Source organism: Simochromis diagramma, unplaced genomic scaffold (assembly GCF_900408965.1).
Source record: "Simochromis diagramma unplaced genomic scaffold, fSimDia1.1 OVJJ01000474.1, whole genome shotgun sequence".
In the NCBI taxonomy this organism is placed as follows: domain Eukaryota; kingdom Metazoa; phylum Chordata; class Actinopteri; order Cichliformes; family Cichlidae; genus Simochromis; species Simochromis diagramma.
The window spans coordinates 80542-223517 of NW_024387298.1; the positions used below are offsets into that span (position 1 = coordinate 80542).

A 142976-nucleotide genomic window follows, 5' to 3' on the forward strand; every position below is an offset into this window, starting at 1 on the left:
CACATCTTGTGCACCTCCACCCAGACAGCCTTAGAATACCCGAGCACGGGGTTATCATGAAAGTCTTGTCCATTAACAGCTGAGCCCTGTGAGAGAACATCCAAGGGTGTAAAAGGGCTCACTAGTTCCTGTTCGATCTTCATCCAGCTCAGCTCCGTCCGATCCTGTCCAGTGCTTGGCCAGTCTTGACATTTCAAAAGCTAAATTATACAACTTCACATTTGGGAGGGCCATTACTCCAATGTCTTTAGAGGCCCAGATGTTCTTTAAATTCACTCTTGGCTTCTTGTTATTCCACAAAACATCTTTAATTAGCTTCTCAAAATTGACTAAATATGTGTAAAGGAATTCTTACAGGTAACATCATGGAAACATAATTGAACTGCGGGGCCGCCATCATGTTAATCCCATTAATTTTACCCCATAATGTAAGATTTAATTTAGCCCATTTATCCAGATTTGTTTGTATCTTTAGGAGGAGAGGTCCCATCTTTGGAAGCATAATATCCTCCAGTCTGGGTTTAATATTATTCCTAAAGACTTCATACCTGAAGGTAAATACTTCAAAGTGAATGGAGTAATGGATCTAGAGTGACATGATGCTGATAGTGGCGTGCCCTCTGATTTGTACCAATTTATCTTGTAACCTGACAACCTTGAAAATGACTCGACGCATGTGAGCAGCGCCGGTAGAAATTAAATGTTATCATTAATACTGCTAAGATGCTGTCAGCATATAGAAATAACTTGCTCCCTGCCGCCTGCGTGAACACCTCTGATAGCCATGTTAGCTCGATTAGCTAAGATCAGTGGTTCCAGAAATATCGTGAAGAAGAGCGGGGACGAAGAACACCCCTGCCGGGTCCCACGACTGAGATGGAAAAACTCTGGCACCAATCTATTTGTCAAAACTGCTCAGCGGGACATTTTGTCGATAATCAGGTTCACTGGCAGCAGCTCAGTCACACGACTGAACAATGTGTATGTGTTAGTCCCTGTAGGGAGACGACTCCTCTGCATTTGACCCATTCACCCAGTGAAGCAGGGCAGCCACCAATGCAACGCCCGGGGAGCAGCGTGTAGGGACGGTGCCTTGCTCAACCTCAGGGCCCTTCAGTGGAGTTGAACCACCGACCCTCCGATCATGGGGCAACTACTCTACCTACTGGGCTGTCTCTGAACAACTGGGTATAAAAAGAGGCGGGGTTTCTCAGGAATTAAAGCTGGACAGATGTTCATCTGCACCAAAAATATCAGAATTATGTTCTTCAGTGTTAAATTATCTACAGGAAGTAATCCAAACGTGATCGTCATCGTTTTATTTTGAAATGAACAGTGTTGCTGTAACTGCTTCTACCTTCATGCTGTACGGTGGTTTAATCACTCACTTTGGTCACTGGAGGACTTTAAAACTGCTCAAAACTAAATAATTCTAAAAACTGTCATTGTTTGGATGCAGGAAGAAAAAGACTGAAGACAAATGAACGGATCCATCAGCAGCACCTGACGCTCGTCGCTCCAACATCGATAAAAACACTCATCACCTCATGATTCACACATTAAGTTCAGTTTATTATAAGAAACAACACAAAATACTTTTATTTTCTGGTCCTTCACATTACGACTGAAACACCTTTTAAACAGAAGCTGTAAATATGTCTGACAAATATGGCTGTCGTGCACTATAATGAAGAGGTTTCAGGATTGTGGCAGAATGACACTGAGTCATGCAGCTGATGTGTTGCTGATGTATAAAAACAGATTCCTGTTTCTTGACTTTTCGGAGCTTGCTGTCAAACACCGAGTGGATTTTTCTCTACATGAAAATCTTCTCATCTTTCATACATGAATCATTTCCTTCCAGCGGCTCTGAATCAAACTGCTGCTCTGAGGTTTCCAGGCTTTACTTTCTGAGCTCTTTCAAAGAACCCAGTTTACATGAAACTGCAGCAGCTTTGAAAGTTCGATTCACTTTTTTATTCTCACTGCTGCAAACATGTCAAACCTGATTTGACATGTTTGAGTAAAAACTCCAAGTTTAAACTGTAAAATGCAGCAAACGTGAGCCTCCTCTTAGTCTGCATGTTGGGACATGTGGTAAATACACTTGTTTTGGTAAATGTGGCTTCAGGGAGCCTTCGGGCGCTCCGACGGACGTTCTTGCAGACGTCAGAACATCAGCTGGACGGGCTCCAGCAGCGGTCTGCCTGAACCTGGGCCTCGGCTGTCGGAGTCATCGGCTGCAGGGATGAGCAGTGTTAGAGTATCACAGAGGTGCACGTGCTCTGGCCTCTTCTTCTGCTCTGACTTTTGCAAACCTGCATTGACTGTGTGTTTGCTGTGAGCATGACTCAGCACGAGGAGGCAGTCACATGACAAACAGCTGCATGGATGAGATCTGCTCACAGTGCAAACTGCTTACTCATTTCTCTTTATAAATAACTGAAATATTGACTCTATGAAAGACGAATGAAGCAGAAGATATAAGTGTGACGCACAGACAGCAGCACCTCACAGTAATCAGATTACCAGATGAAGGTTAGTGATTACATTTCCTCCTCGCTGACAGGAAACAGCAGCACACCTGTGAGGACTCATAGCTTCACACACAGCAACACTGACATTAACCTGCAAACACAACGGCCTCCGATCATCAGCTGACAGCCGCTAACAGGCCAGTGTTCACACCTGTGCTGAGGTGGGACAGAGTGACAGTTTGGTCCGACTGATGCTGAGAAAAAAGTTCATTCGCTCAGGATTCTCGTCCTGACGCGTTTATCCTGCTGCTCCAGCACAAACAGCAGCGTACCTGAGCTATGATCACGGTTCCTGCAGGTCAGCTGATCATGCTGATGATCGCACGAATCTAAAACTCACCTTTGCACAGATTTCCTGTGAAACTCTTCACAGCTGTGACAGTCACACCGTGGTCACATGACTGAACCAACCTGAGAGCCACGATTTCAACTATGAAGTGCTGACCTTAGTGCAAGAGCCTCGTATCAATAATGATAATAATAATAATCATCATATTTTTCATTAAAACTGTTTATGAGTTTCTCCAGGATGAATTTTAACACCCACAGTTTGATCCTGTGCAACCTTTAATAAACGATACTTACAGGAGACACCTGAGTCAGAGGCGGAGTCAGAGGCGGAGTCAGAGGAGCTTTGAGAGTCTGAAGGAAAGAAATTAATTCAGGTAAACTTGTGAGCTGAATATGTAAAAATAACAATATCATGATAAAAAATAATTAACATGACTTTCATATTTACGCATCACTGCACAGTTGAAAACACACAAACTTGAAAAACTTAAAAAAATAAATAAATTGCTGCACAACCAGTAAATTTTTAAGCCAATGTTCAGGAAAAGTATTTCCTGTTTAGAGTTCAGGTTGGACTTTTCCAGAGAAAATCTAAAGGAGCCGGCAGAGACCCTGTAGCAGACTGAAGGATGATCCACAGCAGACGTGCACACAGGAAACTCTCCACACTGTGGACCTAACTCTGGATTCACCCACTCAAATTCAGTTCAGTAACTGACTCTGAGTTCAAACATTGGCCTGAACAGAAAAGTGACTGTGGTCAGAAAACTAACGCTGCAGGGATCTGCTGCTCTCCAACACAACTTTAAACAAAGAAGAAAACTGTGACAAACCAAGAAAACAAAAATAAAATAAAGTTTCTCACCCCAAACTCTGGTAACGCTCACAGCAGATGCCTCATGAACGACTTCACAGCTGAGCGCAGACAGGTCAGACCTTAAAACCTCCACACGGTCTCTCCTCTGGAAGGTGTGGTCTTCATTGGGAAGAACTCCTGAGCTGATCAGGCCGTCGTCTGCAGTCAGGACGCTCTCATTCTTTTTCATCCTCAGGACGACGTCTGCTGGGTAGAAACCTGTGGCGAGGCAGGTCAGCACCACGTCTGCATCCACTCTGGAGGTCTTTGCATACAGGGACACCTCGGGTGGAGCTGGAGGAGGAAATGTAAAGAGGTGTGTATCTCCTCAGAACTGAAGGTTCTTGGATTTCTGAATGTTATTGAACCATAATCACACACTAAGCCTCCTCTATGAAGTCTAATAAGAATAAATATCAAAATACAGAAACTAGATGTCATACATACAGGTGTTTTGTGGCTGCTGTTGTTCATAACCCACAAACTTGCTCAGCCAATCGATGCACTCGTTCTCCAGGTATCCCTTGGTGTACTCTTTCAGCACCTGGACGCCGTCCCACTTCCTCTTGGTGGGTTCTGCCTCCGGAATCGGAGCGACCCAGACTCCGTTTTTATCATCGAAGGACAGGAAGTCGTTTCCATCGTAGGCGTACATGTCCACGCCTCGGACAAACCTGAGCGTGCCGTCAGGCTGCGTCTCACCCTCACAGCCGTGCATCCACTGAAGAACGTGGAGGTCTGGAAGCAGGAGGGTGAAATAAAGGAAGAACAAACAAAGGACAAGGAAATGAAGATTCAGAGGAGACGAGATGAGGAAGCAGGAACAACTTGTTCCTGACCTGAGGAACCTGATCTCAAATGGAAGCATTTTTCAATTAAAATGTTATTTTGTTGATGTCACGCAGGTCCTTCAGCTTTCGAGGGTCTGACCTGAGTCATTCTGTCTCATTCGCTCCATCAGGATGCCGATGTTGACCTTGAACCACTGCTGCTTGCTCTTGCGGGACTGTGTGCCTTTATCCCAGTAATCAGCAGGTAAACGCTCTCTCATCCACTCCTGTCTGGGAACTTTCACCTGATGCTCGCTGTCAAAGTAGTCGATCATCTTGTCGTCCAGCAAACCCATGGCTGTGAACTGGTGGATGCCCGGGAGGCCGACAGGTTTGGAGAGCGCCGTGTAGATGTAGGTGAGGGAGTGAGTCTCTGAAAGTCACACAGGAGGAAATGTTTTTATTCCAGCCAGCTGAGAAAAACCATCTGAATATTTCCATCCACTATTGTTACGATCCAATGTTGTCAGTGTTTTGTTTTAGGCGTGACTGTTATGTGTTTCTTGCTTTACTTTGAAAGTCTGTCTTATCTCAGTTTGTTCAGTTTACGCTTCCTTGTCTCGTCAGTTCTGATTTGCCCCAGCTGTGTTTCCCTCCTGTTGTCCATTCCCTGATTGCTCCCTCTAAGTATTTAAGCCCTGTGTTTCAGTTTGTCATGGTCGCGATCTTCCCCCCCGGTTGTAAATAGTTTGGTGTTTTGATGTAAATAGCTGTCGATACTTTCGTTTTGGGATTTTTTTTGTGGAGACCCGTAGTAGTTTTTTTGTTTTGTTTTTTTTCCCTTATTTTTATTTTCCCTGTGTTGCACGCCGGTTGCCTAGGCCGGGGTGTAACATAATGGGGGCTCATCCGGGATTCGCTGGAGGGTCCGAGGGACCGCTTCAGCCTCCGTCTGTCTTCGCTGGAGGGTCCGAGGACCGCTTCAGCCGTCCGTCTGTCTTCGCTGGAGGGTCCGAGGGACCGCTTCAGCATTCGGTCTGTCTCCGCTGGAGGGTCCGAGGGACCGCTTCAGTTTTCGTCTGTCTTCGCTGGAGGGTCCGAGGACCGCTTCAGCCTCCGTCTGTCTTCGCTGGAGGGTCCGAGGGACCGCTCCAGCCTTCGTCCGTCTTCGCTGGAGGGTCCGAGGGACCGCTCCAGCCTTCCGTTTCCACTGGAGGATCCGAGGGGCCCGTCCAGCCATCAGCGTCGCCTGCAGAACAGCAGCCGGTGCCGTATGCGCTGGGCATGAATCAAACATTCTCTTTGGGGTTACATGTTTTAAATGTTTGATTTTTGGGTGGGGGGAACTGTTACGATTCGGTGTTGTCAGTGTTTTGTTTTAGGCGTGACTGTTATGTGTTTCCTGCTTTACTTTGAAAGTCTGTCTTATCTCAGTGTGTTCAGTTTACGCTTCCTTGTCTCGTCAGTTCTGATTTGCCCCAGCTGTTTTTCCCTCCTGTTGTCCATTCCCTGATTGCTCCCTCTATGTATTTAAGCCCTGTGTTTCAGTTTGTCAGGTCGCGATCTTCCCCCCCCCGGTTGTAAATAGTTTGGTGTTTTGATGTAAATAGCTGTCAATACTTTCGTTTTGGGATTTTCTTGTGGAGACCCATAGTAGTTTTTTTGTTTTGTTTTTTTTCCCTTATTTTTATTTTCCCTGTGTTGCCGGGGTGTAACACTATGAATCAGGAAGCTTTGCTCTTTGGTATTTTTGTCAGTCCCTGATAAACAATGATTACATCCATTCAGTTTTTCTGTCTCTTTAAACCTCTGTGTGCTACATTTGTTAAAGAGCAGCTGCTCTGGAGGACATTAACTTAACTAAGGTCCACCTGTTAAAAACCACACAGTTAAAACATACAGTTACAAAATGAGCTAATCAGATCTCTCACACTCCATCGCAATGATTTACAAAGTTATTATCCAAAAATATGGACGATGGTGGACAAGTGAAAGTCAGAAGGATCCATCATCCATCCATCATCCATCCATCCATCCATCATCCATCCATCATCCATCCATCATCCATCCATCCATCATCCATCCATCCATCCATCATCCATCCATCCATCCATCCATCATCCATCCATCATCCATCCATCCATCATCCATCCATCATCCATCCATCCATCCATCATCCATCCATCCATCCATCATCCATCCATCCATCCATCATCCATCCATCCATCCATCCATCATCCATCCATCATCCATCCATCATCCATCCATCCATCCATCATCCATCCATCCATCCATCCATCATCCATCCATCCATCATCCATCCATCATCCATCATGCATCATCCATCATGCATCCATCCATCCATCATCCATCCATCATCCATTAATCATCCATCCATCCATCCGTCCATCATTTTGGAAGGATATGATATTGAAAAAAACAATCACCCATTGTATGTATAAATATGTCAACTCGTATTGAAATTATAAATATCGTGCCAGCCTTGTTGATATACGTTTCTTGTGTATTGTGTGGAATATGTGATGAGGAGAATTAGGTAAATATGTGGGATTAATAAGATGTTGAGCAGGGGTAGGAGTTAATAAGTATGTGTATACTTCTTCCTACTCCTTTTCAGACCAAACAATTGTTATTTCATGTTAGACGAATGTGTTTTATTTTATTATATTTCTTTTTTGCTTGTCTGTACAAATACGCGTGTGTGTGTGTATATCTACACATATATTCGTATCCGTAAACAAAAGTACATGTAGACAAGTATATATTGTTTTTTTGTTTTTTGGTTGTTTGTTTTATTATGTCTGAAATAAATAAAGATACAATACAATACAATACAATCATCCATCCATCCATCCATCCATCATCCATTCATCCATCCATCCATCCAGCTATCCATCATCCATCCATCCATCCATCCATCCATCATCCATCCGTCCATCCATCATCCATCCATCCATCCATCATCCATTCATCCATCATCCATCCATCCATCATCAATCCATCCATCATCCATCTATCCATCATCCATCCATCCATCCATCCATCCATCCATCATCCATCCGTCCATCCATCATCCATCCATCCATCTATCCATCCATCCATCCATCATCCATCCATCCATCCATCATCCATCCATCCATCATCCATCCATCCATCATCCATCCATCCATCATCAATCCATCCATCATCCATCTATCCATCATCCATCCATCCATCCATCCATCATCCATCCGTCCATCCGTCCATCATCCATCCATCATCCATCCGTCCATCATCCATCCATCCATCAATCCATCCATCATCCATCATCCATCCATCATAAAATGATCCATCCATCATCCATCAATCCATCCATCCATCCATCCATCATCCATCCATCCATCATTCATCCATCATAAAATCATCCATCCATCCATCCATCCATCCATCAATCTATCAATCCATCCATCCATCCATCATCCATCCATCCATCATCCATCCATCATCCATAATCCATCATCCATCCTTCATAAAATCATCCATCCATCATCCATCCATCCATCCATCCATCCATCATCTATCCATCCATCCATCATCCATCCATCCATCCATCCATCCATCATCCATCCATCCATCCATCCATCCATCCATCCATCCATCCATCATCCATCCATCATCCATCCATCCATCATCCATCCATCCATCCATCCATCATCCATCCATCCATCATCCATCCATCCATCATCCATCCATCATCATCCATCCATCCATCATCCATCCGTCCATCATCCATCCATCCATTTTCCATCCACCCATCATCCATCCATCCATCCATCATCCATCCATCCATCCATCCATCATCCATCTGTCCATCATCCATCCATCATCCATCATCCATCCATCCATCATCCATAATCCATCATCCATCCATCATAAAATCATCCATCCATCATCCATCCATCCATCCATCATCCATCCATCCATCCATCCATCCATCATCCATCCGTCCATCATCCATCATCCATCATCCATCCATCCATCATCCATCATCCATCATCCATCCATCATAAAATCATCCATCCATCCATCATCCATCCATCATCCATCCATCCATCATCCATAATCCATCATCCATCCATCATAAAATCATCCATCCATCCATCCATCATCCATCATCCATCCATCATAAAATCATCCATCCATCCATCCATCAATCATCCATCATCCATCCATCATAAAATCATCCATCCATCCATCCATCATCCATCCATCCATCGGTACAGAGAGAGGAGAGAGATCACATGTAGAGCAGAGAAACTTACTTGTTGGAGGATCAAGACCAACAGAAGGCCGACCTGTTTAAAACCACAGAGTTAAAGAAAGATTTGAAACACACGACTTCATTTTAGCACAAACATGAAAACATGAATCCATCCTGGTTTATATCTGAGCTTCAGGCTGCTGCTGTGATGTTTGGGGATATTTTTGGGCCTCTTAGTCCCAACTCAGCACGGCTGAAACAGCACAGCCTGCTCAGTGTTGTTACTGAGCATGTCCATCCCTTTATCACCACAGTGTTTCACCCTCTGATGGCTGCTTCCAGCAGGATAACACACCATGTCACAAAGCTCAGATCATCTCAAACTGGCTTCTTGAACATGACAATGAGCTCAGCGTACTCTCGGTCACATGTTGTTGTGTTACAGCCTCAATCAAACACAGATTAAACTCATTTTTCACTTCAACGTTCTCCACACAATACCTGATAAAGCACTGTGAACACTGTCCAGATGCTGTGTGTGGAAAGATTAGATTTAAGCAGGTGGTTGTAATGTTATAGCTGATCAGTGTGTGTGTGCAGAGAGAGCTCAGATCTAGAGAAGAGAAATGAAGCACTTACTTTTACTTGGAGTGGGAACCACAGCAGAAGGTCCACCTGTTAGAAACACAGAGTTCATCTTTCTCAGTTAACTTCGGTGATTACTTCCTCCATTCCTACAAAACTGCTCAAAGAAGTCCTGCCGGTCAGGTTTCAGAGCTCATCACAGCACAGAATCAGCTTTAGTGAAGGTTACAAATGATCTTATATTAATGCCCTCGTGGTACCGTATCACCCATTAGAGCACTTTGCTGTCAGACTGTGGGCTTCCTTTGGTTCCTCCAGTATTTAAAGTAGGACGGTAGAAACAGGCTTCTCTGTACACAAGCTGTCATCACCAACAAAGGCTTTTGTACAAAGTAATAAAATAGTCTCAGTAAGCATGTTCAACAGTTATTTTACCTGCTGCATGTCGAGAGCAGAGACACTTACTTGTTGGATGAACAACAACAGAAGGTCCACCTGTTAGAAACACAGAGTTAAACGACACCGAACAACATCAAATATTTGAATGAATGAAATTAAAATTTATTTTGGAATCCAGTCTGTTTTCTTTTTTGTAAACACATCTTGAAAAACATCTATTATTTTATATTTGCTCAAACATATCAAGCATAAATACATCAATCGAACCTTCCAGGTCAGACCTCGTCACAGGCAGTGTTGTTTTGTCTTGTTCACACAAATATTTCCCATTTTAAATATTTCTCTTTTTATCTGAACTGCTCAGAATTTAAATATTCTTAATAAACATTTTGAAATAAAAATAAAATGTAATTCATTTGCCAATTTCTGGTTTGTGAGTATGTGTTCATCTTCATCCATATGTTAGCAGTGTGTGTGATTTGGTGGCCTGGGGCTACATGTAAAGTTTCACTCAGAGCCACCAAACTCCTACTTAAGGAAAAATGATGTACAATTCCACACAGTGAATCTTAGGACCTGAATATACTAATAACCACTTCTGAATTCAAACACAGGTCTAAAGAAATGAAAACAGAAAAGTCTGAAAAATGACAAAAAAAAAGTTTCTCACCCCAAACTCTGGTAACGCTCACAGCAGATGCCTCATGAACGACTTCACAGCTGAGCGCAGACAGGTCAGACCTTAAAACCTCCACACGGTCTCTCCTCTGGAAGGTGTGGTCTTCATTGGGAAGAACTCCTGAGCTGATCAGGCCGTCGTCTGCAGTCAGGACGCTCTCATTCTTTTTCATCCTCAGGACGACGTCTGCTGGGTAGAAACCTGTGGCGAGGCAGGTCAGCACCACGTCTGCATCCACTCTGGAGGTCTTTGCATACAGGGACACCTCGGGTGGAGCTGGAGGAGGAAATGTAAAGAGGTGTGTATCTCCTCAGCTATCACTGCAAACAGGAACCATTCAGGTTTCTTTGACGATCACCCCTAACGACTGAGCACAGCTGTGGCAGACGTGTCGCACGCTGACGTTTAGTTTGTGGCTTCCACACAAAATGCTTTCACATCTGTAGTCTCACATCTGGAGCTGAACGTCACTGAGCACTCGGAGAGACGCTCGTTTATCTCGTCTCTGTGACTTTTTTATCCACCAGGTGTTTCTGTAGGTGAACACCTGCCGTGTGGGGGGAGGGCGCAGCGAGGTAGTACAACGCCAGTTTGAAGATCAAAAGTGAAGAGGCAGTTTATGACTGCTTACTGATTTTGCTGATAGGTAGTCGTGTGTTCTTTCATTTATATTGAGCTGTAAATCTGCATTACTGCTGCCATCATGAGACTGTTGTGTCCAAATAAAGGAGGAAACATTTAACTCACAGGAAAGTTTAAGCTTTTTACATTTATTTGACCTGAACTTAGAAAAGTTGGAAGTTTAACTGAAGGTTCTTGGATTTCTGAATGTTATTGAACCATAATCACACACTAAGCCTCCTCTATGAAGTCTAATAAGAATAAATATCAAAATACAGAAACTAGATGTCATACATACAGGTGTTTCGTGGCTGCTGTTGTTCATAATTCAAGAACTTGCTCAGCCAATCGATGCACTCGTTCTCCAGGTATCCCTTGGTGTACTCTTTCAGCACCTGGACGCCGTCCCACTTCCTCTTGGTGGCTTCTGCCTCCGGAATCGGAGCGACCCAGACTCCGTTTTTATCATCGAAGGACAGGAAGTCGTTTCCATCGTAGGCGTACATGTCCACGCCTCGGACAAACCTGAGCGTGCCGTCAGGCTGCGTCTCACCCTCACAGCCCACCATCCACTGAAGAACGTGGAGGTCTGGAAGCAGGAGGGTGAAATAAAGGAAGAACAAACAAAGGACAAGGAAATGAAGATTCAGAGGAGACGAGATGAGGAAGCAGGAACAACTTGTTCCTGACCTGAGGAACCTGATCTCAAATGGAAGCATTTTTCAATTAAAATGTTATTTTGTTGATGTCATGCAGGTCCTTCAGCTTTCGAGGGTCTGACCTGAGTCATTCTGTCTCATTCGCTCCATCAGGATGCCGATGTTGACCTTGAACCACTGCTGCTTGCTCTTGCGGGACTGTGTGCCTTTATCCCAGTAATCAGCAGGTAAACGCTCTCTCATCCACTCCTGTCTGGGAACTTTCACCTGATTCTCGCTGTCAAAGTAGTCGATCATCTTGTCGTCCAGCAAACCCATGGCTGTGAACTGGTGGATGCCCGGGAGGCCGACAGGTTTGGAGAGCGCCGTGTAGATGTAGGTGAGGGAGTGAGTGTCTGAAAGTCACACAGGAGGAAATGTTTTTATTCCAGCCAGCTGAGAAAAACCATCTGAATATTTCCATCCACTATGAATCAGGAAGCTTTGCTCTTTGGTATTTTAGTCAGTCCCTGATAAACAATCAGTTGATGAACTTGTTCTTTTCTTGGAAAAACTAGGATTGTTTAATGTGACCGTTCTGAGACTCGACCCATCGTTCTTCTGTTCTTGCTTCTTTTCTCGTGACTGTTTCCAGAACACAAGCTGCACTCTGAGGTGAGCCTGTATCTGTGTCTCAGCTTCATGCTTCAGCTCCAGCTCTTCCCCACCACAGAGAGGATGACCATGACACAAATTTCTGACTGTCAAGTCCTCCTCCTACGGTCCCCTGCATGGATGGCAGGGGGGCTGGCCCATGACAATCAAGGCCAAAGACCCTCACTGATGAGCCCCTCCCCAAGGCCCGAGCCTCCCAACCCTGTCCTGACGGAGGCATCATGGTCCACTGCTGTGGAAAACATAACTCCTTGAGGTACAAACCCCTCCCCAATGATAAGGTTGTGATTCATACATGAGTAAAGATCTCTGTTTGTATGCTGACCAAAAATGTCATGTTTCTGTTGTGTAAAGATTTTAGTGACATACTTAAATATGTAGACACAAAGACAAAAGTCTGTGGACCGACTACAGCTAATCTAAAACCCCACCTTAAGAATGTGCCTGGATACTAAAACAGCATCAGCAGAGCTCTGACACCAGGTTGAAGATGACAACAGGTGAGTAAAGAGCATTTTAATCCAGTGGTGCTGACCTGTTGATAAGTGCTGATGCTAACACGAGACCTGGAGAGAAGAACAAACTGAAACTGATCATTTACACACAAGTGGAATTTCAGCAAGTGAACCAAAGGAAACAAGTGCATCAGAGGTCGTGTGCTCAGTACCAGAGTGGGGATGACTAAAGGAGCTGCTGCTGAGCTCTGCAGTGGTAACACAGTTTTGTGTGATCAAGTTGTGCGTTAATGAACCTCGAAGTGTTATTTCTTTTGGTTGGTTAATTGGCATGATACTGATTATACTTAACCAGTGCATGTTAAAATTATGCCTCAGTGCTTTGATACCATGTTGTTGGATTATTTAGTACTAAGTTAGTAGCAGTGACCATCCAGCTGTATTAGGAATGAAGGACTTTTCTATTGTTTAGTTGAACTGTTGCTAGTTTGCCATATTTGTGCCTTACTAGTAACAACTTGTAAGACATGTGCGGTTTAGCCAATTTATCTTCTACAGTGACCCCTTGTGGACATTATGAGATATTGCTTGTGTTAATAGATGATGTGTTGTGATTGTTTTCCTAGCTATCTATGACTCTACTCATTGTAGAATTACCTGTTTCTGTTCCCAGAAAACCATGCTCAGAGTCGCACATACTGTGTACTATACAACAATAAGTTCAAGTATGGCTGCACTGAGTTTGGATTAAGCCTGGCAAGCACTTTGATGGAAACAATCTTAATGAAAGAAAGTTAACCCAACTCCTGGACTGCTGCAGTCCTGCTAACAGAAGACTTAGCCCAGACTTTTATACCCAGCATTCCAGTATATATATATTCCACAGTAAGTGTGACAAATAACGCACTAACATCAGTGTTAGTAAAGACTGTGGAAATTAGAAGCAGCACTCAGGTCATCTCAGGATGGACTAACACGGAGTTTTCTCTCGGTCCGTGGGGACAGTTACAGACAGGGAACATCTCGTGAAAACTATTTCCTCCTTTGTTTTTAACTTTTTTAGCTCCAGTTTTATTTTGAGGTATCTGATGTGGCGTAATCTAACCTGTTTTATTGTGAAAGGTTTAACAGGAAGTGAACGTCGGTAAACCGGTGTTCTAACAAAACACCCTACTTGTGTTACTGCGCGTGCGCACAACTCAAAACGGCCATGTCCGATGGAGGCATAAACCACGTAAGGTAGCTCGGATTGATAGACGTGACTGTAAATTTACGCCATGGAAGGACGTTTGACAGGTTTCCACTTAGCAACCGTAGCCCTTTAGACCCCATAATGTTAAACAGGCCGCCTGGAATGACTTCGTAGTTTTAGCTGTAAAAGTGTCATAAAGTCTGAGGATGTGCTTTTGTCCCTTTTCTCAGGAATACCACTTCTTTCAACATCTGGTAGTTGTTTTGTTTTACTGAATGTTATAAGTGTGTAATAAGGGAGTAATAACGGGAACACACACAATGAAAGTGACATTTTGCAGATTTTTACTGAATGGAAGCACTCAGATTGTACGTGAATCAAAGATTTAGAATTAGCAATTTGAACTTTGAACTATGAAACACTAAACAACAACAAATATGTGAACTTTGACCCTGTAGTTTGTTTCTGGGGGTCTTTTTTCTAAGCCCAGGCGTTTTTAGCCCCTGGTGGAACTCCAAAGATCAGTTCCTTACAAGCTGCAGACAAAGGACATCTGCTGTGATTGGTTGGGGTGAGAGAAGGAAGACAGGATAAAGACATGCTGTGGAAGAGAGACAGAGGTTAATAACAGATATGATTCAATGCAGAGAGGTCTGTTAATACATAGTGAGTGAGAAAGGTGACTGGAAAGGAAACACCCAATGCATCATGGGAATCCCCGGCAGCCTACGTCTATTGCAGCATAACTAAGGGAGGATTCAGGGTCACCTGTCTCAGGGCGATGCTGAAAAACTAGTTCATGTATCACACAGCGGAAAATTGTGTTCTTATATTTTGTTTTGGATCAGACTGTGTGTTGGTACATAGTGTTGATTTTATTGTGATATTTATATTGTGTATTTTAGTGTAGTTGCACAATATTCTTTTAATCCACTGTGGACTAAGGGGACAGTTGTAGGCACCTGTGAGGTGGGGGCGTTCCCCGAGGCGGCCTATCAGCCACCAAACAGACCTGTTGAGGGGGATAGTGAGCGCAGAGACGGAGAGAGCGACGCACGAAAGGTGAGCAGAAAGGGGGGAATTTTAGCATATGGGAAACATTTGTTTAGCCTTTGTTTTGATAGTATGTAGTTATCTCTGCCGGCAGGGTTTTTTTTAGCGTATTTTTATTGTATAGGGGGGATTTTAAACTGTATTTGTAATTCTGGCTGTGTTTGTTTCCATGGAAATAAATGGTGTGTTTAAGGCCAACTTAATCTCTGTGCCCTGAGCGCTGACCCACTCACTCCCCTTCCTCTTGTATGTGAACAGACTTTGTGGTGAAGATTTAGATCCACACATGCATTTATTACTTCCAGGCTGGACGACTGTAATTCATTATTATCAGGAAGTCCTAAAAACTCCCTGAAAAGCCTTCAGCTGATCCAAAATGCTGCAGCAAGAGTCCTGACAGGGACTAGAAAGAGAGAGCAGATTTCTCCTGTTTTGGCTTCCTGTTAAATCCAGAATTCAAAATCCTGCTCCTCACATACAAGGTCTTAAATAATCAGGCCCCATCTTATCTTAATGACCTTGTAGTACCATATCACCCTATTAGAGCACTTCGCTCTCGCTCTGCAGGCCTACTTGTTGTTCCTAGAGTATTTAAAAGTAGAATGGGAGGCAGAGCCTTCAGTTTTCAGGCCCCTCTTCTGTGGAACCAGCTTCCAGTTTGGATTCAGGAGACAGACACTATCTCTACTTTTAAGATTAGGCTTCAAACTTTCCTTTTTGCTAAAGCATATAGTTAGGGCTGGACCAGGTGACCCTGAATCCTCCCTTAGTTATGCTGCAATAGACGTAGGCTGCCGGGGATTCCCATGATGCATTGAGTTTTTCCTTTCCAGTCACCTTTCTCACTCACTATGTGTTAACAGACCTCTCTGCATTGAATCATATCTGTTGTTAATCTCTCTCTCTCTTCCACAGCATGTCTTTATCCTGTCTTCCTTCTCTCACCCCAACCAATCACAGCAGATGGCCCCGCCCCTCCCTGAGCCTGGTTCTGCTGGAGGTTTCTTCCTGTTAAAAGGGAGTTTTTCCTTCCCACTGTCGCCAAAGTGCTGCTCATAGGGGGTCATATGATTGTTGGGTTTTTCTCTGCATCTACTGTACAATATAAAGCACCTTGAGGTGACTGTTGTTGTGATTTGGTGCTATATAAATACAATTGAATTGAGTTGAACTGTCAGAGGCCATAAGAAGATCATTTGTAACCTTCACTAAAGCTGTTTCTGTGCTGTGATGAGCTCTGAAACCTGACTGAAACTCTTCAAATAAGCCTCTGCAGATGATCTGTTAGCTGTCACAGATGGGACAGACATGGCTGGGGGATAGGAAAGGAAGAAAGATGAAGGAAAAGAAAAACAGACAGGAAGGAGGACAGTGAGAAAGGGCACTTGAAAAGAAAAAAAAATTTAAGGTGAGGGGAGATAGGCCTCCAAACTTTGGACGGCCTGAGATGTTCCCAGAGAGGTGGAGAGGTGAGTTATATTCTTTAACTTAGTTACAGCACTTTCAGAAAGACATCTACTGTGATAAAGTCTACTCTTCACCGCTGTGTAATCAATTATTGTAAATGTAAATGTTATCAGGAAATGATCAGACAGGAGAGGGTTTTCAGGAAACACTGTTAAATGTTCAGTTTCTATGCCATATGTTAAAACAAGATCTAGAGTGTGATTAAAGTGGTGGGTGGGTTCTTTTACATTTTGAGAGAAGCCGATTGAGTCTAATAACAGATTAAATGCCATGTTGAGGCTGTCATTTTTAGCATCTACATGGATGTTAAAATCACCCACAATAATTATTTTATCTGAGCTCAGAACTAAATTAGATAAAAAGTCTGAGAAATCAGAGAGAAACTCTGTGTAAGGCCCAGGTGGACGATAGATGATAACAAGTACGACTGGTTTCTGAGTTTCACAGCTGGGGTGGACGAGGCGAAGCATCAGGCTTTCAAATGAATTAAAAGTCTTACACTTTCTTATTCTTATATTTTTTATTACAGAAAAAATAGAAACAAACAAGTGAAATTTTTATTTTTAAATGGGGAAAAAAGAGTAAACAGAATAACTTTTTTAAAGAAAGAACACAAACTCTGAAAGAACTTTTCTACACAATCTTCAAATATACGATGCTTTACATCCATTATTGTTAGCAGTAAACGCCCACACAATGGAAGACATTTCAGGATTACAAGATGAATTTGAGTCTTACAGCAAATATTTCACTGATTCATCCACAGACAGTTTCATTATGTGGACTGAACCTTTTACTGGAAAGTTCAAACTTAAAATCTAGAATATAATTAAAGCATCTTATCCAGTAAAGTAATCCTAGCTCGTGCTGAATAAAAGCAGAAATTATCTTGGAAACAGAACTTTTCAAATTAAGAGCTTACATGTAAATGCAAGAAAATAGTGAAACATTACATATTTTACAGATTTCTGCCCTAAATTTCCCACAGAAAAAGTTTCTCTATTTTCAAACAAAGTTTCACTGCAAATGAATATTTAAGGCACAATAAAACATTAAATGTATTTACACAGACAGACTTTAGTTTTTGTAATCATCTAGAAGTTCACTCAATTTGGCTGAAAACTCATAAAAGCCATAAGGGAAAAAAAGGAGATAATCAGTTTATGCCACGCCCCCATTACAATGATCACACCAGAGTATCTAAAATCATTTAATTGTCATGAACATCTGAGGTCTCGCTGTTTGTAAAGGTCTGATTCATTAAGCCAACTCATAGTGAAAGGGTTAAAGCACCAACCTTCACATTACATTTATGCTTTGTTTAGTATGCAACCATTTTATTTTATGTATTCACTTTAAATATTATGATATTTTAATTGCATTTCTCCTACATAAAAACATTATATGCATTAACAGACGTCACACTCTACAACATTTTCTTCCACCTGTCTGGAGATGTTTCCTGCAGAGGCAGCAGGCGTGACTGCTGAGCTCCGCCCACTTTATCAGATGCAGACTTTAGCGTCTGCTTCGTGTCCAATCTGTATGAAACTACAACAGGCTGAAGTTTGTGTCTTATTTTATTCTCACAGGTGCATAAACCAGTGACAATGTTTCAAATATCGACACAAACATGTTTTCAGATTTATGATTTACTCTAAAAGTTTCAAACTTAATTTTTTTCCCTGTAGTTTCTTAAACTGGATCAAACCTGACTCATATAAATTTTGCTGTCGTGAAGGTTCAGATTGAGGCAGCATGAACACTTTTAAAACCCATTTCATGGAAAGCTAAAGAACCACATTATACCTCAGATTTTTAATCTGTAAAGTGCAAAATAAATTTATATATTTATTATTTTTAATTATTGTAGCCTGTATGCCAATAATCTAGTTCATGCGAGCCTTGAAACTTGATGTAGCCGAAGATTCAGGATGACTCCTGGGCCTGACCTTGTTTGTCAGAATCAGCTGCAGAGAGGAGCAACAGTATTATTTTACATGTAGAGTAACAGCAGGTTCTCAGTGAGGGACGCACCAACTTAAACTCTCATGTGTAATCACACTGAACTTTTTTTTTAACTTTAAATCAGTTAAATATAACAAAGACTTCAACAACAGAAACCTACTGATATGTATTAGAAAATGTAAAAGTCCAAAATAAAATAAATAAATAAAAAATGAAAAAGTCATCACATTCATTTGACCTCATCTCACTTCACTTTAATCGGTCTTTACAGCTCACTGCTCTTATTTACACTCACACTAGTGTCTTCTTTCAAATAAAGTCTCTAAAGTTTGAAAGGGAACAGAGAAACTGAAAGGGGAAGCATCGTTGTCACCTGAGCTTCATACTGACATCAGCTGAGTGTGAACAAAGTTTGCGATACAATAAAAACTAGCTGTGGCTACAATGTAGCTGCCATCACCAGTGTGTGAATGTGTGGATGACTGGATGTGTAAAGCGCTTTACAAATACAGACCAGTTACCATTTAGCCTGTGTTAAAGTGTAAATCTGTGAAGTGCATCAGAGATACTTACAAGAGACACCAGAGTCAGCGTTGCTGGAGTTAGACACTTTGTCAAGAGACTCTGTGAAGGAGGAAAAAAGTAATCAGCTGCAACATGAGCTTAAAATGTATCAGTCAATACCACAGTACAGGATAATGTGACTCATATTATACAACACAGAGCAGCATGTTAGCTGAGGGACACTTACTGTCACTGCCTGTGAGAAGTTCGGTTTCCCCATCCTTCCCATCTTTAGCATCAGCCTTCTTATCTACATTAACTGCTACACTTCCTGTAAAGACAACATACATTGTGAGCTACATGAAGCAAAACAGCAAACTTTAGCAACACACTGATGTGATGCTGGTGATCGTTCTGATGGGACGGTCGTTCCTTTCATTGATTACTGCAGTTTCTCACAGGCTAAGGTCATGTAGTTAAGAGTGGGACAGAATAGACCGGGTTATATTTGTAGTCATAATTTAACCCTTTAAGACCTACCATAGAACCAAGTCCACCAGAGCTTATATTATATGTTTACATGCTGTGGAGCCATTTTTGGGAGCATTTCAAGTTGCTATACATCAATACAACCATTATAGCCCAAATTTTAATAATATGTCTGCATTAAGTGCATAGTAATTACATAAATTGCAAAAAAGTGCAATAAACTACAAAAAAAAATTGAAAATCGTTTTTGCTTTTTTAACATATATTTGTAGTTAGAGAAATTTAAAAGGCTTATCCCTCAAAACTGTAAATACAAAAAAGTTGCACAAAATAGTTTCCCACCACAGGAAATTTATTTTAAGTGTCTTCATAGTTTTATTTTTGAAATACACCAATTTTTATATACTGCAGGAAAAACGAAAATAAATATTATACTGCAAATTTGCAAAGAAGCAGCATCTGCATCAAAATAAACTATTTCCAGCAGTGCAATATGAGTCCTAAGCATCCCAGAAACGACACAGAAAGGCATAAAGTCAAAGATAACTTTTAAAAAGAGCAGTATAGGCTCTGAGGGCCTGATAGTAAAAAGGACTACATTTCCGCAAAAATGACGTCACTTCCGGTTTCGGGCAGGTAATGGCGGAAATGCAAAAGTTCGCGCTGACGTCTATTCCAACGTAGGAAGTGTTATGAACAGCTGATCGGATCGGCACAGCGTGTTTCTGGAATATTATGTTTTTGTTGCTGCAAGTGGTTTTTATGCAGTTTTTGCAAAGCTTTATGTGGAAGGAAACCGTGACCGAGGACAAGCTGATGGCATAAGATGCAAGTACAACTCCTCCGGTTTCATATGCAAAAAAAAATTTTTGCGCTAGCTTACGTGGTTGCAGAGCTACCGGGATTTAAAAATAGTTACGCAAAACAGAGCGTGCCCGCTCCGATCGGCTGTAAAGGGTTAAAGATAAACGTGGGAATTCCCCAGTGTTCTTGAACACCTCACATCAAAGGAACGTGGAGGAAAGCCTGCAGGAAAGGAGTCGACGTTCCTAAAAACCTTTTTGTTCCAATTCAGAAAGTAAAAAACATCCACGTCACACAATTTTTATTCACCATTATCAATAAAAAGTTATCAAAGTTTCATTTTAATGCAACAATGACTCTCATAGAAATTTGTTTCACTGGTCCTCTACATCCCACTCTGTGCCCCACAGATGGAGAACGACTGCCCTGATATATATCTATATATTTAGATATATATATCTATATAAATAAATAAATAAAAGACCCATCTCCTACAATCTACTGGGCCTTAAACTAAACTGTTATGTGTATCTGAGGAAGGAGAAGGAAACACGTACCACTGCTGGAAGCTGCAGGCACAGGAACAACTACACACACACAGAAAATATTAATATTAACTTCAATAAACTATTTTGTATAAATCTTTGTAGGGTGGGAGGGGCACCTACCATTTAGCAGAGGTGTGCTTGCAATGCCATTACCAACTACACACACACACACACACACACACACACACACACACACACACACACACAAGTTAGTTCTGTTGTTTCTTTTATTTATGAACTGCAGGTTAAAATCAGCTTAAAGGTTTTCAGCTGCTGCTGTATAAATATTATTATCACATAAACACTTTAAATATCAGAAACATTGACATTTAACAACATCCAGAGCAGAGAAATAAAGAGCTTACCTGACATAGGAGCATAAATAGTCTTTATTCCAGCTGATAAATACAAATGATAGAAAGACAAAATGACACATTTTTATTCAGTCAGTGCTTCATGTTTGATTCTTTTGATCTGTGTTCTTATAAAAAGTCATTTTCACACAAATGTTAAAGAGCAGTGACTCCACAGAGGAACTGAAAGTCAAAAGTACGTCTGACTTTTTCTTGTGTTTGTTTCATAAAGTGAAACTGAGCAGCTGTCACAGAGGAACCTCTGCACACACCTGACAGCAGCCATGTTTCAACTGTCGGGCTCATCCAGATATTAGGAGCTTTATACTGAACACAGGTAGCCATGAGCCTGGCTGCTCTAACCTTTCTCCTCATGCTTCAAGTTTCTGTCTCCTCCACTCTGTTTGCCTGTTCACCTCCTCTGTGCTACACTGAACAAATACTAATCTGTTAAAGGTGTTAATGGATGGACTCAGACTGACTCGAGTCTCCGAGCATCAAACTTTATAAGACAGCAAAATAAAGATGTTACCTTTGTTGTTGCTGGCTCCACGTTTGCGTCCTGTAAAGAGACGTAACACAGACTGTCAGTGATGATGGATGAACTCAGTGGTTTGTTCTACATGCAGATGTGTCTGAGTGGAGACGGTGGAGGAAACGAGCTGCACACTATCAGCAAACATCAATCATTTCTGTTCTGCACAGAGAAACTACATTTATGTCCCAGAGGGCTCAAAGTTATTGGATCAGAAGCTGCAGACAGGAAAGTCTGACATCATGTCACATGACTGTGACCTTTGACCCCCTCATGGAGTCCTAATAAAATACTAAGTGAAGTGTTTGAAGGCTGAAGGACTGGAGCAGCTGATATTCAACATTTCTTACATTCATTTCAATGATTTTCTTCATGTGTTTCAAATGTGATGATCAGTAACAGCTCCATGTCATCACTGTCTGAGACCAGGACAGTTTCATTTTTACAGGACACAAAGTCAAACATTTTAACTCCACTCAACAGTAATTACACACAACAGCACACTGGACTTACTAAGAAAGCATTTTTTGTACAAGTATATCAGACAGGCAGCAATAGCAACAAGAGCAACCACAGCCAAGGCTCCTCCCACTGCAGCAGCAATCGGAGGTCCACATCCAGGATTCAGTGGAAGGTCACCAATTTCTGAAACACAGACACAAGCTTCAGGTTGAGGGCACTGTCAGTTATTTGCTGCTGTTTGTTACTGAGATGTAGATTTGAAGCCACAGTCATGATGGAGTCAGTGATCTGACAGCAGTGATGTGGAGCAGCAGCAGGAGGTCAGTGAGAGGGGACGGCACTGAAACTGTTCATATCTGCAACTATTCAGTGATGCTCTGGAGGAGATCACTCCTCTGCTTCTTCAGGGCTGCAGAGCTGGGCTACATGTGACATGCTAGCTTAGTTCTAGATGGACTGACATGGATCTGACCTCAGGACTGTGATCAGGACAGAATGATGCAGATCTGCTGGACACAGAGGAGCTCCAGGCTCTGACTGAAGAAACAGAGTTATGATCAACAACAGAGGCAATAAATAAAGTTTCTTACTCCAAGTCTTTGTAACATGCACACCAGTCGGCTCATGAACGACTTCACAGCTGAACTTTGACAGGTCAGACTTCAGAATCTCCACATGGTCTCGTCTCTGGAAGGTCTCATCGTTATTTGGAAGACCTCCTGAGCTCATCAGGCCGTCCTCTTCAGTGAGAACACGTCCGTTCCTTTTGATCCTCATGATGATGTCTTTTGTGTAGAAGCCTGTGGCGAGGCAGGTCAGGATGAGGTTTGTCTCCACTCTGGACTTCTTTGCAAACACAAACACCTCAGGTGGAGCTGGAAGCAGGAAATGGAAAACTGTGTCACCACATGTGGTAACTGTAACACTGATTAACTCATGGAATCAGCTGGTACCTTCAGTACTTTGTTACAGTAAGACTTTCCACGATGCAGTGAATATCGTGCATACAAACAGACGGCGGGGCTCACTGCCTTTGTAACAGCAGTCGTTAAACATGTGGTGTTAATAATAATGAAGGCTGTGCTCTATTTAGTCAACACCTGGGTTTGCTGACTGCTTCATGTCCAAATGGCTGCCGTTTGGCTAATCAGGGTCTATTGTCTCAGAACTATACTTTATCATTTATACTTTAATTACACTCAGTTATGATTCGACTGGAACGGCAGAGTCTGGAGTTCCATTTAAGACTTTAAAAGTTTAATCTTTTCCAGACGGTGCTGAATGGATGTGCACGTGAGGATGTAGGTGTTTGACACTTTAGTCATTTGGATTTAATTTGTGAATATTATTAAACCGTAACAATATTCAACACTTTCTGTAAGGCTTGGCATGTGTGGACTAATAATACTAATATTTATGACAAACATACATTTCTGTTCGAGCTGCTTCTGTCCATAACCCACAAACTTGCTCAGCCAATCGATGCACTCGTTCTCCAGGTATCCCTTGGTGTACTCTTTCAGCACCTGGACGTTGTCCCACTTCCTCTTGGTTAGTTGTGCCTCCGGAATCGGAGCGACCCAGACTCCGCTTCTATCATCGAAGGACAGGAAGTCGTTTCCATCGTAGTTGTACATGTCCATGCCTCGGACAAACCTGAGCGTGCCGTCAGAATTTGTTTCAGCCTCACAGCCGTGCATCCACTGAAGAACGTGAGGGTCTGAAGGAAAGAAAGAGGACACCATGATGTGTGGGTCAGGATTAATCAGGCCTTGCTTTGTCACTGAAATAAAGCAAAGACTTACTGGTTGAGTCATTCTGTCTCATTCGCTCCATCAGGATGCCGATGTTGACCTTGAACCACTGCTGCTTGCTCTTGCGGGACTGTGTGCCTTTATCCCAGTAATCAGCAGGTAAACGCTCTCTCATCCACTCCTGTTTGGGAACCTTTGCCTGATGCTCGCTGTCAAAGTAGTCGATCATCCGGTCGTCCAGCAAACCCATGGCTGTGAACTCGTGGATGCCCGGGAGGCCGACAGGTTTGGAGAGCGCCGTGTAGATGTAATGGAGGGAGTGTTTTTCTGAAATCCCACAGGTAGGAAAACACACAATATTAATTTATTTATGTGTGACAGCTGAGAAGCAGCAGCAGACCAGACACGTGCATTGAAGTTGTTTTCCTGACAATTAAAATTAAAGTAACAACAGCTGCTTACTGACCATCTGTAACATTCAGTCAGAGGCTGTGTCCCAATCCAGCGACCGCACGCGCTTTGAGACCTATTACATCACAGCGACGCGGCGACAGCTGTCCCAATCCGAAGTGTACACTAAACGCATCCTCCAAATGTGCCGTCGATTTACCCAAATATCAAGCGTGGTCCGGTGCACGCTTCGTGGTCCCATATATCCCACAATTCATAGCGCGGCGGTGGGTGTGGATAATTTTGCCGCAAAATACGGCAGAAGGGAGCGGCCGAAGAGTGAACTGTCAGAAGTAAGTACTGAATATGACGTCACTTATTTATGTGCGAATGTTTAATAATGAAGAACATTAAAACATTGCTGTTGGCCACATGTCGGCAAAGTTATGTGACATTAGTGACGTTTGTACTTTCAGTGTTAACTTGGTTGTAAAGCCTCTACTTCTAAATATATTTATAGTCGACCTTAATCTCACAGAGAATCTGATGATTTCATGGATAATTAAAGTCAGTCATATATCCACAAACACAACAAGCTGAAAGTCAGTGATGCTGCTCGGTTTGCAGTCCTGAACATCACGGCACCAGCAGGATTCACTGCACTGTTAATGTTAGCTATGTTATATTGCTGCCTCTGTTCGGTGGTGTCGAGCCAAACGGACTTTAACGTGTGTTTGAACGAGCTGACGGTTCACTCGTTAAGCTGAAAGAAAGATGCTTTAATCACAGCAGTCACACATGTGTCCACTGCACCATCTGGAACTCTTCTTGTTTCGTAATAACACAAACACTAAATCCTCCTGTTTGTAGCAGTGTGTACACTTGAGACTGTCACCTGTCTGTCTGTCCTGCACTCTCTCTCTGTTTCTTTCTCTCTGATTGTGGAATAAAAGTATGAACATGTGTTTATAAGTTACACTTGTGTTTGAATCCTGCAGCTTATCACACATTTGATGTCCATGTGTGACGACTGCAAGTGTCCAGAGTGAGGACAGACTGAGGGACCCACTGCTGCACATCATCTGTGAGGCTTTGCAGCCCTGATGATCCACCAGGACAAACTCAGCAGTGTGTGAGGAAGAGGAGGAGGAAGAGCCAGCAGCAGCTGACAGATGGAGAGAATAGACAGACTGTTCCCTGTTTGTGAAGGACTGCTAGGAAAGTTTAACATAACTGTCTGTGCTGAATCAGTCTTATTAGGTAATGTTCAAATAATGTGATCATCCCAGTGTTTCCAGTGTGGGAGAAAGTACTCAGAGTACTCAGGGCCTTCAAGTTACACACTATGAAAGGCAGCAACAACTTTAATGTTCAGAAACCTAAAGTCTGTATCAGCAGCAGAATGGAGCTAAAATAAATGTTTGTTTCAGTTCTATGAAGCTTTGAGTATTTTGGATCAGTAGCTGCTGTGTGTGTTGCATCATATTGCTGTAACTGTTTATATGCTTTATATATTCTGAGCTAAGTTGATCTATAGTGTTACATCATATTCTATAAGGATGTTATGTGTTTGTAGACTTTCTGCCCAGTTTGACCCATTTAGCAGAAGTCAGCCTGTTTAAGGCTCTGATATCTATTCTGTGTGACTTACAGCAGTTATGACATGGTCTGATTTTCTCACCCAATAAAGGAATATTTACTATATCAGTCTACTCTTCATTCTATCAGACACAGTTATCACAGCTCGTACATTTTAAATGGCCAAATTAGCCAAATGTAATAATGCCAACATAGTAAATGAACAATATTTGTCTTTTATATATGATACATCTATAGATACACTGTCACCGTCCCATTTCACAGGCCTCTCACTGCCTCACTTCTCGTACTTGTAGTGCGCCGACGCGTGCGGTCGCTGGATTGGGGCACAGCCTGAGTTCAAACTAAAGCTGTTTTCAGTTTCTGTTCTCGGCTGTGTGTAGACGTCAGTGCGCTGCACCTGATCTACAAACCTGACTGATGTTTAAAGGCAGAGCAAAACACTTCCTCCTCTCGCTCGGCCTTCAGTTAGCTCACGCTTACAAACACTTGCGCTGTTTTACGAGTTTCGGTACAAACGTGGTTTGGTGTTTAACATAACTGTGGTGCATGAAGCTGGACACTCTGGTGACAGTGGCGGAGAAGAGGAGAAAGAAGCTGCTGGACATTATGGACAATGCTGGACATCCTCTGCATGTGGTCATAAACAACCAGAGGAGTCTGTTCAGTACCAGGTTGCTCCTCTCAAAGTCTCGGACCAACAAACTCCTCGCTGGAGGGGAAACAGGAGGACGAAGGAGGGCGAGAACAACGAAGCTGCAGTGTTTTTTATATTCAACTGTGCAACAATCACTGTGCAATAGACTCACAATAGTTGAAATGTGCAATGGACTGTGGCGGTCTAGATCTCATCAATGAGATGTGTGACATCTACACTCAGCCCAGAGTTTTAAATAAAATGGTGCCGAGTTATTTAAACGAACTCCTCAACGTGTATGACCCCAAAAGAGCGCTGAGATAATCGAGATGCTCTCAGCACAACCAAGGTCTTGATGGAAGCACAGAGGAGATCGGGCCTTCGCAGCAGCACCCAGACTCTGGGATAATCTGCCACAGGAGATTCGTACTTCAGAGTCGATTTAATCTTTTCAATCGCATCTTAAAACTCACTTTTTTACTTTGGCTTTTAATTCGAGTTCAGCATGAGCACCATCAGGCCTGTTTTAAGTTCTTATTGTTAATTCACTGTCTTCTTATTGATCTCTATTTGTTTCTCTATTGTTTTCTCTTGTTTTTAACCGATTGTGAAGCACTTTGGTCGACTGTTGTTTTTTTTAAACGTGCTATAGAAATACATTTTGAATTGAATTGACTATATTTCACTAGTATTCCCCTTTATCCCCATTATATGTTCTGTATTTACATATGTGTATACATGTATATATGCTATATTTATGCTTATTTTCATACTCTCTCACTCCCCTTGTTTTGGTATTCCAACTCTGTAACGTGCAACTTCTGTCGGTGCTACTGGAAACTGAATTACTCGGAGGAACCCACCCGAGGGATTAATAAAGTTTTATCTAATCTAATAAAGTTAGATAATTCTCTGCTGAACGGAAATTTTCTATATGAAAACACTGTTCATTCAGTTGTTAAAGAAAATAGAGACAGCTCTGACAACAACGATGATTCCACGCAGAACAAGCGCTAGAGTCCAGTCTGGATGTTTAAGTTAACCGGTGACAGTCACAGAACATTATGTCAGGTTATATTAATGAACTAAACCTGAAGAAAACTGACAGAAAATCTTACAAAACTATTGAAAATATTTAAAAAATTAAAGATATTATTCTTAGTCTCTCTGTTTGGTTACTGCAGAGCCAGCTTCGGTCCACTCACAGCAGAATGTGTGCGCCACCATCAGTCAGCTGCAGGTACTGCAATCTGTTTATATCTTCTTACGTCACCCAATCAATGCTCCTATTATTATTATTATTATTATTATTATTATTATTATTATTATTATTATTATTATTAATAACACCCACAATAACATCAAAACCAATAAAAACTAAGAAAATATGTTTCAACTTTAAAAACTAAACTGAATTTAAAACGTATCAAAATAATGAACAAAGGAAACTAGAATAACAGCGAGGCAGACTTGACTGAGAGAAACTCAGATTATTGTCACATTTTCTTACTAAATGTAAAAAATAAATAAATGTAATAAAATGAATCATCACTTGTTACAATAATTAAACAGTTTTCCTCAGCACGAGCTGTTCTCCTGGTAAAGAGATCATCGTAACATCCCTGTGTAAACGTCAAAAACGTCACCTCAGACCTGAAACAACATCAGCACAGCAATAATTCGTTTCATTTAAAAGTTATACCTTTGATTTCAGCTTTGATCAGCAGCTCTGACCTCAAACCCACAGAGACACGAGTGACGTGTTTCTGTCAGCGTGAAAAAAAAAAACCCTGCAGTGTCTCAGGTGCGTTCACTGAATGTGGGGAAATGTTCTTAATTCAACAAAAGATTTGATTTTCAAATCTCGCACCTGTCTCAGGCAAGCAGGAAAACAAGTTGTTTACAGTAAACTCTGAGATGCTTCTGACTGGTCGTCACGTCACAGATATGATAATGATGCGATCAGTCCGGCTCAGCAGCATCAGCTCACAGCGACACACCTGTTCTTACCTGTTTACTGAGAACTGACGAGTGTCAGGACAAGTTTTACAACCGCGAACACAAGTCCGCTGCTATAAACCAGAGGACTCTAACCTGTATTATCGCACTGGTTAACACACACACACACACACACACACACACACACACACACACACACACACAGTTTACAGCCGTGATCTTCAGTCAGCTTTGAAGTTTTCAGGTTTTGAACTCAACACTTCATATGAAACTGTCTGATCTTAAAACACAGCCAAGAATTTAAATGAAAAACTTAAATCCATAAAATGTTCAGTATTTGTGTCTGTAAGTGTTTCTCTGTGGGCCTCAGCAGACCCGCGACCGCAGCTGAACTTGAGAAACTCCTGGGAGGATTAAAGCGCTTTCTTATTTCCCACTTTCACACACCTGGTGTACAGAGTCACGCCACGGCACAAAAACACCCCCCAAAAACTTTTTTTGCAGATTAATTAAACTAAAATCGTCGTCTGAACTTTTGTTTTTCTGCGACGTCACAGTCCGTTTTTACTTTCGGTTTGGACCCGCTCCGCTAGCGTCGGTAAAAAGCGCAAACTCACCGCAGTTTACGGTCAGCGCCGTCCCCAGAAGGACCAACACCGCGAACAGGTTCATCGTGACTCCGAATCAGACCCTCTGCTCGGTAAAAATCTCAGATTTATCCGCTTTTCGGTCGGAGACGTCCTCCCCGCGTCCTTCCTGAAGTGATCGTCTCTATTTCCTGACTCTGTCTGCTCACTGCTGCATTCACGGCCGCTCGTAAACCACAGACGCCTTCAAGTCACGCCCACCTGCTGGCCTCGATAGCGTTTACGTAACTGACAAAGGCGAGAGAGCAGGTAGAACCAACGGAGCTCAAACTGTCCCACAAACTGCATTTATTTATTTTATCACAGAGACAGAAGCTTCCGGTTTGAGTGGTTGAAAAGACCCCAAACGTCCCCGACTGGAAGGATTTCACAAACTTAAGAAGCCGAGCTGAGTTTTTTTAACGCAGTCCAGACCACCAGGACCTGAAGGACCGACAACACGGACACCTTCACCTCAGTGCTCACTGATCAGTCTGAAAAACTCAGGACACAGACACAAACAGAGAAACAGGATTCACTATTTACTCAAAGTCTACCCTGGAAATAAACAATTATTATTATTATTATTATGATAATAATAATCTGTGCGTTTTTTCACGTGTTTGTGGTTCTTTAGAATAGTTTAAACCTTTTAAACTAAAATAACCACTTTTCAGATTTGACCGTGTGCGGATTAAAGACTTAACCAGCCGTGCCTGATGAAAGTATTTACACGTTTAAGCTTAGATCAGTGAATGTGTCACAGGGCTTCCTGGTTCCTGCTCCGTGTTTTATTTCCTCGTTGCAGCAGTTTGCGTCAGCTGATCGAGCTGTTCTCTCGAAAACATTTCATCTGCGCACATTAAACATGTGTCGGGCTCACGGGGGGTTCGTGGGGACTTGTTAAACTGTAAGAAATGTTGAAGAAACACAAACAAACTCATCCAAGCAAACGGACACTTCTGATGGGCGGGGTTTGTGACTACATACAAAATAAATCAGTAGCTATAATCTAATAACATTTAATAATAATTACTTTTAGTGACTCATAATTCTGAAACAAATGCGCATTTTATTTTTTTATATTAAAATCATAAAACAGACAGTGTGCACTGATGTAACACAAGAATAAGCAAATTAAATGATGTTCACCCACAACAGCTGGACTCATGCTCACAGCGAGGAAGAACTGAAAGACTTTGAGACAACTTAACTTTTTTTTGTTTCCTTAAATATGTTGGAAAATAGAAACATCTGTATGGACCCCAGATGTTCATAACAAGTGTGTCCATATGTGTGTGTGTGTGTCTATGGGATCATTCTGTAACACTAACAACAAATATTAAACCAAAAGATGAAGAAGAATCAGCTGATGAGTTATTATATGTCAACCAACTCACACACACACACACACACACACACACACACACACACACACACACACACACACACACAGCTTCTGTCCCTTGGCTGTGGGACAGGCCTCTAAACGGGTTTCCGTTTATGTGAAGAGACTAAAACCTGATGAATAAACTGGCTGATCCATCTATTTATGAAGGTTAAAGGTCAACATGTCCTAACAGGAGTCTGGATTATGAGATGGACTAAAAGCTCAAACAGTCAGATGATCGATTAACAGAAGGAATAAGAGCCAGACTTTGAGTGTGAGTCAGTCCACTGACGAGCTTTGAGCCACAGATGTGCAGAAAAGCCCAGAATCAAGCTCTTATTTATGGTCGGTGGGGGCGAGATTAAACGAACACACACTTCCTGTCTGTCAATGCCGCCCACTTACCGCCTCCAGTCGGGCCCACGTTCACCCACAGGAAGGGCAGAAACAAAAAGATCCAGGTCTTTGTGAAATTCATGATTTTGATGCGACAAAAATCTTCAGAAAAACAGAAACCTGCTCAGAACGAGCCCACGGTCCCTGCGGGTCCCTATGATCATTATTATTATTATTATTATTATTATTACTATTATTATTATTATTGCTGCTGCCGCCTGTAGGGGGCGCTACAGACGACTAGCTGCCTCCATTTACACCCGCCTTCTTCACACCAACAGCAGCCAATCAGATAACTAGTCTGCGGTTGCTGGGCAGATTACATGATACAAGGTTAGAGCCGCCGAAGAGTGGGGTGACGTCACAGCGTGCAGAAATTTGCAGCTGCTGCCAAAGTTTTATTTTTATCCTGTAATATGAATCCTGCTGCTGACCTTCACTTCTGTATGTTTGTCACCCACAAACACTCTAATCACTAAAATCTGCAATGAATAAACAAATAAGGACTTTTTAATAAAGTTTACTTCATGATAACCACTTAAAACACTGTTAGAGCTCTACAGATGTTTAAATCCAGGTGTTGATGAAGGTTTCGACCGTTTTCGATGATTCGAAACGTCGTTTACGTGGACGAAACAGCTGCGTTTTCAAAAAGTGTAGGTGTGGAGTAGCCTAAAAGAGTTAGTAGTTTATTTCCTTACCTGTAATGTTTTGCAGATTACTTGTATTTGCTTAATTGTTTAAATGTTAATTTAATTAAAATTAACATTAAATTTAATTTTAAAATCAACTTTAATTAATTTAATTTAATTTAATTAATTAAACTAACTTTAATTAATGTAATTTTAAAATTAACATTAAATAATTAAAATAAACTTAATTGCTTAAATGTTTGAGGTGTGAAATAAACAGCAATGGAGCAAAATATGAGTGTGTATGGTTGGAGGATGTGTCTGTGTGTGCGTGTGCGCATTTTTTCTTGTAAAACAAAGGGGGGGGGGGGGGGGGGGTAGCAAAAAAAGGTTTGGGAACCGCTGTTTTAAAGTAAGAACATATGATCATTAACAAAGGTTTACATCTGGTAAAGCTTCACAGCTGTTCGTTCTATTGTAAGATAAAGTCAGTAAATAGAGGATAAACAAAGCTACCATAACCAGCGCTGCCCCCACGATGTACACGGTTAAATTCACTTCAACAGTTCCATTTAACACAAACATTTAGGAGGTGAAACAAAGTACAATAGAATAAAATAAGTTAGTAAAATCTGTAGACAAACCAGAAGACAGTAGTACTGATCAGTCCCTGAAGTTCAGGCACGTTAGGAAATTCAAAAAGGGGAGTCCATGTCAGTTCAGACCGTTATTTCCCCGTACTGAAGCATCCAGATCTTAGGATCAGAGTCCAAGTGAGATCCACTTCTTGTGTTTTAAAAGCACAGGAAGTGAAGCTTTTTATGGAGCCGTGTTTAGTGTCTTACAGGAACGTTTCAAGTCTGGTTTCCTGTGGTATATTTGGGAATGTCCCTAACAGTGTTGGGACTAACGCGTTATTAAGTAACACGTTACAGTAACTACACGGTAACTAGTTATTATGCCAAAACCAGGAACGCGTTACTTGTTACTGGGATTTAGATAGGCTCGTTACTCGTTACTTCGTGTGGTGGCATCGCGGAGCTTCCACAGATTCAGTAACATTAGCAAGTGGTGGAGGCCAGCAGGTGGAGGAAGGAAAAGGGAGGCAAGAGGAGAGACCTGAGGCGGCCACTGGTCCGAGTGTGAACTGAACTTCAGGTAAGAAGTTGACCTGCAGTCTCTCTGGGTCAGATTATGCTGACTTTTCCGTACTGCGTGCTAGCATGACGGAGTTTCTATACAGCTGGGTGGTGCTATGTTACTGATAGTGAACTTTATTTTGTTCATAAGGTTCGTTAGTAGAGTTTCTAACCGTCCCGTAAAAAAATGGAATCGTCTGGTATTCAGAGAAATTATTACGCGTTTCGTGTTGAGGTGAAAAGGAACAGTTTGTCCCGGACTTCAGCTACAATGAAAAAGACACAAAGCTGGAGTTATTCTGTCTTTGCTGCACAGCTGCCTCTTGTCTGTGAAGGTTCTCAGTCATCCAGGTCATCGTAGTCAAAGGAGCTTGGAAAGAAATTGTGAAACCTGGCCCCACCTATATTGATAAGGTGGGGCCAGGTTTCACAATGAACACACCCGAAACCCTGGCTGATTGGGACCCACACCCAGTTTCACACCTTGGCTCAGGCGATTAGAGGATCATCAGGGGGTCCTTTTGTCCCTCTGTGGGGGGAAACTCCCACTAGGTTTATATCTGGGACTCTCCACCATTTGACCTTAGAACTGAAGAAGCTTCTCGGATGAGAGGTGAAACGTCTTCAAGCAACTTAAAGAAGTCCAGACGCTTTTCTTTGCAAGCTCCTTTGACTACAGCTGCCTCTTCTTCTCTCATCCTCTCTCCTCTCTCTCCTGTTTCTACTTCAATCATGAAACTGATCAATGATCAGCTGATCGTCTCTCTTGTTTATTTATCGCTCACTTTGCGCCAGAAAGAGGAAACCAGCGGATGTCGCGCTAAACAACAGCAGCACGTTTAAGCTTGATCAGCTGTTGTTAGAATTTGTTTAATATTAATTTCTAGTATCAGCTGATGTTTGCTGGAGCCACAGCTGTAAAGCTGCTGGTCATGATGTCGGTTTGGATATGTGGTGAGAGGGAAACATGAAGATGAAACCAGGAGATGTCCTTACTGAATCATCAGAGCTGAACAGGTGATGGAGAAACAGGTTTACCTTTTAGGTGACATGGATGAGTTGAAGTTATGAACTGTTTCTGAGAGACAAATAACACCAGGATCCTTTTCTAAGTAGCTGACAGCTGGTAACTGTGCAGGGGCGGGTCTAGCAAAGTGTTGCCAGGGGGGCAGGCAAATCAAATCACTTTTATTGTCACATCACATGTGCAGGTACACTGGTACAGCACATTTGAGTGAAATTCATGTGAGTGAACTCTGTGTCAAACACTGAGCTTCAGTAAAGATTCAAGTTTATTTAGATTTCTTATCACCTTAAATCTTCACTCAAAGACGAGTATCTGTGACAGTGTGTATATAAATGTATTACATATAAGAGACAAATATTGTTCGTTTAATATGTTGTCATTACTAAATTTGGCTCAATGCTTACATATATGTGTAAAAAGCAAATGTACGAGCTGTGAAAACTGTGTCTGATAGAATGAAGAGTAGACTGATATATGAAATATTCCTTTATTGGGTGAGAAAATCAGACCATGTCATAACTGCTGTAAGTCACACAGAATAGATATCAGAGCCTTAAACGGGCTGACTTCTGCTAAATGGGTCAAACTGGGCAGAAAGTCTACAAACACATAACATCCTTCTCCTCCAGCTGTGCCTGAGGTTTATACGTTTGCAAAGGCCTCCACAGTGGATACAAACGTGGTGCTGACCTGCCTCGCCACAGGCTTCCACCCAGCAGAGCTCACAGTGACGATCAGAAGGAACGGGCGTGTCCTGACTGCAGACGACGGCCTGAAGAGCTCAGGACTTCTTCCAAATCACCACGAAACCTTCCAGAGGAGAGAGTACGTGGAGGTTTTAACCAATGAGCATGCTGTGAAGGACTGGGGTAAGAAACCTTCTGCTGTACGTGGATATAACACAGTCAGTTATAGCCATGGTTTCCTTTACTAACACACAAAACAGGCACAGGTGTCACAGGCTGGGCACTACCATCCTGTCATCTGATTGGTCAGTTTATGCAGCCTGGCCTGCCTCAGTACCACAGCAGTGTAATACCGTGTACCACCTGACATCCACAGGAGGCGCTGTTTCCCTCAGTGTAGTCATCAGCAAAGAGAGCAGTGCTGCTAGTCTGTTTAGAAGCTGCTCTGTTCAGTTTCAAGGTCACATGTTCCTCACCTGCACAGCTGATTTCATGATTTGTGTCATAGTAACAAACACAGTGTTGTGTGTTTCAGACGATCGTCTGCTCCCAGACTCTGAAGGAAGCTCAGTTCACATCCCCGTTGCTGCTGTGGTCGTCCCGCTCGTGGTCGTCCCGCTCGTGGTCGTCGGTGTCGTTGTGGTCCTCCTGGTTCTGTATAAAAAACACGACAAATGGTAAGGCTTGGTGTACTGGGTAACAACTGTACCTCGTTGCTAACTGTTCATACTCACATGTCTGTGTTTAACACAGTTTAATTCAGGTTAGTTTTTATATCACAGCAGTCGCCTCAAGGTGCTTTATGTTGTAATAAAGACTCTACAATAATTTATGGAGCGTCACTTTGGCGACAGTTGGAAGGAAAAACTCAATGCATCATGGGAATCCCCGGCAGCCTACGTCTATTGCAGCATAACTAAGGGAGGATTCGGGGTCAGCTGGTCCAGCCCTAACTATATGCTTCAGCAAAAAGGAAAGTTTGAATCTTGAAAGTAGAGATAGTGTCTGTCTCCTGAATCCAAACTGGAAGCTGGTTCCACAGAAGAGGGGCCTGATGAGCAACCTTAGAGTTTCCTCATCTGTCAGTCTGAAGACAACGTTTATCTGCTGTCAACTCAAATCTCTGTTAGACACCAAAGTTTGGTTTGAAAATGATTAGCAGGTCTAAAGGTCATGTTAGTAAGTTGTGTTTGTATAAATCGACTCCTGGTTTACAAGCAGGAGTGTGTTGCATTGTAATCATTGCATTCTGATTGTATTCACACTTTAAACTTGGATGTAAAAGGATTCATCAAAGAGACTGCGTGAAGATGCCAGAGCAGGCACACTGATGTGTTCTGAGTACCTGAGCATATAAACTAATATTTCTTTCATCCTCACAGCTGTTGGAGCTAACAGCCAGAGTCATGTGACTCCACTGAATCCAACACATGGCTTTTAAAAAGTGTTCCTGCCCCTTTAAGCCGAACCTCCATCACGGGGACATTTAAACGAGCCTGCTCTAAGACAGTTTAAGACATTTCCTTAGTAAAAAAGTGGGATCATTTTTAAAGGTGCTTTGTAAATACATGTTGTCAGCAGGCTTGACTCAAACCAAACTCTTACAGCAGGTTTGTGCAGCAGCAGGAATAAAATAGATGCTAAATCTGCTCGATCTTCATATAAATGTGACAAAATGCTTTTAAAGAAGATGGATCGTAACGTCAGAGGAACTGTTCACAGCTCAGAGTTTGAGTCGCAGCCTGATCACTCGTCAGGTTTCAGTGTCAAACCAGGTGGGAGGAAGTATTTTAAAAATATTTATTATTTTAAATTCATTATTTAAGAATTGATTTTATGTGCCACAGTAGCGTCTGGACTGTTTCCTCATTACAATCGATTTGCCATCAGAAATAAAGAATCGTGTTGTTTCTGTCTGCAAACTGAGTGAAAAGCAGGCGTGGTGCTCTGTCAGTACATCTGTCAGTACATCTGTCAGGGGCAGAAACATGATGATTAAACATTTGAAAAAGTTCTGTTTTCAGACAGTAACGAGCACTTTTAATCTACGACGCTCACAAGAACCAGATTTAAATCCCACCTGGAAACTCAGCAGATGCTAGCAGCTAATGCTAGCAGCAGGGTCACAACACGGCTCGTCATGAAGTGCATTCAGTCCGTCCGTGTGCCACATTAACAGGCTGCCAATTAAACACATTTAATTGTGTTAAATTGTTTTTTCTAACGTTCAGACTGAAGCTGACAAACAGCTGAAGAGCAGCAGACGAGTCGTCACAAGGCTGAACACGCGTTCATGGACCAGCAATGCTCATCAACTTTCTTTATGCACCTTAATTTAGTCTTTTTTGTATCATAATTTGATTCTTAACACAATTTATTTGTTATGTAATAAGATTATCTTCTTTATATTTCATGTGTTTCTCTCCTCGTGATGAAACTGATTCAGTCTTTTGATCAATCAGTGAAATATCTGCTGTAAGACATCGGTCATCCTGAAATCTCTTCCTTCATTGTTCAAAGTGTTGAAAATGATCCTGGCTGTGAAACAGGACAGCTGTGTTTAAAGTGTGTTAGTCTTTTATGTAAAAGCTGCTTGCATGTGTTGTGTACAGTCCTGTTGGGTTTATGTGTTACTTCCATGATCCCCGAGAACACAGGAGCCGTTAGGATCTGTGTCCAGGGATTTCGGCCCACTGCTGTTTTACTGTATCTACGGCCTCTGGGTTCCTCCTTAGAAGAGCAGAAGGATGGCGTCTCCATAAAACCTCTCTCTGACGTTAAAGCTCGTTTCGCTTTCAACTTTTTAAATTTAAATGAAGACAGAGGTGTTGGTGTTTGGACCCAGTGGTCCCTGTGAGTCCTCCTCTGTAGATTTGGGACTCCTGGAAGTTTATTTTAGACCTTTGTTACTGACTTTGGTTTTAAATTGGACTAAAATCAGAGCAGTGGTCCAGTTTTTATAATGTAAGGCGACTGGCAGCAGTGAAATCTTCTCTTTCTTGGCAGCACTTGGAAACAGCGATCCATGCTTTTATTTCTTCCCGTGTGGACGACTGTAACTCTCCCGGTGTTTGGGTCAGTCAGTCGCTGCTCTCGCGCCTGCAGCTGAGCACATGTGCTGGCCTCACCGGCCGCCTGTGTCCTTCAGAGCTCATTTTAAAATTCTCATGTTTGTTTTTAAACGCCTTCAGTCTCGCCCACCTCTCTGAGCGTCTTCATCCTCACACACCCTGCTGGCCTCTCAGGTCAGCTGACCAGCTGCTCCTGGAAGATCAGGAGGAAGCTCAGAGGGGGCGGGGCCTTTTCTATCGTTGCATTTACGAAAATAATTGATTAAATTAATTATTTAATTAATTATTTTATTCTTTTTATGATTTGGCTTTTATTTATATCGTATGTAACTTTTTTTTTTATTTAGTTCCAATGTACAGCACGTTCCGTCAGCTGTGGTTGTTTTAAAGTACTTTATAAATAAAGGTTTGTTCTTATGCACCAAACGTCGCAGCTTCCTGTTAAAACCCCGTTTAAACACGTGTAGCTCAGCAGATTTACAAACACTGAGCTCTTTCTGAAGCGTCGCTGTTGGAGCGCCGAGCTTCAGCACAGCGTCACGTGCGCACTGTAGATGTTGTGTCAGTGTTTTTCTTATTTGTTCTTTCTTGGTGTTGCACAAAATACACACAGTTAAGAATTACACACAGTCTTATATGATCCACGCGTCCGGGGTCAGAGAGATGCTCACATGCTAAGCTACAGCATGGCAAAGTGGGCGATCACTGTCAGAATATGTATAAGTCGAGCCAGATTCTCCGAGATCAGGCAGAGCATCAGAGGAAGGAAGGATCTGGATGTCTCTGATAGAGGCCAAAGTAACAAAGCCCTCTGCACCACGGCCGTCACGGGAGGACGATCCTCCTCACAGGTCGGAGTCGTGTTTCACAGCTGGGAACCAAAGCCACGACTTCAGAGTCCAGGCGTGCACGACACTGCTCATCCACGGGGGACTTTGCTCCTTCTCAGGCTCCTCAAACCTGGATGTTGTCCTTCCAGCTCTCGCCACGTGGCCCTCCTCCACCTCCTCTCCTGACAGCAGGAAGTGTCACTCCACCTCCACGGGTTCAACCCGGTCTGCCTGGCTCCCTCACTCCACCCTGACCCGGGCTTACTGAGTGTGGTTAAAATGATACTTTAGTCATCAGATGGCTTTGCATCAAATATAATAAACCTCTACCAGAAATCCACAGAAATAGAAGCAACCTGAGATCAGACCTGGACAGAAGATTTTAAAATGTCATAAACAATAATAAAAAGATATTTCACAAACAGTTTATTTGAACCACAGTTATTTAAATTTAAATTACGTAAAAAATAATCTTCTGTTGTTTTAAATGTGCTATAAATACACAGGGTTTCACATCAAAAGGTTAATTTTACTCAGCAACTTCACACATAACTCATCTTTCAGTTATATACACGTGGTGTAGAGGGTACTTTCCCCCGTGGGCTGTGTGACTCTGAGCGCCGCCTCATTCAGAGCATCTCTCTGTCGGACACGCAGCGTGAACTCGGATAAACTCGGTGTGATCGGCGAGCTGAGGCTTTAAAGGGATTCAAAATGTTCATCGTGGCTTTTCTGCTGCTGTGGGCTCCAGGACTAACGGAGAGCGCCGGTGAGTCCCCGTTTCTAACACCGGGCGGGTTAAAGCAGGCTGTGCCGTTGGTCCCGCGTGTCTGTGGGTCGCTTTGTTTTATTGAGAAACAAAGAGAGGGAACCTGAGCCGGGCAGGAGCCTGAGTTACGTGCTCAGCCAACGAGAGCCCGGATTTCCAATGTTTCTGTGTATTTTTTATGTGTAATATCTTTACGCATGTTGGTAAACAGACTTCAGCGAACAGCGTTTACAAAGAGGTTAAATATGGAATTTAAAAAATATCAGTTTTTCAAGTATCTTCACAACTCTGTGTTATTGTGCTGACATTATAACCAACCAGGCCTTTATCGCCACTTACAATCTTTTTACAGAACTATCGTGATATTTGTAACAGTTTGCTTTCCTGTTGGCCAACTTACTCTGACAAAAGACATTTTTGATGTTAATGAGATTTTTTTAACTGCATAAATAAAGGTTAAATTAAAGTCGCTGCCAAAAACTGATCGCGGCTTCAAGCGTGTTACACGAATGTTGTTTGTGGCTCAAGATGACTTTGTGTCATCCATGAGGGAAGCATTTGACATGTTTCACATATTATAGCCCAACAACTTACTTATAGCAGTTTAAATACGAGCAATCACTTTTTGACACAACACCGGCACCGAGCCGGAGGGCGGCGGACAGAGTCTACGCACGTGTGACGGTTACCGTGGAGAAGCAGCCGTTAGTCTTTGTGCGCGTGGTAACACGTGGTTAACGGAAACTCATTCAGCATCAGCTGCACGCGCACAGACACGCCCGTTTGGTTTCGCGCCTTTATTTTATTTATTTTTATCGATCTGTTCATCGATAAAGTCCGGATCAGATGAATTTTCATCCTCATCGATACAGAGACGAGGAAGTAACTTCAAACTTTAACGCCAACATCTAGAAATGACGTCACGGTAACGGCGGCCGCGCTCGTGACGTCAGTTCATCTTGAATTTTCACGTTATTTCCCGACTGAGCGTCGTGAACAAAGCGGGGTCCCACTCCCACGCGGTTCCTCTGAGCGGTGAGGTAGAAACAAGTGAAATAACCCGTGAATATTTCACAGCGCACAGCCTGCGTGTTTATACTGTGTCACGGTAAAGGTGGCAAACTACAAACTACTGAGCAGCACATAAAGTCCACATTAAACAGAAACAGATGAAACAGACCGACAGTGACTCTCGGTGTTACCGCTGTTCTGACCCTCCTATTTAAACTGCTGTAAATATGTCAGCTGTTTCCCTCATCATGGTATCCGGTCACTGTGAGCCACAAACAACATTCCTGTCACAAAGTCGAAGCTGCAGTCAGCTTTTGCAAAGTGACTTTCATATATCCTTTAAAATAGAGTCTTTTTTACCAACATAAGTGAAAACATTACACAGAAAACACAGAAACAGTTTTTGGCTCCATATCAGCTCAGCCTGAGTTTGGATTTCAAAATAAGAGCCACTTGAAATTCTGTACAATTTCAAAGTGCAATTATTTTGAAATACAAACTCAGAGTGACTTGATATTGATACTTGATACTGATTCAACTTTACCCAAGAAAACATGAAAACTAGCAGCTCAAAATAAAAATAGATAAGGAAGTCTTTGAAAAATATCATGTGCACAGAAAACGAGCCCACGCAGTCAGCTTTCTACACTCTGAAGAACAGCTGTCACTACTGGATTCAACATCTGTTCTCTACAAGAGGAACACACACACACACACACACACACACACACACACACACACACACACACACACACACACACACACACACAGTCTGAGTAAAATACAGATGAAGGCTGATCAGTATCGGTACCTCGGCTCCGTTCACAGCTGCAGTTTTGTCGCCTCGCTGGCAGGAAACGTGAAAAAGGAAATCACCGACGGTTTAATGAGAAGTGTCGGTTCCTAAAGAGGCTTAAACAAAGAGAGAGAGCAGACTCAGGATCGTGCACAGGTCAGAGAGGTGTCAGTTTGTGTAGCAGTAACATGACACCCGCTTTGCCTCAGACACCGCTCTGTGTGGTGGCACCACCTCACTGCTCCACCTCAAGCAGCTGTCTGAAGGTCTGGTTCACACATCCTGGTTCACAGAAACAGACGTTTAAAGCTTTAAAAGCACCGAGACGACGCTCTGCTGTTAGTTTGTCTCTACTTTTCTAACTGATCTGTGATCAGTGTGAGGATGTGGTGTGAGCGCTGCTCTATAAAGGTTAATAATCAACCACTGACGCTGAGCTCAGTCACAGTTTTCACTAAAGCACCTCGTTTGACCTGCCCCGTCGCCATGGTAACTAATGCTTGACGATGAGAGTTTGGATTAGAATGAGCAGGAAGATTTCAAATTCAAATTCAAACTTTATTTGTCACATACACAGTCATACACAGTACGATATGCAGTGAAATGCTTAGACAGCTGCTCGTGAACTAAAATAAAAGACTATGATAGGAGAGGAAATAAATATGAAAATTAAAATAAAGGGTCAATTTAACTAGGAAGGAATAAAATAAAATATATAAATTAAAGTTGAAAATAAAATAACTGTACAACAAAATACACAATATAGAAATATATAAGAATATATGAAGAAATATAAGAAACAATAAGAGCAGCTGTACGAGTAATAAATGGTATGAAGAAACATAATGTGCAGGGTTGTGTAATCCACATGTGTAAGTGTCTTGTGCAGTGCAAATATGCTTAAAGTGATTTATTTAAGCGACTTGTGATAAAGTGATCCGATTAGATGACCACGCAGTGTAGTTGTGCAGCAGCCACTGGTGTAAACAAATGTCCAGAATGTCCAGTGTGTGTAAGAACTGTATGTGTGGGTCAGTACTGTGTGGTGGTGTGATTGAGAGACCGTATCGCCTGCGGGAAGAAGCTCCTCCTCAGTCTCTCTGTGTTGGTCTTCAGGGAGCAGAACCGCTTTCCTGACCTCAGCAGAGAGAACAGTCTGTTGTTGGGATGGCTGAGGTCCCTCACGATCTTCCTGGCCTTGGTCCAGCACCGCCTGCTGTAGATTGAGTGCAGGTCAGGGAGCTCGGAGCGGATGGTGCGCTCAGCTGACCGCACAACCCTCTGTAGAGCTCGTCTGTCCTGCATGGTGCTGTTCCCGAACCAGGTTGAGATGTTTCCCATAGGGCTGTGCAATATGACCAAAATCTCATCTCCCGATATAAAACATCTATCGTCCGATAACGATATAAATCACAAAAATGTAACATTTTCTGTAAATTCTGTGAAACTCGTGTTGCTGAAGTGTTTCCAGCTGGGCGTCGTGTACCTGGAGTGTTTTAACCGATGCATGAAACGATACATTTTTAGACATAAGTTGTAACGGCCGCCGTTTTCTTTGTGAGTATTTATTACACGGCGTGCTGCGGGGAGAAGCCTGTTCTAACGTTTGAGTCTAAGGTTTATTTTTAGCACCTGGCGGCTCTTTTTTGCTTCTCATCCGTAAACTCTGCATACTCTTTCATGTGATTCAGTTTATTTTGACAACACATAAAAACAGGCGCTTGTCCGTCCGTAGTGTGGTTATATTAAATATAAGAGAAAGAAGGTGTGTCACCAGGGTGCCAATTTTAAATAGACGTAGACATTGAGGGCTAGCAGGAGGGGCTATGCGCTTACCTGCTGGTCTCTGGCAGGTAGCTCCATGCCCTCCTGGGTTTTAATTGCACCTTAGAACACACATGCATCAACACTACAATGAGCGGGTGGAGGGAGGTTTGGAGTCTTCTCTCACCCCCGTTCTCTGCGCTCTGCGGCCTGCTGGAGCGGGGGGGCTAGGAGGAGGAGTTGGCGGTCTGACTGCGGTCTGGAGTGTGGGGCCTCCCTGCTGCTGCGGAGTCGGGGCGGTCTGCCTCCCCCCACCGCAGGGAAAAGGGTAACACCACCTGGGTCTGGGTGCAGTTCCCCCCTCCAGGGGCAAGGGTACCTAGACCCGGTTCGTAGAGTACGCTTGGGGAGTGTGATCGTGTGTACAGCGTCTCTTTATGTCTGTCTCCACGTTGGTTGAGTGTGGAGTAAGTGCATATGAGAGCATGAGGGTGGGAATGGATGTTTGTGTCTGTGTGTGCCTGTATGTCTGTGTCTATATGTCAGGTTGGGTGTCAGGCGCCACCTCTCTGGGGACATCTCAGGCCCTCCAAGGTTTGGAGGCCTATCTCCCCCCACCACCACTTCCCCTGCCAGTGGCGGACTCCCTCAGACATCGGTGCGTTGGTGGTTCTTTGTGTCCGGGGGTGGGCGTCCAGGTACACACCGGCTCACTCCTTGGCGGAACCTTTTAAAAACAAGCGCGTCCATGCTCACAGGTGTACACACGGGTGATCACACCCACAAACTACACCCTTTTTGGCTCCTACCTCAAAGCACACTGTGTTCTGTCGATCCTACGTGCTGCACAATAATGTTTAATATTTAGTATTTACTGTCATATTCCCATATATCATTGTGATGCTGTTTATTATGTTCTCAACAGGTGATCCAGGTGATTGATAGATGGATTTTTTGTCTGCTTATTTTGTTGTTTTTGTTTTTTGCCCTTTAGCCCTCTTCCCCGCTGTTTTTCTTTCAAAAAATAAATAAATAAATAAGAGAAAGAGAGAACTTTAAGAAAGTAATATAGCCACTACAGTGACCATCAAAGCGATGAGAAAATATTGCCGTAAACAGTTTATTTTGCGACACCACGAAACAAACGATAGACGTTTTCATATCGTCATCCGATATATATCGTTATATCGAACAGCCCTAGTTTCCCGTCAGGATGCTCTCTATGGTGCAGGAGTAAAAGTTCCTGAGCACCTTGGAGGGCAGTTGGAAGTCTCTCAAGCGTCTGAGGTGGTAGAGACGCTGACGGGCCTTTTTCACCACGGTGTTGATGTGACAGGACCATGACAGGTCCTGCGTGATGTGAACTCTGAGGTATTTGAAGCTGTCCACTCTCTCCACTGGGCACTCGTTGATGACGGGGGTCTGGTAGTTCCTCTCCTGCTTAGTGCTGAAGTCCACTATCAGCTCCTTTGTCTTACTGACGTTTAGAAGGAGGTTGTTCCTCTGGCACCAGTTCTCCAGATTCCTAATCTCCTTCAGGTAGGCCGTCTCGTTGTTATCAGAGATCAGGCCCACCACGACGGTGTCGTCAGCAAACTTGATGATGGTGGTGGAGCTGGTAGTGGCCACACTCATAACGCAGAGAGCTTCGACTGATGCGACTTTATTCTCCCCTCTTTAAACCAGTATGGGACAATATGGCGCCGTGAAAACTATAAAGACGCACAAACAAATGCCATTCTAACATTTAAGCAGAAAGTGCAGAAATGTTCACATTTTACTATGTAGAAAATTATTTTGATGAAGTCAAATCGTGACATTGACATAAATCAATAGCTTTTAAACAATTTATGTTACATTTAATAAAATGAATTAACGACAAGCTTTCTGTCTCTTAAATACATAAACAAGCATTTGCTATCAATAAATCTCTTTCTGCTTCCAAGCGTGCTAATCATGCTGAACCAGCAGCAGCTCCATGCACATCTCTTAGCCAGTATAACCACAAACAGATGACATGCATAGACACAAAAAACGAATTCAACCACATTGAGTAAACTTTCAAAGCTACAGCCTGTGACAGAGAAATAAAATACATAGTTCTGCTCAAGAGTTGGGAGTTCGTCTTGTAATCGGAAGGTTGCCGGTTCGAGCCCCAGCTTGGACAGTCTCGGTCGTTGTGTCCTTGGGCAAGACGCTTCACCCGTTGCCTACTGGTGGTGGTCGGAGGGCCCGGTGGCGCCAGTGTCCGGCAGCCTCGCCTCTGTCAGTGCGTCCCAGGGTGACTACAATGTAGCTGCCATCACCAGTGTGTGGATGTGTGAATGGATGGGTGGATGACTGGATGTAGTCCTTAGGACTAGTAAAGCGCTATACAAATACAGGCCACTTACCATTGACCCTGCATATCACCTGATAGTTAAACCTTTACTCAAAAAGCATCTCTAGACCCAGCAGTCTTAGCTAATTATAGGCCAATCTCCAACCTTCCTTTCATATCAAACATCCTTGAAAGAGTAGTTGTCAAACAGCTAACAGATCATCTGCAGAGGAATGGTTTATTTGAAGAGTTTCAGTCAGGTTTCAGAGCTCATCACAGCACAGAAACAGCTTTAGTGAAGGTTACAAATGATCTTCTTATGGCCTCTGACAGTGGACTCATCTCTGTGCTTGTCCTGCTAGACCTCAGTGCAGCGTTCGATACTGTCGACCATAATATCCTATTAGAGCGATAACATGCTGTAGGTATTACAGGTACTGCACTGCAGTGGTTTGTATCATATCTATCTAATAGACTCCAGTTTGTGCATGTAAATGGAGAGTCCTCTTCACACACTGAGGTTAGTTATGGAGTGTAGCATGTGGGAAAAGTTGTTTTTAACACAGTAAGGCTTCTGTTCCTACTGCTGAGGTGAACGGATAAGTCTTTTACGTTTCATAAAACGCACCCAGAGAGAGGCCTATTTCAAAATCATGAGTGAGATCTGCTGATGCATCTCACCTGTGTTTAATAAAATTTCCTTCTGTGACTTTCAGACACTCACTCCCTCCATTACATCTACACGGCGTTCTCCAAACCTGTCGGCCTCCCGGGCATCCACGAGTTCACAGCCATGGGTTTGCTGGACAAGCGGATGATCGACTACTTTGACAGCGAGCATCAGGCAAAGGTTCCCAAACAGGAGTGGATGAGAGAGCGTTTACCTGCTGATTACTGGGATAAAGGCACACAGTCCCGCAAGAGCAAGCAGCAGTGGTTCAAGGTCAACATCGGCATCCTGATGGAGCGAATGAGACAGAATGACTCAGCCAGTAAGTTGTCGCTCCGTTTTAATCCTGACGCACACATCATGGTGTCCTCTCTGAATCTCTGTTCTTCTGATATCTTGTTCATTTCTGTCACTGTTGGTCCTTCAGACCTCCACGTTCTTCAGTGGATGCACGGCTGTGAGGCTGAGACGCATACTGATGGCACGCTCAGGTTTGTCCGAGGCATGGACATGTACAGCTACGATGGAAACGACTTCCTGTCCTTCGATGATAGAAGCGGAGTCTGGGTCGCTCCGACTCCCGAGGCAGAAGCCACCAAGAGGAAGTGGGACAACGTCCAGGTGCTGAAAGAGTACACCAAGGGATACCTGGAGAACGAGTGCATCGATTGGCTGAGCAAGTTTGTGGGTTATGGACAGAAGCAGCTCGAACAGAAATGTATGTTTGTCATGAAATAAAAATAATATTATCATTTATTTATTTTTAAACATTGTTAATAGACTTTTTAGAATTAGTTGTGGTAATATGACCTCACATAATTATTGTGTTCTTGGTCAGTTTCATAGAAGCGCCTTCACTGATGGATTATTCCACTGTCACCGAGTCTCTTTCACGCACCTTTGAGACAAATTGAACCAAAACACACAAAAACCATCAAACTAGAGCCTCACCACGTCTGCCTCGTCTCACACAGTGTGCCAGACGCCACATAAACATCAAACCAAACAGCAACACACACGCACTTATCACTTTCCATTTCCTCCATCCAGCTCCACCTGATCTGCACGTGTTTGCAAAGAACTCCAGAGTGCAGACAAACATCGTCCTCACCTGCCTCGCCACGGGCTTCTACCCCAAAGACGTCACAGTGACGATCAGGAGGAACGAACGTGTTCTGACCGCAGACGACGGCCTGAAGAGCTCAGGACTTCTCCCCAATAACGACGACACGTTCCAGAGGAGAGAGTACGTGGAGGTTTTAAAGTCTGACCCGGCTACATACAGCTGCGACGTCTTTCACAAAGCGACCGGTGTGGGAATTTCTAAGAGCTGGGGTAAGAAACTGTCATGGTTGTAAAAATGTTCTTTTAACTGGAGACACAAACAGACTCTGCTGTTCACTGTGTAGGTTTCTTCCTGTCCAGTCATCTGATTGGTCAGTTTATGCATCAGTAACACAGCAGTGTAATACCGTGTGCTACCTGAAATCCACAGGGGGCGCTGTTTCCCTCAGTGTAGCCATCAGCAAAGAGAGCAGTGCTGCTAGTCTGTTTAGAAGCTGCTGTGTTCAGCTTTAAGGGTCACATGTTCCTCACCTGCACAGCTGATTTTCACAGCAGCACAACTGAAAATGAACCAAAGGTGAAGTAATGTTCTTGTTTTGTGTGTTTAGATCTCAACCTGTTACCTGTTCCTGATGGCGATGGATCTGCCGTCACTGGTCTGGTGGCAGCACTCCTGCTCGTGCTCATCGGTGTAGGCGTGATTCTGCTGGTCCTACGTAAAAGACGCAATAATGGTAAGAACGAACAGCCCGTGTGTCAGACCATCAAACAAAAGCATCTGACTTACCCACTCTGTGTGTGTGTGTGTTTCTCTGCATGCATGCAGAAACACAGCAGATGAGTTTTAATGCTTGCTGTCTGTCTGTGCTCGCAGGCAGGAGCAGCGCAGATACACCAGAGTCGCAGGAGTTGAACGATGTTCGTCAGGAGTAACAGTGAGTTTCTCTCTCATCGTTCTGCACTGAGTCACATTAGGTCGGGCGTCCTTCACTAACAGCCTGTATTAATATGCAGTGTGCACGCACGCTCAGATGTTTTATTACCTACATGTGTCGATTCTCTGCCCTCAGATGTGTAACTGCCTTCGAGCGTGCACGAGTCACAGTGAAGGCTCATAAGATGAAGCACACAATGAGGCGGTGTGCATGTTTCACGGAGTTTTGTGTGTGCTTGTTTTCTGCACAGTGTATTTATGTTTCATGTGCACATGTTAGTGAATGAGGCTCAGCGTGAGTAACAGCACCATCACCGTCTCTGTCGCCTCCTCTGAGCTGAGGACAGCAGCTGTCCTGACTCTGCTTCCTGCTGTTGTTGCTTGCATGATGTTCCAGATGTTCACAGCTGGTCAGAGGTCTGGACTGCAGGTGGACTTTCTCCTAAGAGTAGATGCAGTCTGCAGTTTAGCATCGTCCTGCTGAAACATGAAAACATGGTCTGGGTGGATGCTCCAACTGCTACCTACCTGTCAGCACTGATGGAGCTTTTCCAGATGTGCCAGCTGCCACACCCAGAGGCACTGATGCCCCTGGAGGTGTGGCAGGTCTCACCACCGTCTTTAAACTTCGTGCTGCCATCACTGTGACACTCTTCTCCACCCACTCCACCCTGCTCTTCTTCACCTCTCCTGTAAAGGAGGAGGAGAACGCTGGCTCATGTCACTGACCAGTTAACCTGATGAGTTTCAAACTGTTCCTCCAGCTGTTTCTTTTAACTCAAACTTCCTTTTTTTGTTTACCTCAAACCGACTCTGAGACGCATCACTGCTCAAATTGAGCTAAAGTTTGTATCAATGGGGTTTTCTGGTTATGAGTAACTGAGCATGTAAAATGATGCTGCTGCGTTCATCCCTGCAGATGGAGATCAGAGCTTCCACAGAAGCACATCGAGACTCGGTGGGACCAGATTTACTGAAACAACACAAACATTTGTTGCACTTTACAGGTGGATCAGCATTAAATGGGATTCCATTTAATTCAATGGATGGGTTTAAAGAATTGTTAATGCCCCTTGCAGCCAAATCTATGGTGGCCCTGAGAGGTCCAACTTCAACAACAACAACAACAAAAAAAGCAAACAGAAAACACAGCAGAAGCAGACAAAGCACAACTACAGTGTTTCTGGGGACGCAATAATGTGACGGACCGGCTGAGGAAGTGACAGAAACCAAAAGATGTGAAGAGTTGAACTGAAACACGCTTAAAGAAAGCTTTAAGGGTTAATCTGTGAAAATAATGTAATAATAATGTGTGTTTTAATCACATGATTCCTGTAACACATGTTTGCTGTTGGGGGTGGGGGGGCAGAGCAGGTCACACAACTCAATTCATTTTTATTTATATGGCACCAAATCACAACAACAGCCTCAATGCGATTTTTCTGCATTTTTCTGCTTTTGTTGTGTTTTGTGTGTTTTTGAAGCTGGCGGCACGGTGGCGTTGTGGTTGGCGTTGTGGTTGGCACTGTTGCCTCACAACAAAATGGTCCTGAGTTCAATTCAGGTAGTGTTTCTGTATGAAGTTTGCATGTTCTCCCTGTGTTTGTGTGGGTTCCTCCACGGTCCAAGGACATGCAGTTTGTAAGGATAGCTTAATTGATTAACCTAAATTGCACATAGGTGTGAATGGTTGTGTGTCTCTGTGTGTCAGCCTTGCCACAGACTGGTGACCTGTCCAGGGTTTACCCCGCCCTTTGCTCTATGGCAGCTGAGGCTCCAGCGACCCTGAAGTGGATGGATGGGTGTTTTTAAAGCTGCGGTGCGCTTCACGTCTCAGGGCAGTATCAGAGTTTAAGTCGCACGTCAGTGTTTTTTAAAGCAGCTCAGAGCCTGAGAACATGTTTGGTCTGACATGATGCTACAAAATATATGTGCTTTAAGTTTACACATTTTGACCCACAGCGGTAAAATTCTGATGACGCGGTGTCGTCACACGGTTGGGTGGGCGAGGTGTGCGCACACTTGTGGCTGCGAGAACTCGAGAACGAGGCGATGTAGGACGTTGCCGCCAGTATTTTCTAAACTGGTAACTAAAGACGGCACAGGTTTAATCATCTTTGTTTCTAACATACAGACCGTCACTGTGGTATCATTAACGCTAACCGTCACGCCATCATGAGGGTGAGCAGTTAGAGTACAGGAAACACAACTATGACACTGATTTCATGTTTTAATAAATCGGTGGAATATCTGCTGTATGACTCTGTGACTTTGTGTTTTCACTGTGTGATGATGAATAATGACGAGGTCAATAACAGCAGGACTGACAGGTGTTTAACATTTAATGCTTTTAATTTGAAAAATGTAATGAACGTTAATATTTCTGGGACCAGCTTTTGTTCTGTGTGCAGGTCACTCGTTATTCTGCTGTGGTTGTTTTAAAGTGCTTTATAAATAAAGGTGATGATGAATAAACAAACATAACTTTACTGTTGTGTTTTTGTTCCATTGTTAAATATTTAGATATATTTTAGGAAGCATAAAACAAATGTTACAGAGTTTTAACGCTTCTGTATTTTTATTTTCTATAACTAATAAAGTGAAATCGATGAGTTTCTGTCCTGAACATCTTCTGAGGTATTTTAATGGCGCGTTTCTTTGACACTACTTCATTCTAGTCGTTACTTTTTACCCTTGTACAGATATTTTACACACGGAGTTATTTTGGAAAATATTTTTTAGAATAAAGACTTAAAGTGATAATAAATCTTTTTTTAAGTCAGAGCTGGCTGTGTTTGCAGTCATCCATCCATCCATCTTCATCCGCTTTATCCGAGGCCGGGTCGTGGGGGCAGCAGCCTAAGCAAAGAGTCATTCATTGAACTTAATATTTATGGATGCATTTTGCACTGCTCTCTTGCACAACGTCTGTCTTACTTGTGTCTGTTTTAACTTTAAATTTAGATTTTACTTTAGTTTCTATGTGTGAATATATAAACTCCCTGCAGTGTCTCATGGAGTCTTTATTGTAACTCTGCTGTTTTGTTGTTTCTAACTTTCAGACGTCTCTGATTTCTGACTCGTTTTGCAAAAAGCAAATAAAAAAAGTCTCAAACGTTACAGTCTGCAGTTTCATCTTTGTTGTTTGAATTATTGTATACCAGACTTGTTATAAAGTAAAAACCAGCACATTGATCCCACATGTGAATGTCGTGGATCAGAGCTTGTGTGATAAGAAATGTAGCCACAGTCTGCAGATGCGTCTCTTTTTATAGGTTTGACCTTTTTTTGATGCAAACGTGTGTTATTGCGTGTCTCTGTGTGGTTGTAGTCGTCACGTATGAAAGGGCAGCGTACTGTAAAATCATCGGCCTCATTTACAGTCTGTACTCACAAGCATGTAAGTGAAACTAATATTTTAGAAGAAGCAAAAGTAGAACGTGCAGCTTAAAAATGGCCCAGCGACTGATGGCGGTTACATTAAGGTTGGCCCTCAAACACAGGGACCTGTGTTTGAGGGCCAACGGCTTCAGTGTTTATGGGCTCGTGTTGCTTTTGTTCTTAGTTTTGTTGTTAGTGGCTGATTTTCATTCATACTTTGGTGTTGTGAGTCTTTCTTTCTGTAGTCATATTTGTAGTTATATTCTCTCCTCTAAGTTGATCCTCATTCAGTTTCCCAGTGTTTGTTTGGCACTCTGCGTCTGTTTTACTTCCTTCTCTGTCTGATTGTCCTGATTGCCTACAGCTTTGTCCTATAACCCTCCTGTTTCCACTTCCCTGATTACCCGTCCCCTCACTATCCTCACAGTCTGCCATCTTTGACACACTGACAGAAAATTGATCAGTACTTTGCCCCGCTGAGCTTTCACACCACCTTAATGTGGAGGCTGAACTGGACGCCTGTACCCGGTTACCAGGGTAACATGGTGTTGTGCCCCCATGTTGGGCTCAGTATCCGGTCTTTGAGTCTGACGTCACTAGCTATTCCCAGGTCCAAACTCAGCTTCAGGTCCCAAAGTCAAACGAACGCTGCAGCATCAGTGAGAGTTAAAAACTGTCTAAATTCTTCCATCTTTAATAAAATGATCAGCGTTCTGCTCTACCAGGTGTAACTATGAAGTTTAACATCCAGGCATCCATGAAAACGGAATTTATGACATTTATTAAATTTAACGGAGTTAGAAGTTAGCAGGAAGTTAGCTCGCTAGTTTCCTCCTAAACATGATATAGCATGTTCTGACTGAGAGGTTTCTGAAAAATCCAAACGTACAGCTCTGCTGTCACTTCCAACATAAATGAAGACAGAAAACTAAACAGCAGTGACGTTTGTAGGGTTACTGAAGTTGGGACTAGCTGGTATATAATGATGTGCTACACCAGCGGTCTCCAACCTTTTTTGCGCCACGGACCGGTTTATGCCCGACAATATTTTCACGGACCGGCCTTTAAGGTGTCGCGGATAAATACAACAGAGTAAAACTACCGGTACCGAAAAACAGAAGATTTATTCATAACACACGTGAAAAGACCCAGGAAAACAGAGTAAACGATCAAAACGATAACAAAATAACGCTGAAAACCGATAAAACCCCTGAAAACTATACATTTCACACCTGAGCCTCAACTCTCGCGGCCCGGTACCAAACGACTCACGGACCGGTACCGGTCCGAGGCCCGGGGGTTGGGGACCGCTGTGCTACGTGATTGCTAGCTACACAGCTATGTTAGCATAGCATTAGCACAGTGAAGCTGGAGGATGAACGCTAACTTTTTTCCACTAAAAGTTAACGTTAAGGGTTCCTGATGGTCAGGGACAAATGCAATCGCATGGCAGGATGCTGTAAACGGACCAAACTTCAGTCAGGAGAACAACTGAGATAATCCATCCACAATACGAGGTTAGTCATTCATATACTGCTGCATGGGCTGCAGTTACATCGTAAGGGTTTAAAAACTGAGCTTTAAAGTGAACAGTGATGATAAAAACCGTGAGAGGCCGACAGGGATCACTGACTGTTTTTAGGGGCTTGTTCAGATTAAATAGAACAAGATACAAAACATTAAAACAAGTTAAAAACACAACAGCCTTAATAAACAGAGGGTAGTTTGTACCTGGAGGCAGGATTCATACGTCATCACTTAAAGATAAAAACGAGTCAATAAGGGACAAACATGCAGTTCTGTCAGAGCAGAGGAGGGAGCTGAAAATGTGATGTCGGGAGATGAAGCGCAGGTGATGTCACCTGGAGGGAGTGGCTGGAGCAGGAGGACTCTGTGGTGCTGTTTCCTTTTTGCTCCCAGGAGGAGCTGGTGCAGTTGTTCCTGAGGTAAAGGTGCTTCTGAAGAGTATAGAGTGAAAACAAGACAACGTCCAGCCTTTGCAGCTGTGCCGAGAGCTGCACCTCCCAGCTCTTTATTCATGAGTCATGTTCAAGCCAACAAACAAACACACTGACAGAAGCTCCGTGCACATGCTTATATTACACTTTCAGATTAGACACGACGAGCTGCGCGCTTGTTCTGTACATCCAGTAACATGAGCCTTCATATTGTTTCAGAAGGAGAACAAGAGCATAGGATAAAATCTCGTTTCTCAGGTTACCACGTTTATGTGTTTACTTTTGTGCCATGTTGTTCTGAAAATGAAATTAAAAGGTGTCACATTTACAGAGTTCATGATGTGTGCTGTAATCTGGCAGTCCCCTCTGAAGCGTGTCAGCCTTTCTTTCTTTCATCGCTCTCGTCTCTTGTCCCTGTTGACTCCGTCCTCGTCACTTCCGCTTGTCCTCCTCTGTTCTCCCTCTCCTCCTTCCATCCACTCCCCGTCTGTCCATCTTTTCCTCCCAAAGCGGAAACCAAACCCTCCCTTCTCACGGCTGACAGCTTGGAGTCCTCCCGCAATGGATGTCAGAGCATCGTTCCTCTTCCACCCGTCCTCCCCCTCTCCCCCCTCCTGGTAGTGCATTCTCTCCAGAGAGTGACCCCCAGGGAAGGGTGACAACGGCTGGGCCATCAGGTCTCCTCTCTGGGCCTGCAGCAGAGCTGCTTCTTCCCACGACTCGTCATCCTCCTCACCTGGCTGGATGTCTCGAGGCCACTCGGCCCAGGCTTCACTCCGGACGTCCCCCGGCTCTTCCAGAGCAGCCTGGAGGTGCAGCAGGGTGGACTCCAGCTCAGATCCACCCACTGTGGGCAGGAGGGCGGTGGGAGGATAAGGGTATGATGTGACGGGGTGTGGGATGGAGGAGAGGAGTGCGAAGGAGAGGAGGGTGAGCTGCGAGGCACCAGGATGAAAAGAAAGTCTCATCTGGAAACAGAAACAGACTTTTATCAGCAGGTTATTGTGTTTATTAGCTTTGATCAGCTGATGATAACGGTCGAGAGAGGAACTGAAATATTATTAAACAAAGGGTAAAAATACTGCATTTGAAGTAAAAACCAAAAGAAAATAAACTGTGAACATTATTATTGAGTTTGTCTCATCACACACACAAACCCTGAATCCGCCTCCTCCCAGTAAACAGGAAGTGCTGTCAGTAACCAGATAGAATAATGAGTATTTGTACGGAGATAAACAACGTTTAGAGAAACTTCTTCAATCTGACGAGTTTTATTTTTTCAGCAGACACATATTCAGTACTTAAGTAGAAGTACAGATACCAGTGTTAAAAATACTGCAGTATAAGTCAAAGTACTGATTATACTGCAGTATTCAAGTAAAAAAAAATACAGGAATATCAGTGGAAATAAAACCTTTAAATCAGTTTAAATTTTAATTGTAATGAAAGAACACAAGCAGAGAAAAAGATAAAACAGCAGCTGTTTTACATAGACGCCGACTCCGCCTGTAACCTCCATCACAGTGCAGCAAACTAACCCTGCAGTTTTAAGTGACACAGTTTGTTCAGCAGCAGCTTTCACCCTGTGAAAAACATCATGTCACACAGATTTAGCAACATGAGCATCCTTCCTTTAACTCTGAGCTCCCTGTCTTTTCTCCCCCTGAAATAAGCAGCTGCAGCACACTGTGAGACAAACACACACACAGTTTGTGTGTTTGCTGATGTTTGTTGAGCTCATAGAAACGCTGCCTTTCAAATTACCTGACACTTTAAAAACGTCCCTCCCTTCATGCTCGCTCCTCTTCTGTAGAGCGAGCTGGATGCTGAAGTACCAGCAGTGGTTAAATATGGATAAATAAAAACTTTAACCCCTGACTGTGGCCCACAGCTGTTCCTCGTTCATCTCATCTTACCTGGTGATTAACAAACAGGATTTCCTCTCATGTGTTTCTGTTTAGCAGCAGTAGAAAATACATTTTGTTTAAAAAACGTAGGGAGTAAAAGTAAAAAGTAGCCAGAAAAAAAAGTACTCAATTAAAGTTCAGATACCTGAAAATTCTACTTAAGTACAGTAACAAAGTAACTATATTTGCACATGTGAAAAAGGCTTCTTCCTGTTTGTCTTTCACAATAAAAGCCTTCAACATACCATGGTGAGCTCACAGTAGAGAGAGATCTCGCTCACAGCTCAGTTTGTGTCTGAGATAAACTCCAACCTTTGGTTTTAATAGTTTTGATATATTTCTAATATTGAACACAATCATCTTCTGATGCATGTTTGTTGTTTTTAATCATCAGCCATCTAAAGCATTCTGAATTTCAGTAACCTGCATGAAAAGTTCTAAACTGACTGAAACGCTGTTTCTCGAATTAATCTGGAAATAATTCACTGAAAACACCAACGAAGAAGACACACAGCAGAAACCTGCAGCCGTCTCTTACCTTGCTCCGTGTGCGATGACCTGCTCTATCTCCTCGAAGAATCTCCACATCTGACCTTTTTAAAAACTGCCCGCTCTCCTCTGCCGCCCCGCCGTCACCCATTGGTCACTCGGCCCTGTGACGCATGAGAAGGCGAGCGCCGACCACGATAACCTTCATACTTTCTTCTGAGAAACGATGACCCACTTCATCACAGAGGCCCAGCGAGTCATGGCAATTATCGCCGTTTGATTGTTGAGGGTGACTCATTAGGACATTTCTGAGGACGGCGAGGGATTCCTTCCTTATATCGCCGCTCGTTATGAATGTCAGCTCGCTGGGGAAACACAGACACACCTGAAAGAATGTCATTCATGATGAGGAATCGTCTCTGTGACGGATCCAGACCTCAGACCGAATGATGCTGCGCTCAAATTACTGCCAATTATGTGACCACAGATCTCCTGAGAATTGATTTCTGAGAAAAATGCTTCACCTCCGGCCTTTTAATGATTGAAAGAAGAAAGTCTGTCACTGTTTCCATCACATGCACTCGTTAAGTAGTTCGAGGAACACGAGGAAGTCGATCGTTCATTAGAAAAACAGTGAATGTGATCAGGATGTGATGCCAACGAATGGTAAAAATGAAATATGCCGTTTCAGATCATACAGGCGAGGTCACCGTGTTATGATGTTTCATGGTGGTGTCCTGTTCCTACCATGAGCCTCTCGTCAGTGAGAGCAGAGCATGAAACTCAACAAGCTTTTAGGTTCATGCTAAACAGACAAACAACTCGACACGTCACAGGAAGAACATGAAAGCTGGATTTTAACAATATATTTATTATCAACCTCACAAATCTGACAGCTCGTCACAGTTTGAACTCCGTCTACATGTATTTACTGTGTTTTCACTGACTAACAGTAATGTGGACCAAAAGCATCAGCGCTAACTTCTCCACCTCCTGCCTCCCCAAAGTCACCGTGGACCTCCAGGGTGGACATGCACCCCGGTGCGCTCTGGGAGTCGTAGTCCGGGAAGAAGTCGGGGCTTTGCAGCAGCTCCTGGGAGGGGTGGCTGATGACCTGCTCGCTGAGCGGGGAGGTGAGCAGGGACAGCTGCAGCTGGTCGATGGTGCTGGTGGGAAAAGGCTGCGATCGGTCCGGCGGGGAGCAGGTCGGGGATGAGGGACTGGTTGCCATGGTGGCAGCTCTCGGAAGAGCAGAGGGCGAGTTGACCTGAGAGTCATCGGAGAGAAGGGAACGGCGGAGTTTGGCCCGAGCGTTCTGAAACCACACCTGAGGGACAACGAGAGGGACAAGAAGACGTTTGTCACTCAGCCCACAATCCACAGTAAACCACACCGTTTCCATTCATCTCAGGACAAAGGGCCCACGTGAGTGGAAGCATCCCACCTCTCCTACACCACAGCTGTGTACCTGCACATGATTACAGTCTATCTGCATCTCCGTGCTTGTTTTACATCTCTGCAAACAGAACAGCTGCAGACACACAAAATAACAACAAACAAACAAAAAGGAGGAAAATTGCATGAAAATATACAAAAACTCAAAGATGGCACAAATCTATGAAATGTCTCTAAAAGGTCTGAAGAACAACCAGAAAGAGATAAATGTGTGTGCAGCAGAAGAAAACCCCAGCAGCTCTGTCGGGGCTGAGAAATGAAACCAGACAGGAAGTGACTAAACCTGCACTTCCTCTAATGACCACTGGAGGCCCGCTCCAGAAGCCTGTGCTCAAACCTACAGCAGAAATAAAGACGGTGCAAAGCTTCATCGTTTATCAGAACTGTGTGAGTCAGTGTTCATCTTCAACCCTGTGCGTGTGAGGATCTTTGACTGTTACACTGCTGAGCCAATAAGAATGCGGCGTTTCATTTTAAATGGAGGCCTCGAAGGAGCCCGTCCTTCCAGACGTTTGTACCTGCAGGACTCTCTTGGGCAGGCCGGTCTTGTGTGCGAGGCAGGTCCAGTCTTTACCGTCGGGGTTGTGTTTCTGGGCAAAGTACGACTCCAACGCTCTGAGCTGCTCGCTGCGGAAGCACGTCCTGATTCGCTTGGTCCTCCGGGGGATCCGCCCACCTGCCGCCCTGTCGTCCGATCGTGGCTCTGGACTGCTGACAGACTCCTCCCCCTCACCTGACACCTGGGCTGAATTCGGCCCCGACCAACAAAGCAGAACAAAACTTTCATTCAAAATGAACTTTAGAGAAGTTTGACTGAGAAAAGGATTTGAACATTTTATTAGATAATGACTAGACTGCATTTTAAATCACGTTTGATGGTTTCATGATAATAAATATTAACAACGGTCTTCACCCTGGCCTCCGTAGCGCTCTCATAGTGACTGTATCAGGACTACGGAGCAGCGAAGCGTAAATGCCGGCTTTTAAAAAGAATCTGTTATTCTGACCTCCGTTTGATCCTCAACTCGTCCAGATCTCGTCGTTAGTACTTTAAGCTGTTTGATGACCGACTTTAATATCCGGGGGGTTTAAATGGACGTTAAAGGCTTGTGCGACCTGCAGGTACGTGGTCAGATTGAAGTCGTCCCAGGTACAAATCTAACCTGTCCTGAAACGTGACTGAATATGTCGTTTAGTTGGAAACATCATCTTAGTTTCGGTGGTCAGAGCGTAAAACTGCAAACATAAAATCAACAGTGAGAGCTGGAAGGTTGCTGACTCCACACCAACATTTTCCTCCATGGACGTGAAACTTCCGTCGCCGTGTTTTCATGATGTTTCTGCTCCAGTTAACTCGGCATCACGAGCAGGTCATCTATCAGGAGGTTGGTAGTTTGATCCCGGGCTGGTTTCCCGCTGATGTGAATGTTAGGAAAGGCTTAGATGAGGAAAAGCTGCTGGTGTGAGCAGGTGACTGTTGTGTTGCTCTGCACACAGTGTGGTTCGGTGCTCAGGCTGTGACACAAACACTGCATCAGTTTTCACTCCTTCTCTCACTGTTTGGCAGTAAACGTGACGACTCCATGAGTGACAGGATTGTTTCATCAAAGCGGGAGCGTCACTCCCACAGTGGGAGTGGGAGTGACTGCAATACTTAAAGCTCCATGAGTGAGAACGGGCTCATCATCATGTGTGAAGTGAGTGGAGGACTTCCCAGCTGGGAGCAACATCTCCAAATGCTGTTCGGAGCTGATTTAAAGTGATTAAAGTCGAGTGGTCGGAACTTCCTGTATTTGACATTTAAATCCAAATAGAGTGGGAGAGCTCGACAAGATAAAACAAATAAGATGCCCACAAAGGCCCCAGAAGTTCTTCACACTCACCATCTAGAAGCTGTTTGGGCTGCAGGTCAGGGGGGGGGCTGCACGCCCCCGTCACTCTGATAATGAGACTGACAGTAGAGGTTGGCGCCCTGCATGCAGTACAAGTTCCCCGGCATTAATTTCACGTCACACTCCTGCAACACATCGGACAGACCGTCTGCATCTATTCAGAGTTCTTTAACCTGAAAATAATAAGACGAAGCGTGGAGGCTGACCTGGCAGGAGAAGCAGTGAGGATGGAAAGTCAGCTCACCAGACCTCATGACCAAATCAGAAGCTGGGATTGGCTGGAAGCAGCGAGCACACTGACCGCCTCCAAACATCCTGAGCGGGAGGAGAAAGCACACCAGAGTCAGAAAGGTGAAAAACAGGAAGCAAAGGAAGGCGAGACCTCGCAGACCTGCAGTAGTCCTGCTGGCAGTAGATGTTTCCGTCCCTCCAGTACAGCGACGGGTGCGTCTGCAGCTCGCACTGACACTGGCTGCAGCGCAGACAGGGGTTGTGCCACACCCGCCCCGCAGCCAACAGGAAGAAGCGGTCGAGCAGCTGCTCGCCACATCCGGCACACGTCACTGGCTCCTGGATGGACACAGCTGTTGGAGCCTGAGCCTGACAGACGGATTCAATGTCAGTGAACATTTACTGATAACAGTGATGTCACATCTGGATCAGAGAAAATGTGATTGCACAGTTACTGAGCAGGAGGCCGACAAACACCTGAATATTCTCCCAACTGCTTTTAACTGTAAGCAGATTATGACTGTTTTTGTATCAGATTCAGCAACAAAATGTTCTTTATTCACTGATTAATGTTATTTTAAATGAACCAGAGCAGTACAGATGCTGTGTTTTGGTTTTTATCTGTCAGGGAGTGTTTTTATCCAGAAAACAGCTGTTAGATGAGTGAAATCAGAGCATGTGTGCAAAAGGAAATCATAACTTTTGACTGATCGGCCGTCAGCAACAACATGACAGTCGAGTACAAGTAAAATATAAAAACTAATGTTGTATAAAACAAGAATAAAAATATAATAATACAATAATAATACTAATAAATATTACTATCAATAATATTATATTATTTGTATATAATTGAATAATTAAATATAATATTCACGTTATTTGCAGCAGCGCTCTCCTCTGCGCCGCCGCCCAGCTCCGCCCCCTCCACCTCGTCACCAAGGTCACTGCCGTACAACAGGTCGTCGAGGGCTCGGTCATCTGGCGACATCATGACTGAGAAGCAGAGGAGGCGTCATCAGAGCGATGAAAACAGCCTCAGTGAAGGTCGCGACCAACAAGCAGAGTCCCAAACATCGAGTCAGCCGTTTCTATTCGTTTCTATTCGTTTCTACTCATCCTTACGTCTCTTTGAAAGATGTATCACATGTTTTTAAGGCTTCATTTTGTCCTTTGTGTTCTTTATGTCATCATCATTTACAGTTTTTGTTACCAACAGGACAATAGAAGATATGAATTCAATGAGAAAGTGGTGGAAATGCGAACATTACTGCAGCTCTTATTTGCGATGCAGGTGGATGGAGGAGATGGAGCGAGCTTACCTGTGCTGTTCAGAAGCTTCTGGTTGGTTTTCCACTGAGCGTGCTCTGTGCGAACCCTCTCCAAACCCTTTAAGAAGAAGGACGAGGTTCGTTCTGCTGAAGCCACAAACGCCGCTCTGCTTGAACAAAAACGCTCCTCAGTCTCAGCCTCTTCCTCCAGGCAGTGGACCACCTGAGCGCCCTCAGCCCTCCAGGTGTCTCTGCAGCCACCTGTCTCGTGGTTTTGGGACTGGTTTCCCTTCACACTGAGACCTGCCTCCACCTCGTTCTCAGCCAATCGCTTTGCCCGCCTCTGATCACTGGTCTGTCCCCAGTGACGCCCCGGACACACACCTGTAAACAAGCAGGCTCAGAGGACAGGTGAGATCCACTGTGATTGGTTTCCTGGTGAGCAGAAGGGTGGGAGGGTGGGAGCTGCACCCTGGGGACCAATTAAAAAACAAAAGGTTTTTAAAAGCACATCTGGGAGCTGAGGTGAAGAATGAAAAGACACCTTTTCCCTCAATGCTTCAGCTGAACATGGACTCAACTGGCAACAAACACGAGACATTTTCTCCACAGTTGAAAGAATCATTCATGTCGTAAACATGAACGTACCCTTCCTAATTATCCTAGACTGCCCTACAATCACAGGGCTCCATCACGTGAACGGTCTAAGGCTTATGAAAGGGTGATTTTATTGGGTGTACTTTTTGCTAACAAAGAGATTAAGCTTCTAAAGTCACCGAACCTTTCACCAGAATGTGAACAACACACAACATTTATGGGACACAGGTGGTGAGGTGACCTGAGGCCATCATTCATATCATCAAGCTAGTGTTAGCTCAACATTTAGCAACATTTGGACAGAATTCATGTTCACTGTTGGGTATAACGTGGTAATAATAACAGTTACAATGCACAGTTACTGTACTGACATTACATATGTCACTAATGTCACAGTGTTACCTGCTGTTACATACTTTTTTCTTTCTTCACACTTGAGCAACAAGGAGCTGATATCAGTTTGTGTGGAGTGGTCTACAGTGGAGATAACAGTGCTCATCTCATATATATATATATATATATATATATATATATATATATATATATATATATATATATATATATATATATATATATATATATATATATATTTTTTTTTTTTTTTTCCTCTGAAACAATAAGCTCCGTTGGAGCAGCCTTTCAACGCCTCTCTCTGTCTCTCGCAAGCAAAGTTGACCCACACAACAAAGTAAAGCTAGTTTTCAGCTACGAGCCCGACGTATCAGCCAGAGGTCCCTTTACTACGGTTCTGGCTGTGACTACAATGTAGCTGCCATCACCAGTGTGTGAATGTGTGGATGGCTGGATGTGTAAAGTGCTTTGGGGTCCTTAGGGACTAGTAAAGCGCTATATAAATACAGGCCATTTACCATTTATATTAAGATTTAAATCTAGCTGGTGTTGGTGTGGAGAGTAGCCTTCTGCAATAGTAATAAATCACATTCATGTAGCTGTAAACAGCATGATCATATATTAAGTAATCCAAAGTATTCAGAATAGTTACTCTCATTGAGTAACGTAACGAAATACGTTACAGAATACATTTTGGGGCATGTAATCTGTAATCTGTAGTGGAATACATTTTCATAGTAACCTTTCCAACACTGCTGGTACTCCTCTTCCTCCCCTTCCTCCTGCTGATCCAGGTGCAGTTTCTGTGACATTTACTCAGTGACACCTTGTGTGCATCACAGAGAGAATAACTTTGAGTAAACGACACTGCTCAAACTGCACTGACACGCTCTTTGTTAATATATTCAACATTTTAAAGATTAAACAAAAGAAAGAATGATTTCATTCATATCCTGCAAACAGAGAGTGTTTAGTCACAATGCAACCTTGACTCCAACAGATGAACCCGTGCAGCTGTTTAGTTTCACTTGTTTTATTATTGAAGTCATTGGGAGGCTTCATACAGAACACAGGGAATAAAACAGATTTGTTAACAGAACGAGAAGGCGACAGAGCACAGACCCGTCTCCATTTACTGCGGGGCCACAGTGCACCTGAGGACCCTCACAGAGAGTGAACACCGGGGGGCGCTGCTGAGCTTTAAAGTGGGGCTGCTGCTAAACGAGCTTCTAAGCAGGACCTGTGCCTGATTACATTTCACTGTGATCTGATCTGAAACACTAAAATGTTTTTTGGATCATTTTGTCCTTGAAAATGTTTTTGTTCTTATTTATTTTTCAAATTTGAGGCAATTTTGAGTGATGGAAAAACCAGGGAGTGACGTGTGGGCTGCGTTTCTGGCCTGTGTGTCGCTCATATCCATCAGATCTGACTGAGCCGAGCACTCACTGGTACCAGTAATCTTTCTAAGAGGGTTTTGAGTTGTTTTTTTTAGCTTGTGTGACTTTTATTTGGTCTGAAAGCCTCACAGTCTGCTTTGGATCAGGAGCCACGAGGTCCTCTAGTTTGAGACTTCTGATCTCTCAGAGCATCTGCATGTGAAACCAGAACTGTCTAACTGGACCCAGCCGTGATATAATTTGTGTGAACTGAGCCTTTAAGTATGGAGGAAGACGCCCCGCTTTAAAATACTGGCGAAAAGGAGGAACCTGTACAATCTGCAGTAACATACTGATAACTGACTCTATACAAATCTTCTAACAGGAGCCCGAGCTCCCCGTTTCAATGTGTGCGTTCACACATGTAACACACTGAGCATGTGTGTTTAGCAGTTCATCATCATCATCATCATCATCATCATCAGCCTCTCTCTCGCTCATCCTCGGGACGGAGGCCTGAAGGCTGCCGGTCTCAGCTTCATCTCAGTGAACGGGACAGAAAAGTCTTTTCCTTTCCAGGCGGTCCAGATCACACCCTGAACACACACACGCACACACACACACACACACACACACACACACGCACACACACACACACACACACGTTTGTTTTTATACTTCAACCAGCTCCATTTCAAAGTTGTAGCAGGTCCTTGAAAACAAGTAAAATCCGTCCGAGCGACTCGATGACGTTACCTGGTGTTTGGTGTTGATGCCGTAGAGGCCGTTGAGGTTTGCCTCGTGGCAGTTCTTGTACCACCAGCCTCCTCGATAAGACATGGCGCAGCGGGTGATGAAGGGCGCCAGGTCCCGGTCTTTGGTGGAAAAGATCCGGTGGTTGTGGTAACTGAGAGAGTCACCTGAAAGGATAGCACGGTAGGAAGTTTCCTTATTAACAAATATAATTTTATTTACTTAAATGATTCATTATCTCCGGATCCTTGAGCTTTATTTAGATGACTTACAGTTTTTTACAGCTGCTAGGACACATGTCTCAATACTTAGGTCACTTTTGCAAAACTCTTCACACAATTCTCCTCACTGACCGTCAGCTTGGCAAAGCAGTTCATTTCACATTCAAAATGCACTACAACTACCAAAACACTTCATTCAGGTCTCAAATAAACTCATTCTTCCAGAACACTAGCAAAGGTTGACAGCCGACAAACACACTTTGTCACCCACAAAACAATGACCTAAAAAACACTAACAACATGTAGCATTACACAGTGTTTTCTTGTGTAAAACAAGGACACATCTCTGTTTATAATTTCAATATATGTTACTGGAATGAATCAGACATCATGCAGAATTCGTTAATATTTGTTTCTGTATTTTTATTTTTTTGCACTAAGTAATCCCAAAATACAAGAATTTGTATACACACCATCCACTGATACACATACAATAGTAATGCTAATCTACTCGGTCTCCTCCATTTGGCCACAGGTTCTCATCCACATCACATCTTATGTCATCTAGGGCAACACACCTAGGAAAGAATCTTCTGGCTGCCAGAATTGAAGGAGTTGAAAGATTGAAGGAGTAACACCTGTGTAGATGTTCATCTACAATGAGAATCAGCTGTGGCTGGTTAAACTGCATTTTTAGATTGGAAATATGTTTCAATAAAATATTGCTGTTGCATTTTGCTGTCTTTTTAAGTTTTGCATTGTGTTATTGTTTTGGCCATAAGTTTAACAGTTTTGAAAACAGTATGTAAGCACATGCAAAATGTCCTGTACGTACAAAGATTTTTGGCAGTTGTTGTGTCTGAGTGAGAAGATAATTCATGAAATTTGAGAGATGTAGTCATTGAATGCATTTTGTGCCAAAACAATGATAACTGGTCCTCAGTTTAGCCCACATAGACTTCTGTTGTGCTCACTGTGTGAGGAGTTTTGCAAACGTGACCTAAGTATTGAGACATGTGTCCTAGCGTCTGTAAAAAACTGTAATTCAACCATTTGTGAATTTTAGTCTTTGTGGAAATAAAACCTCAAACTCGTTTCCTACAACAAGAGAAAATAAGAAACTGTAACCAGGAAGTGCGATCGAAAAGGTTTGTGTTGGGCACAAGTGCAGTTGGCATGGACGTGTGTGAGAAGCAGCAGCCAGCTATGAGTCAGGCTGACCTCTGATGTAGAGATGGCACGATACCACTTTTTTATGTCCGATACCGATATCATAAATTTGGATATCTGCCGATACCGATATGAATCCGATATAGTGTTTTTTTAATCAATAAAACTGTTTTTTAAATATCTTGCTGCATTTTGTATAAGTTCATACTCAAGTTTAAAACAACAACTGCACTAAAGCTATTCTGTTATACCTGTATGCAAAAAAAATATTTCATAGTTCAGCAACACTGATCAATCTAATAAACTTAAACCTGCACCATCCTCCCTATTCTGGTATTTTAAAGAGTACTTAGCATAAATATTAAGCAACCTAACTAATAGGGTTCCAACTCCCAGCAACAACAAAAATAAATAAATAAAAAATAGGGAACCACCCCTCACGCGCCACCTCATGATGCTTAATCGACGTAATCAACCTTAATTTGATGCAGTGTGAAAAAAATGCACAGAAATCAATTATTTTTCAAGAATCATTAAATAGATTCAACATCTTTCTTCAACAGAACTGCAGACTGCACAGATGGTACCTTCCCAAAGGAAAAAGTACTATAGCTTACTAGGGTATATTAGACTTAACAGTTACTATATACAGTAATGGACTTCTATACATTTTACATCAGATTAAAACTTTGGGTGTCAGATTCAGATAATTATTTATTAAAAGCTCGACATTTTAAATGAGAATAAGAAAGAAAAGTATGTCTTTGTGCCGCCTTTTCCCTGTTCATGCCCTATCGGCCCCCCTGGCTAAACTTTGCTAGATCTGCCCCTGCACAGTTACCAGCAGTCAGCTGTAGAAAAAGATCCTGGTGTAGAAAGTAATATTAAATAAATTCTAACAACAGCTTATCAAGCTTAAACGTGCTGCTGTTGTTCAGCCGCTGGTTTCCTCTTTCTGGTGCAAAGTGGGCCAAAAACAAAGAAGAGAGACGATCAGCTGATCATTGATCAGTTTCATGATTGAAGTAGCAGCAGGAGAGAGAGAGGGAGAGAGAGAGAGGGAGGGAGAGGCAGTCGCTCCATATATCGTTTGTTAAGCTTAACGCAGGAATGCTTTACAAACATTCAGAGATGGACTTACACACTTGCTTTACTTCTCTCGGGATAACTTTGTCGGAGATGAAATGCCGGGTTGCTAGCGAAGCTCCAAATGCTATCCAGACCACGACAGGTCCCGCACGCCACAGCCGCTCTATCACGTGATGCATACTGCTCCGACGTGCTAACGTTCTGAGGCGAGTTACGGCGTGTTGCAAGTTTTGTGAGGTGCTTTCGTGATATTTAATGGATCGGATTACATTTTTTATTTTTCTCCGATATCCGATCCAGTAATTTAGGTCAGTATCGGACCGATACCGATACGTAATATCGGATCGGTCCATCTCTACTCTGATGATACACGACCGTCCAGCAGGTTTCAGTCTGAAGTGTCCCAGACCAAGGAGGCCAGGAGTGCAGGCAGGGGCATGCTTTTAGGGGCCTTGTCCCCCCCCCCCAGTCTGGACATTACAGTAGGACAGAGGTGACCTTGGTGTGATGGCTTTTTCTGACTGAATGAGACTCAGACACATCAGGATGTTCAGAGCAAACATCTGAACCTGAATCGAGCTCGGCGGTGCTGAAAACCTTTGATCACCTGTTCCAGGTTCCCGTGTTACCTGCGGTGCCGCTGTATCCTCCCACAGTCAGTTTGTAGTTCCTCTTGGCCACCTCGAACGTCGAGTACTGAGCGAACACCGACTCGTCGCCGTCTCGCAGGTCGACCCGCAGGCTCATCCTGCTCATCGCTGTGAGGTTGTGGATACTCGCGAGTCCTGAAGGGGCGAGTTTATCGGGTTTTATTACAGGAAACAAAATAAACAACAGACATACTGAACAGAAAAATGAGAAAAGGCTGAGATGAGAATGTCTGTCATTCCAGTTAAACTGGCGCTGTGCTCAAATCTGCTGCTTTAACTGCACTCTGTGGAAGCTGCATCTGCCATCCGTGTTTCCAAATATGTTTCCTCACCACACGGAGCCTGGTCCTGTGCAGATTTGTACTCAGATATTAAAAAGCATCTCTCACCGAGCCAAAACTCTCCATTCACGTCCCCGAATCCTTCCACGTACTCGTTCCAGCGTCTGAAGAAATTCTCGGAGCCGTCCTTCCTCCGCTGGAAGACCTGCACACAGGAAGCCAAACACCCGAGACCTGCTCAGTGCAGGCGGCGCTGACACGAGGCTGCCTTTGAAAGCGAGCCGATCTCCATCGAGTCCCGTAAAAAGTTTCCTTCTTTCATGTTTTACTGTTATTTATTTTTCCCTTCCGTCTTTAAAGATCTTTTTAACGTGCTTCATAAATACTGCTGGACTATATTGGAAGTGTTTTATTAGTAATTAAATTAGACAAACACGTAAAGTAAAGATGACTCTGTGGTGTGAGTTTATACCGTCCAGCCGCCACCGTCTGTCTCCATGTCGCAGGAAACTGTCACTGGCGTCCCGTGTCTGCCTTGAGGGAAAATCTCTGCCTCGCCTGAAGTCACGATGCCGTTCAGCAGCTCCTGAGAGCAGTCAGTGGGGAACGGGTACCGCAGGGTTCCTGAGGAGGAGCAAGACGGAGGGTGAGGGTGGGAGGAAATCTCGAACAACAACAGCACTGACGAAGGCTCGAAGAAGTACCGGTGGTGAATTCTGTGGAGATGGCGGACGTGTACTGTCCTCCTCCTTCGGCCTGGAGCTGCAGCGTATACGTGGATCCAGGATGGAGTCCAGTCAGGTTGTACTGCGTTAACGAGCCGTCCACAATGACCTCCTGCCACCGGTACAAACGGAAATCAGGCCTCATGAATGTCTGAGACACGCACGCTATTATAAACATCAGGTCAAAATAAACAGGAACGTCTCAGCCACGTTTTCCTTTGACGGTTGGTGAAAAACAACCATCAAATTCAACATCTGCTGATATTCACGAATAAATAAATAATAAAATGAGTCTGAGGTTCTCTTTAAGGTGGTCGCCATGTACACATCTGGACCTCTTTAAGTTTAAACTCTACAAGGAAGCTCAGTGTTCACACATCTGGGAGTTTTCCCAGGTGTTCAGCTGCTACGTCCCTGTGCAGACCCTCCTCATGTCCATCTCCACACTGCCCAGCACCACTCAGAGTTCCAACCAAGCCACGATCTTGCCTTCACCACCACTAGCGTCTAGACTCCAGGGTCCTGCTCTAATCCCTATCACTGCTGCGATTCCTTCTAATGATTGATCTTTATATGACTCACTGCACACTGAAGATTCAGCAGTTCTTTGGCCATCGACACAATCGTCACTCCACACCTGTACAAGTGTAAGCAGTGTGAACGTCCACAGAGTGACCCAAAAGAAGCAGCTGTGCTGGAAACAGTCCAGATGTGCACACGGTGATGACAAGAGGACTCGGCAAATTTGTTATTCAATTTTCTTTGGTTCAAAGAGGCGATGCTAACAAGCCGGACGATTGTGTTCTCAGAAGTTAAAACACAGAAAAATCATAGGAGGAGGCATAAAAACAACATCAGCCTCGCTTCCTGTCGTGACTTGAACTCGAGTCACTGACTAATCAGGAAATCATTTTTAAAACTTGCTCACCTTCATTTCTTTGTCTTTAGCCTGATAGCTCAGTCTGTAGTTACCAACGGGCTTTGATGGAGGTTTCCATGACAACGTGGCAGTGCGTGGAGTCACGTTGCTCGCCTGGAGGTCTTGCGGGCCTTCCCCAACTTTCCCCGAGCCTGGAGAGGAACACTGATGAGGTTCGTGTTTGTTCAGGTCACAAACCAAACTACAGACAGAGGTGGTGCTGACCGCCGGTGGTGGTGAAGCTGGTGGTGGCCGGCGAGCTCTCCCGGCTGCCCAGCTGGCTGGTTACAGTGACGGTGTAGGTGGTGGATCCCTCCAGGCCGCTGAGCTGCTGCTCGGCTGCGTTTCCGGACACCGTGACCTTCACCTCTGAACCTACACAAGCAAACTGCCTCATTCAAACCGATGATCAGACTGGACGCTTTCGTCAGACACGTAGGAGTAGCAACGAGGAGCCGTGGGTGAATTTAAGACACGCAAGAGAAACTGACATGATGCAGACATGATGAGTTTGCATTAACAGTGAGATGAGACAGCCTGCTCACCTGTGCCCGCGCCGTACACGATGGAATACTTATCAACGGCTGCCAGCGCTGGACGCCACAATAACAAGGCGGTGGAGTCGGTGACGTTTACGGCACGCAGGTGTGTCGGCGGGTCGGGGACTGAGAGACACATAAAGGTAATAATAGTTACGAAAAGAATCATGACCTCCCATCATGACCTCCCATCATGACCTTTCTCCCATCTTGACCTCCCATCATGACCTCCCATCTTGACCTTTCTCCCATCATGACCTCCCATCATGACCTTTCTCCCATCTTGACCTCCCATCATGACCTCCCATCTTGACCTTTCTCCCATCATGACCTCCCATCTTGACCTCCCATCTTGACCTCCCATCATGACCTCCCATCATGACCTCCCATTACGACCTCCCATTACGACCTCCCATCTTGACCTTTCTCCCATCTTGACCTCCCATCATGACCTCCCATCTTGACCTCCCATCATGACCTCCCATTACGACCTCCCATTACGACCTCCCATCTTGACCTTTCTCCCATCTTGACCTCCCATCTTGACCTCCCATCTTGACCTCCCATCTTGACCTTTCTCCCATCTTGACCTCCCATCATGACCTCCCATCTCGACCTCCCATCTTGACCTCCCATCTTGACCTTTCTCCCATCTTGACCTCCCATCTTGACCTCCCATCATGACCTCCCATCTCGACCTCCCATCATGACCTCCCATCTTGACCTTTCTCCCATCTTGACCTCCCATCTCGACCTCCCATCATGACCTCCCATCTTGACCTCCCATCATGACCTCCCATCTCGACCTCCCATCATGACCTCCCATCATGACCTTTCTCCCATCATGACCTCCCATCTTGACCTTTCTCCCCATCATGACCTCCCATCATGACCTCCCATCATGACCTCCCATCATGACCTCCCATTACGACCTCCCATCTTGACCTTTCTCCCATCTTGACCTCCCATCATGACCTCCCATCATGACCTCCCATTACGACCTCCCATCTTGACCTTTCTCCCATCATGACCTCCCATTACGACCTCCCATCTTGACCTTTCTCCCATCTTGACCTCCCATCTTGACCTCCCATCATGACCTCCCATCATGACCTCCCATCTTGACCTCCCATCTTGACCTCCCATCATGACCTCCCATCATGACCTCCCATTACGACCTCCCATCTTGACCTTTCTCCCATCATGACCTCCCATTACGACCTCCCATCTTGACCTTTCTCCCATCTTGACCTCCCATCATGACCTCCCATCATGACCTCCCGCTCCACAATTATAACAGCAACATTTCAGCTATATCGGTTCAACTTGAAGTTCAGTGCAGTAAACATCACGGCCACGGTGAAGAAAGTAAAATGCCAGTTAACCAACTAACAATTAAAATAAATCTGTATTGTAATACTGAAGTTTTTACTCTACATTCATGATTTAAAAGCGTAAAAGTAAAAGTGAAATGAATACTTCTATAATTCTCCTGAAGTTTCTCTCTCAGTTTTCCACTCCAGAGGACACACGCCCCAGTCTGATAATCACCAAATACATGTAGACTGATCACCAGTGAAATATGCAAAGATGAGAAAAAAGCATCCAGTTTCCCCGCGAGACTCTGTGTTTAGGATGGGAATCATCTGAACTGCCTTCTCTGCTCTTTTGAAATAACACAGACGACTGGAATAAATCCAGCACGAGTCTCCTCAGACGAAGCATAAAAACCGTGCAGCTCATTTCCAGGTCAGCACCTGCTGCAAACACTACCAAGCTACCAGTTCTCATATAGAAGCAAAAACATGTAAAATTAATTGTTTTTAGTTCTTCAGTGTAAAAAAAAGCACAAAAAATGGAAAACATGAAACTGTTTAAAGAAACCATGTGTGGATTCAATTATGAACTTTTACAACAGTGTGTCATTTCAGGCTGAGATAAACAGTGAACAACAGCATGTGACTCACGCGTCATGACAAAGTCTTTCACTGGATCGCTCTCGTCCAGTCCGAGGGTGGAGATGACGGTGACCTCGTAAGAAGAACCAGGTGAGAGCTTGGATAAACCCACGGTGGAGTCCTTTGAGTCCAGAGACACCGACACCGGCTCGCCTGCATGCACAAACACAGGATTAGTTATTTATTCATGTAATCCTAATAGACGTTTGCATGTAATAAAAAGTCATATATTATTCAATATTTTTTATTTTCCATAAAGTCTTGCACCAAATCATCAGTTGCCTCAAGGTGCTTTATATTGTACGGCAAGGATCTAACAATCACACAGAGAAAACAGTGTTATTGAACTGAACCAAACCTCTGATGGAACAGACGTCTTTACTCATCAGCTGTGACCTCGCTCCCTGATCTAGAAACTGGACATGACCTTTGCTTACGTCAGGGGTGGGCAATCTCAGTCCACGAGGGCCGGTGTCCTGCAGGTTTTAGATCTCACCCTGGGTCAACACACCTGAATCACATGATTAGTTCGTTACCAGGCCTCTGGAGAACTTCAGGACATGTTGAGGAGCTAATTTAGCCACTTAAATCAGCTGTGATGGATCAGGGACACATCTAAAACCTGCAGGACACCGGCCCTCGAGGCCTGGAGTTGCCCACCCCTGGCTTACGTAAATATTCACTAGCCAATAAGAAATGAAGCACAATAGGAATCCAGGCTCTCACCATCCTCTGCATGGGTATATGTGACTTTGAAACCGCTGACGGGACTCTTTGGTTTGGTCCACGACACCGTCACAGAGTTTTCCGTCACCTTACTGAAGACTATGTTAGAGGGAGGCTCGGGTCCTAGAGGGACAGATCGAATATAACGAGAGAGGGGGGTAAACGAAAGGCAGGAAGGGAAGTAGAGGGAAAAACATCAATAAAAGACAAAAACAAGCAGCAGAAATACAAAAATTCCACAAAGAGAAAGAAAAAATAATAACTGGGTTTGTGAAAAACACTGAAGTAGAGTGAAAAGAGTCAGGAGTGAAAACAGTGTGCACAGTATTATTTATTCATCCACACATTTGCTATTAGTGCTCCAATGGGTTTCTGTGTATATATGTACAATGCAAACATATATACAGTATACAAATCATATACAGACATATAAAGTAACAATTAAATGCAGATGGCTCCTGGGCAAAGGAGGGAGTGACGACATTTTAATACAGTAGTTAGCTGCTCGGTCTCACCTGAAAATAAAAGGCATGGCAGGAATAAAGGACGTTAAAACAAAGGAAGATAAAGAGACCACTTGACAAGATTATTCAGAGTGAATGAACACAAACACATTAAGATATTAATCTAACTGTTTAGAGCTGGAAGTGAGAACCAGGAAACGATCGGGAGAAGTTAAGATAATTTTCCAAAACTCAGAAGGACTCGGTATCACTCAATAAATGATATTTGTTTTATTTTTTGCACGACTTAAGCTGCATATTACAAAAGAGAATTAGACTATTCTTTGTAATAAAATCTATGCTGTACTGTATAATACTGACAGTACGCATCAGTACTGTACAGCGCTGATTTACCTTAAAATGTTCACATTTACAGATTTACTAATTGATTTACTTTTTCGTTTTTAAATGCGAAAAGTTAAAACAGACCGAAAGTAGAGAGACCAGCCGTGGTCTTACCCTGGTTTGGGAGAGAGGTGAAGAGGTGTCAGTGAAGATGGCTGTTAGCTTACCCTGAGTGAGAAAAAACCAGAGTAGCAGTGAATGAAGAGAGTTACGTTGTTACTGATGTCTTTGATGTCAACTTAGTTGATCAACTAGTTTGTATCAACAGTGCATCTGAGTGGAGTTCCCCTAGGCTCAATCCTGGGTCCTCTTCTATTAATCATGCACAACAGAGTTGAAATGCTGTTTGGTTTCTTGTACATAAAATCTTCCCTAATGTTTGTACAAAGAGAAAAAAACAAAGATTCTCCCTCTTTTTTTGTTTTTTGTAAAGAATTGGTCAATTTTCTGCATGTGGCAGTCTAGTAAGTTCTGCAGGTTGTTTGTTAACCAAGTTAGGCCAGTACAAACTAAGAAGACTATCTGGCAAACAGCTTTGTAAACCCACATCTGAGGGTTGACATCAAATAACTGGATGGACAGGGTGTTGATCTTTACAATGTCATGAATATGAGTATTTGTCATATTCACGAGAGCTGAAGAATGACTGCACAAATATAATATGAACAGAAAACACAAGTTCATGAGAGTTTTTTCAAAATCAGTATGTGTTAATAAGAAAGTGAGTTATACTGAACCACTGTTTGAATGACAAACACAAAGTGATGAATGTGGAACTGTAAATCACAAGCTTACAGTCTTCAAGAGCGCCACAGCATCCGAGCTCTTGAAACAACGATGGAGGAAGCATTTAGTGGGTAAGCACACATTTCTAGTCACATTTAAGACGAGTGATTATTAGTTATTAGCACTTGAATGAACAGTCTTCTGAATGATCCAAGACTGACGCGGGTAGAAGATCAAAAAGAAAGAATCGAGCCGTCTGAACGAGACTTGACAACACTGACAGTAATTTTGAAGCTTTGCACAGTAGAAATTCATCTTTTCTACTGTTACAATAGCTTGTACCTGTACTGATGACAAGCTTGTGCAGTCTGGACAGAACGCCAGGGCCCTTTCCCAGTAAGGTCAAGGTGTACTCGGGCTGTGGGGGCAGATCCTCAAACCGGAAGGACCGAGCTGAACCAGGAAGGACTTTTTTGAAGGTTTTTTCATTTTCTGTTGGTTTTACTATTGTTTTGCTTTGGATTTTTGGGGCATGAGTTACAAGGCTTCCAGGCACTCTGTTCTCATCTTCACTACCTACATTTTGGGAAATGGTGTCCCTGTTAGGCGTGTGATTCGTCTTCTCTTCTTCCCTGCCTCCCTCTTTGCCAGAATCGTGGTAGCCATGCTCTTTTTCTTTTGGCTCTGTGTCCTCCTGTTTTCCGTCTTTTCTCGTCACAACAAAGTTTTTGTACTTGCCTTCAGGTGAGTCCCATATCAATGTGAATCCATCAGTGGTCTGGTTTATGACTTCCACAAAGTCCAAAGGTTCCCTTAAGACTCCAGACGAAGAAAGATCTGACGTAGGATTTGTCTGCTTAGTTTTACTTTCAAATGTTTGTGGGTTCTCACTCTTTTGGCTACCCCTGGTGTAGTGTCTAATGTGGGTGTGATGCTGTGCTGGAAAAGTTTTTGCTGCTGGTTGTCTTATTGGAAATGTGACTGAGCTGGAGGGTCTTGAATTTGGGAAATGTTGTTTTGTTGGTCTGCCTTGAATTCCAGTCCCATTGCTTTTGCCAGGATTTCCGTTGTCATTTATTTCTTGCAGCTTTGAATCAGTACTGCTAATATCTTCTTCTCTCCCCACAGCTCTGTCTCCAGTTCCTAGATTCTCAGTCTGTGATCGGACATTGGTTTGACCATCTATCTGGTCAGCTGCAGTATCTTGATCTCCTTCTCTAATTGGAATTTGATGCGTAGGGTGTTGGACATTCTGGCGAGTTAATATGCTTCTCAGTTGGCCAGTTTGATTTCCAGTGCTGCCTGCATTTACCTCTTTGTTTGGGAAATACTTGCGAGGAGGATAGTTATACGGACGTTGAGGTATTCTTTGGGTTCCATTTTTTAAACGTCTTTCATATAGTTGGCGAGAGATATAGCCCAGTTTGGTATTTGGGCGATGGGAGGAAGACATTCCTCTTCCTCTGAGTGTCCGATTAAACTCAGTGGCTGAACTTGTGGAGGAGATTCTTGTCCCAAGTCCACCATCATCTGCATCTCTCACAGGCCCTTTGGGAAGAGAAGGGGCTGACGTAGCTGTTAACTCATTGGAAACCACCTGCTCTTTGCGTGGCTCTGTTTCACGGTTCAAAGGTCCAATACGACGAGTTTGATTCTGAAAAGGTCCCCCTTTTAGAAAACGGCAATTCTTGAATGGAGGACAGCGATTTGCTATCCTTTGTCTTTCTATCTGCACATTTTTTTGGTTTTGCTCAACTCCAGGTAAGTCAGGTGTAGCTGTCCCATTTTTTAACCCAGTTGTATCCTTCACTGGTACACTTGCCTTAACAGAGGATGATTCCTCAGAAGCAGATATAGATGGTAAAGACAACAGTTCGCTCGTCGGCCGATGTTTGTTCTCTGCTGTCATTTCAGGACTAAGGTTTATACGATGGGAGGGGAGACGGAATCTAGAATTTATATGGGTTTTGTTCTGAAAAGGTCCAAACTTTGCGTATGGACGACGTCTGATTCCATATTTAGGAGTGTTCATTCGAGGTACCCCACCTTGTGGTGGTGGTTTTCTATCTGTGGGTGGTGCAGGCGCAGAGATACTTCTGCTGCGTTCACTTAGCTCATTGCTTGAATGTGAATCAAATTTATCAGATCTGGAAGGGGATGATGATGTTGTTGGAAGGGACAATGATGTGGATGGAGGTGGTGACAGTAAAGATGAAGGTGATGATGGAATTAAAGACATTTGCGAGGACGATGAACCTGCCGTTGATCCATCGGAACCAGGTGAAGGTGGGGATGGTGAGGATAAAGGTGATGGTGGTGCAGCTGGAGAGTGTGATGTCCTTGAGGCTGATGAATGCGATGATGATTGTGACTCTGAGGATGTTGAAGAGGATGAGAGCGATGGCAGTGGCTTCAGTCCTCTCAAAATCTGTTTCCCAATTATGTCTGCATTGACTGAGAGGTTTGATGATTTTGACAGGTGAACAGAAAATGTTGAGATGTTCATACTTTCAAAAGTGTCTTTCAAAAGTTTATGTAAAGGATCTGGTTTATAATCAAGATCTGGCTCTGCAGAAGGCGGTGAACCCAGGTCTGGACTTTTCTCTACCATGCCAGCATGCTCAGCCCCCCTACACCCATTGCCTCTATCTTTTAAGGGGAGTCTCAAATGTGTCACTTTGATTTTATTTAGACATTTCTTCTCTTGGCTTTGAACGGTCCCACTTGGTTCTGGAGAAACGAGACCAGTGCCATTTCCATGGCCTGCAATGCCAACATGCGGTGGCCCTTTTAAGTCAGCAGCAGCCGCTGATTCCTCTGAGCTACTTTGGATCTTTGTTTCTGAATCTGTTCCAGGCAGCATAGCTTTATTTTTATCAACTCTGTCAGAGCTGGATGCCTCTATACTTGGGTCTGACACAGACTGTCTGATGATGGGGACACCTGGTTTAAGGTTTTTATTCTCCAAGACTTTTTTAAAAGGTCTCCTTCTGGGCACAACTCTTGTTGCATTGAAATGCAGTTGCTTCCTTGGCAATATGGACTTTCCGATGGGTTTGGGGCTGGTGCCATTTATTGAAAACATTTTATTGACCAGAGGTTTAGTTCTGGCAATTATTATAGGAGTTGAGGAGTCTTTGTCCTTGCTCACATCTTCTGTCTTCTCACGCTGGTCAAATATTTGTCCCTCGGCTGATGGGTTCAAGTCTTGGTGTATGCTGCTAACATCTTGGTTAGGTGCTAGGGAGGCCTGGGTAGTCAAAGTGGACTCTTCGGAAATATATGGAGGGGAAGCTGCTGTGGGAAATCTTGGTAATATCTTTCCTAAGGATGTAAAGGCAGTGAGTATTTGGATTAAGTGTTAAGATCATCATAATATGCCCTTAATACTGAAGAAGTCACACCTAACAAAGAAAGAAAAGCAGGGTTGTTAATCATTATTGTTCCTTTAAGGAAACCTGATTTACAACAGTTTGCCAGCCCGAGCAAACCATAACTCAGGTCAGCAGCATCCATGTTCAACCTGCAAGGAGAATATCATAATGTCATTATTGTTTTCCTCGGACAAACCTGTTCGTATCACTGTTGAGAAAGAAATATAACGACTGAGGTTAGAGGCAGATAAAAGTACGTTTTCTTCTTGAGGGTCGGGGGAGGACATCGACTAACGTGTTTTATATGACGTAATTCATTGAATGATGAGGTGTTGGGACACAAAGGCTCACTTAGCCGAACAAAAGCTGTTATGGCCCGAGCATAGCCTGGAAAAGAAATGTTTGAACAACTCCGACCTGGATTCCTTCCTTTTATTTCTCTCTCTTATCAAATTTCTAACTTTTTACTCAGCAGTGAGTCATTTCAGACTAACTTTGGGGTGATAACTAATCAGAGGCTCTTATTAAAGCCAGATGTAACAAGTCCTGCTGTGAAGCCTCAAGGTGAGGATTTTATCTTGGGTTTTTGTAAACATACAGCACAACAGAAACGGTGAACACTTGTATGGATGCACAGAGTCAAACATGTGGTCATGCATGTTCTGCTTTAGCTTGTTTTTTGACTGTAAAGTTGCAAACATCATACTGCACTTTATTAAATTAATCAATCAGGCCAAAGCATCATTTTCTGAGACGTTAACCTGACTTATTTTTCTTAAACTATAGGAGAATCCTCCGCCTGTCCTTTAGAAAGCTGTGAGGTAGCACTGCATTTACTGTTCAGACCAGAAACGTTATATACACTTCATAGTTCTAACTAACATTGTTGACCACAAATTTCATATAAAATGCTTAACAAGCAGTAACCTTCAGTTCCTCTAACATTCATGTGAACTGGACCTCTCGACTGCTGTTGGAGATTCGTGGAGCATTTGTAATGCAATTATCTGATAAATATGTTTGGCTTACTGTCAAACTGTACTAAACACTGGAATTGCTATTAAATGTAGTAGTCGACCAGCCAAGAATTTAATTCCTTTTACGTTATTTTTTAGCTCCTTAGCACTAATTAGCAAGTATCTGACAGTTTATGGGTGCAGCTTACAAACAAAGCTAGTGAGCATTAGCTAAATATGATTTAAATGAGGTCACTTCTGACATATAAAGTTGAGGCTATCTCCATTATCTACATACAGTCAATGGCGTGAGCTAAGAAAAATGATTTCCAGGACGTTAACCTGAGTGGAAGCAAGCTGTGATTGGTTCTACTCACCGGGGACTACCTGGGTGGTCTCTGGAGCGCTCCTGCTCGTGTCTTTCTCTGCCACGAGCAGGATGTCATACAAACGCCCGGCCTCCAGCCGCTGGATCTGTGCGGAGTTCTGGTCAGCTGGGATGGTCATTTCTTGACTCCTCCCCGCTCCATCATTTGGCGTTACGGTGAGACGGTACCTGTCAATCTCCTCCACTGTCGGCTCCCATTGGACTACGGCAGACGTGGATGACATCTTGACAACTCTGAGGTTGGTGGGACCAGAAATGACTGAAGGTGAAGAAAACAGAGAAGAAAGTCCAGCACACGCCAGGTGAATGTTTTCTTCCAGGTAACATGAAGCCGTCTTCATGTTCCTGTTTACCCCCCTGACTTGGATCGATACACTTCCACTCGGTTTTTGCCTTTTCTAAACTCCTGCAGACTGAATCGTCCTCTTCATCGCCAGCCACCGGGCAGCTTCTCTGCAGCTGCCACAGATTACATCTCCCACAGGAAGGGCAGCGAGAGTGAAATGTTTAAGCTCCCGCTGCCAGTTTGGTGATTTGAGCTGCTCTCAAGTGCCAGTATGCTAGTCAGAGGCTCCTTTCTCTAACTTCAGGCTCTTTCATAAAGCAGGACCAGCGCACAGTTACTTTCTGGTTCAGGTATCAGAGTTGAAGAACATGCCTTTTGTCAGGACATCTGCACACAGTGTGTATTTGGGGAATACTTGGTGTTCTCAGAATTGTTACAACACAAAACTTGACGTGATAAAACGTAGCTACACCCATCACACCTCCGAAACACCATCACGGTATAACTCCTGTAAACCAGCCAAAGAACTAACACTAATAAGGAGGATGATTCAGTGCAGAGTGACTAAGAAGTATAAAAGTTATTCAAAGTCCGTGTAGTCTGTATGACTTTCCTCATTTTTAATGGTTATCTAAGTGTTAAAATCATTTCCATCTGCGGAGGGTGGAAGCGACTGTGGCTTCGATTTAGTAAGAAGAGAAAAGCAGAGGAGTTTCTGACAAAGAAGGAAACAAAACCTCACGTGTCATGAATTCAGCGGTGCTCTCGCGTCCTCTCCTGCCGTCGATCTCTCCCACGATGCCGACTCTGTAATCCTGACCGGCCGCCAGGCCCGTCTGGGTGTAGGTGGTCAGGCCGCCTTCCACCTGCGCAGTTATCTGCTGGTCGCTCTCCTTCTGTCGGGTCAGGACAGACAGAGAACAGTCAGAACTTCCACAGACACGCTGTCAGATGCTTCAGGTGTTCATCTGTCATCCCCGTGTTCCTGCAGACACAAAGCTTTGCATCATAAGATGGATTCTGGGCATCTCCATCCTTTGAAATCGTTGTTGTATTTGATCAAATTAGTGTCGTATCACTCGTCAGAGGTCTGCTGCACATGGAAGGCGGGGATGTACCCGAAAAGACCCAAATAATGCAAGTGGAAATAATCTTCTTTTGAAAATAGTGGCCTGACTGAAGCAAGGTCAGCATGACAACAAAGGCACAAAAGAACCACGATGCTGTGTTTCAGTTATTGCTGTAGGTGGACGGCCGTACGGCATCTGGCCCACGTAACATTTGGCTGTAACTGAACCCAACGTGGCTTAAGCTATTGGAGTGATGATGATGATGATGGTGAGAGAGAGCCTGAGTGGAAACACCACTCTGTCTGTGGGGCTTCCACAATCAAACTTTACTGAAGCAAATGAGAAACAATCAGGAAGCAAATCAGTGACATCGCCGCACGTCTGGAAACGGCTGTTTGTGGTTTGTGCAGCATGTCAGGCTCATTCAGGGGAAACTAACCCTGAGGTTAACCTCTAACCTAAACTAGTGGGAGGACACAACGTAAAGTCTCCGATGTACGAAAAACACAGAAGGAAACACATCGCTTCACTTTGATCAGCGGCGTCCGTCACCTGGGGACATATCTGCCCCTCCCACTCGTGTGCAACCTTATCATAGTAGGAAAATGAGGTTTATGATTTGGAGTTACAGGAAATGAAGGAATTCAAAGAGGTTCATGAATATTTCCTCTCTGAGGGTCGTTTCTCATCCAACCGTCTCTGATTTGATGTGTGCGAGTGCACAGGAGCTGCTTCTCTTCAGGTTTGTTGTTGTTTGTTGTTGTTTGTATTGTTTTCATGTGTTTGTAACTTTGTCCTGAATGTTGTTGATAAACCCTGTGACAGACCTGCCCCGCCTCTCGCCCTGTGCTGGGCAGCAACTGAATGAACCTGCAGAGTCAGCGTGAGGCCTGGACTTCATTCATGAAAGTCAGACCATAGATCATAACATTAACATCATGTTGTCGTAAATACGAGTTCTAACTGGGGGCAGATAAAGTTCCTGCTTCTGCTTCACCTTCTTGGCTGAAGCTCGTCTAACAAAGACGCCTCAGTCTCAGCGGCTGCAGGATTTCAGACGACCCTTTGAAAACCTTTAGGTGACGTCAGCGCAGTGATAAGAAATGCATCAGTCCACAGCTCAGAGGGAAAATACCCCAAATTAAGACGTCATTCCCATAATTTCCGTCTTTCATCTTTTCTAATTCAGGCTCTTAAGAGAGAATCGAGTCTCTTTGTGTGTCGGAGCCTCAAACTGCCCTCCAATTAAAGGCTGCTGCACTTTTAATGCCTGGATACTGTGTTGTAAAGTAAATGGACCACAGCTGGTTGCCATGCTGGTCTCTATGGTGACTTCCTGGCGACGGAGCTCCAGAGGTCATTCTGGATCTGCGTCCTCGATCCAAACACGACATCATTAACATGGAGGCTCCAACAAGTTCACGGTACGCCTAAAACCAGGCCGAGGCTGCGTGGCGTCGCCACGGTGACTAAACCAGCCGCACAGCGACTCTGCTTCTTTACGATTTCATGGTTTTCTCCGATATAAAAATACATCTTTGCGCCGTCCTCTTCTCCGCCTGGGTGTGTCGACGAAGCCTGAACTTTGTTCCCATTTAAGTCCCAGAATAAGAAAAACCTCAGCATCGGTCAGGAAGCAGAATCAGCAGGTCAAAGCGAGCTCGTGTTAAACCATGTGCAGCTTTTTTAAACTAACTGTCAGAAATATTTTCCTCATATATTAAAACGTTCTTCCAGGCAGGAAGTTCAGCCTGGCGGATCAGCTGATTTGAGTGTGAACAGCTTGTTTATGTTTTCTACTCTAAAAACAATCCTCGTTTCTATTTTTCTAACATGTTTGATAAAGTAAAACTGTTCTCATGAAGTCACTCATGTCTGCACTGACACACGCACACACACACACACACACACACACACACACACACACACACACACACACACACACACACACACACACACACACTCTGGAGCTGTGGGCTGGGGAGTTCCTGTGAAACTGAGTGACCTGCTTGAACTGCAGCGACTGCTGGTTTATTCAGTTTCAGTTTCTATGATTCATCCACAGAAACCTAAAACACCAGAAGCTGCATTTTGGCTCTAGTTGAACTTCATGCAGATAAGCAGTCAGAGATCCCAGCTGGGCAGCGCTGCTGGTTGTACTGGTGACTGACTCATACTTCCCTCGGACGTGAGGTCACTTCTTGCCACTTAAACGGTCGTCTTGGACTCACAGACTGTTTTATCCACACAAACGACATAAAAGACACCGTTAAAGCTTCAAGCCCACATTCAGTAAATATGAGTTTGCTTTATTTACTGAGTATGTCTCATATCGAAACTGTAAAAAACACCGCTGCTAACGTTGAGCTGCACCTACGACGAGTTAAAGGGGGAAACTTGAAGCGTTGCACCCCGGCCTGGATTCGTGTCCATCTTCAGCACTAACACTGGTTGGTTAGCTCGGTGCGAGCTGCAGGATTTTCCTCGAGGCTGTTCAGATTTGTTTTGCTGCCACAGAGGAAATCAGTGACTGAAAATGAGTTTATGAAGTCAGAAATGAAGCAAGGAGAAAATCCAGACTGAGGAGTGACGTCTGTCTGACGCTCTGGAAATGCTGTCAGAGACGATGGTTCAGCCTGAATGTGGTGGCTACACCGCCTGACGGCGTGCAAGCAGAAACTACACCACGGATGAGTCCTTGGATCCGGAGCGGATCTGGATTAAGCTGCCGTGTTTTCGTGAGAACTTTGACAACTTAAATAACATCACATTTTCTTGGAAGGAGCCGCCGCCCGCAGTGTGCAGAGGAAGCGTTTCCTCGTTCTCAGGCACGCAGCGACCGACTCGCCTGCGGTCACGAAACAGTCTTCATCAACCTAAAGATCAGTGAAAGCGAACAGCCGAGTGTGCGGCTAACGCCGCTGCTCGCTGACGTGCAGACGGAGAAAGATGCTCGACTCTGAGTCCAGAGGAAACAGCGAGCAGTGAGTTCATAACTCAGCCTAACAGTTTCATTCATGCACAGGTGAATCCATTAACACCAGTCTGTTCCTTTTGATTTCCCAGTTTGGAGGATTTTTTTTATTAAAGCTGAATTTTGTGTTGTTGTTTTCGAGCGCTCGTCTTCCAGCTGAACATCAGCTTTCCCACAGATGGACTCACATTATTCTCAGCTACTCTGTTATGATGCAGAATGAATGACTGTGAGCTGCTCAGCCCGGAGGGCAGGAAGCAAACCCAGACCAGAACCTTCCCCAACCTTCGGCCCACCTGCTCTGCTTCAGCGAGGATCAAAGGTTGGCTCGTGCAGACACGCCGAACGTCAGCTCGTGTTGGCCGAGGCACCTGAACATCACGGAGCGGTCTGCGGTGAGATCACATACTCTCACTGTCTCAGCTTTTTCTTTGAGGGGAAAACGAAACAACAGATCCCAAACGAAACTTTCAAATCTGGTAAAATTCAGTGACTCTGAATGATCGGAGAGGCGGGATTCAGACGTGGTGTTTGTCCCAAACAAAGGGCCCTGGCTCCACTCTTTGACCTGCACTTGCACCCGTATGACCGTTTAGTCACTTCTCTGTTTGGAGACGAGCTTTGGGACCACGCTTCCTTGCAAACATCACTCCAGACTTCATGCATCATCAAAACCTCCCACTCAGCAGCGTGCTTTCAGTTTTCATTTCTTCCTACTGCAGAAACGGTTCCAGAGAAAACAGCGCTGAGACGTCCACATCGCTGCTGCTGTTTCTGTGCGTTTAACTGGAAACAATAATGAAACCAGCAGCCGTCAGACTGACACTGATCCCTGTTTCCTGATGTTCTCGCTGCTGCTTGTTGTGACACGCCGTTATTTACGTGACGTTTATCTCGTGTTTATCCGTCTGGTGAACGGCCGCTGACGGATGTCGTCTCTCTCGCTCTCTTCCCATCTCCCTCGCTCTCTGTGTCACAGCTGTAGGTCCACGGTGATGTCATCTCTCTGGCAGTTGCCATGTTTTTGACAGTGTTTACGTGTTTCCGCAGCAACAAGCATCCCACATCTGCATCTTTTTCTCTGGACCTTGAGGAGTTCACTTCTTCCACCTCTGTCAGCCCACTCTGCCCACTCGGCTTGTTGTCTACTTTTCGCTGCTTCTCTGACTTTAACGCTTCAAAGCTGATGGCCGTGACAGGAACAGGAAACCTCCAGAATCGGAAAGCCGGAGCCAAATTCTCACAGTGCGACTGCCGCAGCGAGCCATCCAAACCTTTTCTTTGCCTTTCCAAAGATGACACATCTGATCATTTTCTGATCGGATTCCCAAACCAGCAAATGACTTAATGGGCCCGACCGTCACAAAAAAGATTCTTGTAATTATTACTGGGAGGTTTACATGTGGCTTTCAAGCAGTCAGACATCAGGAAACAGTCCTCTACGACTCCTGACATCAAGACAACCAGCTAACCTTGACCTCTGACCCTTTGATGGTTTCTTTGTTGGTGAACATGTTTGTCACAGAGACTGTAAATAAAAGATGGAAGTCTGTTTTTCAAAGCTGGAACTATATTAAATCAGCCACCACCTCGCTGCTGTCGCGTTGTTGTTTTGGAGCTATGTTTGGATGAGAGGCTGAAGTGCTAAGTTAGCAGCTAATGCTAGCTAGCTCGATGATCCCTGTTAGGCAGCACATAAGCACATTAACCTAACCCCCCATCAAACTAGTGAAAGTGGTACTCTCCTGCTGTGCACAACATTTATTTCTTCATACTCAGGAAGCAGAAGAAAGCCTTAAACTGAGTCAAAGTGCTAATATGACCAAGCTTGTTAGCAGGCTGCATCAGCACAGAGGGAGCTAGCAGGCTTTATGAACGTTATGCTAGCACCATGAGCCGCACAGTAAGCTCTATTATTTTACAGGGGACTTCTTTAAAATGCTTCTTTAACAGGACAGAGTTAGGAGGTCCGGTGACTCGAATTAGCTCAAATGAAGCGTAGCAGGCAAAGAAGCACCGCATCCTTCATTTACTGATTGAAAACAGGTGATTTTTAGGATTCTGGCCATTTTTTAATCAGTTTCATTTCTTCTGAACGATGAATAAATGAAACCTCCTGTAAATATTTGACATTTTTTCACAAGAAAAAAAAGCAGAGAGAACTTTAAGCTGCCTGGTGCCGTCTTACTGAGGACAGCTCTGACTCTGAGCCTAACATTTTACCAACACCATAAAATGATGCAAACTTTGGAGACACGACGAGTGAAATGTGCCAGAAACAGCACATGTAACTGCACATATCAGCACCGATCTCTCATCCTCTGTCCTTCTATTCCCACTCCTGTTTTCTCTTCCTTCCCCTTTTCCTCGTCTGTTTGTCTCTCTTTGTTTTCCGTCTGTGTTTGGACTCCTTCAGGATAACGTCTCCCCTCGGTGGGTTCGTAAAGACGAACACATGTCGATCTGAAGTTCAGCTCCAGTTTTGTTCCCTCTTCGGCCAAGTCTCCATCATTTCCTCCGCCTATTAACCTCCATCCATCCATCCTTCCTTTTGTCTCTCTGGTGCTGTTAGTCGTTCCAAACAAAGTCATTACTAAGTCTTAATCCCTCGATGATGTCAGAGCGGGAAGAAAATTACAGTATGAGGCGATCACTGTAACTGTGTGTGTGGGAAAACATGTCTGAGAGGAGGCCAGCACGTGTGTGTGTTTAATGTAAAGCAGCGACTCCTTTCATCTCAGTGACAGTTTTGATTTTAAGTGATGTAGAACGAGTTTAAACGTGTTTTGGTTTTGCCGAGGCCCCCCCCCCTCTCTCTCCTGCCGCTCCTAAACTCACAAATACCAACGCAATTAGTAATTTTCCCTTCTGTAAGGCCCTCTGCAGCCGATTGATCGCACATGTTTGTGAACAGACTGATGAACATGTGAAGCCCAGGTTACAAAGCATCTCAATACTTCTGTGATTAAAAGGACAATTTAGTGTTTTTACACCAGGAGAATGATCAGACCCCATCATGCATCACGTAGCTAATGACCATACGTAGAAGGCCTGGCTGCAGGGCATCAGACATCCCGCCACCCACACACTGAGATAGATGGAGGGAAGCTGTTTTCTATCATGTTTGGCACACAGAGTTTGAACTCCTGGTTTCCTGCAAACAGTTTCCATATAATCCCAGAAAAACTGGTAATTTCATCAAAATTACATGATGTTCTCCCGTTTCAGTGTTTGGTGCCAGATGGGTGAAATGGAAACAGAGAAACGTTTACACTTATTAGATAATGAAATCATGTATGAGCCACAATAAGTCACTATATTTTACATTTGTGATTGAATTGTTACCTGTTATTTTCAGGTAATAATTCAGTTAAAAGCACATGACAGAAGCGTGCTGTAGTCCTGACTCAGGTCGTCAAAGGTTTCCAGGAAATTTGCATAGAAATAAACACGTTAAAGAAAGACCACATGTCCAACATGGACATGGCCTAAAAGGCTGGAATGAAGTTTCACAAACATGATTATCCTCTGCAGTCCTGTGCAAAACTAACTGCACCATAACTCAACACTGCATCAGTCAGCAGCAGGAAATGAAGTGGTGATTTCCTGTGTGACTTCTTTGGTCTCTGACGTCGTCGCTGAGGAACTTTGGCCACTCCACTCGTTCACGCACAGCATCTCAGTCAGCTTGACGTCTGCACTCTGACAGCAGCTCGATTCAGCTCTTCTGTCAGAGATCTGCTGCCGTGCTTGGATCGTTGTCCTGTTGATGACCCTGTCCGAGCTTTAGCTCACGTTTGACTCCAGAGGACTTTGGTGAACAGAGGTGAACAAATGGCCCAAATGATTGTCCTTCCTCCACCGTGCTGAGCGCTGGTATGAGGTGCTGCTCTGCATTGTGGACATCATCTCCACTTTGGTCTCGTCTGTCCAAAGGACATTAATCCAATCATGAAAAGCTAAGCTGTGCTGCCAAATAAGCCACACCCACTCGGTGCTTTTCAGGTCAGCAGGTCTCTGTGCATGACGTCCTCTCAGAAACAATCACATCCTTATTTCTGGCTGCAAATACACATTCATGGTCAAACAGTCTCTAAACTGCAGCTCACTTTTACATATTTGCACGTCCTGCTGTTGCTCTGTCCTGCAAACATCACTTTAAACAGTCTAACGCTTCAAACTGAAACACCTTGAACTCATTTGCACAAACTTGCACGCTCGGCTGTTACAAGCGAGCAAATGATGAACAGCTTCATCAGACAAAGCTACGCTACTGCGCCCCCTACAGGCGGTTACATCAGAGGAGCGGACCGAGGACGTTGTTGCTATGTTGCAGTTTATTTTCGTCCACGATGATATGATTGTGTTTGTGTTGCTAACACTGTCGCTAACGACACTCACTGTCAGCGCTTTAAGGTTCCTGTGAGGGAAGCAAATAAAAGTGCTCATATGTGGTTTGAGGAGAATCAGCAGGAAATGCAGCACATGATTAAAGCAGGAGATGAGGTGTTAGTGTCTTCCACATGGGCTCCGACTGCCAAGCGCATCCGGCTGCGATGGAACGAGTTTGGCTTTAAACGAAAAGCCAAAATGAGCGGAGGGAAAGCAGACGAAATGAAAAAGGAAATCCATCAGCCGGCCGTCCTCCTGCAGCTGCTCTGCTGCAAACATCAGCCCGACATTAACTGATACATAATTACTATTATTCTTTTTCACAGGAGAGGCAGATTCGGTGTTTCTATATTTAGTGAATGGTTTTTAAACTCTTTGTCAACAGAATGAAGCTTGGTGAAAGTCCCTGCCCTGCCTGGAGGGTCGTGGTGGGCTGAGCAGCCACTCTGGGGCGAGTCCAGGTTTCTGTTACGTCTCCTCCATCTTTCTTTTCTACTGTCAAACTGTCCTGTCATAATTAAAGCCATCAGGATCCATGAGGATATTTTTTAAACCAAATTAATTTTTAGATGACTCATCATACCTCTGCAATGCCCGAGGTTTAAAGAGAAAGTGCAGATGTGTTGTTGCTTTGATCTGAAAACACACATCTCTGTGCCGTGTCCCGGCTCAGACTCACTCAGTCTGACGCATTCACGACTGATTTTGCTGTTTTAGAGAGAAAACCTCCAAAAGTCCTATGAGCAAGAACTTGGTGACGGCGGGAAGGAAGAACTCCAACAGAACCAGGATCAGGCAGTTTTTATTAAAGCCGTTCAAAGGCACCTCTGAGAAATATTAGCATCTTATGAAGTTCAAACATGTAAAATTAGTTGCTTAGCAACACTGCTAATGATTTTTTTAAATAATAAAACTTCACAAAACTGAGTATTTGCTTCATGGTGTCGTGTATTAATAACACTGAATACAGAGGGTGTTGTAGAGCAGGCTGATGAGTTTATGCATGAAGGTGGATGCTGGGACAGTGAGTGGTTACTAGTGATGTGTCGGCCGCGAACGAAACGGCTCTTAGAGCCGGGTCTTTGACGTGAGCGACGCGAGCCGTGTTTTTTTTTTTTTTTTCTTTCTCTCACCCTCTCTCGCACTTTTTCCCGCGTCACTCCGCACGCGAGCCTTGTGCTTTGGAGGCAGAGGGGGGAGGGGCGGTAGTTACACTCTCAGTAGCACAGGAACAGAGCGGGAGGGAGAGAGAGAGTTGTGGATGATAAAGGATTCAGAAAGTTTATTCATGCAGGTCCATATGACAGAGAATATGCATCTTCTTTTTGTTTTCATATTTTCATTTATATTTAATTGTGTTGTGGTTTGCAGTGTTTTGTGTTGTTTCACTTTAAATTTGTTTAAAAGGAAAAAGCTGAAAATTTAAATAGTTAAAAGCCGAAATGTAAATAGTTGGTTTTTGTATCATATGATTTATTTATTACATTTTATGTGGAGTGAATAAATAAAAGTATATTTATGGTGGCCCCTAGACACACAGCACGTACAAACTCCAAAACACGTACAAAACACAACAGAAGTGCTCCAGGATGCTAGGGGGCAGTGCTGAGCTTTTGTTACCTAGAGGCTACACAAGCCAGCAAGTACCAACGACCAGATTTGGTGTGTGGTAATAACGGGTAAATGAACATTTTTTTAAATTATTTGAATATATATGAGTGCTTGTGTGTGAATACACAAACACATATGCTTTCAATTGTGTAATTTAAGTGATCTAGTAGCTCTGCTTTGGAAGTTCAGTTAACGCTAGAAATGTGTTTTGGAGTTTGTACGTGTTTTGTCTCTAGGGGCCACCGCATATATTTATATATAAACATATATAAATAAAACCACTTTTTTTTTTACATTAGTAATTCCTTTTGTGCATAATTTTATATTGTTGTTAATAATAAATTAATTAAAGCAACAAAACAACCTGAAGAGCCGGTTCTCTAAAAAGAAATCCCATCACTAGTGGTTACTTTACAGGTGGACGTGGGACCACCAGAGTCCACACAGCGCTGATCGGTCCAAACCTGGCAGGATCCTGACACTCCAACAAATTTATGTCCCCATCACTTTCCAAATCAAACCCACTCTAGTAACCACGGTTACTGATGTTTATTAAATATTTGCAAATTAGCTGGAAAAAGCATAAAAAGCACCCCATCAGCTCAGGCACATTCAGCTCCCCTGTCACGAGGGGTCACTGCAGTGGGTAGCTTTCCTCCACATCCACCTACTGACATGACCCCAAAGCAGAGCTCTGTCTCCACCTGGAAAGTGAACCAGCAACCGAGCGGATGTGTGAACCTCCACCTCCTAAACCTTTGAGTGGTAGCTAAAATGACCCCCGAAGAAAAAACTATTGTAGGTTACATTTCTTTGTTTAATTGACTTTGAAATTTCAAAATTGTGACTTTCGCCGCCATCTGGAGACGCTGAGTTTCACTTCCAGTCACGGAAACATGAAAGCGGCGCTTTGGTCTCAAACCTGCGCTCAGCGGACGGAGTCACTGAAGTTTAACGCCATAAAATCTGCAGTAATTTAGTGTTTATGGAGCCCAGAGATCTCCTCTGGCACTGCAGCCCAACCTCACAGATCATTCTTACAGGCGTTTGTCATGGAAGTGACAGACTGTTCGTGTCCTTCAAAATAAAAGACCAACACACCCCCATCACTTACACTTTGGATATCCTCTAAGGTTTGCAGACTGTGATTGCTGTTATGACTGCGGTCACATAAAGCAGGATTTTTATGGTGTGTGTCAAATGTTTGAAGTTCATTTTGAGCTCAGCGGTTTTGTGCTTCAGGCTGTGAACGCTGCTCACAACGACGCACCGCAGTTTGATATTTCTACCTGCAGACCTCTTTGGAAACTTCACTGAGGATCTTGTAAAGAAACGTGTGTCCTCCACACTGCTCCACCCTCTCTACATGACCCGGTGAAGGTCCTGGATAAGGGGACAGTGAGGACTGTGGATCTGTTATGTGAATTATGGAAATATGTGCGTGAGCCGAACAGGTTTTTACTGGACTGTCTCCGTGTGGTTCCACAGTGTGAGAGAAAAACAGCAGCTGGCTTCACATTTTATTCATTTTATTAAAAATTTCCTTATTCGGTTTTAAATGGGACCTTTCTGCTTTTCCATACTGGAAACACTTTGGTCTGAGTCATAGCACAACACGTATATTACTGTATGTGTTGTATATGCAGTTAATGGTGGATGCTTCTGTCTAACATGGCAGAGTTTCAGATCAACACAACACGTCAAACGTCTCACAGGAGAAAGTGGGCCCCTCTCCGGGAACAACACACGTTTCTTTAAGAATGAAACTTCTGATTTTTCCCCTTTTTTGCTGCTTTCAGTTAAACTGATAAATTCAGTTCAGGTGATCTGATGCTGGAGTCTGTGCACGTCTGCCAAAGAACCACTGAGGAGGTAGAGAAGTGAAACTCAAAGACTTTAAAGCTTAACCTGCCGCGTACCTGGCTGCTGAAGGTGATGTAGTAGGTCTCATACTGGACAGGAGGCGGAGTCCAAACCAAAGCGACTGACGTGTCTGTGATGTCCTGAGTGCTCAGCCGGGAAACACCAGACATGACTGAAAGAGAGAAACACAGACTTAGCTGCACAATGAGACTCAGGCTAACACCACCGTGTGCGTTTGTCTCCACGTGTTTGTGTGGCAAAAACTCCTGTTCAGCAACATTCCTGCTTTAGCGGACGCTGCGCTATGCTGACCTCATGTTATAGGACAGAGGCGAAGCAGCTAGCAGCACAACAACAAACACGACCTCTTCTCCTGGTAGATGACCTGGCTTCATCCACCAACACCATGGCATCTGGGAAGGAGGCCCTACAGCAGCTCCACCCTGTCCCAGTGGCTGGAGCGGGCCAGCCTACCATGCTCAGCCCTCTCCACCTTTACATGACCACCACTGAAAGTGGAGCACAGCAGACTGCCAATCGACAGATCATGCTATCAACTGTTTAAGACAAGTGCACGTTTACTGAGTAAATATGCAACAAGTTTTATTTATACAGCAACAAATCACAACAACAGTCGCCTCAAGGCGCTTTATATTGTACAGTAGATCGCACAATAATACACACAGAGAAAACCCAACAATCATATGACCCCCTATGAGCAGCACTTTGGCGACAGTGGGAAGGAAAAACTCCCTTTGAACAGGAAGAAACCTCCAGCAGAACCAGGCTCAGGGAGGGGCGGGGCCATCTGCTGTGATTGGTTGGGGTGAGAGAAGGAATATATTTGGGGCAGTATAATCCAGGAGTGACGTTTCAAGCTCTTCCACTCATCAGGTGAAAACAAACGTAATAATAATAATAATAATAATAATAATAATAATAATGGCTGCATTCAGTGACTTGCAGATGGATCACACACAGATGAACATCATCGACGCCACAGTTTAGTCACCTCATCACAAACGTTCCTGTCCATGCACCGTGCAGTCGACACTGGTGAATAGCCCTGCAGGTCTTCTTCCTCCTCGTTTTCTCTCTCCTGTGATTGATGCAGTGGAACAAGCAAAGTGTTTGTCCTGCAGCAGGAGGCTTTTTCTCCTCCATCTTACCCAAACCAAAGTGATGCATTTATCAGAGTTTGGCATCAGCCTTAATGAAACCTTAAACCATCAGCTCCCTGGCACCACAACAACAGGACAAACCATTCGATCTGATGTGCAGGTTGAAAATGATACTGCTCCAGTGATGAGGGGTGGTTTTCTCATTAAGGCTCATATCCAGGTCCGTGATTTCCGAGCCACAGCATGAGCTCAGATGAGGAAGAAGAGGCAGATTTCAGTCTTTGAGGGGAAAATTGAAAAGCAGCGAGAGCTGGCTGAGACCGATCGAGGAATCTTCTGGTGACCACAAACAGGACTCAGTGATGTGGAAGTGAAAGAAGCTGCTTGCCAACACATTCACTGTAAGTTTACTGAGGCGATAATACATCAGAAAAGCTCTTTATTTGCTTATGCACTCTAATGTAACTTACATTAATATTCCTGTGTGCTTAATGCAACCCACAGCAGTGCTGTGTGTCCACTGGAACACTGGAAAACATCAGCTTACCTTTAAAGGTGCACACTATTTTTACTGTACTGTTACAGCACTGTATAGAAGTAATCATCACATGTATGTAACCTCTGCACCACAGCTGTGTTGGCTCTGTTTAAAATACAGCAGCTGAATTTTCATTTGCTTCAGTTGTTTGTTCTTCTTTGTTCTTTAATGAAAAGAAAGTAAAAATACAAAGAAGCTTATCGTATCCACCTTCTGCTGCTCTTCTCCCATCAGTGTTCTTTAGTCAGCTCATGAGAACAGCCCGACGGACTCGGCAATGACCCCGCCTCTCCTGCCACTGCTGCGTCTGGATTAACTTTATTTCCTCCCAGAGGGAACATCGTGACTTTATTTCAAACTTCCTCTGGGATGGTTTACATCGCTCACACCGCAGCAGCACGGCACAAACACAGGCGCAGTAAACAGACCAACACCTACGGCTCACGGAGGCCGGCTCCATCAGCCTCCATCAGCCTCCAACAGTCAAACTGGAAGATCCGCTGCTCGTGGAAGGCAGCTACTCAAGTTCAGCGTGCGTGTTACACATGTAAAGAAGCATTATTTGGCTGAGCGCCTTCACAATAAAAGCTTCCCCATTCTGCAACATTATTCCATCAAACAGTTTCTTTTGCACATAAACGTCATCAGACTGATAAATATTTCTTCGTTTGATCCCATCTGCTTTGTGTCTGCGTCTATCAGACTGTGGCCTTTGTGGTTTATTCGCTGCTTTACGTCAACTCTCACTGTTCTGTTTTGCGTGATGGTTCCTTTAAGCTTTATCGATTTCAGCTGCCACAACGTTTTGATGTTTGTTGGGTTTGTGTGTCAACAACTGATTAAAGTTATAGCCAACGGCCATCATGTGGAAGGCACATCAACACAAACATACATTTAAAGACAAAAACTAAAATAAACATTTATCAGAACAAAATGTGCACGTCTGAGTGTTTTCAATCAAACACTTTAAAGAAACCTAGACGTGTCTTTTTAGGTTTGCCTCTTATCTGTAGTTACTTTTATTTAATTTAATAACTGTACAGTTCTCTGTTTATAGTAACCACTGTCCTCGATGTAAATATGTAAGAAAAATGTTTCTGTCCTGTTTCTTTGTACATGTGTCTTTCTGGCTGCTGTTACAACCAAATTTCCCCTTGTGGGACAATTAAAGGATTATTCTATTCTATTCTATTCTATTCTGTTCTATTCTATTCTATTCTATTCTATTCTATTCTATGTTCAGGCAGCCATTTCAGTTGTTTTCTCTGAGAGCACTTTGTCTCACACTGGGCCAGTAATGGCATCAACATGATGAAGCTGTGACTGTCTTTTCAGTACTTAGCATGTCCCACTGCTATGACTGCTTAACAACAGTGGAGAATAATGAACATATGATATTTGGAGGAAGCAGCAAGTCGCTGTCAAGAACCTGCACTTTGTTTTTACAGCTGGTAATATGTCAGTGCAGCGATTAGAGCACAATGTAGGTGTTACAGGTACTGTGCACAAAACCCCCCCCAGTAATATTCTGGCAGCTGGGGCACCAAAATAATACCATAAAATAACAGAAAAGAATTTCCTCATGAAAATACGGTTATTTTCAGCAATGACAATAAAGTTTGTTGCCCTAATTTTACATGGGATTCTGCCTTTTTCAAGTGCTTTTAAACATTAAATTAGGAACATTTTAATGTGATTAAATAATGAAATTACCTATAAAAAGGTCAATGAATGCGGCAATATGAATCATAATACAGTTGGTTTAAATAATAATGGATTGCATTCATATAGCGTTTTTTGAGACCCTCAAAGCGCTTTATAATTCCCCTCTGCCCATCACCAGTAGGTGAAGCATCTTGCCCAAGGACACAACGACCGAAACTGTCCAAGCCGGGGCTCGAACCGGCAACCTTCTGATTACAAGGCGAACTGCAAACTCTTGAGCCACGATCGCCCTAAATAACAATAATAATAATTATTATTATTTGATGTAACAAAAGTTTATAAGAATCATTTTATATATTTTTCTGTAGCATCACATTTGAATTTAACAGTTCAATCTTTCAAATAACGGACAAATATTTGTGAAATCATGATACCTTTGTGAATTATTTTAACAATCTACATATGCATATGTACAGACGGATACATTTAACAAACAAGAAAATTATGTTTTATTACATTTACAGTGATTTTACGTTAATTTACATTAGAAATGTAAAATCAGTCTATTTATTTAAATTTAATGATATTCTAGAAGATCAATACAAAACTGTAAAATACACAGTAAATACTTTTATATTACAATTTTTTTTTTTTACAGTGTGCTGCAGTGGTTTGTATCATATCTATCTAACAGACTCCAGTTTGTGCATGTAAATGGAGAGTCCTCTTCACACACTGAGGTTAATTATGGAGTTCCACAGGGTTCAGTGCTAGGACCGATTCTGTTTACATTACATCAGGAAGTCCTACAAACTCACTGAAAAGCCTTCAGCTAATCCAAAATGCTGCAGCAAGAGTCCTGACAGGGACTAGAAAGAGAGAGCAGATTTCTCCTGTTTTGGCTTCCTGTTAAATCCAGAATTCAAAATCCTGCTCCTCACATACAAGGTCTTAAATAATCAGGCCCCATCTTATCTTAATGACCTTGTAGTACCATATCACCCTATTAGAGCACTTCGCTCTCGCTTTGCAGGCCTACTTGTTGTTCCTAGAGTATTTAAAAGTAGAATGGGAGGCAGAGCCTTCAGTTTTCAGGCCCCTCTTCTGTGGAACCAGCTTCCAGTTTGGATTCAGGAGACAGACACTATCTCTACTTTCAAGATTAGGCTTCAAACTTTCCTTTTTGCTAAAGCATATAGTTAGGGCTGGACCAGGTGACCCTGAATCCTCCCTTAGTTATGCTGCAATAGACGTAGGCTGCCGGGGATTCCCATGATGCACTGGGAAACCAACCATCATCTCTGACCAGCGCATGGTCATAAACTGGAGGGAAATATCCAGTTAATAATAATAATAATAATAATAATAATAAATTTTATTTATGAGCGCCTTTCAAGTCACCCAAGGACACTTTACAATAGGATAAAACACTTAGTAAAACAATGGCAGAATAAGAACAATAAAACAAAAGCACAAGATAAAATGAACAAACAGTGGATTCACAGTGAATATGCAGATTTGAACAGATGAATTTTGAGCTGGGATTTAAACTGGGGGAGAGAACCAATGTTTCTTATTTCTGGGGCAGAGAGTTCCACAGCCTGGGAGCAGAGCAGCTGAAAGCTCTGCTTCCCATGGTGGTGAGGCGGAAGGAAGGTACAGCAAGCTGGATAGAAGAAGAAGAACGAAGTGAACGGGCAGAACAAGTGGTGGTTAACAGGTCAGAAAGGTAAGGAGGAGCGAGGTTATGAATGGCCTTGAAGGTGAGCAGAAGAAGTTTTAAAATTATCCGGAATTTCACAGGGAGCCAGTGAAGTTCCTGAAGAACAGGTGATGTGCTGGTAGGAGGGGTTCTGGTGATAATGCGAGCAGCAGAGTTCTGAACCAGTTGAAGCTTATGGAGGGATTTTTGGGGGAGACCATGCAGAAGAGAATTGCAGTAGTCAATACGGGAGGTAACAAGACTATGGACAAGACTATGGACAAGAATGGACGTAGACTGGGTGGAAAGAGAAGGAAGCAATCTGTTAATGTTACGTAGATGGAAGTAGGCAGAATGGGTGAGATTATTGATGTGAGATTTATAGGAAAGCGAACTGTCTAGGATGACACCAAGGCTCTTAACCTGAGGAGAAGGGAGAACTGTGGAGTTATCGATGGTGAGTGAGAAATGGTTTGCCTTCAAAAGGTTGGATTTGGTGCCAGTAAGGAGGATCTCCGTTTTATTGAGCTTTAGAAAATTAGAGGTAAACCAGGATTTTAACTCGGACAGACATTCTGTAAGGGAAGAAGGTGGGAGGGAGGAATCAGGTCTGCAAGAGAGATATAACTGGGTGTCATCAGCAAAACAGTGAAACTGAAGATCAAATTTGCGGAAGATGGTACCTAGAGGGAGGATGTATATTATAAAGAGAAGAGGGCCTAAAACTGAGCCTTGAGGTACACCAGAGGTGACGGGGAATAGACGAGAGCAGAATGATCTTAGTTGAATAAACTGGGAGCGGTCGAGGAGATATGATTGAAACCAGGCGAGGGGTGTGTCAGAGATGCCGAGAGAGGAAAGTCTGCTTAGAAGGACAGAGTGAGAAATGGTGTCAAAGGCTGAGCTCAGATCTAAAAGGACGAGAAATGGTGAGAAGACCAGAGTCAGGCTCCGATTAGAAGATCGTTAGTGACTTTAAGTAGAGCAGTTTCGGTACTGTGACATGAGCGAAAACCAGATTGAAATCTCTCGTAGATGTTATTATTAACCAGGTGTAAATGAAGTTGAGCTGCAACCACTTTTTCGAGTAGCTTAGAGATGAAGGGTAGATTGGAAATCGGACGGAGCTTGTTAAAGTTGTTAGGATCTAAAGAAGGTTTTTTCAGTATAGGAGTGACTAGAGCAGTTTCCCCCCCAAATAATATAATAACAGCAAAAACTTGCATGTTTTAAAGAAATAAATGACAACTGTCTAAAATAATGTGAAAAGGCAACGTTTGCTAAAGGAAATCATAATATTTGGATGTTGGCTCGGTGTTATGTATTTGCATCTGTAGCTATGTCTAGGAAAGAAAATCAGTGTTCACAAAAAATCTGTTTCCAATCAAACGTTTTTGCATCACTTAAATATGCCAACAGTTTCTCCTGATTATGTCATTACTGGGGTCTCTGCAGCAGGTGGATGGAAACATACTTCACACTTTCTGCTGCCCACTCTGAGTTTACTCAGTGGGCTGTCAGGCTGTGGGACATCCCTCCCTCCACTCCAGTAAGTGGTCAGTTGCATTTGGGAAAACACTCTCACACACATGCGGCTGTCCTGAGCAGCTGTCTGAGGGAGTTTTTATGTGGTCTGGACTCTACCGCTCTGGTAATGAAACTGCTCCGTCACTCGGATCACTGCAGCGTGAACAGCCTCCAAACAGGCATGCTAATAGCCTACCACACCCTGGTAACAACAATGGCAACAACAACAACAACAACAAGAAAACATGGCTGAAAGAAGTACGCAGCTCGGCTGATGCTGCAAAACTGTATCAAATTAAACAACCCCAGAATGACAGTTTTAGAAGAAATGTGTGGTTTGTGCACATTTGTTGTAAACAGATATTCCCACTGCAATTAAATGTGATCCTGTCATGGTGAACAAATGCTCTTCAGATAAGAATGAGACACAAACATGCATTTTACACAAAATAAAGGAAAGACATACACCAATGTAACCATGTCCCTAACTTTAACCCACACCACTATGCACACTTCAACTTTTAAGAAATTCACCCTGGGTGTAGTTGAGGTTAAGAGATTATTATCTACAGGAACAAAAACTATGTTTGTTTACCAGATCCCCAAGGTTTGATTCTGTTCATCTGGACGTAGATGTGGGAGAAACGTTTCATCACTCATCCAGGTGACTGAAGAAGTCACCTGGATGAGTGACGAAACGTTTCTCCCACTGAAAGCTCTACATCCAGATGAACATTTTCAAAACTTGGGGGTTTACTTACCTGTTTGATTGAGCATGCATCAAGATGTTTGTCTACCAGACTGTTGACATTTTTCCTGCTGTATTGTTGGGCAAAGTAATCGGTCAGGATTGACTCAACCGGACATTACAGGAAGTGCAGTTTTGGTGCTTTGGCTTCATTTTCCACCTTACTGTTCAGCTTCTGGTTCCGTCCATGCCCCCACCATAAATGTAACCAACTCTTGAATATTTATGGTTAAAGCCAAGCCTACCAAGTCAAATTTAAAGAGGCTTGGTGGGGAAATAAACAAGCTGTCTTTCTTAAAACAGTGAGTTATAGCATTTACACTGGGAGCAACTTTGCTCCTTTGTGCTGTTCATGCACACATATCTCGATATCTCGATAGATAGATAGATATGGAGAAGATAAATGGAAGATTTGACTCACCGACATCACAGTTGGGCCCAGTCATCCCCTCCTGACACTGGCTGCAGTCTGGTCCTGTGAACCCCCGACGACACGCGCAGCTCCCTCTGAAGCAGCGCCCCCTGTTGTTGCAGTTGTTGGGGCAGCCTTTAGCACTGCAGTCTGCACCAGTGAATCCATCATCACAAACACACTGTCCATTCACACAGCGCCCCCTGTTGTTGCAGCTGTTTAGACAGGTTCTTTCAGAGCAATCCTCGCCAGTGAATCCATCCTCACAGACACATTGTCCGTTAACACAGCGCCCCCTGTTGTTGCAGCTGTTGGGGCAGGTGTTTTCAGAGCAGTCGTCACCTGTGAATCCATCATCACAGACACACTGTCCATTAACACAGCGCCCCCTGTTGTTGCAGTTGTTGGGGCAGGTGTTTTCAGAGCAGTCGTCACTTGTGAATCCGCTGTCACATATGCATTTACCATTAACACACCTGCCACGGTCGTTGCAGTCATTTGGGCAGGTTCTTTCAGAGCAATCCTCGCCAGTGAATCCATCATCACAAACACACTGTCCATTCACACAGCGCCCCCTGTTGTTGCAGTTTTCAGGACAGACTGCCTCAGAGCAATCTGCACCGGTGAAGCCACTGTTGCAGACACATTTACCGTTAACACACCTCCCACGGTCATTGCAGTTGTCTGGGCATGTCCTCTTTAAACAGTCTGGCCCAGCGAATCCAGGATTACACACACACTGCCCGTTAATGCAGCGCCCCCTCTTGTTGCAGTTGCTGGGGCAGGATTTGTTGAGGCAGCTGGGACCTGTGAAGCCACTGTTGCACACACACTTGCCGTTCGCACACCTGCCTTGATTGTTGCAGTTATCGGGGCAGGATCTCAGGGAGCAGTCATGACCGGTGAAACCAGGATTGCACACGCACTGTCCGTTAACACAGACCCCTCTTTTTTTGCAGTTTCCGGGACAGGATTCATCGGAGCAGCTGGGACCTGTGAAACCACTGTTGCACACACATTTGCCTTTCTCGCACCTGCCGTGATTGTTGCAGTTATCAGGGCAGGCTTTCAGGGAGCAGTCAGGACCGGTGAAACCAGGATCGCACACGCATTGAACATTCACGCACTTCCCGTTGTTGCTGCAGTCCCCGGGACAGTTGGACTGGCTGCAGTCCGGCCCGGTGAATCCAAGAAAGCAGACACACTTGCCATCCTCGCAGCGACCCTGATCACTGCACTCACTGGGGCACTCCTTGGTCTCTGGTTTGATGGAGCATCCTGCACCTGATGGACAGGAAGAGGTCAAGAACAGGTTCCTGATCACCACGGCAACAAGCTAAATTCAGTTTAAACCATTTTGAACCAAGCTACAATATCTGTGACATCAGTTCAGATCCTGAGTGTGTGTTATCTGGCTTCATGGACAGATAGAGCTGGGTGTCATCAGCATAGCAGTGTAAATGTATGCTATGTCTTCTAATGATGCTGCCTAAGGGAAGCATGTATAATGTAAACAGAATTGGTCCTAGCACTGAACCCTGTGGAACTCCATAATTAACCTCAGTGTGTGAAGAGGACTCTCCATTTACATGCACAAACTGGAGTCTATTAGATAGATATGATACAAACCACTGCAGTGCAGTACCTGTAATACCTACAGCATGTTCTAATCGCTCTAATAGGATATTATGGTCGACAGTATCGAACGCTGCACTGAGGTCTAGCAGGACAAGCACAGAGATGAGTCCACTGTCAGAGGCCATAAGAAGATCATTTGTAACCTTCACTAAAGCTGTTTCTGTGCTGTGATGAGCTCTGAAACCTGACTGAAACTCTTCAAATAAGCCATTCCTCTGCAGATGATCTGTTAGCTGTTTGACAACTACTCTTTCAAGGATGTTTGATATAAAGGAAGGTTGGAGATTGGCCTATAATTAGCTAAGACTGCTGGGTCTAGAGATGCTTTTTGAGTAAAGGTTTAACTACAGCCAGCTTGAAGGCCTGTGGTACATAGCCGATCATTAGAGATAGGTTGATCATATTTAAGATCGAAGAATTAATTAATGGTATGCAGATATCCTGCATCATAGTATTGACTAGGTCAAATGCATTCTTAGGTATCCAAAACATAAGGCGGCCATCAGCATCACTTCAGTCATAAATGTGGTTGTTGGAGGATGAATGAAGCGTCTTGAATGAGTTAGAACCAGATAGTTACCCTTTGTTGCACTGCCTCAGTTTTGGGGGTAGAGTGAAGGGGGGTGGACGTCTAATCCTCTCTAAATAGAGTGTAACACAGCCTTGTTGTGACTGATTATCCCCTGTGTGTGTGTGTGTGTGTGTGTGTGTGTGTGTGTGTGTGTGTGTGTGTGTGTGTGTGTGTGTGTGTTGTTGCTGTGCAGAGGGTGGACTGGGCGGAGGTGGGGGCTGAGATCACACTGGGCACAGAGCTGAAGACAGAGACGCACAAACAGTCCTCTCCCGTTTCCATCACTTCAGAAGACAAAACATTCACTTTTCTGAAGCTAAACTAAAAACAGGACATTAACTTTTTATCCAGTTTTGGGTAATGATTTTGGAGTAAATTACAGTCTTACTTTATTCCCCCTAACACAAATCAGACCCCCATATCCTCACAATCTATGGGTCCCCATGTTTCAGGTAATACAAGTACACACACACAGCTCACAGGTTAATCTCTGCCAGTTTGTAATGTGATCATCTCTGAAATTAATCCAATCACACACTCAAAGAAAAACACATATTCTATTAGTAGAATACAGCTTTAGTCTACTTTACTTTTTTATTAGATTAACATAAAGCTATTAGAACACATAATAGCAGGTGGTGGTGAAATATTCAACAGGTCTGATGCACGTCTGAGAGAGCATGAAGGAGGGTGTAGGAAACAGCAGGTAGCTGCCCAGTAATGTTAAATAAAGTCAAATAACTTTCATTTTCATTTCACTTTGCTCTGTATTAGATGTTTCATATTTCATTCATTCACAGTGTTAACGTTTCCTCCAGGTGTAGATAACGCCTCCCACTGTGGGTCCCTGTAACCCTGTCAGAGACTGCTCAGCTGTCAGGTCAGCTTTCCACACATGAAGAGAATTTAAACGCCCACTCACATCCTGGGCCACCTGACCTCAGGACATCACATGATAGGGTGGGGCTGGGTTTCACAATGAGCTGACCTGAAAGCGTGGCTGATCGTGACCTACAACCGAGCCACACCTGGCTAATGTGATTAAGTAGAGAATAGTCCAGATGCTTTTCTTTCCGAGCTTCTTAGACCACGATGAGCTGGATGACTGAGAACCTTCACAGACGACACTTCCTGTGTTTCGTTACCAAACTGCAGAAAACCTTCATCGTGCACGCAGATAAATGTTTGTATACTTCTATGTGAAATTATGAGAAACCTTTTCAAGAAATCAACTTAAAAAACAAACAAAGACAAAAACCTACAGAATAGAAAGCACATGCTCAGAGAGCTAATCGTCAGCAGAGACATGTCTGTGGCCACTCATTGGTCTGTTATCGCTCGAGGTCACGGTGCGAGGCAGATTCACACAGTAATGCAGTCGATGGATCCTGCGCTGCTGTTGACACTCTGGTTGTGTTTTAAGTGCGAGTGAAAAGGAAGGTTTATGAATCCGAGTGTCATCGTGGAGCAAAGATTGAAAAGTGACGTCCTGGGAAACAGAGAGCGGCACCTCTGTCTCCTCGTGGCCCGGCGTGTCATTTTTGGCATCGGGTACACGTTTGGTGTTGTCGATGTTTGGACGCTGCTGTCACAGACTTTGCTGCAAAGCGATGCCCTCACAAAACAAGAATTCGGCAGTAAAAAAACCCTGGAGCGCACACAGGGAACGTTTCTTTAACAAATCTAATAGAGTCCAGTGTTTGTTAAACATATGTTGCTATGAACACACACTGTGCTGCAGACCAACAACATCTTGGGTCATTTTCACTGTAATTACGAGTTAAAGATCAGCCGCTGTAAGACCGACTGCTGCTCTGTATGCCGAGCGCCGCCGTGCTGCGCGGCGGGGAGGTTAGCGCCTGCTGATGCAGACTCGTATTAATCGCTGTTGTCTCGTGTTTCCTCCTCTCGTTGCGATGTTTTTCTGTTTGCGTCTCTTTGATCAGCAGCCACAGAATCCTCCCAAACATCCCCAGTGTTTATTTTCATAAATAGGATTATTGCTGGTTGTGCCAGAGTTCGGTTTATATTTACTTTTTCATCCATGCGTGAGCTGATTGCTCCATTTGGTCTGGAGTTTCTGTTTGCTAACCTCACCAACATGCTTCAGGTGCTTTTAGAGTGGATCTTTGGCTGGTTGGGGTTCATACTGTGGAGCTGCTGCAGGACATCATCAGCTCCACACTGATGAAATCAACTGTGGGTGACTTTGGAGCCATGTGATGGAAAACCTCGGCTTTCCTAAAGCTCCCGAACTTATTTCTTCTCGAAGCTTCGAGGCCTTGAAAACATGACTCACGATCTGCTGCACGTCTTTCTGATAAAGTTTGAAAACATTTGATTTTTATTTCATTTATTACTTTTGGATTTTTGGCACTGAGGTGGAACAAACACGACCTCGACTTTGTGTCTGTTAAAGGTTTGTATGCAGGTCCTGCTCCTCCAGCTGTTTTAAGTCTTTTGAGTCCTCTGGTATGAAAAAACATCATTTTTTCCAGCCTGGTATAAAGAATTCGTTCATGCATGACGAATGATTTTGATCACTGTCTCAAATTCAGTTTGAATTTTTATTTTTTTGCATGTGAATGAAAAACTTTTCACGTTTCGTTTAATGTTTAGACGTGACATGAAAATGTGGCTTTTCTATATGACAATGACAGAAATGCAGCTGGTCTTTAAAGCTTCGGCATGTGATGAACTTTAAGAATATTTAAAATGAAGATGCTAAAATTATAAACGTCCATGAAGCATCAGATCGGCTCCTCACTGGCTTCAGGGATCTAAGAAGGGAAAAGTGCTGAGTGAGAGTTCATAAAGCTGTGAAAGCTTATCGTAGGGCTCGATCAGGTGACTTCTTCTACTCACGCCAAGCTCTTTATACAACATTCACCCATTAACCCTTTAAAGCCGGTCGGAGCGGCACGCTCTGTTTTGCATAACTATTTTTAAATCCTGGTAGCTCTGCAACCTCGTAAGCTAGCGCAATAATTTTTTTTGCATATGAAACCGGAGGAGTTGTACTTACTTGTAATTTAAAGCAAAAACGATTTTCAATTTTTTTTGCAATTTATGTAATTACTATGCACTTAATGCAGAAATATTATTAAAATCTGGGCTATAATGGTTGTATTGATGTATAGCAACTTGAAATGCTCCCAAAAATGGCTCCACAGCATGTAAAAATATAATATAAGCTCTGGCGGACTTGGTTCTATGGTAGGTCTTAAAGGGTTAAAGCCGTGTTTCTATGCTTTGTGTCCAACATTCACACACTGATGGATGATCTGGAGAACAAATGATCGTCCCTCCCTCAGCCTGGTTCTGATGGAGTTTTCCTGTTAAAAGTGAGTTTTTCCTTCCCACTGTTGCCAAGTGCATGCTAACAGGGGATCATATGATTGTTGGGTATTTCCTGTATTACTGTACATCTTTGGCCTAAATAAAGTGCCTGCCAGTGACTGTTATTGTGATTTGGTGAATATAAAATAAGTCTAACTTTACAACAGATGAGTCACATGTTGATCTTTCACCACCTTTTAAGTTGATCTGTCAGCTTGTTAAACATGCAGCCGTTACAGAGAGTTTGGCTCCACCCACTGAACCAGGTTTTTATCTCCTTCTTTGGTCTCCTCCACCTTCTGAGGGAACTCTGTAACGGAGGCTTGTTAGCGCTCTGTAAGAGTGCTGTTGACATAAAAGTGTGCCCTCTTTAACACTGATAGTCGCGTCCTTCTGCTCTACAGATAAATATTGAAGGTAAGAAACGTGGTCGATCTAATAGAAATATCCAGTTTTACCTTTGCTTTCGTTTGAGCTGCAGCAGTTTCCTTCAGCCCCTCCACACGTCTCCCGGAGGGCTGACACCTCCCTCTCCAGCCTCTCCAGCCGCTCCCGCAGCGGAGCAAAGTCGGCGTCGCATCCACAAGATCCAGACCCAGACGCCGAATCTGAGGGAACCAGTTTGATCTTATGGGTCAGAACCAGAGGAGAACCAGGTGCCAGGTCAATTTCTTTACCTGCAAACGAGGACATTTGGTTGTGATTATATTCTGCAGTAGGAGCTGAGCTACAACACCCCCCACTGCTGTGACCGGGAGAAAAACTACAGTTTCTGGATGTTCTTGTTTCAGGTCAGACTCTTTACCTCCTGTACTCCCATCAGATGCATCACCCTGAGTGGCACAGCCCTCTGAGATGACCACCTGCAACAGCAGAAAACACCAATCATTGCACTTTGTTTCATGTTAAGTTTTCATGTTCTCAATGCTGTGTTCTGCTGGTTGGTTCCACATATGGCTTCTCATGTTTCTACGTTCCTGTTGTCCTGGTTGAGTCCTCCTGTGTCTTATTGTCCATCTTCCCATCAGTGTGTTTGAGTCTAAACCTCTGAGTCGTCTTCCTGACTGTGTTTGGACTTTGTCAGGTTTTTGGACTGTGGATTTCTTGCAGCACATCTGCGCCACCTTTTTTCATGTTACTGAGCTCGGGGTGAAATAATCGCTGCTGCTCTGGAGCACATAGTGTCATTTCTGAAAGAGTCCATTAGCATTATCCTTCATCGCAGCTCCTCTGATTGGCTGTTCGTCTATCTAGTTGAGTTTGCTCTGTGCCCGCTGGAAACTGGAGCTCAACAAAAAGGTTCCAGACAAATTCACATTTGCACATTAGTCCGGCGATGCCGGGGTAGATATATTACAGAAGGCACAGGAGGCTTATGGCTTTAACTTTCTGCTTTTTCCAACATTAAAATGTGCTGGAGCGCAGGGCAGCAAAGACGTCAGTCATCAGTTAAAACACATCGAGAGTTTGTTGATGATAGGTCTCTGCAATTTATTCTTTGTTTGGACTGCAGACGGCTTGGAACTGAACTCTGACTGTGCAGTTGGCTTTTGCATCATCTCCTGAGCAGATTTCTGGATTCAAACGTCCTAACAATGAGATGCCTGTATGTTCATTACTGGCCTTCACTGGCTTCTTCCTGCAATAAGGAATCATCTGCAGACAGATATGAAAACTTAAAACTCCTGTGATTGAGGAGTCAGGCGTTACAGGGGCCATCAAATAAAAGCAGATAAAGAAGAAATCCCTGAACCTTTTAACCACACTGACCCTCGTTTAACCCAGATGACCACTTGACCTGCCGTGAGTCGGCCCATTTATCTCAGCTAACCCCTTAATCACCTTGAAGGAGTCCTGCTTGGTGTCCCTTGGTGTCCGTTGACCCCTTAACTGTAGCTCTTTGGAGGTCGACGGGGTCAGGAGGGCTGGGCCGGCCAGGAGGAGGAAGAGGAGGAGGCAGGGGATGAAAGGAAGCATCGCCAGGGTGGCACCAGGAGAAGACTTCCCTGGGTGTTTGAGGAGAAAGATGCCGGACCGCTCGGGAAATCGATGCTGACGGACGTTTGCCGGTAACAGCGGAGCCGGTTGCTTCCAGGACTCAGTTGGAAAGAGTCTGCAGATCTGGACCTGCTCTCACTTCGCTTCAGTCACAGAGGTGATGGATTTTTTCCTCTCGCCTTTGCTCTCCATGGGTTTTCCCACTGGAAGAGACACAGAATTACACATTTAAGCTCACCTTAAATTTCATGTTAGCGCAGCAGACTCCACTTTGGCCACAATTAGCCGGAATAGGGGGCCATTAGCTGTTTATGGGCCCGTCAGCGGAGCATGGCGGCCAATAAAAACCCGATGGAAAAAGTAACTTGGTCTGAAAGAGTAGCTTGTTATCCTGCAGCCGATTTTCTGACATGCGGATCAGGCCCGGGCCTGGCAACGCCGAATATTACTTCAAGTGCAATTTGGCCCCAAACAGCCGATTATGTGTGGAGCATCTGAGGAAACAGATCCCAGTTTAGAGTTTCTTTACTTAAAAAAGAGGCAAAATTGAAGCTCTGTGAATGTTTGTAAGACTTCTTTAGATACTTACACCTTAAATCCTGTTCACGTGCAGGAGGAAACACTGCAAACTCCTCCTGGTTACATGACTTTTACTTTACATTGTTAGCATATTTATGAGCAACAAGTAGCTCTGTGAATGGTCTGTCGGCCTCAGTAACCACCCGTGTGTCCTCTCAGTATTTTTATGACCAAGTCCACTGGAGTGAAACAAGCATGTCTGCAGTGAAGCTGTGATGAGTGGATCCTGATGCCTCTTCAGCTTCAGCTTGCACCAGCCTGACTTCTATCTGTTATTTGTCTTTGGCTGTTTTAAAGCCTCCTATAAGAGTAATTTAACTTTTGATGCAGGTGTCCTCAGGACTCTCTGAGTGCCGCTCGTCCATCATGTCTCTGCTTCAGCTCAGCTCTGGATCTGAACCCTTCTACCTTTCCTCTCCGTCTGTCCACATGTTTCTCTGCTGCTAACTCGACCGACACACAGAGGCTTCTGCATGTGCGGTTTGATTTAGATCTCCGTCTGGACCTCGGCCAGTTTCTGCTCAGTGGGTCTAAGTGAGAACGATTACCTTGTAAATAGCTGCCTGTGACAGCTGTTCCAGCTGCTACGGGAGAACCTCAGGAGGGCAATACAAATTCTCAAAATACACCATGAAGGCTTCTCATGTGCTCTTCACCTTTACTCTCAGTGCTGCTGGAGGCTGTTCCCTCACTGCTTCCAGACTATGTGACAAACCTGTTGCTCCACGCCCACACTCAGGTTAATCATTTGATAGCACTGTAATGACCAGGAGGCATTTTATGAAATGTCTGTGGAGATCTTATAAACCCTTTAAATGTTCTTCTGGCTTCAAACCAGCAAGCAGGGGTGCAACTCCAGAAACTACTATTACCTAGTTAATATCGAGTAACACAGTCACAACCTTCAGACATACATGAGCGATCTCAGGTCTCAGAAACAGGAAACGGGTTTGACTTTGTGAAACTTTAACATTTGTGCTAACAGGATGATGAAAGATCAGGAACATCAGGAAGCATATCTACATGCTTTGGCCAAAAGCTTCCCCGAGACCACAGAGGATCACAGCAGCAAGAGTCCAGTGAGGAAATCTGGCAGCTGTGGGTGCAACAACACAGACTGTATATAAAAAATGGAAGTTGTTACTGTGACATCAGCCACTGGTTTCTGGATTCTGTGTTTTGAGGGCTCAGTGTTTTTGCAACCCGGTTAGCATATATGGACAACAGGGCGGCGCGCTAAGGTAAATGCTAATACTAGCTAGCCCAGTTAGCAAGCTGCTTCCATAAAGTGGGTGCAGAGATTCCTGCTAATGTTTGCAAAGTAACAAAGTGATGAAATGTTAGGAAGGACTGTGTGTGTACACTCACAGCAGCCATGCTATTGGTCAGATAAGTGCATTAAAAAGAAGCAGTTCAGAGATGAAGCTAGCAGCAGTACACAGTTACCATGAAGGGGGGAAAGTAGCTGTTTAGCAGCTTGTAAACCTGTAAATGTTTGATTCTGCTGTGAAGTCAGATGTTCTAACATGTGGCCTCTAGTGGACATTAGAGGAACTGCAGTTATTGGCAGTCATGAACTGCTGTAAGTTTTTAGTCCTGCAGGTTGCTGATTGACTTGCTGATGAGTGAAATAGCAGATTTTTTTTTTTTTTATCAAAGCAGTTATTTGATTCAGTCCATCACAGAGGACGGAGACTTCAGTGTCACAGAGACGACGTCCAAACATAAGCCTGCATCGATTCTGCTGCAGGATGTGTTATTACATGCACGAGTCTCTCTGGTCTTTGGCTTTATACATAAAACTGAAAACATTTTACTTTGTCTGTATTTCTGCATCATTACTGCCTGGTTCTCTGTAAAATCCTGATTTGGATATTTGCTTTATGATTTCCGTCACAGCTCTGCAGCAGCCGGCACGTTTCACATCGTTGGATCATGTAAAAGAAATTATGATTTATTTTTTACATGAATGAATGTCTGAAAAACATGAATCTATTCCATTTGCTGCCAATTATTATCACCAAAACCCACAAATCCTCCCCTGTGAAGCTACAGCTGATAAGATCAAATTAATTTGGTCGTTAAACTGACAGAAAACAGACAAAAGTTCAAAAGTCCAACAATTAAATCTTTTTTCAACCAACAAATAAAAAGAAATCTTTTCAGTTTATTTGTAAAAGTCATAAAAATGACCAAAGTATGAAACTCGTGTTCTTGCAAAGCTCATAAAAAATAAAGAGATAAATATCTAAGCAATTTAAAATGAATGAAACATGAAGCTAAAACCTTTTGAAACATCGTCGGCACTGAATGTAAAACAGCAGCTGCTCGTTTCACCCTCGTCCTCGAATAAAGAAAAGCAGCAATCATGGCTGCACAGTTCTGCTGTTTAAATGATGAATTTTCAAATGAAATCTGCTCTGCGTTACATTCATATTAAATGTTTATGAACCCAGCAGTTTGTTCCTGCAGCAGCATCCTACCTGCTCAGAGAGGTGAGGAGTTTCCCTCAGCGGTGCTGAAGTCTCGTCTCAGTCCGGCTCTCTCACTGACTGACCGGCAGGAGGAGGACGAGGAGGGTGATGGACGGAGAGAGAGAGGAGGGGAGGGGAGGAGGAGTGCAGTAAAATTTTCTCATACTTGAAGAATTTTTCCTCCCTCTCTCCTCTCTTCCTCCTCTGTTTCCCTCTGATGTAATTCTGTGGGCTTTACAGGTCCCTGCTGGGCGGAGGGCTGGAGATGGAAAACATCTGATTTTTAGATGTTTTCAGGGGCTCATGTGTTTCAGAGGGGTCTGCGTCCCCCGCTGCAGGACGCTCTGCTGGCTAGCGGGTGCTGAAGGACCCGCTCCAGCTGACTCCACACAAGCGTGTGGCTGCCGGCGCTCGTGTTGCTCAGAGAGGATGTAAAATAGGTGCGTGACAGAGTTTTCATTCATGTGTGACTGCAGGTTTGGACAAAGTTACACTGTGTGCTGATTCAAAGCATAGACTGTAAGTAAAGATGGAGGAAGGACTCCTGGGACTGGGAGACATTTTTAGTCCCTCGTGCTGTTTTATTGCTGCAAGAATGTGTTTGGATGATGTTTGCAAGCCTTGTTGGTAGGTCACGTCCAACCTGAGCCGGACTGCACACCTGCAGCCACCTGCCCACGCCCCTAACTGCAGACCTTAGCGATGTGAGTGCCTTTGGGGAGTGACTCAGTTTTGAAGCTGCCTTTAGTTTTTCTGTTCAGCTCGAAGACATGTGGTGTGAGACGACACCTGAAGGCACACTCAGGGCTCTATGGTCCAAATTTAATCACCAGCTTCATGACCCGATGACCTCCAACCTCCGACTGACCTCCACCCTCTCACCACGAGTTTTGTATTACCATGGTGCTCCGTGACTTCCTGGCGTGCTTTTGTTTGAGGATTTTGCAGCAATATTTGCACTTTGTGCATGAAGAGAGCAGCAGTGCAGTCTCACAGCGTGGTGCGCTCAGGCTGCGACCTCGTCTGAATTTTAAATCCTGCTCAGATCATAAAGAGTCTGAAAACCTCACAGTTCTACCGACACAAGTTTAGCAGAGGTCAGCAACTTCCCAGTGATTCCTTCAAAATAAGATTTGATGCTGGGGACAATACTTCCAGGCTTCTAATGAAACCATGCAGATATTTACCTTCATACATCCTCAAACAGGAACGAGTCAAACGTGATTTTAAGCTACAGAAGAAGAAGAGCAGTCAGCTGATGCAGCTTCACACTGAAATGATGTAAATTTGACAGTTTGAAACTCACTCTGACATAATACCAAACTCATTATTGTATAATTATAATTATTACAAATGAATGATCCTAATTCTAAATTGCAAACAAACTAAAACGGTTCATTTACCTGAGTATTAATATTTGATTGTTCTGTGTAGCTAAAGCATCTGTAATGCTCGTACACATCCACGCAGTGTTGTGTGCTCCCTCGTGTGTGAACAGAGCTCACCGTCTTTACTGCCACCTTTAACTGCAGACCTCAGAAGTCTTCGGTTTGCCCCCGCGGCTGGTCGGCGGTGCTTTTGCGCTTCCCGTGGGAGCTCAGAAATGACTGAAATACCACAGAAACCAGGAACACATGCGCGATGAAGCGAAGGCTAATTATACCACATGTGCGGCGGGCCGAGCCAAGCGAGCAACCAGAGCTGGAGCTTGTAAAAGTGGGAAAAGAGCGATTGAAGCTGACGCCCACGTCTTGATTGTCCCGTCAATAACTGTGACAGATCGAGTCTGAGGAAACAGTCGGTGCGGGTCACTGATTTATTTGGTTTCCATGGAGGTTTCTGGCACTTTCTGACCCACTAATGACCCAAACTACTCTGGTTTGTGTCAAAGCTCAGCCTGAGCATCGAGTTCGCTGTTATAGAGTCCAGAGTTTCTGTCCACCTGATCCATATTTGTTAGAACGTAATTGGTGAATTTTATACACATAAAAGTAAGAAAAGTGGAAAGTCCTGCAGAGACTGTGGAGCTCTGAGTGCTGCTGTCCCACCACAGCTCAGTCTAAAAACTGCAGCTCTTTGTCCAGATGTGCTGCCAAACAGGAAGTGATGCGTGAACACCTCGTGAGTTAGAATCTCTTGGCTGCAGGGATCCAGACATGTGCAACATTCACACAACAGGGCGTTCACAGAGCTCCGATTCCCATTAAAGCATCACTCACCGTGTGTTGCTGGGGTTAAATCCACTCAAGCTTCCCCTGCAACCCCTTGACCCTGCTCATCGCAGTCATGCCGTCGTGCACGATGCAGCCGGCGTTGCTGACGGTTTGTCGCACTCGTGAATGACGGCGTCGCTGCTGCTCGTGCACGTCTTCATTTCTGTGACCTGCTGTGCAAAGCTGGGCTCTGTGAGCAGCAGTGTAAAGCTCAGGCCTGTTTCCTGTCGGAGCAAACTTCCAACAAGCACTCATCAAAGAGAAATCGTGACAATGTGGAGAAATGAGTTTTTGCTCTGACCTGAAGATGCTGAACACAGTGAACCGCCTGACCTGCTCCACACAGCTATTCTAATGTCACCCTTTTCTGACTGGCTTTCACCTACAAGCAGCAGGTGGGGGTGGAGATGCCCGTATGCCACACCCATTCAGTGACATCATACATATGAAACTGTACTTAGAGCAGTCTGACCTTAATGAGTCCAAACCACAGTAACTGAAGGTTATTAATTATGACAAATAAAGTTAAAAACTGTTGATCAGCTGCTCAGAAGCTGAGGCTCTTCATGCTGATGAAGCAGTCTGTGGTTAAAGTGGGCGGAGACAGAGTTTAGCGCTGTGGCGAGCGGACCTCCTCAGAGGGAGCTGCTGCTGTCACACTTTAATCCTAACGTGAGGAAACAGACGGACGCTGAGGTTTTCCCGCTGCTGCACATGTTTCATATCCTGTTGTTTGATTGACGGATTCGATGCTCCTGATGTTTAACTTAGTTTAAGTTTAGTGGAAACAGAGCAGGCCGCTCCCTCAGGGGAAAGTTGGAGGAAGAAATGAGGAAAGAAGCCATTTAAGTCTGAGAGGAGGTGAAGTCATAATGACAGCAGAGGGAACGGCTCATTAGCAGGGCGAAGAGTCTGTCTGACAGCCAGGACATCACAGGCTGAAACAGAGGCGACGAACGAAACAAGCAAGAGACCCAAAGTAAGGAAGAGGAGCAGGAAGGAGACGCTCATAGAGGAAACCAGGAGCAGCCCGGAAATACAGTTTCCTCCAAAGTTTCGAGACGACAACGAGGAGGAAGGAGCTTTTCTTCGTCTGCACTGGTGCAAGTTTGGAACTCATTTCATATCTCCAGTTAAAAGGACTAAATAAATAATCAATAATCCATCAGTACTGATGGAGGCCCGTGTACGGCTTCTGAACCTGGACGGCCTTCAGAAACTGCGCTCGCCCACGCTCAGCAGGTCGGCGTAGAGACGAGAGGACGCTTGTTTGAAATAACTTAACAGTGAATCACTCTGAATGTTTCAAACATTAAAAATAAATAAATAAATCAAGAAGATGAAAGAGAAATGAAACATTTCACGGTCCATTAATCGTGCACAACATCCAGAACTTCCTCTTAACTCTGAGAATCACAATCTGGTCGTTAAGTCTGACGTCACCAGTCGTGTCTGGGCTCAAACTCCGCTGCAGGTCCATATATCAAACGATCACTATGGCATTACTGAGAGTTGAAAAACTGTCTAAAGTCTTTCATCTTTAATAAAATGATCAGCGTTCTGCTCTACCAGGTGTAACAATTGAGTTTAACATCCAGGCATCCATGAAAACGGAATTTATGACATTTAACGGAGTTAGAAGTTAGCAGGGAGTTAGCTCGCTAGCTTCTATCTAAATACAATATAGCATGTCCTGACTGCGGGGTTTTGGAAACAAATTAAAATGTACAGCTCTGCTGTCACTTCCAACATAAATGAAGACAGAAAACGAAACAGCAGTGACGTTTGTAGGGTTACTGAAGTTTGGCTAGCTGGTATATAATGATGTGCTACGTGACCGCTAGCGACACAGCTATGTTAGCATAATATAAACAAGCTAACTTTTTTCCACTCGATAAAAGTTAACGTGAGTGTTCTCGGTGGTCAGGAACAAATGTAATCGCATGGCAGGATGCTGTAAAAGGACCAAACTTCAGCCAGGAGAACAACTGAGATAATCCATCCACAATACGAGGTTAGTCATTCATATACTGCTGCATGGGCTGGGCTGTAGCTACATGTAGGAGTTTAAACACTGAGCTTTAAAATGAACAGTGGTAATAAAAGCCGAGGGAGGTCAACAGTGATCACTGACTGTTTTTAGAGGCTTTTTGAGATCAAATAGAAGAAAATACAAAACATTAAACATGTTAACAACACAAAAGCCATATTAAACGCAGACTACTTTAGGCCCGGAAGTAGGATTCGTCACGTCATCACTTAAAGACCGGATAATAATCATGTGACAGGTCTGAAAGAGGCCGTCCTAACAGACGTCTGCAGCTCAGCATCCGGCTGACGTTCTGTTGTTGGATGTGTGACGATGAGATCGAGCCGAGTCAGACAGAACGCGACGGCAGTTTGACCCTGATTCATGTGGAAGTGAAAAACCGCTCTGCGGTCGACCTCATGACTGGCTCCCTGTGTGCCGCCTCACTCGGAGCTTCCACCGTGCTAACCGTTTGTGCTCTGATGACTTCCTGCTCTCACCTCCACCACGAAACCACACGCGAGCAGCTGCGACGGGCAGATGTGACTTTGTTACAAAACTCAGTTTCTTTGTGTTTCAGAGAAAAGCTGAGTTGCCACAAAATCAGAGTAAACACTTGAATAAGCACTGAAGTGTTTACAGCTTGGAGTTGGGACATATGCAGATGACTGATGGTATGATGAAGAGGCTCGCTTGCCTAATAATCGTCTCTGGAGATGATTTTGGCGACGTGTCGAACATGGCACAGCGGTGCAACAAGGACGCCCAGGTCTGCACATGTTCTGCATGAGCCTCTACCAACAAACCCACAGGGGAGATTATCCTGTAGTTCTCAAACTGGTGCTAAACTGGTGAGAACCCAGTACAGGTGAGCTGAGGAGCTTCAGCACTGTGAGCAGCTAACAGACGTCAGTGTTTCCTGCTCCCACGTGCAGACATCGTTCACAGGAGCCGTGGGTGTTTCCATCATCCGGCCTCAGCGGGCAGCAAGAAGAATGATGATGCTGCCACATCCAAACGGCACTCTGGGAAATCCTTCGTCCATAAACAGTCTGTTGAAAGTTGTAACATAGTTTATGTCGTAAATCGTCCGCCTGGGTTGAATTAGTCGAACAAAGACCAAAGTGCATGTTTCGCCTGGTTAGCTGTGCGACTTTCCTCTGGTGTCCTGTAACGTCGGAGCGGGACCCTCGCAGCGTAGAGCAGCGCTCCGTTAGGTGAGAGATGCTTGGTGAGTTAAACAGATGAGTTATGAGCATTTCATTGTGCAGGTTTTCCCTCTGCACACGTGCAGGAAGCAGGCGTGCAGCCAGACAGACGGACGGGTCCTGATGGGCCTGTTTGAACGCGAGCCGTGCACGCCAATGAAAATCTGACCCGCGCTGATGTCATGCTGCAGCCACCAGCAGGCACTGAGCCCACGTCACCCACAGAGCCTCTGGTTTTACTGGTGTTTCACAGCAGCAGGTATGAAGGTACGTCTGTGTGCGACTCTGAGGACTCGTTTCATTTATTTGTTTCTATTCTCGGCAGCATCCTGGACTCGACTTTGCTTTATTGAAGAGTTTCTCTGGAAGTTTGCTGTAAAGCGCTCGGTTTGCCCAGAGCTAAATCTGTGACACACTCTCACACACACAGATGAGTTATAATCAGCCTTACATACATTTGGACACAGATCGTCAGCTGACCAGGAAGTCGGCTTGTTTTTGACGCATCTTTGTTCGTACCGGGTTCATCCTCCTTCCTGACTCTGAGCGTTAGAGACCACGCCGTCATCAGGGATGTTCATGGTAGCCACTGGTACCTGACCACAGTTTTATGATTTTTGAAGCACAAACGTCCTGAACTACAACACAGCTGCACAACTTCTGCCAAACAAAGCAGCAGTTGTGAGAAACTGAAAGTAAAACCTGCCAACTCTGATTCTGCTCTGCAAAGCAAACACGGACAAGAAGCGCAAAGTTGAGCTGAAGAAAAATCAGCGTGTTGGGACGGGCGGCGGTTGAGTCTGAAGCCCAAACACGTCCTCTGCATCTGACCTGCCGACCTGCGGTCTGCAGCGCGGGAAGGAAGCGATCCCTGCACTAACGGGTCATTAACCGTCGCCTCGCTTTAAAACCGTCAGTTTGACAACCAGAGGGAGCAGACTCGTGTCACATTTAAGGGTCATGCATTTAAACATCTGCACAAAATAAACACGGCTGGTTTAACATGAATGAAGTCTTTAAACCAGCAGCTCCGTCTCACACGTGTTGCCCACAAGCCGGAGGCGTGCAGAGGTCAAAGACGCAGAACCCAGAGCTGCCCCGTGGTGGGTGATGTGGAACAAAGTGCTGCCTGCCAAATAATTAGGCTCAATAATCTTCACAGGTCCCCTCAGTCGTTGGTGTTGGGCTAAACCTGAAATAAGAACATATTAATCTTTAAGTCTTAAAGCCTCCCAAACCTCACATAATGTGCTTCATCCTCAAATACACACTGGATTTGAAAAAGGGTGAGAGAGGTTTTTATAACAGCTTGATTTATGTGACAGTCCTGTGTATTTGACCCGGGTCCTCATAGGCTGCAGGTTTCAAGCTCCCGTCGCAGCAGATGAGCATAGCAGAAACGCAGCCTCTGCAGTGCATGACTGTGACGGAGGCCAACGCACGCCGGGTAAAAGATGGGCGCATGTGCCGCTGCGAGCGCTGACTCACATTTTCCAGTCGAAGCAGCTTCAGCACCTCAGCGCGAGTCACACACACCTACTACACAAACCCAGAGCAGCGTCTCCACCAATCAGCTGCCTGTCAGCCGGGCAGATGTGGAGCTCTAGTTTATAAATATGTGCAGCGATGGCCAATAATAAAGAATCAATGCAAAAACATACAAGACTAGTTACAGTACCGGTGCACTAAAATGTGCACACACACCAAACATCAATCAGAAATCTCCAGAACAAACAACAACAACCTGCTGTGATGACTCGGAGGTAAAGTGCACCTCTGCTGCTTATTCACAGACCCCGCTCACTTCATCCAAACTGCTGAAGACAACTTCGTAAAAACGACCATATTAGGGTTAGCCCATCTTTATGACATCACAAAGATCCGAGGGTAGAAAAACTGTGTTGCATGACAGGATTACAAACTCAAAGAGAAACCACCTTCAAAGTTTTTTTCTTCGGTTCTGATGCTTCCTGCTACGTGTTTCTGAAGGATCCAGTAAGTCTTATTGGCTAAGCCTGTAACCAATGAGGTTTATTAAATCTGCACATGTGATCCAAAATATTTCCAAAGCACTTCTGAAACACTGACATGAACTGAAATCCTTCATTTGCAGCCGTGAACAGCTTCTGTGCTGCGTTTGGTTTGTGCTGAGCAGCTTAGCATGAACAGTGAATGATGCGAGCAAAGCAGGGCTGAGGTGAGCTTTGTTCAGTTTGGCAGTGAGCGACGACAGGTCAGGTTGTCATGAAGCCATCGTAATACGCACGTTCTTTAGACTGATCTACACGCGTGCACGTGCGCACACACGTGTGCGACACAATCAGCAGCACAGGTCACGCCGAGGTTTCGCTAATATCAGCTTTCATGGGAAAATCGGCTTTTCTCCTGCTTGTTGATGTGTTTTCTTTGTGTTTCTGTGCGTTTGCCACCGACCTCTGGTTTCTGCATCTCAGAGCGATGCTGGAAGAACATCAAGACACGTCGCAGCGATCGCCCCGCTGAGAGGCGGAGAGGGAGCGTGGGGGCAGATTTTATAAGAGCTTCTGCCTCCCTCTGTCTCATTTCCCCTCCATCGTTCCTTCAGCATGTGCAGCTCCCGATCATCTCATCTCAAAAAAAGGCTGAAGGACAGAGACGTGGAGGAAGCCTCCACCTCTGACAGACAGATGGAGCTTTAAAACCACAGTTTCATTCATGTCTTTATGAAAAATCTTTGCTTTTATCTTAAAATAACTGAAAAGCAGACGGACAGGCGGGTGACTCAAAGGCTCAGGGTTTTCCGTCTGCCTTCACCCGCCTCTCGTGCTGCTGTGGAGGAAATATTTCATTGTGAAAGGTTAAATGTGTCCCAGAAATATGAGGTTAGATGGTGGAGCTGGACGCGCTCCAGCGTCGGCGGCAGCCTTTGTTTGGGCCGAGTAACGCCGTGGGAAAAGCCTCGCCGTAGGCCGGCACAGATGCCTGCGAGCTTGCTCATATGTCACAGACACACAGAGCGCTGTCAGCCGTCTGCTGCCTCCATTAAAAAGGGTCTGAACACGTCGCTCTAAAAACTCTATCGAACAGACACAAAATAACTACAGCGAGGCAAACCATGACATGATACATGGCACTCTGTAACCCCACTGAGGCTGAAAATAACCCACAGGGAGTCAAATCCACACGAAACTCAAAGACGTCCGAGCGAGACAACGATGGATATTAACCACAGAGACACACGAAGCCAAACACGCTTCATCTGGTGTTTAAAGTGTTTGCAGATGTAAATATGACAAGTCAAGAAAATTCACGTCACTGTCAGGAAAAATGAAAAGTCACGTCTGGGAGACAGACGTGTTCCCACGGAAGCTGAAAGCAGCCATTGTGCCCGCGTGGAGGAGGAAAGTCCTCCGTGAAATCCCAAATATTCCGACGTAGATGAGAAAGAGAATCTGAATTATGCAGAGTCGCAAACATCCGAGCAGCGAGGAGCGACAGAGAGAAAAGCATCGTCATGCACGTCTGTGTAATAACAAAGTAATAACAGCTTCTTATCATCTGTAATAACTCTACGTGTCTGGCAGCGGTGCAGCGAGGAGTCATGGCAACCATCCAATAATATTTGGCTTGCATCCACCGAGCTCGCCAAGGTCAACGGTCCAAAACCGATAAAAGCCTATGCATGTTTGACCTCTGACCTCTGCTACAGTCACAGTGAGAATAACACTTATCATAAAGTTTCTGTTGTAGAGAAAGATTTATTATAATAACAGGATGTTTGAACACGTGCAGTTTTCCTGACTGTCTGTGATCGAGACGTTTTTACATTTGATATTTAAAACCAAACATTTAACCTGAACAATCAAATATCGACGTAATAAAAATAATAACTAAACTCAATATCGTGCTAAGAAAATAAAAATTAGTCTCATCATGCAAACTACAAAAGCCTGCCGTCGTTTTCACGACAAACCAAAACAGATGCCCTTCAGTCTTTCACACTTTGGTAAATTTATGTCAGGAACATCAACGTTTTCCACGCTGATATGGAAAAACGTTGCTGTGGTGATCCTTGATCTATCGTTCTGACTATGACACGGACTCAGCAAGGAAAAGGATAAAAACATGTGAGAGTGATGCCGGACGTCCCAAATGCTTCCAGCGTGCGATCCAAACGTGAAACGCAGCCGTCGTGTGACGAGCGCTCGTTAAAAACACAACGGTGCTTCTGTTTGCTGCAGCCAGCGGCTCCCGACCAGCAGCTCCTCAGCTCACATCTGTGATGCTGGTTTCGTTTATCGTCGGGGGATTCGGTAACTGAATCTTTAACTGGAGGCACGCTGTAGAGAGAAGTGATGTCATGCAGGTCCAGCAGCACCTTCATCATCCTCGCCATCACCCAGGACTCGGCTCCTCTCTGCGCGATGCTGTGCAGAAACCTGCAGGGACACTTTACGTTTGCTCTGGTCCTGTTTGAGGTCAAACATCAGGAGTATGCAGATGTGCTGCAGCCGCCGGTGCACCTGAAACGGTGCTGACACACATTGAAGTCCCTCTGCAGCAGCTCTTCCTGATGTTACACGCAGACGTTTCTCCGTCTTCATTTCTCAAGAAAGCAGTGACCTGTAACAAACACCATTTTTAAAAAAGCTGACAAAGTTTGTACGTGCATCCATCTTCATCACCTTTAGCAGACACACAGCTGCACAGCTGGCAGAGTAAATGTAGCTTAATGAAGAGCTCGGACATCATTTGGTTTACCGGTGATCTTATTCACTCACTGCTCACAGCTGATGAGCAGAGGTGAAGGCAGGAAACAGATTCAGCATCGCCACAGATGCTGCACCGACTCACCCGTCAGACTCCACCCTGTTCCAGCTGAGTTCAGGCCTCCAGGTGTTAAATCTCATTTTAGCTGCTTCCTGTTTGGTTGTAAACCAGCTTCAGTCACGGTTTGATGAACGAAAGAGGAAGAGAAAATCTCAAAATTCATTCTATATAAATTATGAGGAGCCGATGATGTTGGGCAGAGACCAGAGTCCACCAACAGCTATTCTAATGTATCGTCTGCAGCACGGACCGAGGTCTCGCCCCCCCATCATCTACCCTACAGTTGGGGACGCCTGCAGTCTTACGCCTTTTTCAGTAGTGATGGGATTTCCGGCTCTTTTTAGAGAGCCGGCCCTTTCGGCTCCAAACCGGCTCTTCGGGTTGTTTTGTTGCTTTAATTAATTTATTATTAACAACAATATTAAATTATGCACAAAAGGAATTACTAATGTAAAAAAAAAAAAAGTGGTTTTATTTATATATGTTTATATATAAATATATGCGGTGGCCCCAGAGACAAAGCACATACAAACTCCAAAACACATTTCTAGCATGAACTGAACTTCCAAAGCAGAGCTACTAGATCACTTAAATTACACAATTGAAAGCATGAAAGCATATGTGTATTTATACACAGGCACTCATATATATTCAAATAATTTAAAAAAAATGTTCATTTACCTGTTACTACCACACACCAAATCTGGTCGTTGGTACTTGCTGGCTTGTGTAGCCACGAGATAACAAAAGCTCAACACTGCGCCCAGCATCCTGGAGCACTTCTGTTGTGTTTTATACGTGTTTTGAGTTATTATGTGCTTTGTCTGTAGGGGCCACCGTAAATATACTTTTATTTATTCACTCCACATAAAATGTAATAAATAAATCATATAATACAAAAACCAACTATTCACATTTCAACTTTTAACTATTTAAATTTTCAGCTTTTTCCTTTTAAACAAATTTAAAGTGAAACAACACAAAACACTACAAACCACAACACAATTAAATATAAATGAAAATATGAAAACAAAAAGAAGATGCACATTCTCTGTCATATGCACCTGCATGAATAAACTTTCTTTTATCATCTGCAACTCTCTCTCTCCCTCCCGCTCTGTTCCTGTGCTACTGAGTGTAACTACCGCCCCTCCCCCCTCTGCCTCTAAAGCACAAGGCTCGCGTGCGGAGTGAAGCGGAAAAAAAGTGCGAGAGAGAGAGAGAGAGAGAGAGAGAGAGAGAGAGAGAGAGAGAGAGAGAGAGAGAGAGAGAAAAAAAAAACAAAAACCACGTGACGGCTCGCGATAAGGAGTCGGCTCGCGTCGTTCACGTCAAAGAGCCGGCTCTAAGAGCCATTTCGTTCGCGAACGACCCATCACTATTTTTCAGTTCACAGAGCACCTGCAGATGGTTTACACTAGCGATCGTGGCTCAAGAGTTGGGAGTTCGCCTTGTAATCGGAAGGTTGCCGGTTCGAGCCCCGGCTTGGACAGTCTCGGTCGTTGTGTCCTTGGGGAAGACACTTCACCCGTTGCCTACTGGTGGTGGTCAGAGGGCCCGGTGGCGCCAGTGTCCGGCAGCCTCGCCTCTGTCAGTGCGTCCCAGGATGGCTGTGGCTACAATGTAGCTGCCATCACCAGTGTGTGGATGTGGTGTAAAGTGCTTTGGGGTCCATAGGGACTAGTAAAGCGCTATATAAATACAGGCCATTTACCATTTACCAAACTCTCACAGACCATCCGGGACTCTCTCCAGTGTTCTGCTCACCAGTACACCCTGGAGCTTCACTGGGAGGCTGACAGTTGTGGTCCACCTGAAGCTGGACAGTCTTCTACGTTAGCCTGTCCACATGGCGTTAGCCTCTGAGGACAGCGAGCAGGTTTTAGCCAGAGTCAGGAGACGCCCGGGCCAAGGCCGACTTTAATCCGTTAATGTTTGCTGGTTACTGTTTGCTGATGCAGATGAAAAAAGGTCACAAAGAGCTAAATCGTCAGCAGATGTCAGCCGATGGTTTCAAGATTGCATTTTGGCAAAAGAATTTCCTGGTTTCTCTCCTCTCGGCCTGTTTAGCAGCATTCGTGTAAGAACAGCAGAGGGGTTTGAACGCCATCTGCCCTGTGACTGTAATCCAGTCCCAGGCACGTTCTCAGCCTTATGTCCTCCACAGTAATAATTACACCTGTAAATGAAATCCCATCTGGAGCCGAGCTTTTTCTTCCTCCGGGATGTGATCAGCTGTGTGTGGTGATGGAGGGAAATCTGATGGACTTACATGAATACATAGAAACTACAGCGGAGCTTCATCCTGTGAGGGTCACGAGTGTAACGGCTCCTGCTCTGATATCCAGTTTTATTATGAATGTCCTCACCTTGTGTCAAAGACGATCAGTTAGTGATTAGCGTCTCATTTGTAACATAACCCAGGACAGACGGATAAAACCTGAGCGCTCACAGTAATCCTGTCTGATGTAAGGACTTCCTGTTTGTGTTACAGACCAACGTTATGTGCCGAATCAGATTTGACCCCCAGCCCGTCGGATGATGCTCGGCGTGTTTGAGGATGTGTTTTACGGATCGTCTCACTGCGCACGAACACATCGCGGAGAGCCCAGAACAAACAGCAGCCACGAGCTAAGCAAACATCATTAACCCGACACTGAGCGTCTGACTCGGACGCCTCTGGCTTCGTGTGTCAGTCCCGGCAGGTCCATGTGGTTCGACTTAATCTCAGAGCACAAATATGGCTTCATATGAGCTCCAGACTGAGGCTTTCTAAAATGTGGAGGAGCTCACGTTCTTTCTGAGGTCAGTCTTTTCTGTCGGGCTAGGTAAACATCTCGCTCCACAGTCCCACCCCGTACTTCACATTCACAGTGAAGCCACTCGTTTGAATCCAAACAGGATGTTTCATGTTAACGTTTGTTATGGGAATAATTCAGTTACAGCGTCTGGAGCTCTGTCACATTTCTGTTTGTGTAAACTTTCCTCAGATTTGTCAAAGATGACACAAAAGATTTGTTTTCTTTAAAATTTACACGCGACCACGCGACTGAGGCGCTGACCCATCACCAACCAGCTGATAACAGCTCCCATCTTCCTTCCTTTTCTCTGATTCTCGTCTTTGAATTTGGAGTGTTTAAAAGTATTTAACGTCATTGAGTCAGAACCATGAAACAGCTGTTTCTGAACCCTCAGTGTTTCACTGTTTGCTTCCATGTTGATGTGCTGGAGTCAGACGACGGCGCGCTGAGCGGCCGGCTAACCCGGTCTCAGGTAGAACGCTGCTTCCATAACCTCATCAGTCTGCATCTGCACGCACAGAGGGGCCTGTTTCTGCTCCGGGCTGTGAACATCTTACTTTCACACGCTAACACGGCGTCTGTGGTTTCAGGAGCCGGTCTCAGGTAGACAAACTCGGCTTCATTCCTTCATCACAGCGAGTCTCTGTGCCGCCGTGCCTGCAGCCTGAGCCAAAGGTGACAGCAAACAGAACCTCTGCTGACTCTGAAGGGGATGAACTGAGGCTGAGTAAATGTTGAGAAGGAAACAGCCTGATGACTAATATTTACTTCATCTGTTGGACGAATGGTGAAGCCCTGCAGACAACATTAAACAGCCTGTGAGGAGGAAACAGCTCCATGCAGTCAAAGCTAAAAAGATCTTTGGGCTCAAAAAGAGCTTTGTTGTTGTTGTTTCAAGAATATTTGATCAGTTTCAGCCCGGAGTTTTTCCCATTTATGCGTGTTGTGTGAAACGAGGTCGTGTGAAGCTGCTGTGCCCTGATCCAGAGCCCCACGGAGTCACGCGAGGTAATAATAACATTATAACAATGTAGTGACCTTATGTTAGCATACTTTAGCACATGTGTGTGTCTGTGGGTTCATCCATACAGGTTATTGGTGCAGCATGCTAACATTAGCATATAAACCCACTCTGTTGTCCTCGTATCGTCACACCTGGCTTCAAATAAAGACGTTGAGACAGATGCAGAGTCCAGAATCACAGCGGGTGGAATCACAGCGGGTGGAATCACAGCGGGTGGAGTCACAGCGGGTGGAGTCACAGCGGGTATTCCCACCTTATTTGCAGACGTATCATTCCTTTAACATCCAGAGTCATCAGTATATCAAACAGTCGGCGGTGCTGGGAGCTGCGTTCGTCGGCCTCATTCATTGTGAAGGGTCCAGTTAATACTTGACTTTGTCTCTCAGTAATTTCCTGTAAAATCTCAGATGGCATCATGACAGCAGTGTTGCACTTAAATCAAAATATAAAAGTTTACAAGTAAAAACCTGTAGGTGGGAACGTAAATCAGCTGTTTTGGACCCGTGTTCTGTGGACAGATTAACACAAGGCGGTTTGTTTGTGTGTATTTACTCGGTTTCCCCGTTGTGTGGTTTGGAGGGTCGACCCAGTGGAACTAAATCGAAGCTCCGGCTTTGCAGCTGCAACTCCTGAATCTGCTTCCTGCTCCGAGGCACGTTGACTGGCGGCCAACTGGCTCTCCGTCCTGCCTGGACAGTTTCATAAACATGGATTTATGATGTGATAAATTCTTCTGCTCAGCACGGCGCTCTGTTTGCTCCGGCTGACCGGGAGTCCCCAGGTAAGGCTCTGAGACGGCACCTTGTGCTCTGTGCTAAGATCAAATATTTACATCCAGCAGGAAGAACATTTAATGGTTTTCAATCATGTTATAGAAACAGTGTATTATGATGCTGCCAAATATGCTGACGGGGAAAAATTCAGGCTGTGAAGGTAAAAGTAACTCAGATAATCAGCGTTACAGCCGAGGCATGCAGACGGGCACGTCTGACCATGCAGCGTGTCAGACTGTGGAGCAGGTGGGACAAAACCACACCAGCTGCTGCTCCTGGCGGCTAACATCTGGAAACTGGTGGAGTTTGGAGAAAATGTTGCCTGAGCTGATGAGTCCGTTTGAAGCAGCCCTGCTGTGTGTCAACAGGCTGATGGTGTGGAGACCCACTCTGCATCATCAGCACCGACTGAGCATTGTTTAAACACCACAGGATACCTGAGCACAGCTACTGACCACGTCCAGCCCTGCAGCAGCATCACACACCACAGCCATCACTGTAATCAGACTCCACAGTCACCACATCCCAGTCCACAGTGGGTCTAAACAGATGCTCTGACAGTGACCTCAGTGAAGACATCACTACAAATACACACAGGGCTGGTTAGTGGGAGTGGACCCAGCCGGGGAATCACAGGTGCAGCAGAGGGAACCAGGAATTACAGGTAAATCCATGCCTGTGATGAAGAAACGCAAACTTCCACGTCTTCAGATTTCTTGTATATTTATAATAAAAATAAAGCAACGAGCCTCCAGCTGGAGAGGCCAGTTTGAATTTCACAGACTCAGAAACTCAGACAGATTCACTTGAAGCTGCAGAGGATGAAACAGAAAGAGCTGAGCTGCTGTGTGTGCCGGGAGAAAAAAGCAGAGTTATGTTAAACTAAAGAGAAACACACAGAAGTCAGCAGGACGCTGGGTCACATTAGCATATTTCCCTCACAGCTGTAAAAGCCATCGGTGCAACCTAAACATCTGGCTGAGCTAAAGGTCCCTGCACCTCCACAGGAAACACGGCTGTTAACGGCTCCTCTGAGCCCATCAGAGCCCACTGCTGCCTGGAAACCACAGCACAGCTGAGACTGTGGAGCAGCAGGTAAAGCAGAAACAGGTGGAAAAATACATTTACTAAGTCGGTTTCAAACGCTGCATGTTTAAAACGATGCTGGCGAGCACATTTGGGGCCAGATGACAGATTCCCATCGACGCTGATCAAAGCCGAGCGGCGGGAATCCAGCGATGGCTGCACAGGCCTCGGTTATCTTAAAGTGCAGCAGGGAAACGTGCGAGTCATTAAAGAGCCCGCACACACAGCACGTACATGTTAACACTCAATCCTGCCAGTTTAGTTTACCCCGAAGAACCAGTCGGTCCACAGTGGGCGGTAACACAAACTAGTCCCACACGGCGCAGACTCCACCCGCCTCATCACAGCATCAGTTTGACTGAAAGGACTCTGACATTCATGCTGCTGCATCTACTGCAGTCCTGACACACGACTAAGTCCGTCTCATTCATATCAACTATGAATGGAGATGTGCATACCTGCACACAGTGGATCTGTCACCAGCACATAAACTCATGCAGTCGTAGGTGCAGAGATCGGTGCAGTGAGGCCGTCCTGAGTGGAAGAAGCACTGGGACTGCTGGGATTGCTTTGCTCCCTACATGCACCAGGTAAAAGTTATTCAGCTAAAGGTTCCCGTGAGCTTTGTCACTGACCAGCGAGTCACCAGGTCTGAGACAGGGTTTAGTTTTAGCTTCAGTTTGCATCCAATCAGAAGTGCAGAGAGCAGATTATATACAGATGTGCTGTGAATATATCCACAGGAGTGGAGGCGTGCTGTGACAGGGACTGTGTCCGTAGCAGAGCTGTGCTGTGTGCGTACGGCTGGAATATGAGGAGGAAAACACTCAGACTGGGAAGTTGAAGCACACAGCTCATCTCGTCAGTTCTGTTTAGTATTGAAATTAAAGTTAACAGATTTATCATTCAATGCTGTTGACGTGTTTAATGTGCAGGTTGGCTCTAACAGTAAAACCCACAGAGGAAGCTGATGTCACAGATTCATATTCCCAGTATTCCCAGTTTGTCTCATCTGTCTCTACTTTAGGACAAATGCTTGCCAGCTTCTCCCAGAACCCCTGATTCACTGTGACTTTCACTCTGAGTCATCGTGTAGTAGCTGCTCGTTTCCATCATGACGCCGTATTTCAGGCTGGAATAAACGTCTCCATCCCGTGGGCCCAGGCTCCGGGCTAAACTCGACCCATCCCGCTACGACTCCGGTCTTTTCATCTGCTCGTATTAAACGCTCCAATCAGCAGCAGCGCCTCACGCATCGCCACCAGAATTGGGAGGACGTTTCCAGAGGACGAGCGTGCGGCTCTGCAGATTACCGTCAAATAAAATCCTCGTCTCCTCTTTTATTTTTCCACTGCAGCTCGAACTGCTCCTTCCTCCTACATCATCATCATCATCAGAAAACCAAACCACATCTGGATTTACATCCACTGTGGGTGAAAATTAGATCGAGTTACTTCCACATTGATTAAACCGAGCGATCAAAACGACAGAGTTTCCAGCGCCGGCCCAGGCTTCAGATTACCCAGAAAACAACAACAGCTGGATGATTTCATAGTGTCGTCACTGCTGGCAGGAAACAGAAGCTGTGAAATCATCGATGGCGTTTGCCCACATGGATGCACGCACGTGCCGGCGTGACCATCAGCTACAAACATCGAGGTCCACGCCGGCCGTAGTGAAACATGGACCCAAAGGCTTTACAACACAAATGTTTGGAGCATCAGGTGATCGCAGAGAGAGAACAGGCACCTCTGTGGATCCACCGGGGTCAGCTGATAATTGAGCAGGTGTATTAGTGGGAGTGACACGTGATAACTTACTGGGGAACGGGGAGCACTGGTCCTGTCAAGGGGAAGGATGCTCGGGGTGAATCCGTCCAGGGTCTGAGAGTCCAGGGAGTCCAGGAGGGCAGGCTCGTGCAGAACTGAAGGTACTGAAGGTCAGGTTCAGACACGAGGGACCAGGTGAGCGAAACAGGTAACATAGTGGATTCTGAGCCCAGGCCAAGGTAACCTGCAGACAACAAGGGCAACACAGGAGAGGCAAGACATTGAGCTAACGACACGGCGCACAAACGCTACCATCAGAAAGCAGCAGGCAATCTGGTGAGGAGAGGCTGCTGCAGCTGCTCCTTAAATACTGGCTCTGATTGTGAGCTGATGGAGCACAGGTGTGCCCGGCCCCCCGACGGGAGGAGAGCCACGCCCACCTGGGAAACACTCAGAGATCCTAGTGGTTCTATAAAGGTTTAGGCAACAAAACACACTTTGTGAGGTTCAGAGAAACATGATGACTGAACCATGACACGATGCAGGAAGCATCAAAAGACTCCCCACGTACCCTAAATCATTATTATTTCAATCTGATGGTGTTTTATGTGGACTGGTTGGTGTTTGGTCGATGCTGATGCTTCTGCACACTTTTCCAGGTCTGGTCTGGATGACTGTGCAGTTACGTTCAGCCTCCTGCAGACGGACTCTGATGATTTTGTTCTGCGAGGCAGGCAAAGAGAAAATACGACTTCATTTCCTCTTTAAAGCCGCAGGACCAGATTAGCACCGATTTACGCGTCAGCTGCCAGACACTCGCTGCCTTGTTTCCACTGCACCTCTCTTTCCTCCCCTCCTTTAAATCGCAGCCAGAGACCGTGAGCTCGGCTCGTCTTTGGCGTCTGTGGCAGGTGAGACACCTGCTGTGACGGGCAGAACGCCGGGCCTCGGGCCGTCAGCACCACGGGGTCAATGTCGTCTCGTGACACCGTGTGCACGTCCTTGAGGTTTGCAGGAGTCCCTCATAAAACAAACTGCCGTGTGTTTTCATTCCCTCCTCGCTTCGTTCCTCTCGCTGACCTTCATATTATTGCTCGCTGGAAACACTCGCGATGGACTCGGAAACTCGGGACACCGAACTGTCGTCTTGCGTCTGGTAGCCTGATGAGTTTTTCATCTGAAGCCTCGGAGATGGACGAAGACGTCACTCGCGCCGACACTAAAACACGTCTGTCCTGGCGTCTCCGGCCTCGCTCCGTCTATAAAAGACTTTCACTCAGGACGAGACAAACTGTGCTCTGCGGTTTATATGAGCGACTGTTAAGCTGCTCCGTCTGAGGCCGGCAGCTATGATGGGATGTAGACCCGTGATCTCAGAGCGCAGACAAGGATCAGACTGAATGAAATCTGGTGCACAGAGTTTTACAAACAGCACTTTGAATGAGGGGGAAGGTCAGGGCTCATCTTCAAACCTTCACAGTCTCAATGTGTTTTTGGCCTTAATGATTTTTGCAGCCCGTTTCATGTCAGGACTGCTGCTCCTCCCCGTCTACGTTCACGCCAGCACGTCTCAGTTACAGACAAAAGCTTCTGTTTGAGGGTGGAGTCCAGAGCTGGCAGCACTCGGGCCCGGGACACTCTGCTGGAGGTATAAACTGCTGCCTGACAGGTGTGGCCGCAGGTGTGTTCACAGCCTACCTGATGCGTATGCAGGCGCTTCCCTCTCAGACGTTTGGAGAAGAAAGCAGCTGAGCTGGTATAAAGAGTCGTACTTTGTGCCCGCGGCTCTGACAGTTGTTTATTTGCGTTGTGGACGTGGTGCTAAAGCTTCGGCTCTTCACAGAGCTCCGCCCCAAATGTCAGAAACAAAACTAAACAGCTGTTTAGCAGCAGCGCACACACAGAGCTCTGCGACATCACCAGCAGCTTTCACTGAGCCTCAGTCCTGCAGAAACGTCTTTAAAATGTGGTTATAAACATGACTGGTGTTTGGTTCACGGCTGGATGCTTCCACGTGCTGATCGGGAGCTCGATTCTTTGCTTTTACGCTCGGTCACGTCCACTGACCGAGCGTGGCTCAGGATTGGATGATGTTTTGTGAAGACTTCCGTCTGGACGGCCGGCCCAAAGTCGACCTCACACAGCAGAGTTCCACCAAAACAGATTCTCCTTCAGCTGTGTGCGACTACCGCGTCACACAACTGTCTCCCACACAAACACTGCTAACAAACAGGCGCCGGCTGCTGACGTCACCCCGAGCCAGTAAATTCTCCTTTTACTCCTTTAATTGCTGTTTGTTTTTTAACAGGCTGGTAATTACGAGTATTATGTTTACGAACAGCCAGTCAGGAAACGTCTTAAAGAATAAAGAATTAGTTTGTCCTGATTATCCTGTAACAGGGAGCCGTATATGCGAACACTGCATGTGGACGATTTTCCATTATAAACACAGCGTCTCACTGAAGGAGCAAATAAACATCCACGCTGGGACTGCGTGCCAGATAAGCCTGAAGCATCAGCACGCTGAAGTGCTCAGCATCTATTCCACGGACCGTCATGAGGAAACCACAAACACCACCCAGGTATTAGATCTGAATTTAGAGGGAAGCTTAAAAATATTTTATCTTTACGTCTTCAGATTCTTCCATCTGTAGTTTTTCACATTAACGGAACATCAAACTGACACGTTTTGAGTTTTGGTCTCTGAAACTGAGGCTAAACTAAACATCACAGCAGGTCACGTGACTGAGTGACGACCCCATGCTGCTGGAGTCTTTGTCTCCTATGACAGGTGACTTTAAGTGTTTGATTGTTTTTGTAATGTAAGCAGGCACACTTCACGTTTCAGGTGAGGCGGCCCCGCCTTTCACTACACGTGTATTCATGCCACACGTGGACAAAATCGTCCTAAAGGCTGGAGCTGCCCTGTGGAGCATGTGGAAGTGGCCCTCGCTGTGCCGGAAGAGCGAAGCCGCCCTCAAAAGGATAAAAAGTAAATCAAAGAGTGACGCTGGATCTCAGACCCGCGTCCGTGTGTTAGCGACAAGATCATCTCGTCTCTTCACTGAGCTTCTCGCGCTGTGACAGACTCCGCCTCCTCTCCACGGTGAGCTCAGAGTAGCTGAGGGAGCGCCACCTCACTGCTCCGTGTCTGCGCTGTGACTCAGTCTGCGACAGGCAACTGCAGCCGTAACTGATTTACACGCTCACACAAACACTTCTGTGAATCAGGTCGTCGCTTCAGGTTGAGCTTCCTCACCTGCACAGGTAAAGCCTCCGTCAGTGTTCTTCTTTCATGGAGTGTCAGTCTGCAGCGCTCTGGCGCCCTCTGCTGGATGGACAGACTTTTCTCCTGTCTGTTCCTCAACCTGCTTTCTTTTCTCCCTGACTTATGAAATTAAATGTGAACAATTAATTTTTTTTAAAAATCCAGTGTGAGCAGTGAGAAAAATAAAAGTCCCCGTTGAGTCTGTGATGTGAAAGGTCAGTGAGTGAGGGGCCAGTGAGTCTCCCGGCTTCCTCGGAGCTCGCAGCTCTGAACCTTCAGCCGTCTGATTCTGATTCATTTCCTGCTAATATGAAGGCAGCGACCAATCAGCAGGAGCCTGTGAAATATTTACACATTCATGATTTTATTCCCTTTAATTAAAAAAGGACAGTTTACATTTTCATATGTGCAGCTTCAGCGAGCTCACATTCTGGTTTGTACAAGAACAGGCTGCAGAGCAGACGGGGGCTCTTAAAGCGGGTCAAAGGTCGGAGTTTTGAATAAAACTACGTCTGAACCACATTTAGAATTCAAACGTCATTCTTGTGATGAACAGACACAAACCAGAACATTTCCTGAGGATTCATCTCTAAATGCATGATGTCATAATGTCAGCTGATCAACAAGCACCCCAAAGGTTCAGTAACAGCTTTCAGTGCGTTTTCAGATTACAGAAACCAGGAAGTGAAACACGAGCCGACTGTGTGTGAAAGAACCAACGAGCAGCTGACAAATCTCGTTTTTCTGCTCCATCAGTGTTTTAAAACTCAAACCACCATTAAAAGGAAAAGTTCACCTTCATATCCTCCACGTTCCTCTCTGCACACATGAAGAGTAACATCAGTATAAAAGGAAAACACCATGAAGTGAAACGACATTAACACAGGAGGAAGTTTTCCCACATGTTCACTGTAAGAAAGGCTGCAGATACTACATTTCCCATAATGCTGAGCAAACGTGACCCTGATGGGTGAAACTTGGGCGCTTTAAACTTTTTAAACGATTGAAAATTTTGTACATACTCAAAAACAAATCACACCGTCGGCTCAGCGGGGCGGAGCTATTCTGTACATTTGGGGGTTGCTTTCATCCGCCAGGTCTCTTGCCCCGCCCTCCGTGCTCGTGGTAAACACAAGCATATGTGCCCTGATGGACAATCGTCCTATGATCCAGGAGCTCAAATGGAAAATTTCAGCAGTTTTTTTCTCCTTGTGGCTCTGGATGATGTCACAAAGAAAGCATCCCTAATATGGTCATCTCAGCCACAGAAGCCCCACCCAAAATTCAAAAGAAAGGTTAAAGGGGAGTGGCCAAAGCAGCTTTTTATTTTTCCACACAGAGGATAAACTGGCCCCGAATCAGATAAAGAAGGATTATTATGAACTGTGGATCATGCAAAGCTGCTCTGTTAGAGTCTAAACTTAAAAAAAGACAGGAAGTGAGCAGAACAGGCCAAGATTTTTCACAATAAAACAAATTGTATGAAGTTTTCTACACGTTAATTCTGTACAATAATAAAGATCAAAAATCTGCATATATATCCATAAATATTTTAGATCAGGAGATAATCCCGAGTTCAGACGACCAGCACAGAGTCACGCCGGACCGTCCGACAAATACAAAATATTTGTTTGTTTTTTTACTTTTTGTTGTGAAAAAACAAAAATTAGAAAAAGTAAAAAGGTGACAAAATATCTACACTCATATTTACAACTATTAAATAACCGCACCAAAACAAGCATAAAAAACAAAACATTGATAAAGGCGACGGCTGACGCACGACGCAGAAACGATTTCACTGCTGTACCACAGAAAATCCAAAAGTACCAAACGAGCTGCTTTTGTTTCACTCTCAGTGGATTTTTATTGGTTTGGCTTTTTGCTGGCGATATTTTAGATGCCACACCTCGCGCCGTACGGACGCCGTCACATCTTTGCGGCTCCTGCTTCATGCAGCAGCTGCCGGACTGACAGCTGAGACGCGCTGCAGCTCCTCTGGGCTTCTGTATCTCATAATTACGACTCACTAAAACGTGAAAAACACGCTGGCGCCGGTTAACGTCTCAGCGCTGTGCTCGGTGTCTCTGAAGGATGAACATTACACTTGATCCTGTAAATGAGCTGAATTTATTCTTTAAAGTTTATTTCTGACGTTTACTCGGATCTTTCAGAGCATTAGAACGGACTTCCTGTTTGTACGTGAAAGAAGAAGCTCAGCTCGTCCTCTGTCTGAATTATGAGGTACAGAAGGCGGAGCTTAGGTGACAGATGTGTGGCTGTGGGCGCTTCATGGAGCAGTTTCTCCACGCTGCGTTCTCGCTGTTAAACATTAAAACGCAGCATGCACGCCGCTGTCGTTCTTACAAACATGCTGGCGTTTGTGGGACGTCCTCACGTTCAATTTGTTTTCTTGAATTTTCACCTTTTGGGAAACGGCAGGAAGCTCGACTTGTGTGCGGAGAGGAGCTTCCTGTTTGCTGGAGGAGGAACCGTTACCTGGTGCAGGGACAGTGAGGTTATACTTCAAGTCTTTCTCCAACCTTTAACCTCCGACCTTCAGACTCCTTCTGATTGGCTGATTAAGTATTCAGCTGTCCGTCGGCGGGCGGGTAAAGGCTGCCTCTGAGACGGAGAGGAAGAGGAGGGGTGGTGCTGGTGGCGTCCTCGGAGCGAGGTGTGGTTGCTGTGGTGATGGTTGGAGCTGCCGTGGGAGGAGGGGGGAGGCGGGGGCGGGTCTCGGAGCGAGGGGGGGACGGCGGACGACTTGATGGGGACGATCCGAGTGTCCATGACCTCGCAGTCGACCTGCATCATCATCTCGTAGCCCTGAGATGAGTTATAGAGGCTCTCTGAGGAAGAGGAGAGAGATGGAGGAAGAGCGGCTGGTTAATGATAATAACAGTAACCACCATCATCATCATCATCATCATCATCATCAGGACAGCTGTATCAATAAGGAGAAGAACAGCAGCTGAGCCAATGACAGCCTTTTATCTTCACCATGAGGGCGCGGCGCTCGCTGGGCCGCCGTGACCGAGTCAGCTGTGCACGGCGGCGCTCGCCGAGTGATTCACAGCTGCACTGCAGCCTGTCGCGCCACAGCGTGCACACTCACCGTTTACAGACATGGCCGGCATCACCAGGGACATCTTGGGCCGGCTGGTTTTGTTGTGGCTGATGGCCGGAAGCAGGAGGTGATCCTGCAGGAAGACACGCCGTTTAACACGCACAGCTGTGAGAGCCTGCTGCTGTGTGCGTGTGTGTGTGTGTGTGTGTGTGTGTGTGTGTGTGTGTGTGTGTGTGTGTGTGTGTGTGTGTGTGTGTGTGTGTGTGTGTGTGTGTATGTGTGTGTGTGTGTGTCATACCCGTCTGAACGAGACCACGTAGAACGTGTCCTCTCTGCGGTCGATGGCGTCCAGGAAGTCGCTGTAGGTGACCTCAGGACCAGGAAGCACCTGCAGCTGACTGCAGCAGGGAGAGACTCATCAGGCTGGACAGTAACCAACATTAATGCAACAACGCAGCAAAAATGTCTCTCAGCTAAAATGAGCTCACGTTATAATAAAAGTTGTTTTTTTAAACAATCAGCACAAATATTTTATAACTGAGTTTCAGCAGCACAGAAACATTCAGCGATTTAAGCTTTGGATGTTTTTAAAGAGTCTTTAAACGATGGTCATGTATGTCACTTCCTGTCTGACTCGCTGAGGCTGACTGCTGCACCATCAGCAGGTCTGCGCTCGGCGATGAAGAGCGCGTCGTACCTTTCTATGGAGCGGTGAGTCTGGATCGGCAGATATCTGGAGAAGTTGGTTTTCCTCTGCTGAGCTTTCTGCTGCAGAACGAGACACAAGTGACACAAACCACAGATCCCAGTGAGCTGAAGACCAACTACTGTTCTCCAGTAAAGGATTAAAACTCTGGGAGATGAAGAAGACTCCTCACCTGGGCGACTTTGGCCTTCTTAGCCATCTTCGGCTTTCCGGACTTCTTGCGATCGATCTGGTGTCGATGGACCCATCCTCTCAGCTCGTCCGCCAGCCTGCAAAATTCAGAAGAAGCAAAGAAAACAGAAGCAGGAAGGTTTAAATACAGCTGCAGCTCCTCACATCAGCGCGAGCCACAGCGCGAGCCACAGCGCGAGTCACAGCGTGAGCGTGGAGATCCAAACACAGTCAGACTCACCTGAGAGACTCGGAGCGGTTGAACTGCCGGCAGTCAGAGGAGGTGAAGTAACGGTCGATGTCCTGCAGACCAGGTCCTTCACATCACTGAACACGTCGCTCAGGTTTCTGCACACACACACACACGCACACACACAGACACACACGCACGCACACACACGCACGCACACACACACAGACACGCGCACACACAGACACACACACACGCACACACGCACGCACACACGCACACACACACACGCACGCACGCACACGCGCGCACGCACACACACTCACGCACGCACGCACACACAGACACACACCACACACACCACGCACACACACACACACACACACACACACGTTTGTTTCAGTTGTGGAGAAAACGGTCTGATGCAGGCGAGCTTCTGTTAAACGTGTCTGTCAGCTGATAACTGTGACAGCGTGACACTTTCACAACACACCCACTGGTGTATCAGTGGGTGTGTGTGCTGCTGTGGCGGGCGGCTGGTGTTGGCCCTTGACCTCTCTGTGTGATAAAGCTCCGCCTCTGCTGAAGCGCTCTGTATTCAGAGCTGCTCCTGTGGTGTGATGGCAGCACAAACACTCAAAGCCGACAGTCGCAGTGATGTCACAAAACGCCGACATCAGCTTCCTCTCACCTGAACTGATACGGCTCTGCGGCGTATTTCGCCTCCGCTCTCTTCCATCGCTCGTCTCCTCCGTCCTCCTCCGTCTCCGTCTTGTCCTCCACCTCGTTGGTAAGCGGCGGCGGCGCCTGCTGGCGCTGTTCGATCTCCAGCAGCCGGCGTCCTGTAAACGACACCACGTCTTCGTGCAGACCCGTCGCCAGCTTCCTGTCTGTGATGCTGTGATGCAGAACAGAACGTGCTGATCAAAAGCGGCGCCGACATCTGCGGCGGCAAATATTTTCACGACGAGTCGCAAACGATACCTGACGGGTCCGAAGCTGAAGGTCATGAAGAGGAGGACGACCATGACACACACGGCTCTCTTGTTACTCGCCGATTCGGCGCCCTGAAATGACACGAACACGATGAGAGAATGACCCTGAACGCTGACGCAGCAGGTCCATCTGACTCTGTTCTTATTCGTCTGACTCCTCCCCTTTTGTCTCAGTTACTTCCTGTTGGTGGTTTTGGCTCCCTCAGCAGATCATTCAGTGTCGTTACGCAGAGACGCTGTGTCTCACAGAACGTTCCTCACTCAGCAGCAGGTTGAGCGACATTACGCTGAACGCCACGCTTGGCGCTCTGATGCTGCTGTCACGCATCAGATCCTTATCACAAGGCTGAGGAATGGCGTGAAGCTGAAGAGCTGAGAGGGAAAACACGAACAACCAGAACGTCCAGCTCGCAGGACTCCACCAACCGGTGTGTCCGCTGCTGTCCTGCTGCTCCCGGCGTTTACAGTTTAACAGCAGGCAGAAAGGTTCACGCGCGGTTTCTAATCCTGATCCTCCATCAAACCTTCCACTCGTGTGTTGTGATGTTTCTTGGAGTCTCACCTCCTTCCCTGCCAGTCTCTCCCTCAGTGCCTGGTTCTCCTTGCGGAGCCGTTCGTTCTCCTGCTGGGCCTCCCTCAGCTGAGCCTCCAGGTTCTGCAGGTACTCCTTCTTCTTCTTCCTCGACTGGCAGGCCGACTCGCGGTTCTTTATCATCCTCTGCTGCCGCTTCAGCACTTTCATCTGAGGAGGAGGAGGTGGTCAGTGAGGGGAAACAGGAAGGAGGAAGTTAAAAAGAGAGGACAGGAAGAAGAGGAGGAGCCGTGTGAAAGTTGTGTGATGTAATCCGTTCACAGGCTCAGAGAGGAATTCTGGGTACTGGCTGTAACGTCAGTGCTGTACTCACATCGATGTCGTTCGAGCTGTTGCCGGGCAAAGTCGTGGTCGCTGGGACGATGGGTTTGCTGGTGGGCGGGGCCGTGGGGCTGGAGCAGTGCTGGGGGATGCTGGGAGAGACGGGCTCCATTTTGACGATGGCCGGCGTGGAGCCGAGGCAGACGGACGGAGAGATGACGACTGGAGGAGGAAGAGGAGAAGATGAAGACGAATCCGCTCAGAGCATCCTCGACACACGAGAACTGAACACATGACTGTTTAGGAACGTTAACGGTCGGACTCCAGCATCCCTCCGTCATCACTCATTCCCCGACTACGTTATTAAATCAGCTGCACAAAGTGAAACGCCACGAAAAGCAAAGGCAGAAATAAATTAATATATTAACTTATAATAATAATAAATTAAATTATTTAGATATGAAACATAAAAGTAGATATGTATAAAAGAAACTGATGGGAAAGGAAATAAACAGAAGGATTAGTAAAGGAAGAAACAGGATGTTGTTACCAGGTCTGGTCTGGTCCATGGAGGGGAGGCCCTGCAGTATGAGCGCCTTGGCCGGCGTGGCGGTCTGGGAGACGGGGAGGGTGGCGACGCACACGGGTCGGGGCTGGATGGGGGGTTTGGTGCTCAGGATGGTGTTGGCCTTTAACGTGGCCGAGCTCGGCAAGACTGAAAGAGACAAAGAGGCGGCGTCAGAGGTTAAAACGGCGCCCTTTAACAGAGGCCGCAGCGGCGCTCACAGGTCAGACTGGAGCCTCGCGGCTCTTTGGTTAAACGACAGCGTGAGTGAAACCCGACGCCAAGGCTCAGCATGCAAACAGGACGGAGCGCGCACGCTGCAGTTAATCCAAAGGACACAAACAGGTTTGTTAGCGTGCGTCGCACAGAACAACCGGTGTGGAGGCGCTGCAGAGCTGCAGAGCTGCAGAGCTGCAGAGCTGCAGAGCTGCAGGCGTGCCGTCCACAACAGAGCAGGAAATGCTCCAAACTTTTAATGACAAACTTGATTTTAGAAGATAAACACAGCAGTTTGAGTTCAATCACTCAGAAACTTCTGGAAACATATTTCACTCAGTGATGTCCTCTCGCTGTCATGGTTACCCGACGATCTGACCCTGAGCAGGATTTAAACTCCTCCGCATCCTGCTGACCGAGCGCACACACGCATACAGAGGTAAGCTAACGTGACACCAGCGTGTGCTTTCATACAGCCATCACTGCCAGGATTTATAATCCAAACCCTCTGATGTTCATTAGAGACACTTTAAGGTGAGCGGCGAGCCTCAGAGTGAGTCGCTGTGGTGATGATGATGATGATACACTCGCCTTTTCTCTGCCTTTAACCAGGATCAGGTTGCAGCAGATGAGACATTCATGTCTGTTGGGACTGACCTATTATGTTCAGGCTCCACCTCCATGTCGCCCAGTAAACTGAGAGCTTTCCCTTCAGGCAGAGCCCAAACATGAAAGCTCGAGCGACCCGCCGACGCTCCGTTTTCCCCACAGTTCAGATAAAAGCTGCTTTCAGCTGCTGCCTTATTCACACCGGCTCTCTGAGCAGGCTTACACCTGGAAACAGCAGAGAGCCACTGAGGCAGAGCTCACACACCTGAACTCTTTCACCTCTCACACAAAGGGCCGGTGCTGTGCTCGCTGACTCGTCCACAGCTGCTTCACACTGAAGTGCAGCTCAGAGCCAAAGTCAACCAGCACGGGAACATCCTGTTTTTAGACCGACGTGTGCAGCGGCCACGAACAAACAACACCAAGCAGGATACAATCTGCACACAGACATTCGCTCATTTTTGCAGCTCGTATGACGTCGCCTGCCTAAAAATAACTTTTATGTTTAAAGTGCAGTTATGCAAAACAAGAGACCCGACCTCCCCTATAGGTGTGTATCAGTGTGCACACACACGCACACACACACACGCGCGCACACATGCACGCACACACACACACACACCTCTAACAGCCTCCCTGCAGCGACGCTTTCTGCCTGCTGGTTATTACTGAACATCAAGCTTGAATCAGCAGCTCGTCATCAGCCTGCAGGTTGATGAACTCTGAACGCGTCGCTGTTACATCACTCCATGGCCATCAGCTGATCACAGCTCATTAAACTGAGAACCCTGAATCAGACTTTGAGCTTCAGATTGTCCATCACTGTGTCAAAAGGCTAAAGTCTGACCTCAGCGTCACAGCAGCTAACCAGGCGCCTCCGAGACGTTCTTCTTGTTTTGGTCTGATTCTTGGACAAAGGTTACATTTGATTACACGAAGCTGGAGAAGCAGGCCTGATGTTTCTGATGCTTCCTGACGTGGAGCATGACTCCCAGCCAGGGAAGCTGCTCATTAAGCTAACACTGGTCCTCTGTAGCCACACCTGGAAAACTTGCGCTCGTGCACCAATCACCAAAGCAACCAAACCACACCCAACTTTCCCATTGGCTGCTTTCAGTGGATAAGCGGGCGAGCGGTCGTACCTGTAGCCTGCGTCTGTAACCCGCCGATGACCGCCGGGATCGGCGTCGTCAGCGGCGCCTGGAGCTGCGTCTGTGTCACCGCAGCAATCTGGGTTTGTGTTGGGGGTGCTGTTGTTGCTACGGTAACCTCCATGGACCCTAGAGGAGGCGACAGCACGTCTCCGTACATGTAGGGAGGAGTCGGAGGATTTTCGCCTTTAACGGTGATCTGAGCAGGAGAGAGAAACGAGGACATCTTTTTAACCGCCACAACAAACCCGTCTGTGTTCATTAGCTTTCTGTAATATACCCACTGACTGAGACACACCTGTGGGTCAGGTGGAGAGGCCGAGCACTCGGACTCGAGCGAGGACGGGGGCGAGGGAGGCTCTGCTTTCACCTGAAACACTGCACACGACAAACAGTGAAACCACAGGAAACGTACAAACGATCCAAAACCCGATGAAAAGAAACCCGGCAGGGACTTACACATCTCCACCGGCAGCGGCTGCGTTATTGTCATTTCATTTTTAATGGCCGGAGCGTCAGCTTCAAAGAAAACACACACAGGAAACAGCTCATTTACATCAAACTCACACTAAACTGTGGTGGTTTAAGGTCGCCACGGTCCGCTGACCGCCATGTACCTGTGAGAAGGTTGTCGTCAAGGTGTCGCCAGGGCGACGTAGGGTTGTCAGGATCGAGGGTGAGCACGAGGTCATTGTCGAACTGAGAGAGAGAGAGGGAGAGAGAGAGAGAGAGAGAGAGAGAGAGAGAGAGAGAGAGAGAGAGCAAAGAAAGTAAACAATCAACTGTGTGTGTGTGCGTGCGCCTGTTTAGATATCTTTGTGGGGACCAACAGCCCAAACGTGCCCGTCTTCACGAGGGTTAGTGTCAGGGTCACAGTTGGGTTAGGCATTCATATTTAACGGTTAGCAGATAGGGAACGCCTATGTCAATTAGATGTCCTCACTAAGATACCAAAACGAGAGTGTGTGTGTGTCTCATTATCACACCGCTGTCACCAAAGCAGCAAAGTGGGCGGAGCTGTGATCTGCAGTTACAACAACTCAGACAAAAAGTTGAGTTTCTGTGAGGACGTAAATCTGCTGAAGCATGAAGCATCAGGAGCTGTGATGTGGAAACTCAATTCAGGTCAAAGGTCACAGGAAGCAGGTGATAAACATGAAGCAAACATTTCTCCTCACTGAGGGCCAAAGCAGCACGCCAAATATTTCCATCGTTATTTTAAGGTGGGACGTTTGCAGAAACTGTTTGCAATTCAGTAAACTTGTCGGTCACGTCCTGCAGATCACAGATAACAAAACACCAGGAAACATCCTGCTGAACCTGCAGCTTCAACCAGGAAGCAGCTCCGCAACACACGCCACGTCACCGCTGATCGTTAAAGTCATAACAATTATTAATCACCATCTGCAGCACTTTAAGCTCACAGCTAAACTAGCAAACACTGCATTCACAGCAGCTTGCTAACCAAAACAGCCATGTGTCAGTCTGTTTCAGAGACTTTTAATCTGAAGAACCAAAATCCAGAAAAACAAACTTTTACTTTGAAAGTTTCGTTTTTTTTCTATTTAAAAAACAAGCAAACAAAGCAAACAAAGATTCTGGTGTTAAAAAAAGCTTCTTCTGCTTTTCTTTGTCTTCCTGACTGTGCAGCTACGATGGCTGATGTAGATATTAAACATGTCTAGAAGTCTCAGCTGTTTCCCACTCTTGATGCAGCTGAAGCCACAGAGGGGAAATATTCCTTATATGGAGGTCTCGGCCACAGAAACCACGCCCCTGCTCTTCAAACCTGTTTGTGGGGCAAACTCAAACTGTTCACTTCAGACAGCTTATGAACTGAGCAGCTGCAGTGAGGTCCAGTGGAAGTATAAGAAGGCTTATTTTAAACCGTCACTCATGCAAAGCTGCTGTAGTTGAGCAAAATCAATTTATCTGTTAAAACTCAAATGATCCCTACTTCAGAAATTATTTGTCCGTTTATTCTTGTACATGTTGATCTCCTGCTATCCAGGATGTGTTTGTTTTCCTCTGGAAACGGGTCATGTGATAGTGGAGTGACGAATCAGGGAAGCAGTGCAGCAACTCGAAAGATCCAATCAGGCAGCGATCGCTGGGCTCAGCGTCGTCATTTTCATACATATCAGACAGTCAAATAATGAGCTCACAGCTCTGTGAGGCTACGCAAATGTGCCCAGCGAGTCACAGCAGGCCCGGTCCCAGAGGCAGAGCCCACACAGCCCTGCAGGCTCACAGCCGTCTTCACTGCTCAGTATCAGGCAGGTGGTTTTAATGTTGCGGCTGAACACTTTGGTTTTACATCATCTGACAGTGCTGATGATCTAGGATTAGCTGTAAGTGTAGCAGCAGAGCTACACACTGGATTTCATCAAAGTGCTGGTCGCAGGGTGTCGGGTTCAATGTGAGGCGTGCACAGAAAGCAGAGCGTGAGCTTTGTGTGTCGAACGTACCGATGCGTCGTATTTCAAGCCTCGGCCGAAGTCCCCGTCCTCGCCCTCCTCCATGCTCTCACACTGGAACAGGCAGGCATCTGCAGGAGACACGAGTCCACATACATGAGAGAAAACAAAACCAGCTTCAACCACGCACACACCGCGATTGTGTCAACTCTGCTTCTCCCGTCATGCTTTCCTCACACCTCTGGAGTTTGAAGCCACATGCTGTCAGAGCAGCACTCAAAAAATCTGCATGTGACCTTTACTTTTTATGAATCCTCCAGATCTCTGCACAGGATTTGTGACAGAAGGACAGCAGCAGGTTTAAAGATGGAGGTGAGACCTGCTGTGATGGTTTGGAGACGGGAGGCGGAGCTGAAGTGTGAGCAGATGGACAGGACTAGAAATGAGTCCATCAGCTCAGCCGGAGACGGCGTAAAGTATTCGAGTATCCCAGAACTCGAGCTCAGAGACGCTACGATCACAGATTTTAAAATGATTTACTGACTAATACAGGATATTTTTGTGATTAAAAAAGATTAAATGTTCTGATAGCTGTTATCAACGAGGAAGCTGCAGAGTGCCCCCTTGTGGACAAACTATACACCATTAACACACAGCAGGGCTGAATGGTGTTTCTCATGTCTCATCTTACTGTTTTGTCATGTTTATAGATGCTGATACCATTTTATTTTCTAGAAGCTGATAAGTACACACTGATCTGTGGATAATAATAGCAGAGTTTCTCTTACCAACAAAATAAAAAAACTAAACTTTTTACACACAGAAGTTTATATTTGATGACTCCGCCTCCTGTGCTGCTGTGTGCATACTTACAGCATGCATGCACTTTGGTCAGAAATAGCTGTGTTTTACACGTTATTGTCCTTTATAAGCGTCTCTTGTTCTCAGGTGTATTCACTCTTCCTGCTGCTGCTCTGACCCACTTCTCTCAGGGGGATCATTAAAGTTTCATCTAATCTCACCTGAGATTAGATGAAACTGTATTTACCGCAGCGGCAGGGCGCTATAAGTTCTGTGGTCTAACAGCTACAATAAAACGGGTTGTAAACCTACTTCACTGTTTAACAGGCAGGTAAATCCTGGAAACGTGTTTTTTTATTTAAAAATGTTAACATAACAGAGAGAGCTACATCTACAGCACGGCTGTTCTATCTGACTGGTTATCCATGACATGTTATTCTAACAAAGGGAACTCAGGACAGCACACCCTCCACCTGCCTACACCACCTTTCTCGGGGTTATTGTGAAGCTGGAGATAAGAGGAGGCTGATGAGGTTTTTTAACCAGTTTCCAGCAGATATCGCGATAACAGCGTGCGCTGATCACGACAGTCGTGACAGCCCTCTTCCTCCCCCTGACCGCGGCTCGAGCTTTGCCCTGAAACATGTCAACAGTACGCGGTTTAATGCGGGGTTTTTAGCGGAAATGGGGGAACAACACGCAGAGGGCGAAGTGTGCGGTTAAATTAAAGCGAGCTCACGTTTCCAGCCAACGTGTTGAACACACCGGCGCGTCCGGGCGAGCAGGCTGAAGGAGGAAGCGCGTGCACAGGACAGCCCTGCAGTCGCGTGCGCTCTAACACAACCCAAAAATCATCATATACGAATATATTTGACCAGTTCTGTCGTGAACACAGATGTCACGGTGGGAACAATGAGCGCCGAAGACGCTCCGACGACCCCGTTTGCGTCGCCTCGCCTTCTCGATGCATCCACACCCCCGCTATCACGTCAGCCTCCTCTGAATGCTTCAGCCTCACCCTTAATGCTTCAAAATGCTGCCTCACCCCAGTCTTCGCTCGTCAGCAGGTTATCCGCGAAGAAGCGGCTGTCCAAGTCCGACAACAGATCCGTACTCATCGCCCCGCAGGCGGTGTGTTTGAAGAGCAGGAGGCTCGATAGCAGCTAGCTAAACAAACAGACAGATTAGCGCCTCCAGCGTCCGCATCAAGATAGCTGGGCGGTGTGATGTACAGATATCATTTATAATTCAAACTAATCAAATATATATTTGCTCTAAATTTCCTTATTTATGTCAACTTTCTGTATCCGCTTGAACTGTAGGTCCTTCCCTTTTACGTCGCATATGACAGCACAAGGAAACGCTTCTTTTGGGCAGAGCTACCACCCACGTCTGCTAGAGAAGCCAATCACAGCACAGGGATGTGTGATTGACTAAATATTGGGCCAATAGGAGGATTCAGGGACTACTATTGGGTTGCCAGGGAGCCTATCGTTGAGAAGAACAAGTGAGGAAGGGCTTTAAAGGTGATTCGGTCCAATCGAATTGTCGTATTTTGATTGACATGTGTAGCAAGCCAGTGAACGCTAGGAATGTCAGGGTTTGACAGGCAAGGGGAGCCAATCACGGCTTAGAAGTAGAAAAACAGTTTTGGTGAACTCACGTGGATCCAGGCAGAGAGATGTGATTTCTGCGTTATGTCCAGTTTGTGGACGAATTTAAGAAGAAGCCGGTGTGCACACATAAACAAAACAACCCGCGTGGTAGTAAACGATGCTAGCGGGGCTGGCATGGGGCTCTCATTTTTAGTTTTGGGGATGAAGCGTGGGAGTCGTTACATAACAGTGCAGCGTGAGTGGGGACAAAGCGGCAGCTTGCAGCCTCTCACGAGGGTTCTGTTTTTATT

At 44.9% G+C, this 142976-nt stretch overlaps 7 protein-coding genes and 1 long non-coding RNA gene across 20 annotated transcripts in view; 2 read left to right on the forward strand and 6 right to left on the reverse strand.

Annotated features, from left to right (window-relative positions):
• LOC120716526 (BOLA class I histocompatibility antigen, alpha chain BL3-6-like) overlaps window positions 1-29290 on the reverse strand; it is a 48284-nt gene extending 18994 nt beyond the window's left edge. For 3 of the 7 annotated variants that reach the window (XM_040004038.1, XM_040004039.1, XM_040004036.1), the window contains exons 1-9: window positions 29099-29286; window positions 23948-24223; window positions 11298-11588; window positions 10370-10654; window positions 9766-9795; window positions 9355-9390; window positions 8777-8809; window positions 4615-4887; window positions 4132-4422 (exon numbers count right to left, since the gene is read on the reverse strand). In XM_040004038.1, the coding sequence (XP_039859972.1) occupies window positions 4132-4422; window positions 4615-4887; window positions 8777-8809; window positions 9355-9390; window positions 9766-9795; window positions 10370-10654; window positions 11298-11588; window positions 23948-24223; window positions 29099-29153 (1570 nt within the window). In that variant the 5' untranslated portion in view covers window positions 29154-29286. Of the gene's footprint in view, window positions 1-4131; window positions 4423-4614; window positions 4888-8776; window positions 8810-9354; window positions 9391-9765; window positions 9796-10369; window positions 10655-11297; window positions 11593-11780; window positions 12054-23947; window positions 24224-29098 lie in introns of those variants that run through there. The other 4 variants (XR_005691970.1, XM_040004040.1, XM_040004037.1 and 1 more) reach the window with 3 other exon arrangements.
• Window positions 29291-38936: 9646 nt separating this feature from the next.
• Window positions 38937-48737, forward strand: LOC120716536 (H-2 class I histocompatibility antigen, L-D alpha chain-like). 3 transcript variants are annotated; one of them, XM_040004056.1, is made up of 7 exons: window positions 38938-39047; window positions 45655-45930; window positions 46036-46326; window positions 46659-46943; window positions 47282-47407; window positions 47548-47608; window positions 48005-48737. In XM_040004056.1, exons 1-6 carry the CDS (start codon window positions 38993-38995, stop codon window positions 47604-47606), a joined length of 1092 nt encoding a protein of 363 aa, XP_039859990.1. In that variant the 5' UTR covers window positions 38938-38992; the 3' UTR covers window positions 47607-47608; window positions 48005-48737. The 3 variants fall into 3 exon arrangements, with proteins under 3 accessions (XP_039859989.1, XP_039859990.1, XP_039859988.1); XM_040004054.1 differs by having other exon boundaries at window positions 48527-48737; XM_040004055.1 differs by having other exon boundaries at window positions 38937-39047; window positions 47548-48737.
• A 3756-nt stretch (window positions 48738-52493) lies between these two features.
• LOC120716525 (pyroglutamylated RFamide peptide) lies at window positions 52494-54956 on the reverse strand. Of its 2 annotated transcripts, none has more exons than XM_040004035.1 (2): window positions 54863-54956; window positions 52494-53914 (listed from the first exon to the last, which is right to left on the reverse strand). In XM_040004035.1, exon 2 carries the CDS (start codon window positions 53912-53914, stop codon window positions 53339-53341), a length of 576 nt encoding a protein of 191 aa, XP_039859969.1. In that variant the 5' UTR covers window positions 54863-54956; the 3' UTR covers window positions 52494-53338. The 2 variants fall into 2 exon arrangements, with proteins under 2 accessions (XP_039859969.1, XP_039859968.1); XM_040004034.1 differs by lacking the exon at window positions 54863-54956 and adding an exon at window positions 54711-54852.
• Window positions 54957-56193: 1237 nt separating this feature from the next.
• On the reverse strand, window positions 56194-58795 carry LOC120716538 (LIM/homeobox protein Lhx9-like; the record flags this gene model as incomplete). Its single annotated transcript, XM_040004058.1, has 3 exons — window positions 56194-56669; window positions 57316-57542; window positions 58681-58795. Coding segments are annotated over 3 exons (723 nt in total), but the record flags the coding sequence as incomplete, so codon positions are not given.
• LOC120716524 (LIM/homeobox protein Lhx9-like) lies at window positions 58706-60648 on the reverse strand. Its single transcript, XM_040004032.1, has 4 exons — window positions 60243-60648; window positions 59798-59916; window positions 59081-59289; window positions 58706-59004 (listed from the first exon to the last, which is right to left on the reverse strand). The coding sequence occupies exons 2-4, from the start codon at window positions 59912-59914 to the stop codon at window positions 58848-58850; spliced, it is 483 nt and encodes a 160-aa protein (XP_039859966.1). The 5' UTR covers window positions 59915-59916; window positions 60243-60648; the 3' UTR covers window positions 58706-58847.
• A 1508-nt stretch (window positions 60649-62156) lies between these two features.
• On the reverse strand, window positions 62157-111119 carry LOC120716533 (tenascin). 4 transcript variants are annotated; one of them, XM_040004047.1, is made up of 21 exons: window positions 108359-109625; window positions 105141-105499; window positions 104104-104161; window positions 103757-103975; window positions 98186-99034; window positions 97760-98092; window positions 90094-90209; window positions 78870-79023; window positions 77831-78100; window positions 73466-76447; window positions 71550-71672; window positions 70833-70976; window positions 68872-68991; window positions 68552-68701; window positions 68336-68478; window positions 67387-67519; window positions 67155-67306; window positions 66791-66887; window positions 66381-66536; window positions 63275-63438; window positions 62157-63114 (listed from the first exon to the last, which is right to left on the reverse strand). In XM_040004047.1, the coding sequence occupies exons 2-21, from the start codon at window positions 105273-105275 to the stop codon at window positions 63016-63018; spliced, it is 6597 nt and encodes a 2198-aa protein (XP_039859981.1). In that variant the 5' UTR covers window positions 105276-105499; window positions 108359-109625; the 3' UTR covers window positions 62157-63015. The 4 variants fall into 4 exon arrangements, with proteins under 4 accessions (XP_039859981.1, XP_039859980.1, XP_039859979.1 ...); XM_040004046.1 differs by lacking the exon at window positions 108359-109625 and adding an exon at window positions 109855-111119 and having other exon boundaries at window positions 97760-99034; XM_040004045.1 differs by having other exon boundaries at window positions 97760-99034; window positions 108359-109627.
• Window positions 111120-129671: 18552 nt separating this feature from the next.
• Window positions 129672-142413, reverse strand: LOC120716530 (cyclic AMP-dependent transcription factor ATF-6 beta-like). Its single transcript, XM_040004043.1, is given in 18 exon segments — window positions 129672-132178; window positions 132445-132529; window positions 132695-132794; window positions 133094-133164; window positions 133275-133371; window positions 133515-133584; window positions 133587-133621; window positions 134155-134361; window positions 134448-134530; window positions 135021-135200; window positions 135364-135533; window positions 135862-136026; window positions 137844-138051; window positions 138151-138230; window positions 138312-138371; window positions 138470-138551; window positions 140321-140400; window positions 142116-142413. Coding segments are annotated over 18 exon segments (2139 nt in total). The 5' UTR covers window positions 142189-142413; the 3' UTR covers window positions 129672-131885.
• Window positions 142414-142937: 524 nt separating this feature from the next.
• Window positions 142938-142976, forward strand: part of LOC120716531 — a 4074-nt gene continuing 4035 nt past the window's right edge. Inside the window, exon 1 of the long non-coding RNA XR_005691972.1 lies at window positions 142938-142976. This exon is cut by the window's right edge and continues 1175 nt beyond it. This is a non-coding gene — a long non-coding RNA (uncharacterized LOC120716531).

Bases quoted from the DNA above. Each gene is read 5' to 3' on its own strand.
- LOC120716536 (XM_040004055.1), top strand. From the start codon at position 38,993: ATGTTCATCGTGGCTTTTCTGCTGCTGTGGGCTCCAGGACTAACGGAG. The intron at 46,327-46,658 runs GTATGTTTGTCA...TCCTCCATCCAG, and splicing joins GAAGCAGCTCGAACAGAAAT to CTCCACCTGATCTGCACGTG. The intron at 46,944-47,281 runs GTAAGAAACTGT...TTGTGTGTTTAG, and splicing joins GGGAATTTCTAAGAGCTGGG to ATCTCAACCTGTTACCTGTT.
- LOC120716524 (XM_040004032.1), bottom strand. From the start codon at position 59,914: ATGATGTCGCCAGATGACCGAGCCCTCGACGACCTGTTGTACGGCAGT. The intron at 59,290-59,797 runs GTGAATATTATA...TCCGTCTGTCAG, and splicing joins AGAGCGCTGCTGCAAATAAC to GCTCAGGCTCCAACAGCTGT. The intron at 59,005-59,080 runs GTCTGCGAGGTC...CCTCCCGCTCAG, and splicing joins TGCCAGCAGGACTACTGCAG to GATGTTTGGAGGCGGTCAGT.
- LOC120716525 (XM_040004034.1), bottom strand. From the start codon at position 54,740: ATGAAGGGAGGGACGTTTTTAAAGTGTCAG. The intron at 53,915-54,710 runs GTAATTTGAAAG...TTCTGTTTCCAG, and splicing joins GGACGTTTTTAAAGTGTCAG to ATGAGACTTTCTTTTCATCC.
- LOC120716533 (XM_040004046.1), bottom strand. From the start codon at position 105,275: ATGCTTCCTTTCATCCCCTGCCTCCTCCTCTTCCTCCTCCTGGCCGGC. The intron at 68,479-68,551 runs GTCAGCACCACC...GTTCCTCTCCAG, and splicing joins CAGCTTCACCACCACCGGCG to GCTCGGGGAAAGTTGGGGAA. The intron at 67,307-67,386 runs GTACTTCTTCGA...GCTCCTCCTCAG, and splicing joins CTCCACAGAATTCACCACCG to GAACCCTGCGGTACCCGTTC.